This window comes from Emys orbicularis, chromosome 6 (genome assembly GCF_028017835.1).
Source record: "Emys orbicularis isolate rEmyOrb1 chromosome 6, rEmyOrb1.hap1, whole genome shotgun sequence".
Classification (NCBI taxonomy): domain Eukaryota; kingdom Metazoa; phylum Chordata; order Testudines; family Emydidae; genus Emys; species Emys orbicularis.
The window spans coordinates 95,654,346-95,798,524 of NC_088688.1; the positions used below are offsets into that span (position 1 = coordinate 95,654,346).

The 144,179-nt window shown below is 41.1% G+C and overlaps 1 protein-coding gene across 1 annotated transcript; it reads right to left on the reverse strand.

Moving 5' to 3' along the window:
* Positions 1-11,588: 11,588 nt before the first annotated feature.
* Positions 11,589-61,440, reverse strand: APBA1 (amyloid beta precursor protein binding family A member 1). Its single transcript, XM_065406527.1, has 12 exons — positions 60,286-61,440; positions 46,007-46,111; positions 42,215-42,254; positions 40,020-40,165; positions 25,862-25,894; positions 24,675-24,761; positions 23,978-24,163; positions 20,196-20,375; positions 18,053-18,265; positions 12,942-13,061; positions 12,095-12,235; positions 11,589-11,660 (listed from the first exon to the last, which is right to left on the reverse strand). Exons 1-12 carry the CDS (start codon positions 61,438-61,440, stop codon positions 11,589-11,591), a joined length of 2,478 nt encoding a protein of 825 aa, XP_065262599.1.
* Between the last annotated feature and the right edge of the window lie 82,739 nt (positions 61,441-144,179).

Sequence of the window (144,179 nt, forward strand, 5' to 3'; positions counted from 1 at the left end):
TATTTTCCTTAAAGCTCCAGCTCCTGGAGTCAAGTGGACATGCTGATTTCAGCCTTCATTCTTAAAGAAAAAGTAAGTTTCTAGCCCTCGTGGCTGTAGAGAAAGCTTCAAAGTGTGAACCCCACGCACCCTAAAGACTCAAAAAGCAGACAGCAAATAAAGACCAAATCTATTATTTTTACATAATCTCGTGATTTTAAAGCCAATCTCATGATATTTAAACATTTGGGGTTGGCAATACTGTAATATGTAACCTACTTTATTATTATTTCCATTATGGTAGCACCCCATTAAATGGTGGGGCATCTTTGCACTAGGTGCTGTACAGACATAAAAAAGGTAATTCATCGTCTCTCAGTTATAGACTTCAAACAAGAGACTCAACACTCCATCGCAAAGTTGATTTTGGTTTAGAATGTTCCCTTCTAGCAGCATCTATGGTATCCTGTGTCTCCTCCATCCCATAAGGCATTAGAACTAATACAGAAATTGGAGCCTGCAATCCTTTCCTTTTTCCTAGATTTGTTTACATGGAGTCTCACGCAGACCTAAACCAGCAGATATTCCATCTGCACAACCGTGAACATTCTTAGCACTTATACTATGCTATTTACCTTCAACTTCCTTTGCAAATATTAGCTAAAAGTGACTCACCTACCCTTGTCCCAGGGGCATTCTGAATTATCCGCATTTTCCAAATGGGGAAACAGGCACAGAAGTTAAGTGTCTTACCCAAACCTAGAGAGGGAGTCAGTATATGAGCTGGAATTGGATACCAGAAGTTCCTGTTTCACAATCCCATGTGCAGAACACTGAAAGATGCCAATCACAATAGTTTAGCTAGGCTATGCCAAAGTCCACTGAAGTTAATGATAAGGAATTGCCAGGACTTTCCCCCTAAATAATCAGTACCATATCTTTTCCTCAAATCCTTTAACTACATCCCAAATCGCCATAATTTTTCAGCTATAGTTGCCAGCAGTTTACTAACGTTCATTTCCTAATTCTGTTTAGCCAGACACCTCCTTACCTGCTTTTAATCAAGAGCCAAATTGATAAGGCTTTAATTCCTAATTCTCCACTAGACCCCTTTTTCTCCATTTTGGTTGGAAAAGACAGATTTTTTTTAAAAAGGAAAAACTAAAGACTGCGCTTCCCCAGAACAATCAATACATAGTAAAGCCACCAGATAGCAGAAATCCTACTAAAACAGTGTACACAATTTATGAACTATCAGGGAGAAGAGACTCACTTTTCCGAACTCTCTCTAGCACATTGTTCTGTCCAACATTTATAGATAAATCCTAAAATGGAAGGTCATGAAACTATAAGAATAGGTTTATTGAGGACCGGCCAGATGATATAGCATATTAAGAGAAGGTGAAAAAGAGGTGAGCTACAGCTAGAGAGAATAAAGAGTCAAGGGAGACTTGAGATAAGAAGGCTGGATCAGCTGCTTGGTTCTCTTTCTCAGGTTTCGGATGTGACTGTTATTCGTTTAACTACCTCTGCAGAAATTCTAAAATACTCATGGATTTCAAGAGCTCCAAACTGTCCAACAGCTAACTTCAATCATACAATTCTACCTCATTGTTAGATGCCAGACTAAATACTAAGTAAAAAAAGATCAATGTTTATCATCTTAGATTTTTTGTATGCTAACTTTACTACTGCATATGGGCTTAGAAGAGGAAACAGACAGTGCAGCTGTTGGCATAGAGAAAAACTTCAGGAAGAGATTAGTTGTTTTGTTTTTTAAATTTTTTTCCAGACGAGGGTTATACTTGCACATGCTAAACGTCATTTTATTAGTCTGATCTGAATCTGCCAACGCCGCCCTGCTTTAAACTCTCTCAGACCAGGCCTCTGTAATCACAGTTAATAGCTCTTTTGAGTTTAAGAAAGCTAACCTCATACACACATTTTTCTTACACTCTGTTTGAAGCTACAAATGGGCCTCTCTGTGACCACAAGGGGGCATTCATTAAAGTGGTCAAATCAATTCCCTTTTCAGAACTGGAGCCGTTCTCAACATTTTTGCTAAATCAAAATGCAAAACAAAACAAAACAAAACAAAACTGCAATCCCCCTTCCCTACCTCCCAATAAAATAAAGTTGCAGTTGGAACAATGGGCATTTGTTTGGGTGAGGGTGTAATTGGATGCTATATTTACACAGAGAAACATTTCAGCTATTCAAGTGAATATGGCCTCCCCTCCTCCTCCTTCCACCTGAGGGGGGCGGAGAGATCTAGATTGCCCCTTCTGCCCAGATTTTCCCACTCCCATAGGGAGGAGCAGAAAGCCCCGTCAGCACAGGCCCATCCCTGCACTCCACACACAAAGTGAGAATAAATGCAATGGAGGCCATCTTCTCCTCGGCTTGTCCCCTTAGCTGGGGAGGCAGAGGCATTTGCCTCAGTTCCTTAGATGTGAAGGGGGAGTAACAAAATGCCCTTCCCCCAAGGACTGAAGTGGAGGGAATACAAGGAACATGGAGAGAGAAGGAAAAGAGCAGCAATAAAAGGGATGGGGAGCAAAAGCGCAGAGAAGGAAAAAGAGGGAATGTGGAGAAAGGCCAAGGAGGGTACAGCTTCGGAGGGAACAGAGAGCATTGGGATGAGAAAGAAGATGGGAACTGGGGAAAAACCGCACACACCTTAACGTTCAGCCACTCGCCGGCGCCATGTGTAACATACCTCACCCGAGGTAGTAACAGCCGTACCTGGCTGTGCGTTAAGGTATCTTAAAGAGAACACAGCTCTTGTATGACGGAGGCCCTGTAGTCAGGCCAAATTGGTGCAGAACTCTGACCTGCTAGTAGCAGCCCTGCAACCTACTGTGTACCAGGCGTGCATGACATGGTCAGAAAGAACTGTAGCCTAATGCAACGGTACACCACAGAAAAGCATTGGAACCAAGGGAAACAAAGGGTGTTTAATACAGTGAGAAAGTTTCCCCCAGTTACCCTAGGCAGTAAGGAAAAAAGGGCTAAAGGAGTGAAGGGCCACTAAGGAGCTAACTGTAGCTACACAAATATGAAAAACAGACTACAAAGAATTGTTCTCTTTAGCCCACACACTCCTGCAGCATCGTGACTGCAAGATGCATCACCCATGGGAATTATACCAGCATGTTGGGGTAATCCTGCTGTTTTGATGGACCCCATTTGGGCTTCAGTTAGGGTCTGCTCCTGCCCCACAGAAGTCAGAGTTTGTCCTATTGAGTCCAGTAAGAGCAGGCCCTTATCGCGCCATGCCAGATGCCCCCCAGGAGTTCTGTGGGGGGGCCCTCTTACATCTTCAGGGTTGCCTCTGACCAAGCATAACAGATTACTTCACTTTACTGAGTGAACACTGACAATCTACTCAGCCCCGGTACAAGAAACAAAGAGACAGCGCCTGTCCTGTGAGGATAACACAGAATGTCAGTACAACTTCCATTTATATTTTACACCCTGCCACCCCCTAGCTTGGGTTGCTGCTACCTGAACAGCCAGTTCAGCAATGCAGCAGCTAGGGGCCAAAAGGTGAAAACTGCAAGCTAGGCCATCTATTACAGCCTCTGCTACACAAGACCAACCTTGCCACAGCACTTTGGAGAGTCCTTGGTGCTACAATAGCCAGATGACATATGGCTCATTCCCTATGTGCATAACAGCATCCCAGCACAATTCAGCTGTACGTGGTAATGACTAATGTGATTAGCACTAGAAAGAGAGAGAGAACTGAAGTTAAATTCAGAGAGACCAGGGTAATAAAACATTTTTAATAGCTTTAAAACATCCCAGTGTGGGTAAGACAGGAGGAGAACATAAGAGAGTTTTTGTGCTGAAGAAGATATACTCGTTTATTAGCCCGTTCGTTTATAAGCCGACCCCCAAGCTGGATAGGTAAAAACAGCAAAAACTGTAGGACCCTTTTATAAGCCGACCCTATATTTCAGTGGTTGGCTAACGGGCCAGGAGCCAAAGTTTGGGTAAGCTGCTAGTGGGCCTGGATGTTTTGTTTACCTGGAGCATTCACAGGCACGGAGCCCCTCAGCTCCCAGTGGCCGCAGTTTGCCGTTCCCAGCCAATGGGAGCTGCGGGAAGTGGTGCTTCCCACAGCTCCCATTGGATGGGAATCGTGGCCACAGGCAGCTGAGGGGCTCCATGCCTGCAGACGCTCCAGGTAAACAAAACGACTATGTATTAGATATTCAATTCAATGATTCCATAGAGTTTAAAATAATCAAATTTTGGTGTAGACCCATTTATAAGCCGACCCTCGCTCTTTGATGCATCACTTTTTTACCAAAAATATTCGGCTTATGAACGAGCATATACGGTAAATAGAAAAAACCCACCCAAAATATTCTTGTTTTGACAAAAGATCTTTCACATATCTGTGTTGCAGCTCAGCAAGGGAGACGGTGTGCTGCAGGAGGTAGTGCATAGGACTGGGTGTCAGGGAGTTCCCAGTTCTATACTAACTCTCTGTGTGACCTTGGGGAAATTGCTTCACCTCTCTCTACTGCAATTTCCCCATCTGCAACAAGGTGCTCAAATATGAATGCAGCATAAAGGTTATTGCAGAGACATTACAGAAATATTAGTACAAATCATTCATGCATAGTTTGGCAGAGTCTAAGAAGCAGCATTTTTATAGACATTAGGTTTCACTATTCCAAATGAGGAATTCAGGAGATATGGATGGTTCCCACAAAAGGAGTTGTATTAGGTCATCAACGAAGCTGATTGAGACGGGGTGTCCACAAAAGACTGAGGAACTGATTTTTTCCATTTGCAGAGTAAAGTATATTATGGAGGCACAAGAGTTAAGGTTGAATTGAGTTTTACACGTAGAGCACCACTGAAACTCTTTATATCTTTCACACATAACAATACATCTTCCCCCAAGTGAACAGCACTTATGGTCTGTGCATTGAGTGAATTTTCTAAGAATTTACAAGTATAGCTGTTAATGAGTTAAAATGGGTCCTTTTATCTCCTATCAGCCTAGGGCAGTGGTTCTCAAACTTTTTTTTCCGCGGACCACTTGAAAATTGCTGAGGATCTCAGCGGACCACTTAATGATCTTTCCAAATGTTTGTACCGTTAGTTAACTATTCTAAAGCGCTTTGGATAAAAGCACTATATAAACCCTCCCCAATAATAAACAACATTTTTTTGTTCTACAAATAAAAGCACACAACTCCCAGCTGGGGCTGGGAAGGAGGGGGGGTGGGTCTCTCCCCCGCTGTGGCAGCCCCCGAGCTGGGGCTGGGAAGGAGAGGGGGGGTCTCTCCCTCTCTCCCCCGCTGTGGCAGCCCCCGAGCTGGGGCTGGGAAGGAGAGGGGGGTCTCTCCCTCTCTCCCCCGCTGTGGCAGTCCCCGAGTTGGGGCTGGGAAGGAGGGGGGTCTCTTTCCCGCCACAGCAGTCACAGAGTTGAGGCCGGGAAGGAGGGCTGTCTCTCCCTGGCAGCTGCAGCCCTGGAGCTGGGGAAAGACGCCTCTTTCTCTGGCCACCACAGCTCTGCACGTCCCAAATTCCCCCTACCGCCTCCTCTCACCCCATTGCCCCCTCCAACCTACCCCCTCTTCCCCCCAAGGCCACCACCTCACCTTACATGTGCGTCTTCTCCAGGGTCCAGGCACTTAAATAATGGAGCCACACCTCCACTAATTAGGTGGGTGGCCCTTCACTCTGTGTGGCCGCCCAGGGACACACCTTAGAGGGAACTATCCGCGGACCACCTGAATGGAGCTCGTGGACCACTGGTGGTCCGCAGACCACAGTTTGAGAAGCTCTTCCCTGAGGACAGTCCGTGGCCTCAGTTCAATCGAAAACAAATACGAAATTGTGGCCATTTTGAAAGAGGGCAGTTCTTTTTGAGTTTCTCTCAAAGAGATTTTATGTGGAACAAGAAAAATTCTAAAGTGTCTATAAAAATCAACATAACATACTCTGGGAATATGAACACTATTCATACAGTTATTGCAATTGTGTCACTACAACGGAGTCCAGGGTCTTTGGGTGCCTAACTGTGCATTTCTATACCTTACATGTTTAGGTTTCTGTTAAGTTTAACTTTAGCTCTGAATTTCTGGGTTTAGAACGCTTCTGTTTGGGATAACGACAGCAGGTATGGAATGTATTTTGCCCTAAATTACTGATATATACTCTCAACCTCAATCCAGTTTTACAATTTTTGCCCTTGAATAAAAGAGATATTTTTATATGGGATTGTTGCTAGTGGAAATGGGATTTGGATGGCATGCAGCTATAACAGTAACAACACAAAGGTGCCTGCAAAGGATGTAAAAGGTGCAAGATCCAAGTTTTTCCATCAGAAAATTAATGAAAAGAAGATTAGAGAAAGCTACAGAAGTTCCAAACATGGCGACAACTCACCTGATGAGTTTCAGAGCAGCACTGATGGTTATAAATGCTGGACATTGTAAGGAGGCTTGAATGCAATGGCTCTAGTAGATGGCTCTTGGCTTCAGAATAACAAAAATCGTAGTGAAGTAGGATACTATGTGAAATGAGATCATTTCAATCTGTCCTTCAGTCCATGAGATGTAAATACTCTTACAGGGAACGTTGGTTGTCAGATTGTTTGGTTTCTTAGGAAGCACTGTCTTTCTCCAGGAGAGTCAGCAGACAGCTTCATGGATAATCTCTTTATACATAATACTATTTGCTGCAGAACAATCTTATCAGTAGCCCACTCTGCAGACAACAAAAATTCCTTGGATCCCTCACATGAATGGCTCTCAGCTGCACATAAATGGATGACCTAATAAAGTCGCTGGTCTCTCCTGAAATCGATGAAGTCTGTATTCTACAGCCCTTGCAGTATCTCAAAAGGAACAAGTACTATCTGCAGAGGATGCCTATCCACAAACAAGTCGAGCATCCTGCACTCCTACTTGTGTAAGGTATAAAAGCTAAATGTATTCCTACCTGTGTAAACTGACCCTTTGCAACTCATATGCAAAACTCATGAGATATCATAGCAGCAAGTTGGTGAGGTTTAGGAAGATTAAAGAACACTGTGAGCTTTCAATTTTACAATTTAAAGGAAATATTCCTTCGTTTCCAGTGACAAAATATGTATAATCACAAACCAAAAAAAAAACTTTATTATGATGGATTTAAGGTTGTAAATATCAACGTTTTTAAAAAAGGGAATCTCATTAGAAAGTTGTAATTTGACTAAATATAGCCTGGAAGTATGCCATGAAGCTTAATCTTAGCTCTGCTCTTTTGTCACACCCATCCTCCTTTTACTGGTGGGAGATTACTCTTGCTCCAATTGTCACACAAAAGAAAAGTAAATGTTCCCCTCTTTGCATATGTGAATTATAATACTACAGGTTTTTGCTATAGGATATAACCAGCAGGCTCCCTTCCGTCCTAGATCAGGTAGAGTGGTACCTCAGGCTCATCTAGATTGTTGCAAGGTATTGGAATGTCTGTCACCTGTGTCGGATGTACATAGTAAAAACTGACTGCTAGCTTGGGTGAGGCCTCTGGCCACGGCAGAGAGGGTGAATAGGATAAAGAGTGGGATCTCCAGTCCATGGAGTAGTGGATGAGGGAAGAAATCTTCTGTGACCCAAACATGACATGTTGTGGCCTATATCCAATACAGGTAAAGGCAAGGTTGGACTTTCACATCAACATTAGTGAATCAATGTCTGAAGTTGCAAAGTCAATTTTTCTTCTACAGTCTCTCTGGTGTATAATACTTTTGCAGATTCAAGTTCTCATTAGAATTTGTTGAACATAAAAAGTTCTATGAAGACTTAGGGCTTGTCTACATTTAAAACCCTACAATGGCACAGATGTGCTGCTGTAGCCCTTCAGTGTAGACACTACCTGTGCTGACTGGATTCTCCTTTTCATCGAACTAGTGCTGTCTGCACAGGGACTTAGGTCATCTTAACTACACTGCTCAGGGGTGGGGATCAAGCACTCCCCCCAGAAATATTCATTCAATATTGGTGATCACATCAGCAAACTCTCAGCCATGCCCAATTTGTTTTTGTTTTTTATTGTTGCAAATCTTACCGACATTAGCGCTCCATTAAATAAAGGAATGTAGCACAGTAAATACATCACAACAAAACAGCTGGCAAAAAAATCAATCAAACCACTGGAGCTGCGTTACAGACAGAGGGTCAGAGACCTGTGACAAAAAACGTCAGAGGAATTACATTCAATAGATGTGCAGTATCAACATTCCAGGCTCACATATATTTATATATATATTTATATTTATATATAGAGATTGAGTTTAGTGTTTACAAAGAACAATATTGTTACAAATACAATACTATACTTTTCCCAACGCTTTACAATAATTTCTATTCACCCTCTTTACAGAACAATAGTAAAACTTCATATTCTAAGTACTGTGCTAAATATATACAAGAAATCTCACCCACACTGCCATCTTCATAAACAGATTTCATTTAGAAAATTTTAAAAAAAATCTGCACTCAAGAAATACAAACCAAGCCTTAAATTATAAAGAGATTCAAACAAATAAGTGTGAAACCTACCAATAAAAAAATAAAAGGACATTTCATCCTGAATGTAAACACTGAAAAGTTAGTAATATCGTACTAAACAGTGAAGGGACAGCTGTGCAGGACCTTCACGGAAGAGAAGGAATGTAAAATGGTAGGTTATTCCTTTCAACCCATGGAGAATTTCACTCATCTAAAATACTAACATAAACAGCTGCTCTAACATCTTTTAAACATCAATGGAAAAAACAACAGACTACAGAGGTGTCAACTCTCCCTTTTGAGTTCATTGTATTTCTGAAACATGCTTTCCCTTCCCAGACTACAGTTGTGGGACTGTTTACATTAGGAGTGCTTACTCTATCTGTCCCTGTTTAGAAATCATAATATGTCTATTGTAATAGAACAATTCACATTCTCAGTGAGGCCCCAATCCTGCACTCACATGCTTAGTTTTTACTCACTCACATGTGCAGTCCCAATGAAGTCAATGGGTTACTCAGGTGCGTAAAGTTAAGCACACATGCGTTTGCAGGATAGGACCCTTCGTTTCTAAGAATCAATCACTGTTACAGCCCTATATTCATTTGCATACTGAGGGCTTGATCCATCTTCCACTGAAGTCGATGGAAAGATTCCTCGATGGGAGTTGGCTAGAGCCACAAAAGAGGAAATTAATATGGGAGTTAAAGTTGGGAACCAGCAGTGTGGTAACCATGTCTTCAAGAGTAGCTTTTCACTCAGGCAACTTATGGAAAGGCTGCACTGTATATAATCTTCTAAATTATACATGGTATATATCATATTTACATATATTACTATACATATGGGAAGTTATGAAAAAAAATTGTTCCTATGACCTTCATAAACCAGATGCCTGACATTAAAATCTCTACTCACAAGTAATTCACAATCTATTTGCATCTGTCTGACGGCAGAGTAAATACTAATCTGGAATAATACCACCATGCCCTTGTAAAGTTTGTTATTCCAGAGATTGGGATTTGTTTACCTACCAACAAGAACTGCTGTACATCAAGTAATTGTACAGTACTCTTACACCAAAACATATTCATTTACTACAACAGCTTACTCACCATTCCACTATCTCCCTCAAATACTTCCAGTATTTGCTGCCAGTTGAAATAAAAAGATTATCTTCTCTCTCTCCACTCAGTCCATTGTTTTTTGAAGGTAAAATTGGGCCCCTGATCACAGATGGAACTAAGTGATCAGACAAAGGCAGAGTTTTCACAGCTCACTTATTAATGGAAATGTACACACATGTATATCTAAGCTATGAAATCTCTGGAGACAATTCCAAATGTCATCTCCAATCTGCAACCACAGTGCTTATATTGCACAGTCCATCCCTCATTAAATGAGAAACTGACGTTAATGGCCATCAGCCCCCCCCACCCCCCCCCACCCACACACAAAAAAAAAGAGGGATGAGATTTTTGTTTTGTCCTGCTCCAGTATTTTCATCACATTAAATCTTTGTGTCGTAATAAGATGCAGCAAAAGCTGCTACTTTTGATAAATTTAAAGGCATCCGACTGGTCTAAATTCACAGTTATATATGAGCTTAAATGTGAGTACATACGACTAATGGAACATAACTACTGTACATGGAATAGAGAGGTCTCTCCTTCTGGAGGGAGGAGAGTCACTACTACTACTATTACTATCTTCTCTCCCCCTCCCCCGCTCCACTCTCCAAAATTTATAGACCACACAAATCCTTGATATCATGCACCCCACCACAACATTTTTGAACCCTCTTCTTCATTGTACAAGTACATAAAAACCCTTTAATGTTCTACAAATGGAGAATCATGGATTAACTTTATATATATATTTATATGTATATATATTACAAATAAATTAATTTCTCCTCACTCCCATCCCACCTCCCCCACTGTTATCCAGATCATGAGCTAAAGAAAAAAAAGTAATTAAAATTAATCAGTCTTTGGACCAAAGATATGTTAATACTGGCTCAGAGTAACAAAACTACTTACAACTGTATGTAGACCTATTTTTGTTCAAATTTCATAAATATCAAGCACATAGTTTTAAATACACACACACACCCAAAACACACTCACCCACACACCAATGAGAAATTGTGTATTTAAGAGCTTTAAAAATTTAGATTTTCAGCAGAAGCCCCCAAAATATAATTCTTGCTGTATATTTATAGGCCACTTAACATTCTCCTATCACCGAGTAGGGAGGGGGATATAAAAGATATCCTGCATCTAAAAATGAAGAAAGATTTTTTTTGGGGGGGGGGGGGGGAAAGACTCTCATACCTGGTAGACCAAATGGTGAAAGTACCTCCTCTAATATGCCCTAGTGAGGACAATGACACTCTTACGCATTTCAGCAACATACAAACCACCTTTGAGGTTACACGATCCTGAAGAATAAACCTTAAAGACAATTAAAAGGTGTGCATTTGAATTATGAGTTTTACCACAACATCACTTACTTATTAACTCATTCTTCATAGACTTTTAACTCCTCCTTTAGGGCAAAACTATCCCCTTGGTTCTCTGCTCTCCGTGTGTATGTTGAACTCTTTGTTGGTAATGTTACGCTCAGTGCACACAGAGAGAACAGATTAATGGAGTCAAAAATCTTCTATGTGGAGTCCAAGAGGAGAACTTTACCCTGTGGTTTGACCTGTTTGTAAAGCAAGCTTTCTAATTTAGTAATACTTAATGTATTTGTGTTGTCGAGTTATGGCCATAGAAATACGACTGATGACGGAGCTTGAAGAAGTGCAATCAGTCCTTTGTTAAACTAGCTGTGAATAACTAATTTTTCTATTCTGTGAGGAATTACATAAAGCTTAACTTGTAAAAAGATGCAACAAAAAAAGTCTCATGGAAATTTTTTTCCCTGTACACAGCAAAATGTTGGGGAGAGAGAGAGAGAGAGAGAGAGAGAGAGAGAGAGAGAGAGAGAGGTCTCTGCAGACACAGAAATGCAGTACTAGAAACACAACCACTGACGAGGAGAAACATCCTCCATGCATGTTGTGAAGGTGAGGTATCGGCCTTAGATGTAAACTGGCTGCTCCTGTGCAGTCAACAATCTGTACATGGCTGCTGGCATGGTCTTCATATGAATCTGGGTGGACACAAAACAAGTCAGTCAATGCTCCTCATACACATGATGCAATGCTTTGGAAATAAAAGGGTTTGTGTGCTTTCATGCTTAGAGGGTATGTATGTGTAAGGGAGAAAGCAGGCCGAGATGAGGAGAAGAACGTAGCTGCTGTGACATAGTACAGGGGAAAGATGTAACCAGTGAGTTTTCATGCCCATGCTAAGGTTTATTGCAGCACAATGCTGAGAGGTGTTGAGTTCTTGCAAACCTTGCTGAGGTTAACAGGAACTGTGGGCACTCAGCACCTCTCACGCAGGCTATTAAAAACTATGAAAACACGTTAACAATAAGCCTGGTTTAATCCTATTCTCATTTCCAGTAGTTATATTTGGATGGTGGTAGGCAGCGAGAGGCAACGGTGCTGAAATGTGTAATATCATCTATCCAGTTCCTACCTCACCAACAGCATTTGAGAGAATGTGAACAATCTTTTCATGGGGTGTTGCTACAACGCTCTGTCCGTTGATTTCAATGATCCGATGGCCCACTCGTACTCCTCCTCGCTCTGCTATACCTCCTCTCATAAGGCTACAGATCTTGAATGGAAAGGACAAAGTTATCAACGCTAAGCATGTTAAATTGGAAAACAATAGAGGTTTGTTCACAAATGGCAAACTCAATATTTAAATAAACAAGTCTCCAAAGTGTAAAAGAGTTCTTTTTTAAAATACCGTGAAACACAGATCAGGGTAAAATGGACTAGAATAACTGTTACAAAGTCAGTTCTCGGCTTATAGAACATAATGAACAACTCCTCCCCTAGGTGCATAAGAACAAACACAATAAGTTGGCCACTGAAAATTACTAGTATTAATCCTTTGGACACTGGCATTTTGAAAATTTAGGAGATTGCATAGGTCCATGGTCTCTAAAGGATTTAGAATTGTATGTCTTTGACTTTCTCTGATTGTAAAGAAGACTCTTTCTGGCTCAGTTAGATATACGACTAATGCAGCCTGTGAACAACCTGCCCCATACACCTTTTGGTTCTTTAGCTTAAAATATCTCTCCTATTCCTATGGTTAACTTTATACTCTAATATGACAAAGTATCTTTTCCTGCTTTTGACTTGGAAAGAAGGATCGGCCATAGGGGAGGTAATACATTTTCTGATAAGTCAGTTTTTATGTCTTACAATCAGAATGTGTGCATAGCCCTTGGTGAGCTGAGAGGTTTGCCAAAAAATTTCACAGCTATAAAAAGCATCACAGTAGAAACCTAAGGATTGTGAAAGCGACTTACGATCCCATTCTGTACACTGAAACCCAGCTGATATCGGAGGTCAGGTCTTCTGATCAAGACAGTGGTTACTGGAGGACATCTCACTATATTCAGTTTAATCCGGGCCTGGTTTTTCAAACCCTTTAAAAAATATATATATACACACTATGACAAGTATGGGAGCAGGTGAGCTGAGACAGCTGAAAACTGGCACTGAAATAAAACAATAGTTTGAATGCTAACATGGAAATAATACTGAACAAGCAGTTTGCTGTGTATTCATCATTACAAAGTAGGATTCCTAATAAGTACCAGATACAAGCAATATGACAACCTGTTAAGTGAATGATGCAATGTCAACCTCTAGCTGTCAACATTTTGACATGGTCATTTTAAACTGCCAAGAAATTAGACTTCCTGTGGGCAATTTCTTTATTTTGGAACACAGAACATTGTTCTACAGAAAGCGGGGGTGGGGTGGTGGTGGTGAAGTAGGTCTGTGCAATTAAGCTGAAAACTGTCATGTATTTTGTTGCAAAAATAAAGTCTTAAATATGCACTTAAGATGGCTGCAAACAGGTAGCTTTCCTGGATATGCGCATTCAATTCTGTAATGCAAAAGGCAGAACTTACTTAAGTCCTGCCCACTGAATGCTTGTATAAGTAATGCTCAGAGACTCCCCGATTCTAAACTGAGAATATCACATTCACTCTGCAATCTTGGTTAACCACAACAAAGCACTATCAAAATAGAAGATGACTGCATATGTCTGACCCTCATACAGTTTGAAGTTCTCACCGCTCTTTCTTATAGATTCCACCCACCTAATCTTCTCTGTCTTTCTCCCAGAGTTAAAGTAACTTTTTTTCCCTGTAAAGTGTCCAGAACGGAACATACATTTCTCTACACTAGAATACTGTGTAAACATCCGGGCAACACACAGACAACCGCCAACAATCACAATTCCTAACAAAAAAGGAAGGCTATGTTAATGCCTGAGAGAAATACCCTACTTTTAACATTCCAGTGTCTGTCCGATTTACTCACAAAGAGTAAAATCCTGGTTCCACTGAAGTCAATGGAAGTCTTGCTATTGAATTCAATGGGACTAGGATGTTACTCATGGTCTGAAAATATTTCCTGATCTATACAGGGAGTTATACTACAGTCCCCAAGCTTTCACATATGGTTTATTCTTGCTGATTTTGTAGGGCCTCTCTCTACAAGACCCAGTACTTGAGTGTCTGTGCCATTCTGCTGGGGGCAAATAGCTTTTGGAACAACCCCAGTGTGCATTGCAGTCCATTACCAAGCAAGTAGAAAAGCCAGAAATGAGAAGGAAATCTTCATTCACCTATCTGTTGGGGAAAAAGCTTGAAGTGGGGTGAGGTGGGAGGGGAGGGAGGACAAATCTCCAGTAGAACTGAATCAACCAGCTTCCCTTCAGCAACCAGGTTAGTTTGGAAGTCAGACCGTGCCTATGTTCTAATACTAATGGAGAAGATGCCCAAAGTCAATCTGCTAAGTCTAAGATGTTTTTGTTAATTGATCCTTATTGATCTACAGACGTAACCCACTATTCTTTTTAAGAGGAAGTAACCAAAGTATCCCCGTTGGACTAATGGAGTTCATACTTATTGTTTCTACTAATATGCAAATGTAATCAAGTGCAATTTAAAACGGCCTCTTAGACTTCTCTTTCTCCTTTAATGGAGGAAAGAAACTGGCTATATTCAATTTCATTCTAAGTGAGGAAAGGGGTGCTTACTTAGGAGCTTATGTTAAGTACAGATCCATTCAATCCTCTCACCCATCGCCCCAGGAGGGTCTATTTTCCTGACAACTATGTCTAACTGCCTATTTATATTTATGGCAGTTGTATGCACCCACTCAGAGGTGGGAGGACAAACCGTGAGGAAAGAGTGCCAAGGCATTTCATTTCTCTGGTCTCTGCATAGCACTGCACTCAGCATGGCTTGTTAATCAAGCCAACACAGGCTGGCTATAAGTGGGCATGCTGCTTTGGGAACCAAAGCAAATGAGATTATGAAGTGAGAAGAGGCAGTTCCACAGCCAGCTGGCTCTCAGCAAAACACAAGGCCCACTGTATTTTTTGCTCTACTTCATTCCATTTACTTCCATGTATTTTATTTACTGTCTGTGATGCATACACTAATCACAATCAGTGATCATCTACATACCATAGGGCAATTGGCCTTTATGGACTACATACCCAGAAACAAGCAAATAGTAAGTATCTGGTTTGCATTCATTTGTGGCAAGTATGTGTGTTTGCAACTCCAAGTGTGCATTGCACATATATTTTTGCATGCTCCTTTTTAAAAAAAAGAAACACGGGCTCCTAGTAAGCAATTTCTAAATTTTACAGAAATAATGCATCCCTTAAACACAGTCAGTTCATAATATTTTATATGTTGGGAATCCATGCCAATAGGAATAGAAAAAGTGCTATACTAGATTAGTCCAGGGGTCCATGCACACCAGATGCTTGAGAAAAAGATGAAAGCAACGTAAGATATGGAATAGCCATTCCAAACAGGAAGTTTCTTCCTAATCCCGTCAGTTAGCACCTAGTTTATGGTTGATTAGTATGAAGGTTTGGATCCCTCATTTAAAAAAAAAAATCCTCTCTAATGTAATTGTGAGTATTCTCATTATTCACATAAACGTCCAATTGTTTGTAAGGTAGCCCTGTTCATTGAATGCTAAGGAATTTTTGCAATGGTAAGATCCTTGTGCATTCTCTGAATATCTATTTTGGCTGATAATATACATACTGCTGGCCATTAAAATTGTCCTTCCAAGGAGAAGATGACCCATACATTTGCAATGCTTTACAGCAATCTAGCTGGAGCTGTTCATACATCAGTTCTGAATCACATGCAATATATATAATATATATCTCCTTTTTTTTGCATGTGATTCAGAACTGATGTATGAACAGCTCCAGATAAGTTTGCAGTTCTTTTCAGCAATCTATGGGTCATCGTCTCATTGGAAGGACAAGATTAATGGCCAGCAGTCCCCATGACAACAGCCAAATGTGGCAACAAAAAAGGAATCGAAGCATGTGTCAGAATGAGATCTCCATAGCAACCAAGGAGATTCTCAAGACACCATCGCAGGCGTCCATTTGGAAGGACTCTGGAGGAGGAGGAGTGTGCTGAAGCAGACATTCTATATGCCAGGCCTGCAAATAATTACACTTTTGGAAATAACTGATGTGGGATGGGGAACAAGCAGAACAAAAGTGAGAACAGTAAGAGGTCTGGTAACAAAATAGCTGGTTCAGGGAGGTGTAATTGGAATTCCTTAACAATTGCACCTCCCTATGCCAGCTACAGACCCTTGCCCTCAAGGTAGGGATTTAGCCCCAGGAAACAAAAGGCTATTTTTGCTGTCACCCCCTTTCATTTCAGGTGGAAGGAGACTTAGTTTTCAGCTGTGATCTCCTTAGTAGCCTCAACATCAGCAGAGGCTAAATCAAGCCCTGGCTTCCATCTTGGTGAGATCCTCCCAATTTTGGGCTTCCAGGGGGAAGGATGAAGCCAGTTTCTGTTGCTCCAACCTTCCTCCATCTGTGGGGTACACCTTCAGCCTGAAAGGGTCATGAATATGCCAGCATAATCCTGGGCTGAATTTGTCCTAATAATTAAGAAACATTCTGAGCTTGGAATATGTAATTTCATTTAAAGAGGGTCTGGGTAAAGGGAATAAACTAGCTACAACACCAAGTTTCTAGGTGTCCAAGATAAAAAGCAGCAGAAAGTTGATTTATTGGACAAATGATGTTTTTTTCAGGAAATTAGGCTGCTTTTACCAAGGTTTGACTGTATTGCACTCAGACAAGGCCAGTAATCAGAGTAATGGTCAGAACACATTAAATGTTTATGTGCTAGGCTGAGTATTTCAAGTATTTCTGTTACCTACCTCTGTGCAGAGTTTTCATTTTCAGATACACATATTTTAAATCTTTGTAGCAATTTTTTAGTTCAAGTGCTAAGAAACCAACCACAGCCTACACGCAATTTGGAAGGGGCACATAGACATTTATTTTGTGAACTACTAGACAAAAATAATTTTATTTCAAAACAATTTAATGAAAATCACCTGGCAAGAACTCATCAAAAAGGAGTATAAAAATCCAACTTTACTCGGCATTTTGCTGGGTTGTTCTACAGAAGAATTTGTAGATGTCAGATGTACCGTTTCAGTATGTGACCTACAAATCATGTGGTGCAGCAAGTTGTAGGGTCGCTATTTGTTTCAATTTAGTTGTGCCTCTGACATTCTCAATGGATGCAGCATTTTCTTTCCATGAAACAGTAATGATTAAATACCCGTTCTCTTATAAATTGCAGCTACCCCAGAGGTTCTTCTTTTCCACTTGACATGCCTGCTTTTTGCAATCACATACTTATGTAAATTAGAGGAAAGTTGTCCCAATTAAATGTCCCATAGCGTTACTAGGTTGAAATAAAAACGTACACTTCAAAATATTCACAAGTTAACTCCATAATCATATAAAAGACAAATATGTTTTATAGTTTAAAAATATAAATTGTCCAATTTACTACATTTGTTTTATCAGTCTTAGCACTCTGGGTCAAATTCCAAGATCCTTTTCTTCAGTCCTTACTGAAGCAAGGCTCCAATTGACTTCAATGGAAGTTTTGGTCAAGACTAAGATCTGGCTTCAAGAGCTGGCCCTTTTTCTCTGAATAGTTTTGAGCTCTGTGAATGATGAAACACAAAGTAAGGCCAGGGTGGCAAAGCCGGTCTTGCGGTTAAGGCACGGGACTAGCGGGGGAGCCAAGCTTTTATTCTCAGCTTGCCATAGACGTCTTGTGTGAACTTAAGCAAGTCAAAGCTCTGTATTTTCATTTCACCCTTGAAAATGGGGATGATATTAATATTTCCCATCTCACAGGGGCCTACAAGGCTTAATTAATTAGAGTTTGCAAAGTGCTTTGTGATCATTGGAGAGAAACTGCTATAAAAATGCAAATTATGAGTGTTGTTAGAGAATGTCCTTAATTTACATCTTTATTGTCTTCCACTATTCCCATACAGTTTTTAAATGTATAACATTTAAGAACATTCCCTGTACCTTTATAATACTCTGGCATGTTGAGAGTGGTAAGCCGACCAAGCTGGTACCATTAATTGACATGATCTGATCCCCTATGTTCAGCTTTCCCGACTTCTCTGCTGGTCCTCCATGCATCATGTTGGCTATAATAACTGTGGGCAAGATGGATCCCCAGCCAGATTCCACAATCACGACACCGAGAATTTCTCCCTTTTGCTTTTCAATGTAAACCTGAATTAGGAGATAGAAATACAGTTTCAAACACATATTATCATCAGCTATGGAATACAGCCTGTGTGCACACATACATATACATCAGGTGTGGGCAAACTACGGCCCAGGGGCTGCATCCGGCCCTTCAGACGTTTTAATATGGCCCTCAAGCTCCCGCTGGGGAGCGGGATTCGGTGCTTGTCCCGCTCCAGCCAGGGAGCGGGGTCAGGGGGTGCCCCACTCTGCGTGTGCCATGGCCCCGTGCAGCTCCCGGAAGCAGTGGCATGTCCCCCCTCCAACTCCTACGCGTAGGGGCAGGCAGGGGGCTCTGCACACTGTCTCTGCCCCAAGCGCTGCCCCCGCAGCTCCCATTGGCCAGGAACCACGGCCAATGGGAGCTCCAGGGGCGGCACCTGTGGACAGGACAGCGTGCAGAACCACCTGGCCGCGCCTCCGCATAGGAGCCGGATTGGGGACATGCTGCTGCTTCTGGGAGCTGCTTGAGATAAGCGCCGACTAGAGCCTGCACCCGACCCCCTCCCACGCTCCAACCCCCTGCCCCAGCCCTGATCCCCCTCCTGTCCTCCGAACCCCTCATCCCCAGCCCCACCCCAGAGCCCGCTTCCCCAGCCGGAGCCCTCACCCCCTCCCGTACCCCAACCCCCAATTTTGTGAGCATTCATGGCCTGCCATACAATTTCCATACCCAGATGTGGCCCTCGGGCCAAAAAGTTTGCCCACCCAATATACATAGACACCAACACAGACACACACAACCTCTCTGTCTCTTTCTCACTCCAAGCAAAAGCAATGAAACAAATGTGTTAACAATTTTCAAATTTATTTCTAGCTTGAAATAAATCAACATATTAATGTGGCGGGGAGGGGGCAGGGGAGAATAAGGCAAACCTGCAGCTGGACCAGGGCTGCTCACTCAGCTAGTGACTCACTCCCCTCCAGCAGAACCTGCAGTGACTCAACCCTCTGCCATGCTGCAGCAGCCTATTCCCTGGCAGGGCCCAGATCAGATAGCCCCAAGGCACAGGTATTTCACCTTCACAGCAAGTTAGTCTGTGCAACAGCACTACTCAGCTTGGAACCCTCCTAATGCCTCACAGTGTTACGGACTCCCTAGCATTCCAGCCTGCCCTTGATCCTATCCCTGTGCCTGTTCCTACCCCCTGCTTTGTCCGTGCCCTGTCCTGAGGCTGCTCCAGCTCTGTTCCTCACCCTGCTCTAGCCCTGCCTCTGACTCCTGACCCCCAGGCCCCTTGACTGACTCCAGCCCAGCTTCGATCTTTGGCTGGCTTCCTGACTCTGACTACGATCCTGATTTGGCTTGTCTATGGACTCTGACCCATGGACTGTCTCCAGTTTCAGCGCTGTCCTCGGCTCTTTCCCGACCCTATGACCAGCTTCGACCACCACTCCAGCCACCAGGTCTGACCACCAAGACCCCAGGAGGTGGTGGTGATGGGGTGGTGCAGGCAGGACAACAACAGTGAGAATACGCTGGTGATTACAGACTGGATTACATACCCTGTACACTGCAATGGTACACTGGTTCATCTTTATTAATAAAACAAGCAAAAAAATATACTCCTTTAAAACAAACCTGGAGACAAATGCTTTCATCAACCCTTATGTCTCCATAAAATGTATGTTATTTGTTAAATCAACAGCTTGTTTTAAACTCCTTTAACTGATGTGCAGTGTCCCGTGTATTTGAAAATTGTTTGGTAAAACAGCACAGAACAGATGGCAAATCACTGTAACACTGATGAACTGACTGTTCCCTGTTCACTCTTCAAACAGAATTGCCACTGGGTGTCCTACCGGGGAGGAGAGTGCTCTAGCCTGACCTGATGAAAGTCATTTGCTCCCAGTATTAGCTTGCATTTGGGACAGACCAGCCTAATGCTACTATCATCAGAAGACTGGGACATACGTCTTTGCAGTTTTCAGACTTGGAAAAGTGAATGAGGTCATCATTGTACATGTCTTGGGTGTTGAGCAGGTCGCTGTACTCCTTCTGGCTCAGGTCTTCTGGATTTATTCCATTTGCCCTCAGGAATTCCTGGTAGGCCACGCTAAATGCTTGACCTATGGACTGTGCAATCAGCTGTGCCTGCAGCAATCCCCCCCAAAAAGGAAAGGAAAATATCAAATATATAGCGTTGCTGATGGTCTTGTTCGCTGACACTTGGAATTATGATCATGCTGTAAATATTTCCCCATATTAATTAAGCCACTTGAATCAATTCCAGTTTTTTCTTTTAATATCATTTATAACACTAAAGACCAGGTTCCAACTTGTTCTGTATTAGTTTATTTTGATTTCTGTATGGATAAAAAGAACCTCTATCCCAAGTTCTAGGCATTTGACAAAAATTAAACACACCAACAACAACAAAAACCCCAACATAATCTTGTCCTCAACCCATACAATTATTTAACCCAGCAAGGCAAGCCGTTACAACTGAAAAGCAAAAGTAGTGGGCCTTCCTTTCACTGATGAGAACTGCTGAAGTAAACACAAAGAAATCCTTCCTTCATTGATTGACAGTTAGGCTGGAGAACAAGAACACTACATTACATTAGCTTCTCGGATGCCTATTGGGTAACACAGGCAACAACTGAGGCCGTGGCTACACTCGAAACTCCAAAGCGCTGCTGCGGGAGCGCTCCCGCGCTGCAGGTACTCCACCTCCCCGAGGGGATTAGCTTACAGCGCTGGGGCACTGTTTACACTGGCGCTTTACAGTGCTGTAACTTGCTGTGCTCAGGGGGGTGTTTTTTCACACCCCTGAGCGAGAAAGTTGCAGCGCTGTAAAGCGCCGGCGTAGCCATAGCCTGAGCTGCTCTGCCCTTTAGCCACAAGCAGTACCATTCTCTTGCAAGCCAGCATTACATGAACATACCTATAGGAAAAAGATGACACTTAAAAGAATATTTGTTCCTCTTTTTTTCTTTTGAAGTCACCCTGCTTATATTTGTCTCTGCTACCTATTGTCCATCTCATAAAGACTGACTATCTTAAACTACTCTCAAACTGGTGCAGCTCTCATTGATGACAACGGATGACCACTGGCACTTAAGAGGATGCGGTCACAATTGCACGCGCGCACACACACACACGTATGTTGGGCCAAATTTTCATAAGAGTTCAACTCTCATTTAAGCACCAAAATAAATGGCTAGATTTTGGGCACTGAGCTCTTTTGAAAATCTGGCCCCAACTGTGGATGCCGAGTAGTTGGGAATCTGGCACTGAGCTCTTTTCAAAATTTGTTCCATTATCAATAGTTTAGTCTCCATTGCTTAAAATATCTAATTAGAAACTCAAAAATAAACTCTTTCCCTACTGATTGTCCCTTTCCATTTAAGTATTTAATTCCCCACCTTCCTGTGCTTAATGGAGCTGAAACTAAAACACCACTTTAATTGTTTGGGCACAGAGTTCGTAGATCACAGTACTATAATTTGGAAGAAATTCTGTGTTATTTAATTGCTCCTGCAGAAGCAGCAGAAAGAGTCACATAGTTTCTTGTGATTCTTGCTCGAACATGTCAGTCTTTCTAGGATTTGCACATTATATTCCTCAACAGATTAGGGCAATTTAAAGCAGGGACAAGTTTTGGCCAGTATCCCAGTGTTTGATGATGTAATGATTGCCAGTTAGCTGTTGGGTAGAGTAAGATCATTCTAAAACTAAACGCTTCTGGGGCTACCTAGCTGTCCTTCTGGAGAAGAGAAAATGAGATAATAATACACACAAACAGACACAAGATTAAGATAATATACCCTGTGGAGCGTCAGGGCTCTTTACTTCCAATAGATAAAAGTTACAATTTTTTGCTAGCTCTGTATTTTTTCCAATTTATTTTGGATTCTTAAGTCAGAACTTTTGCAGAATGGTTGAAAAAATGTCATGTAACCCAAGACCGTTGATCATGTCTCCTCAAATGTCTCAAAATACTATAAAACCGCCTGACTGATGGCTGATATGTTTTTGGATCTCATGACATTTAGGACTTTCCAAGACAACATTTATTCATGGGGGGATTATCATGATCTGCATAAATGTGACCTAATCAAACCTCATTAGGTGACACTTGTGACTTCAGAAGGGGAGTGCCCCATTCTGATTTGCCAACAAATTCCTAAGAAGTAGTTCTAAGGGGTAGAAACCAGCCTGTTCATCACCTTCATACGCTGAAGGAAAAGAAAAATTGCTTCTGTCCTCTTGCCATGTGATGCCACCATGCCTAATAAAGAGACCTATGCTTTCTCTGCCCTCAGTTGGCCAATCTGGGTTAGGAGTCTGGAAATGCTCAACATCTGTTTTTGACATCTATAAGCAAGCAGTCTATAACCAGCCAGCAAGTCCATTGGCATTAACCAGATGAGCCGAGAAAGTCACTGACTGATCTTTTTTCAGCCATATACCAGTATCTTGGAGTTGAAAGAAATCACAAGAGTCACAACAGCCAACCTGTATAAATATCACCTTTGTTTGTTTTCTTTTTCCGATTTTCATTAGTAGAGGAATGCCTCTACCTCAGCATTCTTGCACTTGTCTTTCTTTTTAACTCTAGCAGGTGACCGGTAGCAACTCTGTGCATGTGGATAGAACCCACAGAATTTATCTGAGAATGGTGCCTATGGAATAGTTTCTCAAAGACCTAAAAGCAGACCTTGGTTTAAATAACCTCGCTGTCTAAAAGATCTCACACACATATATGTTATGGGTTGGGAGGTGTGTTATTTTCACCTAAAATGTAACCAGATGTGTTATTCTGAATTGTTTTGGAAAGTCTCCTATAAACTATGTTCAAGGGGCAGGGAAAATAAATAGATTATCACCTAACCACTCATAATTGGGGCAGGCTATATTAACTGGCAGAAGAGCTGTAGTCTAAACATTAATTTCAATATAGGAGTGATCTGACCCTCCCTGTAGCAGTCATCTGACTGAAATAAGTATATCAGTTGCCACTGAAATTGAAAATACCCTATTATTCTGCAGGCTGACAGCTAAACATGATATGTTGACTTCCCAAATTACTAGATAAAGTTCACAAAATTGTTGTCTTATTCAGTATTAATTAACGTGATAAGATTAATTTATTATTTGATATTAACAAATTTTATTTTAAATTTGATTTGCCCATGTGCTTAATTTTATTTTACATTTTTTCTTTATAGTTATTTAGCTTAGTTAAAAAAATTACATAAAACTGGAGAATTGTGTGGACTGATGTATCTTCCCCAGATGTCAGAGCCTAGAACTGCGAGAACCCAACGGTAGATAACAGAGACAACTTAGTATGCCATCTAGTGGTGGACCACAGAACCTGCCTTCTACAGTCCTCACATTGTCATGAACCCAGTTTAACTGGCTGCTTAAAATGAGTTTACAGCTGCTTTGCAACTTTCAAAGCAGCGTAAAGCACAATGGTGACTCTGGTCCTGAATCTACAAATTCAACTGAGATTTTCATAAATTGAATAAGTATGGACAATGTATACCCTGCCACTACCGTTTCTCATTTAATGATGACAACCAACCAAAAGGACCCAATATGCAAAAGGCAGAAGAGTTCCTCTTTTTAGATAAATTATTTTTATGTAACTAAAAATGAAACAGGACCATCAACCACAGACTTCAATCCTATCCTGACAAATGGTTCTCATATTCTCAAGCATAACCAAGTAAATAACTCCTTACATCCTCAGATTCGAAGACATGGCAAATCATTTTGTATTGCCTCTTTCCGTCCTGAGAGGGGTGAGATGCCTCCACATTGTCCTGGGAATTAGATCGAGGCATTCGCCGCCGAGCCATCAGCACAACGATATTCCCTATATCAGCAATGTAGGAAATGGTCCTCAGCGGATGATCCATCATAGTTTCCTGAGGGAGAGAAATCCTGAGATCAGTGCTCGCTTCGAGCAAATGCTTAGCATGGTTTTGACATCATGTAAATAGATACTAACAATGTAAGAACAACTGGCAGTAAATATACAAACACAGGCTAACTTTATGCATTCTGTATGAAAAGATGTGAAAGAAAAGGGAACCAGCAGTGTCAGTTCCACCAAATGAACTGAAATTCCCATTTAAAAAAAAAATTAATGGCTGTTATTTTTACTGGGTAAAAACTCCAAATACAAAGACCCAGTTCAGAGGGTTTGAACGTGCACTACACAGAGAATTAAGAATTTGGAATCAGCTACCTCAGCCAAACTCTCTAAGTATTAGAGTGAAAAATATCTATGAGACACTGATAACAGACATATTAATGGCACTAGACTGTCGGCAATGCTGTACTGTGATACCTTTCAATAACAGTTCAATAGAGAGTGAACCACTACTACAATACTGACAAGATCCAACCCTGGCAAGGGCACATCTTTGCCTATACCTGTGTGTCTGCATTCAACACTTTTATTCTCTGCGTAGAGATAAAGAGGTCCACCTCAGTCATGGGCTGAGATTCACCTTCTGGGGCCTGCAAATAAAATGGTTTAGAGTCAACAAATGCATCAGAGAACAGCCTTAATAATGATGTTAGATCACAAACAGGGGTGCACAAAGACACAGTCACCAGAACAGCAATGCAAAACGGAGTATTAAATTGCAGAAGCTAAAGATAAACACAAAGATATGGAAACTATATATAGGGATGAAAGTGTGTTAGATTCAGTATTATTTGTAAAACTGTTAATTCCATACAAACTCCCTATCCTCTTTCTGATCAAATGAAGTTATAACCCACTGCAGCATGAATTGTATAATCATTCCATGGAAATCAAAATGATTTTCATTTTAACATGAATACCACATTAAAAAAGGCTTTTCGAATGAGCAATGTACAGAACTAAGGGCAGTTCTTGCCTGCAGGATTTCTATATGATGCTAATTATTACAGTGACTGCTCAGGCTAGTGAGAAAAAATGTATACAACAGGTGCAGATTAAGCAATTATAATGCAGTTCTGGTAAGAGGGTCTTTATGGTCAGACAACAGAATATTAAAGCACTAACCCACTCCAGAAGATGTACATTTGTAAACATATAGAGCAAATGCTTGTACTTTAAAATGCATCAGATTTGTTCCACGACACCTAAGAACTCCATGAACAAAATTGACTCATATTTTAGTAATCTCAGTGTATAAAGTGAGTGTACATATGGAAACTTTTTTTTTGCATCCAGCAATTTGACACATCTATAAGTTAACCAATAATAGTCTTTAGAAAGGGATAAGAGTAATTTCTTTTTAATATGCCATTTTACAGAATTAAAACCTTTACCATGTCATTCCTGTTTATTTGGTAGGTATTTCTGGGTTCTGTCTGTTTCCATTTGATAAATCCAATATTTACCCTAGTTCTAACATGAAATGGCTAATGATAAGCAACAAAAAATGGCCAACCAGGCAACTGATTTTTGGGAAATGTCAACTTGTGTGGTGACTCTGAAATAAACCTGAACAAAAACTTGCTGGATGCAGAAAATAAAAACACAAAATCAAAAGTAAGAAAGGCAAAATAGAATAAAAATAAAAATAAACAAGCATAACATCAAGCTGATGGAGGTTGTACTGCACCTTCTTCCTGCTTTTGGCTAATTTCTGGGCCATCTGCTTAGCATGGAATAAACAGAGATAGGAGAATGGTTAGAGAAGAATTTGCAGAGACTCAAGTCAAGCAGGGATCTACACACTAATGTCCAGGATTTGTCTAGTAACTGGTCTAGGTTAGTCTCTGCTTGGATGTCTCTCTTTCGTTCTGGTTTAAAAAAAGTTTCATGTTTAACACAATAGGTTTAAAAAAGTAAACCTGCTCCAGAAGAGAGAGAGAAAGAATAAGGATTAGTTTTATTTAATTTTTAAAAAGACAGCTAAGCTAAAAACATAGGGCCAGATTCTGCTCTCATTTACATTTGTACAAATCACTAGTCGCTCTTTTTAAGTCATTGGAGTTACACAAGTGCAGAACTGGTGTAAGTAAGAGAAGAATCAGAGCCTTAATATTCAAACTCTCTCAGATCTTAAGGTCTTAGATTCAGGTTACTTAATTTTCCATGTACGTACAGACTTATAAAGGGAAAAAATGTCAAAAATGTTAAATGGTCCTAAAAAATTGAACAACCCATCCGCCCCAATGCATACACACCCACGTGCTTACTAACATTAGACTCAGGCATCTGGGGACCACGATTCCCCATGCCAATTGCACAAGAACATTTTCCATGCCACTCACATATACCCAAACATCTTCCCTGGGTAGGGGTGCATACTCTCCAGAAGATCTACCTGAAAATGGTGGGCTGTTGTGGAGCTTTTTACTGTATTAACATGTAAGTATTCAATATCAAAAGAGATTCTATAGGCTACTAATGAGACACAGTGATAATCATAATTCTTGTCACTCCATTAATCGAGAATTTATAAATCTTCTGCAAATAACTCCAGATGTACTAAAAAAAAAAAAAAAAATCCACGGACTCTGGTGACTTATCTTGTGGACTTGCTTATTGGACAAGTATGATGCTCACCTTGCTGGCAGACTTCCATTTTAGTTCCAGTAGTAACATGTAATTAACTTAATGTGTTTGCTGTGTGGTCTATTATGCCAGGCTTTATCTATAAATACATTACTAATAACTATTAGGACCCCAGAACAGGAACCGTGAAGCACAGATGCACTGAACATTTGTCTTTGGTGCTCACAAATTAACTCTGCAGGTTGTGCTTTAAACCAATCTGAAAGTAGCAGTTGATACTGAAATGTTGCTCTTTATTTACAAACAAAATCAAACATCTTAGCATCACCTGCAGTAACCCTTTACAGATTAAAACACATATTCAAGTCTGGTAAATGAAAACTACTGGTATTGGCAATGTGAACAGGCTCATGATAAAATCTTTACTTTAAAGTATTGTCACTGGCATTCAGAGAAAATAAAACTACTCTGAAATAGTAACGGCTGCATAAATAAAAAAACTTAAAATAATGCCTCAAGTTGGCATATTTTTTTAACTGTGTTCATAAGAACATAAGAACGGCCGAACTGGGTCAGACCAAAGGTCCATCTAGCCCAGTATCCTGTCTACCGACAGTGGCCAATGCCAGGTGCTCCAGAGGGAGTGGACCTAACAGGTAATGATCAAGTGATCTCTCTCCTGCCATCCATCTCTACCCTCTGACATACAGAGTCTAGGGACACCATTCCTTACCCATCGTGGCTAATAGCCATTAATGGACTTAACCTCCATGAATTTATCCAGTTCTCTTTTAAATGCTGTTATAGTCCTAGCCTTCACAACCTCCTCAGGTAAGGAGTTCCACAAGTTGACTGTGCGCTGTGTGAAGAACAACTTCCTTTTATTTGTTTTAAACCTGCTACCTATTAATTTTGTTTGGTGACCCCTAGTTCTTGTATTATGGGAATAAGTAAATAACTTTTCCTTATCCACTTTCTCCACATCACTCATAATTTTATATACCTCTATCATATCCCCCATTAGTCTCCTCTTTTCCAAGCTGAAAAGTCCTAGCCTCTTTAATCTCTCCTCATATGGGACCCTCTCCAAACCCCTAATCATTTTAGTTGCTCTTCTCTGAACCTTTTCTAGTGCCAGTATATCTTTTTTGAGATGAGGAGACCACATCTGTACGCAGGATTCGAGATGTGGGCGTACCATCGATTTATATAAGGGCAATAATATATTCTCAGTCTTATTCTCTATCCCCTTTTTAATGATTCCTAACATCCTGTTTGCTTTTTTGACTGCCTCTGCACACTGCGTGGACATCTTCAGAGAACGATCTACGATGACTCCAAGATCTTTTTCCTGATTCGTTGTAGCTAAATTAGCCCCCCATCATATTGTATGTATAGTTGGGGTTATTTTTTCCAATGTGCATTACTTTACATTTATCCACATTAAATTTCATTTGCCATTTTGTTGCCCAATCGCTTAGTTTTGTGAGATCTTTTTGAAGTTCTTCACAGTCTGCTTTGGTCTTAACTATCTTGAGCAGTTTAGTATCATCTGCAAACTTTGCCACCTCACTTTTTACCCCTTTCTCCAGATCATTTATGAATAAGTTGAATAGGATTGGTCCTAGGACTGACCCTTGGGGAACACCACTAGTTACCCCTCTCCATTCTGAGAATTTACCATTAATTCCTACCCTTTGTTCCCTGTCTTTTAACCAGTTCTCAATCCATGAAAGGACCTTCCCTTTTATCCCATGACAACTTAATTTACGTAAGAGCCTTTGGTGAGGGACCTTGTCAAAGGCTTTCTGGAAATCTAAGTACACTATGTCCACTGGATCCCCCTTGTCCACATGTTTGTTGACCCCTTCAAAGAACTCTAATAGATTAGTAAGACACGATTTCCCTTTAGAGAAACCATGTTGACTTTTGCCCAACAATTTATGTTCTTCCATGTGTCTGACAATTTTATTCTTTACTATTGTTTCAACTAATTTGCCTGATGTTAGCGTCTCTGCAGTCAAAATTTTTCAATACTGCAGGGTACTAGGTCTCACAAAAGAAGGAGTATGCCAGTCACAAAGGGAAATGAAAAAAAATCTGCTTGAGTCAGAACTAGGTAATGCAGATACGGTACATGAGAGGTGAGCCAGAGCAACCTCTTATGCACTTTGTGATTCTGTGCTTGACTTAATGGGAGCAGCACCAGGATCGCTGTCTTATTTTACCTTCTTGGAATACTATTTTCAAACATTTAACAAAACCCTAATGTAATGGCTTGGAACACACATTCATGTTTAAGAAATGATTAACACTCCAGAGAAGGTGAACATGAAAGGGGCTGGAATCTGTAGCTGTTAAACAAAGGAAAAAAGTCCATGAAAACATAACACCAATATGCCTTTTATGCAAGAAACAGTATCAGACAAGTTCAGTCATACTATACAAGTAATTCTAGCTACATTAGTCAAGCTGTTCTTTTCACACCACTATGAGTACAACAAAAATATAAGACAACCTTAGTCTAAACTTAATATTATTTAATAAATACACTGAAGAAAGACAAGTTCTAAGTATTTCATTTGATTGAGATGTATTTGGTCTATCTATGATTTGTTTACAATTAAAAAAATTCATTACAATTATTTTTAAGAGAAAGATACATTTTGCAGCTATATTGACTAACAATATCTGTACACATTTTAATAAACACTATATCTATATCAGATTGTAAATTCTTTGTGCCAGAGACTGCATCTTCCTATGTCTTATAAGCACACTGATGGCACTTAAATAATAATGGGTAGGCTTTTAAACTATCCTCAGATATGGATTGTGTCAATTCCTTTCCGTAATGGGGTCAACTGGTATTCAAAAAAGTGCAGGCCTCCTACACAGATCAAATCTGCTGGTGAAATCTAACAATTAATCACTGTTTTTTCTCCAGGCTGTGAGATTCATCCTCTTATTCCAGATGTTAACAACAATTACAATCTGCTTAGGTTGGGAGGATGGCTAGCTCTGGAGATTAGTAAAGGGACTAACAGAGCCTTTCAACTCTTAGGTCACTCAGTCAATTCTATCTCATTCTGGTAATGAATGAAAGTCTTGGCTAACAAAGGCCAAATCTTGAAAACCCCACCTGCCGTAGTTTTAGTTCTGTGACTAGCTCTCATTGACTACTAGTAAGTTTTTGCATAACTGGACCTTTAGATTCAGAGGTCAACAAAAATATTACTGGATGGTCCCACCTAGTTCAGTGGACAGCTGTCCGCATCACAAAAACCACCACCTTGCTGACACTACCTTTCAGCAAAGAATTAATAATAATTCTTAGCGTTTATATAACGCATCTTAGGCTCAAAGTGATGTGAAAACTAATGAACATAGTGAAATTCATACTTGTGCAGAGGGCCCACATAAAGTCTGGGTATCACTTAAGTTCCATTCAGGCTCTATATTGAGGGCTTACGTTGTGCGTAGGCTTGGTACATGAAGATGAATTTTCCCCACAGGGACTGAACTGACCTATCATCACTAGAAATGGTCCTCCCAGGACAGGGATGATAGGATAAGAAGGGGAGGCTTTCACTGTACCAGCTCACATTCCATCTACCTACTCAAGCATGTATGCTGTGCTCACCACTTGTATCAGAGCCCCTCATGTTGCCTTTGTACTATGAATAAATAGACTTCGTTCTCCAGAGTTGTCGCCCCAGTACCTTTCATTAATTCTAAATATACTTTTAAAATAATTTTTGTTTTAAAAATCTCCCCTAGTCAACCAGATGTTTAAATGGATGATTTCAATGTAATTCCTTTTCTTTATATCTAGAGAGAGCTTTTCTGGATTATTAAAGTGAAATATGGATCCATATTTCATTCTGTGTAATCATAAGATGATGGACTATTGATGGACAAGAGTAAATGGAAAAGTGCCTTTACATGTAAATAGCAATAACCTCACTAGGTCACCAATGTTAAGATGAATATCTTTAAAGCAATTCAATTGTATAACCCGGGTGAATTTAGAAGGGAAAAAGCCTGGGAAGAAATTATTTCTATATACAACAAGAAAGATACATGAGCAAAGCAAAAGCATGTCTGAGATCTGCAAAATCTATCTAAGGACAAGTTGAGAAAATGTGTGGTCAAAATCCACCTCTCTCTACTACAGGAAAACTTTATCAAGGATCATTAAACAAAAAAGAACATTTTCAGACCTGGGATCCTGAAGCGAAGCACTGACTTCAATGGGAGCTCCATGCGCTCAGCTCTTCGAAAAATCAGGTCGTTTATTTATGTTCCTAACTTCAGGCACTTGAGTTTTTTTTAAAAAGCCTATCAATTCACAACTTTTGTTACACTTTTTAACAGGAAAAGACATTAGGAGGTTCTGGATGTAGGTTAACTACAGGATGTTCACAATGCATTTGCTTTTCTACTTTAATCAAATCTTTAAAAAGCTGTTTTGTCTGTCTGGTATCGGTGTGTGCACATAACACTTTACTGCCCTAAACCAGTCAGTGCTATAAAAGGAATGAGGAGCAGGACACACACTAACAATAGTTTCTAAATGACACTTCAAAATTTTGGGCCAAATCCTTCCATGACCACAAAAGAAATGGGCAGCAGAGATTCAGGTGGGTCATCTATCACAGAGAAGCTACAAATGAGCCAGGATTTCATGGCAAGAGCCAGGGAAGATAAAATATTTCTAAGGAATCTCAGACCCAAACAACTTAGGGCTTTATGTAGTTAATAACACCACTTTAAATTTCACCTAGAAATAAAAAGGGAGCCAGAGTAGCCATAGAGGCACTGGTATAATATGTTCCCTGCAGGTCAGCCCTCTGTACAAGTAGCCAGTGGTTTCTGAAATTCACCTCATAGCTTGTGAAAGTTCCCATGGTCCCATGTTAAATTCTTAAGTGAGTCTTAAATGGAATGAGAGCCTTTATGTGGGCCTCGACACTCGAGTAAATGTCACCAAAGTGAGTAACTGTGTGCCTATTTACCTGCTGGGCATACAAATACCGGGCCTGGTGTTCACCATGGGTAAGCCAAATAGGTACCTCAGTACCAAGTGGGTTGTATGGGGTATTGGGCAGAATTTGGCCATAGTTAATACTGTATTTTAATTATGAATAAGAACACTAGGAAACAAATATTATATCTACGGGACTAGTTCTTTAAAAATGACAACCACTAATAAATGTAATATTTTAAAATTTCATAAATTAGATATAATACAGAACTTAAGAACTCGGGAATAAAAAACCATCCTGCGGAGAAGGAACTATGTTAATTTTGAAATTATACGATGAGATGTTGTTATAGAATAAGCATCGTTAAGCATAATTGCATGATGGGATATGCTATGGGACGAAGGCCAAAAAGAAGATATGCCACTGGCTGAACAGAGACACATAGGTTTGGACTCCTGAACAGAAGCTCCATCCAGACGTCTTGTTTGGAACTCTGGTTTTGAATTTGAAGGGTGGTCGTCTGGCTCCTGGGAAAGGGGGAGCAGGATCAGAGAGGAGGTTGGGGAGCTAGATTGTGGGTTTTGAAGAGATCTGCAAGGTCCTCAAAATACAGTTAAGAAAAGCAGCCAAGATTGTCCAGTATTTGTGGGCAAGTGTCCTGAGAGGAAGGTTAGAGGAGAAAAAGGACTGTACCAGCAACCCAGACACATCACGGTTGAACAAGGAGTGTGCCCAGAAAGGGGGAGGTCATGACACATCCATTTGTAAATTGCAGTAAAAATATAACGTTTCCCAGGGTAGGAAGGCATAAGAATGATGCTCTGAATGAGAGTTTCTGCTATGACAAAGTATTCTGAAAAATCAGACCCTAAGGCGTCTCAAATTGGGCACCCACAATTAGCGAATACTTATGACCTTAATCACTCTGTGCTTCACGTCCCCATCTGTAAAATGGCGATAATACCTCCCCCTTCATCTCACAGGGCTGTTTTGAAGACAGATTAAATAATGTTTGTGAAGCACTAAAATACTGTATGGATAAATGCCATAGAAAAATCCATGAGGAAATTAATTCTGTCTTCAGAGAAAGATTTGTATAGTGTACAGTAAATAAGGCCTAGGGCCATATACTGAACAACAAGGAAAAAACAAAATATTGAATAGCTGCTCATTAGTGTGTACCATTCAAACTGAACACTGAATGAGGCAGGGGTCCTGTGGAAAAAATAATACGTGATCATATAAATAAAGACTGAATCATAATGCATACACAAAAGGGGGGCAAATAAAGGTTGCACAGACAATCTTATTTCTGGCAATTCCTAACTTTTGAGTGCTTACTTTTGCAACCTTAATTATGTTCTTTTAACATAGTTTGTGTGTGTGTAATGTCCCAGGTTTATAAAAAAGCAAAACTGAAGGGAAAACAAAAAAGAAAAACAGAAATTCTACCGAGTCACCTGAAAGGTTGAACCATTTGATCCACACAGACCTCTGCCACTTTTGCTCATGGAGTAACAGATAATAGCAGCAAGTTGTCATCCTCTATGTAGACTAGCGCTAGAGGGGGATTAGACACACACTTTTTCAGCGGGTTTCACAGAGATTTGCTCACAGCAGAGGAACAGCAAGACTCAGGAAACGACAGTTACCTTTCTCTCGTAACTGGTGTTCTTCGAGATGTATCTCTCATATCCATTCCATTCTAGGTGTGTAAGCTTGCCACATGCACCCGGTGCCGGAAGTTTTTCCCTCAGTGGTATCCGTAGGGGGCTGGCTCTGGCGCCCTCTGGAGTGGCGCGCGTATGCCGCGTTATAAAGGGCGCTGCCAGTTTCCCCCACCCTCAGTTCCTTCTTGCCGGGAACTCTGACAGTGGGGAAGGAGGATGGGTTATGGAATGGACATGAGCAACACATCTCGAAGAACATCAGTTACGAGAAAAAGGTAACTAACTGTCTTTTCTTCTTCGAGTGCTTGCTCATGTCCATTCCATTCTAGGTGACTCCCAAGCAGTACCACCAGAGGCGGGTAGGAGTTCACGGACATGTAGACTGCAACACAGCCACAGCTAGAGGGGCCGCATTTTGAGCCTTGTGTGGCAGACCACGTAGGTGCATGCTGCCATGTAGCCTAGAAACCTGAGACAGACTCTGGCTGTGCTGATCGGGTGCACAAAGAGGTTGGCAATTAGCTTTGACGTGGAGTCAAACCTATCCTGCAGCAGAAACGCCCTGGCGTCAGTAGAGTCCAGCACTGCGCCGATGAACTCGATCCTCTGTACCGGGACTAACGTTGACTTTTGCTTATTTATCAACAGGCCCAGAACTCGGCATGAGTCCTGCAGCACTTAGACGCTGTGCTGGACTTGGGATCTGGAGCAGCCCTTGACGAGCCAGTCGTCGACGTACGAGTAGATCTGGATACCCCGACATCTGAGGTAAGCGGCCAGAACCGACATGCACTTGGTGAAGACCCTTGGTGCCATTTCAAGGCCAAAAGAGAGCACCGTAAACTGGTAGTGAGTGGTCCCCACCATGAAACGCAGAAAACGTCTGTGCCCTTGGAATATTGATATATGAAGATAGGTGTCCTTCAAATCGCGGGTGGCATACCAGTCTCCCAGATCCAGGGAAGGGATGATGGAGACCAGGGAAACCATGCGAAACTTCAACTTATTGACATATCTGTTGAGGTCTTGCAGGTCCAGAATGGAGCGGAGACCGCCTTTGGCCTTCAGAATGAGAAAATACTGGGAATAGAACCCCTTTCCCCCTTGATGCGCAGGGACTTTCTCCACAGCCCCGACTTGTAGAAGGGCCTGTACCACCTGTCTGAGCAGCTGCTCGTGAGCAGGATCCCTGAAGAGGGCCAGGGAAGGGGGGTGGGAGGGAGGGGCAGAAATAAACTGCAGGGTGTACCCCACTGCCATCATGCCGAGGGCCCATCGGTCCATAGTTATTGCAGCGCAAGCGGGAAGGAAAAAAGAAAGGTAATTGGCAAAACAAAGAGGGGGAGGAGCCAGTCTGAAGACTGGGATGTCGCCCTGGGGCGCACCCTCAAAATGCCCGCTTGTTCCCTCGAGGGAAGCAGGATGAACCCAACTGTCAGGCTGAGCCCACCTGGTGGCCCTGTCGGCACTTGTAGGCCTTGCGGCGCTTGTAGCCCTTGCCCTTCTTATGATAAAGCTCCGATCTCGCCTGACTGGCAGGTCTATGAGGTTGCTACAGCTTGAACCTCTTTCTAGCAGGTGCTGGCGTGTATAGGCCAAGGGACTGAAGGGTAGCCCTGGAGTCCTTTAGCCCATGTAATTTTGTGTCTGTTTGCTCTGCAAACAGGGCCAGGCTGTCAAAGGGGAGGTCCTGTAGTGAGAGCTGGGCTTCCGCGGCCAGCCCAGAAGACATCAGCCACGATGCCCACTTCATCGCCACCGTGGTGGCCATGGACCTCGTGGCCGAGTCTGCTGCATCTGAAATGGCCGGGAGGGAGGCCCTCGCCACGTTTTCCCCTCCTCGAGGATAGCCAGGAACTCCGTCTTGGACTCCTCGGGCAGCACGCCCGCAAACTTGGCGATAGACTCCCAAACATTAAAATCATATCTGCCAAGGAGGGCCTGGTCATTAGCCACTCTGAGCTGGAGTCTGGCAGATGAATAAACCTTCCTCCCAAACCAGTCAAGCCTCTTTCCATCCTTATTCTTGGGAGTAGGGCTGGGTTGACCCTGTCTCTCTCTCTCGTTGGCCGCAGATACCACAAGGGAATTTGGGGCAGGGCGAGTGTACAAATATTCAGATCCTGTAGCAGGGACATAGTACTTCCTCTCCGCCCACTTGGAAATGGGCGGGAGGGAGGAAAGGGTTTGCCAGAGGGCTTTCACCAGCTTTGCCACCCCCTCATGTACAGGAAGCACCACCCTGGATGGGGCTACCGCAGCCAGAATGTCGAACAGGCCATCAGAGGGTTCCGCTAACCTCCTCTGCCTGTAAGCCCAGGCTTGCTGCCACCCTCTTAAGCAGCTCCTGGAGTGCCTTAGCATCATCCTGAGACATCGACTGGGAAGTCGGGCGAAGACGATGAGGCAGGGGTCGTGGGAAGGGTGGGTGCAACCTCCACCTCTGGGTTAGCCGCCACCCCGGTAGTAAGCTCCTGGGCACTGTGCTCTGATCCCGCATCCGATGCAGGGGGAGGGGAGCAGACGGTTGCCGATCTCCTATCTGACACGCCTGACACCGAGTGCTGGATGAGGTCCTATGTGCCTGCGGAAACCCCTGTGGGTTCCAGAACTGCCATGGGGGAAGCCACTGACCTTGGGGCCAAGCACTGACTGGCAATACCGGAGGAGCTCCTCCGTGCTTGACTGAGAGCGACTGGCTCGAAGGGCCCGGTGCCTCTTCCTCTTCGTCTGAAGAGGGTGAGTGATGCCTCGGAGACCACCGCAGTGCTGATGAGGCTTCAGAGTCCTCCTCCTGCTGGCTTCCATGCCGCTCATTGCAGGAGGACCGGTACCGGATCTCCGAATCCTACCGATGGCTGCTCGGAGGCCGGCGGTGGAGCTCGGAGGATCGGCAACAGGTATCCAGCAACTGACGTCTAGAGCTCCTCAAGTAGTACCGAGAGTCCAGCGATCGGGAACGTGATGGCGACGAGCGACACCTAGACGAAGACGGTTGGTACTGTGGATCCCGCGATGTCCCCCTCGATGCCGGGGATCTTCTGCATCATGGCTCCATTGGAGACCTGTGCCCTGGGGAGCGATGTCTCCTGTTCGGAGACCGGCGCCGCTCCGGGGACTGGTGCGCCTTGGTCCCATGCCGGCAATGCAATCCCATGGGGGACCAGTACCGGGAATCCTGCAAGCTATGCCGGGATCTATGATTGGAGGGTCTCGCTGGGGATGTCCGTGCTAGTCTGGGCACCGGAGAGTCTCTGTCCCTCAGGGGTCTGTGCTCCTCCGCCCTGCGTGGAGCTAGGGAGTGCCCTTTGTCCTGGCACTTCTTAAGCCCCTTCGCCGGTACTGACGACTGGGACCGCTATCAGGAAGTCGGTGCTGAAGGTGCACTTTGCACCGATGACGACACACTCTGTGACTTCGGCGACTCGCAGACCGGCGCAAGGGCCGACTCCAAGAGGAGCACTCTCAACCTTGTGTCCCGCTCCTTTTTGGTTCTTGGCTTGAAACTCTTGCAGATTCGACACTTGTTGCTGATGTGGGCGGATGTCACCCAGACACTTCAAGCAGCTTTGATGCGGGTCGCTAATCAGCATGGGCTTCCGACAGCGCTCGCACGGCTTAAAGCCCGGGGAACCGGGCATGCCCCGGCCCTGGGCAAAAGTCCCAACGGGACTATCTAAGGCTACATCTACACTACAGGGGGGGGGGGTCGATTTAAGATACGCAAATTCAGCTACACGAATAGCGTAGCTGAATTCGACGTATCAGATCCGACTTACCCTGTTGTGAGGACGGCGGCAAAATCGACTGCCGCGGCTCCCAGTCGACGGCGCTTACTCCCACCTCCGCTGGTGGAGTAAGCGCGTCGATTCAGGGATCGATTGTCGCGTCCTGACGAGACGCGATAAGTCGATCCCCAAGAGATCGATTTCTACCCGCCGATTCAGGCGGGTAGTGTAGACCAGGCCTAAGTTAACTACTACTAACACTAAAACACAAAAGAACCACTTATTACAGTAAATAGCAACTATTTACATACTATGCAGAAGAAAACCACTGGGTAATGCAACGCTTGCTAAGGCAAGGAGCAGTTCCAGCACCGTCACTGGCGGTAAGAAGGAACTGAGGGGGGGCGCCCCTTATACCACGGCATGTGCGCGCCACTCCAGAGGCGCCAGAGCCGGTCCCCTACGTATACCACTGAGGGGAAAACTTCCGGCACCGGTGCATGTAGCAACTACGCACACACCTAGAATGGAATGGACATGAGCAAGCACTTGAAGAAGAATCTTGGGTTCCGTTCCAGAGGGAAATGCGCTCTAGGGCAGACACTCTTCAGCTCATTCCCTGTAGCTTGATCCCTTCTGTCCCATCCCCTTCAATCTGCACTTGTCCTGTATCAAACCCATTCCCTGGCTCTTTCTCCCACTCCCAATCTCCTTGTCTATCCAGTCCCAGTCTCCACTCCTCAGGCTTCTCCTGCCATCCCAGTCTCACTGTTCAGCCAGTCCGAGTCTTCCCCTCTGGGCTCATTGTCCGAGACCCATTCTCACTCCTGCTCTCAAGTCTCTCCCCCTCCCCACCTCCTTCAAATCTACTTGCCCAGTCAATCCCGGTTCCCGCCTCCCACTCCAACTCCTTGTTCCCAATCCCATTGCCTAGCCAGTCCCAGTTCCCGGCTCTTCATCTGATCTCTCTCTCTTCTTCCCTCCCTACTGTCTCCCCATCAACTCCCTCATCTCATCCAGTCTCAGTCTCCTCCCGACCTGCTCCAGCTCCTTCTCCCAGATTCAACCCTCCCTGGCTCTTTGTTCCAGTCTCCTTGTCCAGCCAGTCACAGTCTCCCTCTTAACCCTCAGCAATTAGTCTGACCTCAGTGTTCCCCCCACAGCTTCCCTCCCTAGCCGCAGCCTGCCCACCCGTACTCAATCCCCAACCCCAGTCCCCTTGCCCAACCAGTCTCAGTCTCCCCCCTCAACTCTGAGTCACATTTCTCTCTGTCTCAGTAGACTCCTAATCTACTCCTGTTTCTCCCGCCAGTCCAGCTTTTGTCCCCTCTGCATTTAAATGAGGTATTTCTCCTCCATGCTGCCTGGTTGCCAGCAGAGGATCTTTGAGAGCACAAGAGACACAGGCACGCTGCTCTTGGTTCCAGTTCTTAGCCCAATCCTGGCTTGGAGCAGCCATCACAGGGAAAATCTCAGTTAATCTATGTAGCCCTAGGCTGGGGCATGCTCCATTGCTCGTCAGCAATAGGAACTGTGAGAAGGTGAAGCATGCTCAATTAGGACAAAATCTTCTGAAATTGTAGCAGTTAAAATCAAAGTCTCTACTGAGCATGTGTGAACTGTGATTTTTCAAAGGCTTATAACTTGGTCCTATTTGGAAGGACTTTCATACAGATGGCAAAAGGCACTTACTTGACAGAAAGGCCACCGTTCTGCCAACTTTCAAGTCCCTACTTTAAAGCGTGACGAGGGACGCTAGAGCTTCTCAAATTGAAGTCACCAGAATTTTTTAACATGGCCACAACAACATATTTTCCCCTAGCTTCATTCTCAGAAATGATTGAACAGTTTTGGCTGAAGTTTTCCAGAAAAAATTTCAGCTTGAGGCAGAATTTCAGCTCGAGTAAATCCTGGCAAAATTAGAAGCAACTAAAAACAGAGTCTTATTATGGGACGCGTTGGGCAACCTTAATAAGAGGTGGCGCTACTTGCCCCATTTACAATGTTATCAAACACAGCCTGTATTGGGTGCTCATCATTTTGGATACCAGCGACCTGTGAACATTTTGATATTGAACTGATGAAAATATATTTTCTGATCAGATATTTGGTAACTGAATTATTGTAAGCAATAGGAAATACCATTATGCAGCAGTGGGAAAAAGTGTCTCTCAAAACTACAGCTTCCTTTTAGAAAAGTATTTCGGAAACAAAGCACAGCACAATACACATACACACACCCAGTGCTGACAATGTAGACTAGTACTAGGAGAGTCCTGCACTTTCAGAACTACCTTCCTTAGAATGAGACAGTCAACTGTCCATCTCAGGTGGCCAAGTGGAAATTAAAGAATTTATAGCATCTTCAGTTTAAAATTAGAGAATAAGCCTGGTGACCTGGCCAATATTTATTCTTTCACCATAGGTCCAAGGTTTAATGTCCGACGTTACATGAACTATTTCTTACAGCATTCTGGCTGCTGTGATTGCCTACCTGTGAAGTGGTCAGAAAACGGGTGTGACTGTTAAAGTAGTATAACTTTCACTGAATGCCAAATTAAAGTGTGGGCAAAAGAAGTATCATCTTACATCTATGATATAACTTACACCACCATTTAGATCACCATAAGCTTTGATGACTAGAATCTGAAAGGCACATTAAGCCAAATTATCCAGTGCATCCTCCTTCCCGCTCAAGTCCCAAAATCAGACTAAACAGATGAGATGAATCTCTTTCAGAAGAAAGGATAAACTGGCACCTAACCTTTGAGACAATCTATAACAATAAGGGAGGAATACCTGGGTAAGCACACAACACCCATATCTGCAGTTTGAAAACACCAATCACATGAACAGCAAGATACATTCCTCACCTTGATTCTGCTGACAGCTTCCTGAGCCTGCATCATTCGCACATTCTTGGAGGGAGTTTTGTCAGAAAGGAGTTGAGTGGAGCCAAGGTAATTGGCAGCAAAAATAATTCCATCAATTAAGTCTTCAGGATCACAGGGTCCAGGAACTATAACACAGAAAACAAATTGCTGAACAAAATTATGTTATATTATGGAGAGAAACAGCACTTGCACTACTTAGCCTGCATCTGATGGCTAAAAATGCTGCTCTAAGCTATTTAGAGTTAGCATGATAGCAGGACAACCAACATTTTCAATCAAGGCAAACAAAAACACTGAGCAAAGTGCTTTCAACATCTCTACAATAGAAATCGCAATTGCTAATCCAACCTGCCTCCCACAATAATTTGCTCCATGAGACAAGGATAACTAGAACAGAACAATGTATTTTCATTCCTACAAAAAATACAAAGTGTTTTCATTTCTCTCTCTCTCTCCACTTCCAATATCCTTATGTCTTGGACTAAGATAATCATATCATTTAGCTAGAGTCTAAAATAAAAAGAACAGGGACATAAACTCAATATTAACCACCAGCACCTCTCTTTTTCAAGCACTGACCATAATTGGAATGATGAGCAGTGGAATCTCCTCAAAGTATTTTACAGGTATGATTTTTTCCCCCCAGAGTGGAGTTAAAAACTGTCACATCACATTGAAGAGTATATAGTTTTATGCCAGACCTACTCATAAAAGTCATACAGGAGGGACTGATCTCTTTAGGAGGGATAATTTTGATTTAGACTAAGAAACTCTCCTTGCTATAGGCTCTGATGCTAGATGTGCAAAGTAAGGGATTTATACTTGGGCTAAGATATACCATTGACTTGGTCCTGCAAATTGCAGAGAAATCTCAACTCCCATTGGCAAGTGCAAGCTTATGATGCTGATCAGAAGGCACTCAGTCCCTTGCAGGACAAGTCCCTATAATATCTATATGATCTATGGTTTTTCAGATTGATCACTTTAATACTGAAGCAATATTCTCCCCTTGGATCGTTCAGCTGCAAAGAACTGGATTTTTCTCTTTAAAAGGTTTAACCTCTCATGATGATCTCGAAGGCAGCTTAATATAACACACTGCTTATCAGTGTGCAAGAAAGAAAAATCTGGGTTCAAATTTAATTAAAATATACATAGCATTTACTTTTGTGAGAATTCACTTTTTGTAAAGTTATCAACATTTTATTGTCATAAAATTTAAAGTGGTGACATTTTATTTTTCTTACGAATATGGAAAAAACCACTCTCAGGACTTACAGTATCTACCTTAAAGACTGAATCAGCTCTCTGAAATTCTGTAAAAATGTATTTCTAATGTACAGCCTTCCAAATGCAGCATATTGGAAAACAATCCAAGGAATCCCAGGACAGAAATCTGATGTTGGCTTCAACTCTCATCTTTATATAAATCAAAAAGCCAACTGCAAGAGTTTTAAGGACAAAGTAAGAAAATTAACTCAGAATTTCCCTGCTTGTTCCATGCTATCATTACTTTATATTATTTATGTTTTATGGCATGCAGCTGAATATTTATGTGTACACACAGAACATACAAGTATGCATGTGTTTATGTTAATTCTAGTGATGGGTGAACCTCATATATATAAAAATTTTAAAACATTATTTATCCACAGGACAGGTACAGCATGGGCAATGGACGTTCCCCACCACCACCACAGCCCTGTCAATAAAGCTCAACCCTGAAGAGACCATTGATGTTTTTATTTTATTTTAAAGCCAAAAGGGACCATTATGATCATCTAGTCTGACCTCCATCCTTCGTCATCAGAGGGTAGTTCAGCCTCCATGCACATCCAGTGTGCTGTGAATTCCAAGAATGGTGCTATGGATTACTGAAAATTCCAGTGGTGCCTTATGCGATGTTGTCACCCATCCCTTAGGAACTGGGCTGAGACCACTAATGAAACATTACAAAATAGAAGATAATTAAGCTTTTCTAACTTCAAAAAAATAGTTCTGGGGGTTGGTTCAAATTCTGGATTGGTTCATATTTGATGTAAACAAGTTCACCCAGCCCTAGTTAACATTTACCTTCACAGTCCATAGACTTCTTGCATTTTTACTTGTACAAAAGAATTCTATTATAATACGAACAGTGTTATACATTGAATGTTATATTTTTCACAGCTTACCTTCAACATAGGTTGGGAATGAAGCCAAACTTTTTCTGGACTGTAATTAAGACAAACAGGATTTCAAAGAGAACAAAGCTCAAATATGCATTAAAAAGCCTTCCATGCAAAAAGAACAAAAAACAACAAAACCCCAAAACATAGTGACAGTTAATTAGTGAAGGTCAGCTGACAGTTTATTAGGAAAATTTTTAAATGTTCTCAAAATATCAGCAATTAAGGAGTTATTATCATGAAGTGTAGTCTATATCATTACCATTTTCATATATTAAGCAGTTCTACCCTGAGTCTGGTACTAGACAGCGCATTTTTGAGTGCCAAGAGGTGCTCTGATCTATATAGGAATAACAGGAATAGTGCCCAAAAATCATATTTCTAAGTACTTGGAATTCCAAATTAAAAAAAATAATCTGGGAATATTTAAAAGGACTTGCAATACTATCATAACTCTAGAACAAAAAATTATATACAGACTCAATCTGTTAAAATAAAAGGTGGTTATTACAGTTATGCTATATTAAACACTCAAATCACAAATAAAAACGTGATTTAGACTGAAAATTGTGAGCTCTGGATTTATCCTTTGATTGTTGATATCTGGCAGGGAAACTGATGGGTCTCAGCTTAAACAAATGTAAAAGGTGGGACTGACTAATGGAAAATCATCTATCCTGCATTTGCAGGGAGGTTGACTAGATGAAATAACAGGACCTTTCCATTTATAACTTCTAGAAAAAAGCCTAATGCAAGTCTTCATATACCTACCAGGTCTAACTGCAGTAATACTAATCATTTAGTTACATTTAGAAATAAGCCTGTATGAGGAAATTTGTTAAAGGCACTTTCTATGTCAAAGTATGTAGGGTAATATGGTGCACTGCAATATGTGCTACTATTACATATGTTTGTGACAAGGATTCTGGAGAAGCCAAGGATTACAAGATGTTGGTATGCCTAACCCTAATTCCACAATGAAGTACATGAGCATTCACTCCACTGATTTCTCAATATAATTATACTAGTGGAAAATCAGTGAGAGCTCAGGATCAAGCCCAGTATTTCATATGAAGTGCAAGTGCTTTTGAATGTTCACTTACAGTACATAGTAAATCTACCCCTTTTTATGCTGAGTATTTTACCAGGTATTATGTTTGTAAAAATGTAAACCAATCTCAGAGTCAGGCAGTTGCACCTAAGTGGCAAGAAGATGGACTAAATGACCCAGTAAATCTTTTCCATTTCTTACTACATGGATTCTATGAGTAGTAGTATTTTACAACTTATACTGGGCTTGCTATAAAAACAACTGCTGGTGGCAGAAAAAAGGTTAATCGGGGCATGATATAAGGATATCAGGGCAACCTTGAAATACTTGCTTTCTTCTTCTGAGAGATAAAGCCAACAGAGGACAAAGTTGTCACTGAATAATGGCTTCCTGCTGCTAAACACATTTAAGGAAAATTAAGTGTTGGGAAACATTTATTGTCCAAGCAGGAGAGGCTGCTCTGAGACCACCCTGTCTATTACAATGACTATTTTTTATTAAACCCACTATAGATGTTGATTTTGATCATTTTATCTGATTGCTATCAGTGCAGTACACAACAGTTTGACTGGTTGCATTCTGACAGGTGCAGAGAACAGATAGACTGTGTGTTTTAGAAAACAACAAGCTTATCCATACAAGTGAAGTTTTAAAGTATACACTTTTCTAATTAACAGACTCAAGGACTCGACTGACTGTCTGAAGTTTTATGTAGTTAGTTTTAACTTTAATCAATTCATGTTGGTCAGCCATCGGGGATCTGATTGCCCCGCAGAGTTTCCTTTTGGGATAAAGTTGAGTAAACCAACATCAAATTAAAAGTCATTAACACATTTATTAACTGCAACAATGTTAAACTAAAAAAATAATAATTTAATTCTAGTAGTTTTATTTGGGAATCTTTTGGTACTAGAAATAACAGGAGGCATCACCTGATGTCACTTAAACACAGAAATATGCATCTTTAAATCCTGGTGTATAAAATATAATTTCATAAAAGAACTAGGTAATGTTTGTTGGATTAATCTTTTTGTCTGGTCAACAAAACATTAGATTTCTTTAAAATTAAGGTTTTGTTCAGACATACAACTATTTCCATAAAGCAAAGAGGTTTACTGTTACTATTGTTATTTGTAAGGGATGTACAGAAGAATGCAATGCTGATTTAAAAAACAACTGAGAAATGAGTTCTGCAACATATCCCACTAGGAAATCTGGTTTATTACCCCCGATACTGTATGCAACCCAATGCTCAAGACTATAATGGGTAGCATTTTATTTCACTAACACCTGGACTATGACTAACGATATCTAATAACTGTTAGTAGTCAAAAGTGGATTATGTGAAATTACTAAATCTGTACTTTAATGAAAGCCAAAGGCTATAATGAGCAAAGAGTATCACAGATAAAAGCACAAAACTCTCACTCTCAAAGACTTTGGTATAGCTTTAAACCTTTTGAAAGCCATCACCTCCCAAAACGTAAATTAAGATTTTAAAAAAATAATTCATAAATCATAGGCCTATACTTTTTCTTTGTCAAATCTGAAACAAAGAAAACATGGATATGACTATTTATTACTTGGAATTTCAATTCTAACAAATATTTCTAGTGAGACTCAGCCAATTTCTATATCGGTAGAAAACTGACTAGTGCATAGATATCACAATACAAATTGATAGTTAGATGGTGTCTGCTTTCTATAATTGAAGATTTCCTTTCTTTGCACTGTATTTATTAAAGTTAGAAAATAAAAACAAAGATAACTGCAATTTTTCTGTTCGTATAGTTCCCCAGGCACAATATGTAAAGACTAAATGCACATGATAAATTTTCCACATTCTCAGTTGTCCCATTGACAAAAACGTGACTATTCACAGTTTGTAAAGTTAACCATGTACATAAGTCTTTGCAAGCTAGAGACACTTTTGAGGGTCCAATGTCAGGAACTGCTGGATTCTATTCCCAGTCCTGCCACTGAATCACTGCCTGGACTTGGGCAAATCACTTCACACTTCAGCGATTCTACTTCCCTGCAGATAAAACAGGGGACAACACTAATAGGAAGAGTGCTGTATTAATATTTATTTAATTTGGTAGGCCTATCATCCTGACTAAGACCATGTCTACACTTACAAGCTTATAGAGGCACAGCTGTATTGGTACAGCTGCTGTAAGATCATTCGTGTAGCTGCAATATGCCGACGGGAGAGCTCTCCTGTCAACATAATAAAACCAGCTCAATGAGCAGCAGTAGCTATGTCGGCAGGAGAGCGGCTCCCGCCAACATAGCCCTGTGCACACGAGTGCTTATGCCGGCAAAGTTTATGTCGCTATGGGGTGTGTCTTTTTCACACCCCATGAGAGACAAAAGTTTGCTGACATAAGTGCTAGTGTTGACATGGTGTAAGAAATGTAACCTCCTTTGTAGCAAGACATTCTGCAAAGAGAGGGAAAAGAAAATGTTGCCTCCTCTTGCCCCAGTACAGAGGGGATATTGGCTGCTTTTAAATAAATCAACTCTCCTAAGCCTGTTACACAAATATCACTGCAGAAAAAAAAAAAAGCCATCAGAAACAGCGTTGTTAAATTAGGGTTTCAATCAGAGACACAAAACACGAGGGAGAATATAACAATAACTTATGCCAGTTTTATTTTTTTCCTATACAAGGAGAGGGAAGAAGATATAAAGACATGAGCAGTAAGTGGAACAGGACTGTGTCTTTTAAAAAGATTGCACTCTACCTCTTTATTAGTGGAGGGTTCTGCTGCTGTACCACAGACATCTTGGTGATGTGGCCTACTTGACGATTCAGCACCACGGGGTGAAGAGGAATCAGGAGATGGAGACTAGATATGGTAAGAAAAGAAAATTAAATAAAAAACTGAGTGACCACTGTAGAAATCTCACTGTTGTTTTATTTGGAAGTGGAAATAAGGGATTAAAGATGAAAAACATAACAGAGCAGCCAAACACTGTTACAGCCCATGTTTCGTATGGTAATGAACATGCAGAACTCTGAATATTCCATTTTTTTTTATCTCAACAGTTATATGTTTATGGGGAGAACTAAATGTTTTATTTGTCCATAAAATAAAAAAGTTGAAAATTTAACTAAAATTAAATCCGGGGTAAATAACATTCACCAAAAAAGCGTGACATGAAAACATGATTTGGGAAGCTGAAGGGAAGGGGAAATTATGATGTTTGGCATGAACGTTTGTGACTTTCATTTGATTTTTCTTGCCAGCCGTTCAATTAAGTTGCAATTACAGCACATCTCCCCACACAAGTAGTATATGCAAACAAATTATCCTATTTGCATATTGAAGGTTGCAAACAATTCAGCCTAATATTTTGGGGAAAAAAACAAAAGACAAAATGCATGAAGTCAAGATAGAAATTGTTATGAGAGAGATGAGTGAAGAAACCCTGAGGGCATGATCAGAAAGTGGGGATGCAACTTTAGTAAGATTATTCATCCTGAACTGACAAGTGGCAAACTGAGAGTCAGATACTGAGTCCTAATCTGCCTCTTTAAGAAGCAGGTGTACGTACAATTGCTCAGGAGCGATTTGCCAGAAGGGTTGGCCTAAACTGAACAGAAGCAGCCTGCCATGGTTGCTTCTAACGATTTTTCAATTGCCTTAAGAAACTAAATAAAATAATTAATAATAAATAATAGGGCTGTCAATTAATCACAGTTCTCACGCGATTAACTAAAAAAAATTAATCACGATTTTAAAAAGCATTATCTCCTGAAAATGTAAACAAACTTGTTTGTCTGAGTGACTGGCTGAACAAGAAGTAGAACTGAGTGGACTTGTAGGCACTAAAGTTTTCAGGGTGGATAAAAATCAATGATTTTTTTTTTTTAAATAAAAACAATTGTATTTTTTTATTTAAATCAGATTTTTTGATAAAATGGATTAGGGACCCAATCTTATGTACAGGTTATTTAGGTTAATCTTTCTATCTACCCAATTGGACTCAGTGCTCAGTCTAGAAGATACCATCAGAGATGCTTAGTTTTGCAGTTCTCAAACTGGAATGGTCTCTCCAGAGATAACATGCTTGTCAACAGCAAAAATGTTTTTAAATAAATAAATAAATAATATATAGAGATGAGAAATAACAGACCTCAACCCTATCGCCCCTCTGCAAATTTGTGTACACAGAGTCAATCCCTTACCTCTCTCTAAAAGCGCAAAGTGTCAAAAAGTTCAATGAATAGAAGATTGTTGGGGGTGGAATGGATCTGGACAAGGAGAAGAAGTCTGGAGATAAATGTGAGAAGGGAGGAACAGGCAGTAGAAACAAAAGTGAAACTGTTTGAACAGCATATTCCAGAAGTCTTGAGGTCTTTCTGAGTGTAGCCTTCATTGATTTGAGATCTACCATACTATTCTCTCACTAGAAGGAAAAACCTATAATGACAGCAGGCCATAAAAGAGACCCAGTTTGGGAATAAGAACCATTCAAGAAATATATGTTTGCTGATGATGTTTTAAAGAAAGTCACACCAGTGAACTGGTGGAAGTCACTTAAGCACTTGGATTCAGAGACTGTTGAAGTGATAACCTCACTTTTAACCGCAGTAGCTTCTTCTACCAGTGTAGAAAGAATATTTTCTTCCTTTGGACTAATTCATTCCAAATTGAGAAATCGTTTGGGACCTGAAAAAAGCAGGAAAGCTTGTTTTTCTTCTCCAGATTATGAACAAACAGGAAAATGAAGGTGAAGACGACCGAGTTAGCTGCAGAAGCCAATCTTTTAAGTTTCTTATGTTGACCTGGCTGACATTGTCGATTTATTTATTTATTTATTTTTTAAATTTCATTTAACTGTTTTAGTTAAAAACAATTTTAACAAAAACGAACCTGATTTTAAAAAACTTGAATGTTTAACTAAATTCAAATTCATATGTTTTGTTTTGTTACGTTTGCTGTTGAAGAAAAAAATCCAGACTACATAATGTTGTTTTAGTTAAATAAAACAATTTAAATGTCTGTCTGCTGATGTTCTCCTCTTAATACAGCATGGCAAGAAAATCCTCCAAATATTAATGATTAACCTGTTGAATTGGAGATAGTTCACCTCCCAATGACTTCATAAAATATCTGCTTCAATTACCTTTGGTAAATGAAATAACTAAACGAAATCCATGATTAAATCGAGGCTTCCTGACTAGTGATTTAAATCAATTTGATTTAAATCAAATCCACCCCGAAAGTTTTACATTGTTTTATTTTTAATGCAGTTATTTTTTGTACATAATTCTACATTTGTAACTTCAACTTTCATGATAGAAATTGCACTACAGTACTTGTATGAGGTGAATTGAAAAATACTATTTCTTTTGTTTTTTTACAGTGCAAATATTTGTAATAAAAATAAATATAAAGTGAGCACTGTACACTTTGTATTCTGTGTTGTAATTGAAATTAATATATTTGGAAGTGTAGTAAACATCCAAAAATATTTAAATAAATGGTATTCTATCGTTTAACAATGCGATTAATCGCGTGATTAATTTTTTTAATTGCTTGACAGCGCTGACAAATACATAATAACAATGATAATATCTATTTATTATTTGTATTGTGACAGCACCTAGGAGCCCCAGCCACAGACCAAGAGCCCATAGTGCTAGGCACTGTACAAACATCGGAAGAAAGAGTCCCTGCCCCAAAATGTTACCTCAATATTTGTAGTATTCTCTAGACTACAAGTTTCCTAATTTTTTTTCACATTGTGGATCTGACCTTAATGGAGAAACTGTCTCATGGACCACCTTCTTCTTGCTCTCAGTTATGGTCATGTAACCGGCATGTGCCAACCACCAACAGCAACTGCTTACATAGGAAAGTAATATTAGGTAACCAGTTGTTGTATTTTAACTCTTTTCAATGTGATGCAGCTGAAGAGAATAGCAAAGAGAACCAACATGATGTGATCAACCAGCTCTCTGTGGACCATGGTTTGGAAACCATTATCCTACCTAAAAGGGAGTAATAGGGAGCACTGCTAATACTGAGGAAGCCATATCTAGTTCTCTAAGGCAAAACTGGAAAGGATTTTAGGAGAACTACTATACTAGAAATACAAAGGGTGGAATCAATGGGGTTGATTACAATGGAATTGTATAAGTTGTAAGTGACCCACAGAGCCCCAATTTCAAAATCTCTAATAAATTTGTTAGTCTCTAAGGTGCCACACGTACTCCTGTTCTTTTTACAAAATAAGTTTTCACAGGTACAATAGTGTGGCTATATAGGTAAGATTCTCCCCACACAGTTATGCAAGTCGGGTTCTGAGCAAACATTGGAATCTTACACAGTCCCCTCTAACACACACACGTTTGGAACCTTACATAACTTTATCAGCCCATTCAAGTTTGCCACCTTGAGCAGGCAACACCAGATATTTAACACATTTGATCACTAGTTTCCTAACGTAAAAAAACAACAACACACAACACCACCCCCACCCCCCGTTCTGCTTGCTTCTTCTTTGGGCCAACCAATGTCATTACGTTGTGACATGGCTATGGTCTGCTTAGGGGCAGCCATATCTCTGACCAACACGTCTCTTTTCACTGGAATCCTCATTTCAGAGATACTGTTGGACTCTGCAGAGGAACTTGAATTGATTCTCTCTGCCTCCAAATGAGATGAAACTTGGTTTCCAGAACTATGTTTTGAAAAGGTAGTTCTTACACAAGCAGTAGGTACTTACAACATTTCTTTTTTTTCAAATTAGCCTTAAGGACAACTCCAGGGCACCCATGCAGATCCTAGGCTACAAGGTCTAACCTCTTATCACACACACACACACACACACACACACACACACACACTCTCCTAATAACATTAGTACAAGTCATATACACACACCCAATAAGAGGACAGAATTAGAGGTCCTACCAAATATTGTGGTATAAAAATCAGCTTCTGTTATTTTCCCCTCACAGGTGAGCAATAAAGCACCAGGAACCACTAACTAAAAACACCCCTTTATTAAGATCTTCATTAGGTAGGGATGGGATGGTATTTACCAAAGGCAGTATTTACCAGGTCAAATCATGGTTTTCACCATTCCATTAAAATCTAGCTAGTCCCAGTTTAAAGGCATTTTCTATTTTAAAAAATGTTTAATTAATGCACACCACATTACACTTAGTTTTAGTTACATATTCAAATTGTGGTTACATAAGGCAGTAGATTCATAGATTTTATATGAACCCTAAATTGAAGTAAAACTGCAGTGGGTGTAATACTTCTATATGAAATTATAATACTGAACACTGGAATGTTTGTGTACATTTTGGTTGGATATTTTCTCAAAGTTGTTATACATATCATGATTAATTTCAGTTTTTAATATTATGTAAACAAAAGTCAAACATCTGATTGTATGAAAATGACAATAATTCATTGTTGTAGACTTGAAGCATTAAACAATCAGAAGCAGGCAGAGTTGCAGACGGTTAGTCCAGGTCCATTTGCCTATGCAGCATTCTACAACAGAAGACCAACTTTGATGTAGTGGATAGACCAAGCCTATTCCTCAGTTCTGAATGAATATAACCAAAGTTTGAAAAGATTCATTCTATGCTAACTTGCTGGACATGGATGCAATTAATTTCCCCAGTTTCCCAGTTTTAACTGGGTTTAAGACAGTATTTACCAGCGCCCTGTCTTAAATTAGTTTCTCCCAGGAAACTGCCAACTCTGCGGCTAGGTAAGCCAGAAGTCCTTGGCTTCACATCCAATAGATCTTGCTTCAGAAAGTTGATTGTACAGTAGAAACTTTTATTTTATTTTTCGGGGGTTTTTGTTGTTGTTTTGGGGGGGTTTTGTTGTTGGTTTTTTGAGTAAAAGTGTGGACTAGGAAGTGGGAGACAGAGATTAAGAACAGGTGCAGAGTCTTTGTAAAAATGGACACCAAGAGCTGTGGAAGATACTTGAGCTTCAGGCTGAAGTACTCTCGGCTATGCAGCTCTGCTACCATGGTTTGAGGGGGGAAAAGCTTCCCCTGCCCAAGAAAGCTCCCCAACGTTCAGACAAGTGACACGGGGAGAGAGTTATATAGTTAAGAGTCATACACTAAGTCAGGAAATGCCAAAGTTACAGTTCCACTAGCAACTTAACCTCAGCTGTGTTGTTTTTCCATTCCTGTTTTTCTAATTAAACATTACTGTTTCTGTTTTTATATGTGTTAAACAACATAACAGGTGTGCAATGCTGTCAAGCTAACAATGATGCTAGTGGGAGTTTTGTGTGAGCAAATAATGTAGGATTGAGTCTTAAAACAAAAAAACAAACAAACAAAACAAAACAAAGACACTTAGAGCATATTAAGCATTGAATGTTGTCCCCAAAATAGTTCTTTAAAATGCTGTCAAGGCATGCTCAATTAAAAATAAATAAATAAGCCTAGTTGTTAGTGTATCATCCACATTTAGGAGTTCAGACATTTTAAAATTTTTTGCATTGTTGCTCCAGTAGTTATCAGCATACAAATCCGTATGGGTGAACGCATATTAAACTACGCACATCTAAAAAGTATTGGAATTATTCATCTATTAAAGACCATATACATGCCTTCTATTTGGAATGTTTGCATTCTTGCTGTAAGATTTTTTTTCTATGATGATGACTGCAGTCTGACAGAAAACACTAAAGCAATTTATTAATAGAACAGACTGCATGCAATATACAGCTTGCTATAACGTATGCAACGTTAGCTACCCCAAAGCAGCTCCTGTATAGAGAGGTAAAGGGAAGTTTAGTCTAGGAGGGACTCTTACATATTTGGCTTATTTAGCATCACAAAGGAAAAGGTACAATGCACAATACGGAGTGCAGCTTACAATATATAGGTAGCTCATATGCTAGGACAAAAAAGAGAGATTCAATAAGAAATAGCAGGAAGGGCAGTTTGCTCAGCTTCTTCCAAGTGATATCGTTTATAACATAACATTTAAAAAGAATGTATGCTAGCACTGCTCTTATAATCTTTAAACTAGTTAAGAAGCCTGAACCAAACTCTGGTGAGACAAACTATATGTATGTACACTCATCTACTGTATCAACGTTAATGTTCATTACAATTGTGAATGGCTGTATAAAAGGGAGTAATAGGGAAAAAAAAGTAGCAGCATCCCCACTTCTCTTCCTTCCTTTTCCACCTACCTGTCTTTTACGATATTCAGCCTGGTACATCCAGAAATTCTCCATTTAAGCTTTTGGTGTTGTCCAGTTGTGACTAAAGCATACTCCACTTACAATCTGAGAATAAGCTAGTGCTTCACTGTTATTTTGTGCTTGGATTTAATAATGAAACTGGTAATAGGAGATGTGACAGCACTGCATTGTGTCACACCTATCCAGTTTAACCTGCTATGTAACTGAATATCCTGTAAAGACATACATCAGGAACACTGGAGCTTCTTTTGTCACAGCGAACTGCTCTTGTTTTAGAAAAGTGGTGTTGTATACCCATTCTTAGCAGCAGTATATCTAGAGATTGCATAAACAGCTTATTAGCACGGTCACACACAGGTGGAGGGGGGGAAATCCACAAATATTTGATCAAAGCAAAATTCAGTAGTGCCATTTGAATCAAGGGTCAACTTTTCTATGTCAAAGTCTTCAAGGGGGTTAGATGAAATCTGCCAGGTCTCAGCTTGCATTTTCTTCGCACTTATGGTTTTTGGATTGGGCCTTTGAATCTCTAAAAAACGCACTCACTTCTGCCATATTGCCTACGAGCAGTAAATTAATAATTTTACTCTCTCATCCCAACACCTTGAACAGAATATATGTATCAGAGGGGTAACCATATGATCTTATTATTGTAACCCTGGTCCTTCCTCAACCTCTGGAAGAGCTCTTATTTGTTCTGTAAAGCACCTAGTACAGTTGAATGCTATACAAAAAATAAATAGGGTACCAACAGCAATGTTAACTCAGTTTTGTTGTGCATCCTGTAACATTTTATGTCAAATCATTGGGTGCTGTCGTAATTTAAATAAAAATAATGTTGATTTTACAGTGAGAAAAGTGTAGTTTTTCACTTCTCTTTTCACTAACGTAAAACAGCTGAAGAGATTTTGCGTGAACTTTCCCAAAACAAGAAGAATCCCTTTCGGGCGGACAGTAATCATATAAATCATGAAAATTTCAGCCCAAAATGTGAACACTTTGGAAAGTTACAAGTATGGAAACTGGTATTCAGAGACACCAGACACTCACTACAACAGCTCCCCTTCTTCCCCCAAGACAGTCAGAACAGTTCAGTCTAATACTGTGATCTGGTCAAATGTGAGTCTCTTTGCTGAGACTGCCAACAAGGGGTCAGTTAATCTCCACTGTGATTTGTACCCTGCCCATTAAAAACTACACTAAAACCATTAATTAATTTCACACAGACCAGGATACAGCTGTTAGATGGTGAAAACTTCCTATCGGGACTGGATTGGAGATTGAAACCTATAGGTGAAAAGTTCCTTATTCCATCACTCATCCTCAGTATGCATTTTAAATGGTTTTGTTTTACTATGTTAAGGTAATGATATTGTTAAAAGGCAGCTAAGACAACAACACTAACAAACATATACATATGTATTGAGCTGTATAATTTACTTATATATGTTGTAAGTTTCTCCAGGAAATAATTTATCTTCCAATAAATCCGACCCAGGATATTACAAGAAAGGTGCCTTGACTCCAGCTCCAAGTGCATATCTCTTCGGAAATCTTCAGAGATAATTACATTGGCTGTTTACATTCATTAAATCCCCAAACCATGTTAATACATTATTACTGAATTTTAAACAGTTCTACATCAGGAAATGCAAAGTTTGGGCCTAGTCAGCAATGGTCGCTCTGGCCCCTTGTGGAGAAGTACTCTTGTATTACAATGCATGTTGTAGATTTTTATACCTACATATATATTGTCTTTGGGACAGGCAACGTGTACCTGTGTGTACGCTGTACATTTATAGTATTGCATTTTAAATATCAGTAACGATAATAAAATAGTACAGTATGTGCTATATGGCTAAGTTATGGCAGGCACAGGAATCAGCATTCTGTGTTTCCTGACTTTCGTCCTTTTGAATTTTTATTCATATTTTTGCATTAAGAGTATTTTGCATTTAACTTTCTTGTTTTAAAAACGATAATAGAAAAGGAAAGATAAAAAGGCGCCTGTGCCTTTAGCTGAATGTTCAGATAATGGTTGCATTTTCAAAGATATGCACTGCTTGATGCACTCTCAATGGCTCCTCCCCCAGGTGCTAAGGAGCAGGCACACAGGATTAGACATTAAAATAAAGATAGAGGGCAAACCAATTTTTCAAAAATCTGGCCTTGCTAAAAGCTGCCCATAACAACCTACCAAATATGTGCAACTGCCTGCACAGAACACTCCTAAAAACTAGTTGTGCAAACACATTTGCAGGTATAATTTTGACCAGAATTTTGAGAATTTGCCCCAGTAAGTTTGGTGGGAATAATCACAATGAAATAAATGCAGCTGCACCTGTTGCTGCAGATGCTCCCTAGGCAGAACTTCCTCCACTGACTTCAAAAGGACAGGGGTGGATTATCCAATGGGCCCAGGGGCCCTGGCCAATTGGGGGGCTCCAGAAAAATGGGCACCGCAGCAGAAATCCACTGTGGGGTGGCGGAAGGCTGGAGTCCTGGTAGAAGCTGCGGGGTGGGCAGGGGAAGCCCCAGCGCCCTGACCCCAGTCCTCAGCAGAAGCCCCAGCGCCTGGACCCTCCCCCCCCGCTGCAGCCCTGGGACTGGAGGAGATCTCGCTCCCTGCCACAGCCTCAGGGCTGGAGGAGCTCTCACTCCCTGCTGTGGCCCCAAGGCCATGGCAGGGGGATAGAACTTCTCCAGTCTTGGGGCCACAGTGGGGGAAGAGGGAGTAGAAAGGAACGAATGGAGGGCAAGATCGCCGGGGGGGGGGGGGGGGAAGGGGAGAATGGAATGGGGCAGGACCATGGGATAAACAGGGGCAAGGCCACGGGGCAAGGGGCAGAATGGGGTGGGACAGTAAGTGGAGGGGGTGGGGCAGGGCTACAATTCTGTCACTGGGTTCCCCCCCCCCCCACTTGCTCTGTTCCAGGAGACCTTAATACACCTCTGAAAAGGAGTTCTTGTGCAGAGTACTACGGCAATACTGTATGCACAGCTTCCACTCATTCACATCTATAAGGTTTTCTTTGCAACCACAAAGGCTAGAAACTTCCCTTTAAAAATTACATCTCAGATTCTACAGAATCTGTGTCTGTTCAGCAAACCAATAAATACAATTAGAGGGTCAGATCTGGCCAGAGGACTGTGTACTTCACACCAAAGGCTGGCATTGCAGAATTGCTGGAAACTGGCTCAATTCTGGCTATTTATCTCTCTCATTATGTGAGATTTTCTCCACTCTTAATGTCTGTAACCTGAGTTTAACTTGTATTTGAATTTCAACTGCAGCACATCATGTGTCAATCTAAAGCAATTACTTCAGTTCTTGTCCATGTCTTCAGAAGACTTTCTTCAAAACTGTAAGCATCACAGGCAGTGCTCTAGTTTACAATGTAGAAAAATCACTCACAGTTGCCTTTATCTTTCCATAAATTATTTAAAAACCTGAATAAAAACACAAAAATGATTCACATTAAAAACTGAATCAAATATTCACCATAATTTAACTATCCTGAGCTGTTTTAGGGAGTGTTTGTCTTCCAACACTATAATTGATAAACATCTCCCTTCTCCTACATGGTTGATGAATCAGCATAAAGTCTTCTGCCCTTGCAATTAAAATGTTCATTATTACTGGGCTTGCTGTATAATTTTAAGACTTCATAATATCTAGAGGCCGCCCACTGAAGACTTGACTTCTCAAATCGGTTCCAAAAAGCAGCTTTAAAGACTTTGCTTAGAAAAGAAAGCACTAACAATATCACATCAATATACCGTAGTCACTTTTCCTTCTTTTAAAGTTCAGCCAGTACCTGAAACATGCTTAAATTATTTAAAACAGACTTCTCTATTTCCTCATTATTAATAGATTACTCCTGCTGTGGAAAAACTGAAACATTTTCATTTCTGTGAAACTGCTCCAGTGTCAGCGTTACCAGAACTAACAAAAACCAGCGACACAGAAATTTAAGTTTTAAACAAAATGTCTATGACCCAGAAGCAGACAGACAGGAAACACTGCAACTCAGCTCCCTTGTACCTGAAAGGTTTGTCTTCAAAGGCTGGATTGGTTTTGTGAAGCAGAATCCATCCATCTGTGTAATTTATCATTATACCAAACCCAATATTCATTTCAGAGTAGTCCTCACTGTCTGAACATGGCATGCAAAGGAAAAGGTCTCATGAATGCAGACTTTGGACACCAGTGATTCAGAAGTCTGAGAAACTGAAGATATGGAATCACCACAGCCAAAAATGCTTCAGTGTCAACAATACTTGGATTACTGATCTACAATGCACTGTGGATGTGTGACTCAGTTGGAAGAGAGCAATCCCCTCTAAACGTGAGGGCCTCAGTCAGACACTAATCATCGTTTCTTACCTCCAAGAAGCAAGAGGCAGAGACAAGAGGCAGAGAGGGCAGCATGCTCCTTTTCTCTGGCCAAGAGGAGACAGAGGTGCTCTTCTGGAAGGAAACAACCTGCCAACCTGTATGTGTCAGAGTGACAGATGCATCCTCTGGCCTTCCGCAGCAGGATCCAGTAAACCCACTCCCCCCCAACTGAGGACCTTGTTACTATTTTGGATTTTAAGATGTGCTATGGGGTCTTCCACACAAATTACACACCGGAGTGTTTTGCTGAATTTTAAATTCTCTCACATGCAAGATCACAGCCTTCTACTCTTCAAATGGTCCACATTTGCCCTCTGAGATCCATGCACTGAGGGGACCCTTGAGACACAGTTGTCCCCCGTTATTGTGCAGAGGAGCAGGGTCAGTTGTCTCTCTGACACCTCCCTTACCATAGCCAGCTAGGCGAGTCCCTGACAACTTGGCTCCATTGGAGAGACACTGCCAGGGAACTTTGGGATAGAATGGGTCTGTAGATGTCCACAGCCAGCACATAGGCCTCTGCACAGATGGCTCTGGCATCCCACCAATCTACATGCATCTCTGGGGATCTACCAGGACTGAGGCAGTACCCACAGCTCACCCTCACCCCTCTGATATATACACATGTGAGAGTCTTCATGAGGGAATGCGTGTGGAGATTTCCTCCTTTAGAGTCTCCTGCCACGGGTTTTACTGCAGAAGGGGACATGATCTGCTCCTACGAGATGAGGCATTCTGAGCAAGAAACCTAACTCTGCTGCTCCACAGTTTTCTCTTTGAAGTGTCTCAGTTACTTGGTGTCACAGCTGCAGTGACTGTGCAGGTTCAAGAAGAAGAAAAAAGAGTAGAACAGGAGGCATTTATAGAGCTCTGTCTAGCAATCAGATATGGCTGTACATTCTGAAGAAAATGTAAGGGTTTCTGCTAATAGAAGCAAGAAAGATACTGAAATTGCCAAACACACAAGCATTGACACAAGGGAAATCCTAATGCATGTCTTTTGAGGTCCAAAAACAAAGGTGGGTGGAAACCAAAAGATGTGCTGTTCTAACTACCTGATTTGCACCTGAAAATTCAAGGCCTGGGGCTGCACTAGAAGTTGGATATCCAGAAGTGCAGATCGATTTGTGTGTGTGTGAAAATTTAGCTCATTGTACTTAAATTTAATGGAGCCAAATTCTGGGCCCACGTGCTGTGAAAGAACACTGAAGTTAATGGGATTGCACAGGGTGTATATCAGCATACAGTTTGGCTCACTCCATTTTAAGTGGAAATTTGGGTATTTTATTCATTTTTTTATTCACTGCTTATAAGTATACATTTTAAGTTTCAAACAAAAAAATCTTTTTCCTCCTCTCTACATCACATGATCATAACAGCTAGTTATTGTAGAGTGGCTCATAAGAGCTGGACTGCTGGCATTTTTATTCTGTTTTTCATACATAATGTTAAGCATTGTTTTGGGAAAAATACATATGAATGAATGGAATTTGCTACCAGATTTAACCCTGAGTATCCTGAGGACAAGCACACACATCCATAAGTGGTCCTTCCCTCAAGCGTCTTCTCTATCCCCCTACTAGCTGCTTATCCTTTCCATTACCCCAGATAATTTCCATCCCTCTTCCCAACTGCTGGCTAGTTGAACCCCACACTAAGCACCCAAATGTGAGCCAGCGTCTTATCCCTACTGCTGAACCCTTCTACTTTATCCTCTACAAAGCATCCAATCTCAACACCATCAACCAAATGCTCAACACTACAGGGTGGCATTTACTTTCCCTTGCCAAAAAAGAAAAGAAAAGGCAAAAGCAAAATCTGCTACATTTAATACCGTCACCTGCAGATCATTCTGCTGTCTCCGTGGCTTTATCACCTCTCAGAGAACTGCTTGCTAAGTGACGCAAGTCTATTATTCTAATCCTAAGGTTTGGTCACTATTTGGTTAACAGCACAAAATGATTGCAAACATTTTCCAAGAAAGAGTAATTTTGGAAATGAAAGCTGATTTCTCAAGGAGCTGCGAGGGAAAATAGATCATTTGTGGGACACACCTGAAAAGAATAGAACATAATAAGGGCCTGATTTGCTGGAGTGCTGACCTTGGTAAGAGTTGTGAGATTTTCAGTACTTCTGAAAATCAGTCTAAGTAAAATAAAACCTCTATTAATCAAATCCCCTCTTAGCTGAAAACCACAGCTACAGATGAAATTGAGTTATATCTTTGAAATGCATCAGTTATATTGAAAAGCCCCTAATTTTTCCAAGCAGACATCAAGAAAGCATTCCATAGGAATTAAAGAGAATTCACACACACACACACACACACACACACACACAGTTTTAGGCCACATTCATCCCTGGGATAAAACTTAGCTGACATTAACTGAATTACTTCAGGGATGACTTTGGCCCACTGATTTTATCTACTGGCCCCCTCCATTTCAGGCATACATTTTAATATGATTAAAAGTTGCTTCCAAAACTATTAAAATAAGAGGAAGAAATACAGAAAAGCCATATATTTAACATTGACAACTTAACTGTACATGGCAATGAGTATAGGCTGAGCAGTTCTGGACTGATTCTGATGCAAGTTGGGTATGTTGTCTAAAGATAAAGTAGTTCAAACCCTGTAATACAGTGCTTCTCAAAGCCGGTCCGCTGCTTGTTCAGGGGAACAAGCGGCATGGGCCGAGGGATGTGCTGGCCGCCCTTCCCGCAGCCCCCATTGGCCTGGAGAGGTGAACCGCGGCCAGTGGGAGCTGCGATCGGCTGAACCTGCAGACGCGGCAGGTAAACAAACCAGCCCGGGCTGCCAGGGGCTCGGCGCCCAACTTTGAGAAGCACTGCTGTAATAGACTGTACACTTGAAGAAATAACCTTTAACATCTAGTTCATACATGAGGGTGATTCAATTTTACAATTAAACTAATAGTGTTGTAAATTTGCACTTTCTTGTAGCTGGCAAGCCCATAACTGATGGGAGCCTGCAGAACCTGATAGCCCAAGATAAACTGAATGGTAGCCATTCTAACCAACCAGTTAGTCAACGAATGTGGGAAAAGAGTAATATCACTTGTTTCTGCAAGAGAGCAATCAAACCTTTTGTGGCAGATTCATCTCTGGTGTAACTCTACTGACGTCTGTGGCATTTCACGAAGGGTTAACATGGCCCATCGATAATACATAGGTCCACTACTCATGCATCCTTTAGAACACAGAATTAAAATAGGTAAAGCTTTAAATATTTAACAGGACCAGAATAAGCCATACAAGCATAGTGTACCTTACCATGAGTGTGAGAGAGTGCATGTGTGTGTGCGTGTACACGAGAGAGAGACAGACATATGTATGTTATGTATTCCTCATTCCGTTACTTGTAACAAGTAAGCTAATAGCTTCATATACTTACATCTCCATCTAGTGGCCTCTGATCATCACAATCCCTGGTTGGGCTGATGTCCTGTCTCATCACCCAGATGGGTTCTTTTGGTTCATCTGGGGTGTAAGGAGAACGAATGGTCCTGGTCTTCACTTCCTCAATAGCCTCTTTAATATCTTTAATAGCCAGAGATATCGCATCCCTTTTTTCCTTGCTGTATCTCTGCACTGACTCTCCTGAGTTAACTGTGGGCCTGGAGCCAGCTGGGAGCTGACCATTGCTCTCGAGAGTCCCACTACCGGGAGTATGGTCACATTCTAAGTTCTGCTCTGCTTCTGGCATATCTTCAGCGGCCTTGTCCAGGCTCTGAGAACTCATGCTCTGTTTGACCTCAGCCACAATTTGATCAATATCTTCCTCTTGTTCATAACTATCCATCCTTGGATAGGGAGCAAATTCTGCCTCCTTCTCAGGGCTGTCAGACTCTCCATCGGACCGTTCATCATAATGGTGAAGGCGGGCACCAAGAGCTTCCTTGCGATAGTTGTCAGCTTCCTCCCTCTCCTGCTCATAGAGTCGTAGTCCCTCCCTGACATCCAGGTCAGGTGTCTCTCCTATCTCCTCGTACACATGCTCCTGCAGTCCATAGTCAGCGTAGGGCTCAGCATACTGTTCGTCCTCCCCTCGGTGGAAGAGCCCGTGAGTGTAGACATACCCCGAGTAGGCGGCATTCATGGCTTCCTCGTGTTCAATGGAGTGAAAGTGTAAGTGGTTAGGTAGAGTTCGGGTCTGAATGGCCTCAGCATGCTCTGCCTCGGCATTTTCTGTGTACTCTTCAGACTCAGGTCTATACTGCACTGCGTAGGCGCTCTCATCCTCATTTTCCTGAACTCTGTCTGTGTCATAGCCATCCTCTGCTGTGGCTATGACATCCCCTTCAGCAGTATCAGTGTGATTGTGGAAGCCACTCTCTGTACTGGCTGACCGGGCCAGCATCCCCTCCTCCTCCTGCCCAGACTGTCCTTCTTGGCTGCCATTGGCATGTCTCGGGTAATGAGCGGCATACTGCTGCTGCTCCTCCTCCACCTCAGAGTGCTCCAAGTCAGCCTCCACTGACTCGTTCACCTCTCCATTTGCTGGCTCCTCATTCACCTTCCCCTCAGGTGGTCCCTCCAAATGGTTCATGGCCAGGTCTGGAATGTAGGCCACTTATTCTATTGACATTTTGTCTACTGAGGCTGGAAAGAAAAAAGAAAAGAAAGTTGATTATTAAGTACCATGGTGATTTCAAAGTCATGTGATTTGATAAATAATGTTGTGGCAACAAAAGGCATCTCTTCTTCCCCTGCAGACACATACACGGCCTTCTTGGCTCCAGAGTGAGTGGATGGTAATCATGCAGAGGATCTACACCAGCATCATACACCTGAACTGTGGTTCATGACCCCAGGAAAACTGTAGAATTTACATTTTTACAGATATATTCTATGGGAAAGAATTTAATCTCAGATACACCACTGTAACATTTTATTAATTCTAATTATTGCAATGGAGTTACATTGGTGCAAGTCTGCAGTAGCTGAAACCAAAATCTGATCCTTCAAATGCAAAAATGGAAAGTTTTCTGTTTGTATTACATGTAGCACCTAAGCACAGATCTATCTTCTGTGTTCTGTTAGACAAACAAATTCTATCATTGTTCAAAGAGAGAAAGCGTGCACTCACAGCTTAGCACACTGGCAGTCAGCATGGTTGCCAGCTCTCCCAATATTGTGTCTCAATTTTATGTGGGTTTTTAGATTAAAAAAAAAAAAAAAAGGCTGCTCATGGTCTGCTGCTGTCCTGTAGCTTTCTTGTCAACTTTTGCCCATATTCCAAATGGCTGCCATCTCCCACTGCTTCCAACAGGAGAGAAACAAGGCTGTCTTCAGTGAAGATTGCTGGCCCCTGTTCTTAATACATGATGTGAGTGACAGCGAGGGGACAGGGAAGTACTGTAAGTGTGTAGAATGTGGTGATCTGGACAATGACGGGATAGCAGGAGGGATATGGCAATGCGAAAGGCAGAAGAGAAAGAGAGGATGAACAGGGAAATGTGGGGAGGAGAAGGACAGTGGAGAACAGTGAGAAGGCACAGAGGGAGAAACAAAATATTATCGGGAGCAAAGAGGGAAAATATGAGGGGGCAGAAGAATGAAAAGAAAGGGAGGAAAAATGTGAGGGCCTTTGAATCTAAGGGGCAGATGGATGAAAGACGAGATTGAAGTAGAATGTGTGCAGGGGAAGAGGGCAGGAGGGTAAGAAAGAGCATCGGGGAGAGAGAGGCATGAGAATGATAGGGGAAGAGGATGAGAAGAAAAAGAATGACCATTCCCCCAACCCAGAGTTTAGAAAAGTTGCTTGTGATGGTGTGAGCCAAGGCTCAGTAGCCCTGAGGGTCACTTACGGTTCATGTCATGTTCCTAAAGCTCATGCTCCAGAGCTTCAGCCCATGGCCTTCAGGGGTCAAGAATAGATTCCTGCCCTCCCCCACCCCCAATGTATTCTGGGTTTTTTTTGGTCTACTTCCTCTGAAGCATCCGAGATGGCCTTAGCTGGAGATGGGACATTGGATGGGGTGGGCCACTGCTTTGAGGTGGCACCGAGCATTTTCTCTCTCAGGTGCTGGCTGGTTCTTGCTCACATGCTCATGGTCTAACCGATCATCATATGTGAGGTTGGAAAGCAATTTTCCCCACGTCAGATTGACACTGACCTTGGGTTTGGTTTTTTGTGTGTGCCTGGCATGTGGGTCACTTGCCGATGTTAACCTCACTTAATCAATTCCCTCTCATTGCAGGGGTCTTGAGCACTGGTGCACCTCAGTCCCTCCTATTCTCTCCCTATAGTACAGAACAGTCTTGTCTCCTGTGGGCTGTAATAGTTCAGTCTAATTTTGGTTATTGGGTTTAGTGTGCAGGTGCTTGGTGGTGGTGGCCTGTGATATACAGGATATCTGATCTGGTGGTCCCTTCTGGCCTTAAACTCTATGACACTATGAAAGGGGTAAGTGGGGTCTCCGTTCTGGTTGAGAGTTAAGGGGCTTAAAACTCAGAAGGCAGACCAAAAGACAAAGCAACATTTTTCAATATGATTCATGATTTTTAAGCATTTTGTAGCTGGCAATATTTCACCAGATGCTGGCCCCTGCCGCGACCAGTCCGGCAGCATAAACGAGTCACAAAGCTGGCTTAGTTAGCTCTCAAGGGGAACAGAGTAAGGCCAACACTAAGTGCTTTGGAAAGCACCACCCTGAATCTGTAGATTTCAAAGTGCTTTAACAAATGTGAGTAAACACAAATGGCTCCATTTTACAGATGGGGAAACAGAGATGCAGAGAAGTTAAGCGACTTGTTCAATGTCACACAGAAAGTTAGTGGAATTAGGACCCTTTTTCATCTACTCCTGTTTCAAGTGGAGTAGATCAAAGCTCACTAGGAAACTTTTAGTGTGCAGCAGAAGGATCTAGATGGACAGTTAGTGCATGGCAGACTAACGCAAGGTAGACTTACTCCCAGTTTGCTGCACGCTAACTGTTCGTCTACACAGGTCCTCAGACAATATCTAATAACGGACTTCCATTTTAAATGCACACAGTCCAAAACAATTTCAACATTCTGGAGTACAGCGGTCAGAATCACTGACAGGTGCAGCTGTAAGAAACAGCAATTATTTTAAAAATACAAAATATCACTTGAAATGTTATAGGCCATTTTGAGGCCTCAAAATTTTGCTTTTGTGAAATTGAGGTTTCTGAAGTGAAGCTTGTGAAACTGTTTTGATATGAAAATGGATCTTCAAAATAAAATTTCATATGTTGACATTTTGTAAGCTTTCCATTTCACTCAAACATATGATTGTTTTTGACTAAAAGTGAATTTTCACTCAAAACCAGTCCCATTTTCACTGAAAAACTCATAAAATTCCTGTGGTATGTATTGGTTTTGTTTGTTTTGCAAAATTATCTCTGTTTTCCCCAATTAAAAAGAAATATGGAAACCACAAATGTAAAGCTTTTTAAAATTTCATCGTGACTATTTCACAGGGTCTTATTGACAAAAACACTAGCTTGGGAGTAACATTTTCAAAAGCAAGTAAGTTACTTCGGAGTTCAAGCCCCACTGGCTTTCAATGTGACTTAGGCTTCTAAGACACTTAGGCCCTTTTGAAAATGTTACCCTGGGTCCTTAGCTCAGCACTTTATTCAAGCCAACACAGAAAAGTCACATTTGGTGGCTAGAGGGCACAGTGAATAATCAGATGTCTGGTGCCAGCAACAAGTTTCTCCCCATGCTGATACAAGCCTTTCTGATTGTTCTCATCAGGTTCCCACAAGAAAAAAACTTCATCTCCAAACACCCACTTTAAGTGAAATGCCACAGTGTTTCAGGACGGGAGAGAAGAGAAGCAACAGAGGTCCCACGGCCCTGGAAAAAAAGACATGCTACACTTCTGAAAAATGCAGCACTCTCACATTAATTACCCAGAGGAGCAGCTGTGCTCTAATAATCAGGCGCATATGGGAAAGTGCTTTCTAAGCACTCCTAGCTCTGCACTCAAACTCTGATGGATGGATTTGTCTCCATAACAGAGAAATCAGAGTTTGATTGCTGGTGCAACTGGTTTCTCACTGAAGGTTAAGCTATGTTCTCAACTGTAAAACGAAAAAATTAACAAATAAATCTCTATACATTTTTAAAGCATTTGAATGTTTCATAGAGAAATTGTGATAAAACTCCAGTTTAGCTCTCTACTATTTTATATCAAAGACTTTTTGTTGTTGTTGTTTTTTAAACATTGATACACTTAACACTAAAGGGTGTGCTGTCATCTCAATGCAAGATAATGTCAGTCAACATGCTAATGAGAGCAACACATGCACTGAGGAGAGAAGAGAACTCCAAATGTCCAGGTAAAAATAATCTTTCAGTGCCTGCATTTTTAATCCTTTCTTCCATCACACACACAAACAAGTGGCACAGAAGCATTTTGCTCTATACTAAACATGGCTTTCCTTAAATTCAGCATTACTTTTGTGAGAGCTCTCAGTTTCATATTTAAAACAGCCCTTTTTCGCTCATTTGACACTATACTGAATCTGCCCATACATCCTCCCTCTCATGAGGACAGTTACTGATTAAATGGAATCAAGAATTTATTCACCCGCTCCCATGTGCTCCCCCCACTGTGAATGATGAAAAACTACCTGGGTTCAGTGCATTGAGGTTTTGCATATTAATAAGCTTGTTTCCATCACAGATATTCACATGCTTGTATTATTAAATGTTTTCATTTATAGCACAGAAAACATAATCGCTCAATGGACCTATTTCTCAATGTGTCTTACAGGAGAAGTGGTTTAGTGCACTAGCCTGGCTGAGTTTGTAGGTAGATAGGACTTTGGTATTTCTAAGATTAGCTCCTTTTAGTGCATATTTATCCATAACCACAAATCACACTATCCCAGGAAGGACCCAGGACTGGAAGAGCAGGGATGTTACAACTCAGAGCAAGGTAAATTCGCACAGATGCCCAGGGAATTTTGCAAAGCAGCTGCCTGCTTTCTGCTAGGCTCCAGCAGTGTTATCAGTCCTTTACTTTCATAAGCAACAAAATTAATCAACTTCCACAAAAGACAGATATTTTGAAAAAAGGATCAGTTCCTTCAACAAGACAGTTTTACATTCTATTATGCCTTTTTAGCACAATAGACGTTTTACTTATATAATTTGCTTTTAAAACAAAACAAAACAAAACAAAACAAAAACCACCACCTGTTTATTTTTTAACCAGGAATGTAACTATTTAAAAGTATGTCAGTGTGTTTTATCACCTTTGGAGAACACAAAATATTTCTTTACCAGGCCTATTCCTTCAATGGGCTTTTTTCTTCTTCTTTCCTTTCCTTTTTTAAAAGGGGGTTCCCTTGTATTTATCACCAAAATTAAGGTAATTCACTGGCTGAGAATTTTATAGTATCTGCATTGACTCCTTTGATGGAATTCTAATGAGTTTTTCCTCTACTGTTGGGCAATCTCTCTCTCTTAACTGACTACCTATTTGGGAAACCTGATTGCTTTCTCCTTCTCTGTGACAAGTCAATCAGACGATAAAAGGGATCACTTCCCAAGGATATCCAAGTAAGCCCATGGAAATACCCCATTCACCGAGTGTCAAAAACCTAGCAACCTAGAAATGCAACCACCATAATAATAATTCCATTTTAAAAACTCAGTTTGAGAATATTGAGGCTGCACAGTTATGCACTTAAAGGTCAGAAAACGATAAAGTAAAGTAAAGGTTGCACATGCAAAATTAAAGTTGCTGTGCAATGTAAAGTTTTCCGCAAGAGCTGGTGAGAGCCTGGAAAATGTTAAATCCAGAACATACATATTTCTCTACATTGTGGAAAACCTAAGGCAGGGCACAAAGTTTTCTGTGCTAACCAGTCTTCTGCCTCAATGGCTCCCACCCCAAATCCTCTAGCTTCCCTCAGTTCCTGGGGCTCAATCTCCTCTTCTAGTTTTTTCATCAGCTTCTCTTCTGGACCTGAGTAGAAGCAGAGATTAAACCATTCCCTCCCCGCAGATGAGTAGGAAAACTTTACTGGGTCACTGTCATCAATTGCTGTAGAATGTAAGTTTCAATTGGAAAAATAAAAAAGAGTTTCTGTAGACTTTGGCACAATGAAAAATAAATGGGGAACAACAGGAAAAGGAGAAAGGGGCAGGGACTCGCACTGAAAACAAGGCAGGTGGAGATGTACCAAGATCAGTTATAGGGAAGAAAAGAAGAAAAAGTGGAGTGGAGCCAGGAAAGGGAAGAAAAGGTGAAAAAAAAGCAAAAGACGTCATAAGTTAGATTTTAAATATGTATTAAATAGAAGGTTAATTGACTGTTATAATTAAATGCATTAACACAAAAGTAATACAGAACTGTTTTATGCCTTAAAAATTGCAGAGGGCTTGCTAGCACATGTACATTTAACCCTGACTATCAGGTTTAGACCATAGGCTAGTAGGTAAATTATTCAAGTCCTGTGCAGGAACCCTCTTTTCCAAAGGCTGAGACAGTGAAATCCTGGCCCTTTTGAAGTTTTGCCACTGACATCAATAGGGTCAGGATTTCACATAGAGGCTAAGGGTATGTCTACACTACCCGCCGGATCAGCGGGCAGCGATCGATCCAGCGGGGATCGATTTATCGCGTCTAATCTAGACGCGATAAATCGACCCCCAGGCCCTCTCCCGTCGACTCCTGTACTCCAGCGCCGCAAGATGAACAAGCAGAGTCGACGGGGGAGCGGCAGCAGTCAACTCACCACGGTGAAGACACCACAGTAAGTCGATCTAAGTACGTCGACTTCAGCTACGTTATTCACGTAGCTGAAGTTGCGTAACTTAGATCGATCCCCCCTCCCAGTGTAGACCAGGGCTTAGTGACTCCTTGACTCAGACCATGTGCACCACAGACTTCCTTAGCTGTGAACTTTACAAGCATAGGAAGACCCCACTCAAAATGTACTATGCACACATGGAGAGTGATTTTCACTAGTCATAACTGAAATCAAAACCAGTTTTCATCAGAGCACTTAAACGTGGTACTTCTCAGTGAATGCTGTTTTCCTGCCAAATTTCAGTTTTTATCCTCAGTAATTTGGGGCTGCAAAGCTATTTATAAGATTATGGAGAAAGTGCATTTTCTTACACATACAGCCCACTCAAAAACAGATGACCCATTTTTGCTCAAAACTTTCTGAGAAAAGTCATCTTTGGGCAAAGACCAAGCACTGAAAATTTCAGTTTCAGCAGTGAAAATTTCATTAAATTATAATGAAAATAGGCAGGAACCAATTACGTAACCTTAACTACAGAGGTTATTCCCACTATTATCTAGGTATGCATGCATGCATGCGTGTGTATAAAATACGTACTTGCTATCACTATTATTCCTTCATGAATCCTAAAACAAATAAATAAACCACCTGTAATTTTTTTAAATCCATAAACCTATGCATTACTTTTCCTGACACATTTACCAATTATAAGACGGTACGTGTGTTTCAAAAATGGCTCTGCCCTCCTCCTACTGGACTCTGCAGTCATAATGTTAATCCTGACTGGCCTCAATCATTGCACACTTTCCATTGAAACCGATGGGTGTTCTGTCACCTACTGAGAGCTGTATAATGTTCCATATTTGTGACAGCATTATTGTGAAAATAGGACTTGATGACTAGTACATGATCAACATTTTGTAGGTGAAATCTTGGCCCTGCTGAAACTAATGGCAAAGCTCTCATTAACTTCAATGGGACCAGGTTTTCACTTCATGCCTTAACTCCACAGGGAGGACACACCCCTACACACACTCCTGAATACATAAAAAGGTAACACACACACACACACACACCTACCTCTGAATACACAAAAAAGCAGACAAAATTTGGCAGTGGAATATTCAAAAGATATATGGATGAATGATCCTTCAAATAGCAAGCCATTTGAATGAATCCATACAGGCCTAAATTGGTACATGCAAGACAGAAAAGCATAGCAAAATTTGGCAGTTACCACAGGAAGGTAAGATGGCATCTGGGCCTAGTTAATGACTGGTAATTTCCACATAGATAATATGGTACACACTGTATTAATAGCTACTGAGATCAATATGCAATGACAAGAAAGTGAATTGTACCGGCAGCATTGAATTGGGAGTGAATTGAACTATTTGTAACATACATGTAAATGTTTCAGACACAAACTGCACTTAAAATTCCATTTTCCCACTCATTATAAGTCTATTTTGGCTGTAACCAGGAAATAAAATTCCATGGTGGGAGAGGTTACTTCCAGGGATAAGATTTAGCAGCCGAGTCCCTAGAGAACGTGTCACACGCTAACCCTTAATTAAAGGGAATTTAAATTGAATTCCAGGATTCAAATTTAAAAATGACTGCTTAGACCTACTCCTAAAGTCTTGTTTTGTTTGTTATAATGCTCATTCAAATGAAAACTGCATGAGTCACACATTCCCTGCTCTGTAGTTCAGAAATGCCAGGATTACATCTGCGGTGGATAATGCAGTTCCTGGGTTTCATCATGTTTGTACCAACTGGCATTTTTCACAATTGGTTTTTTAAGTTTTACACATTTGCTCGTACTTCAGCCTCCATGCTGATCTGTTTGACAATCCAGACTCACCCTTGTTGTTACAGTTCAAAAGTATGCTCATAAATGCATCTACTGCAGCTGATAATCTGCTGAAATTATTTAGAGAAAGTTTAGAAAATACTGGTTTGTTTGAGCAATTTCTCTGTACCTTTGTAAAGTGCAAGCAAAACACCATGAGGTAGAAAGGGAAGATATATTAAAATCACAGCCATTTTCAAATGTAACAGCTTATTAGAAAGATAGACTCTTCAATGCCTATACAGTTCAACCCTAGCTCCTTTTAATATGAATTTAGAGCAGGTAAAAGGAACCAGATTGGCAACTCCAACTCCACAAGGCAGTATATCAACTTTTAGATATTTAATCATTTTGCAAAACTGCTGTAAGCCTGTGCCCAAAAAGAGGCAGCTAAATAAAATGCCCAAAACAGCTGATGCTGGTACAAGTTTGCCAGGTCTGAGTAGCTGATTAAACCATATGCCATGCCTGTGTTTTATCAGCAGTAAGGTTGCAAGTGAGAGTCAACATCAGAGACCGAAGCTACATTTTCTATCTTTGCTGTTCTTTTTTTCTCCCTTTTTGTGCGAGTCTGTCTTGTTTTGTCTTTTTAGGAAACGGGACTGGACTTCAACAACAACAGCTCCAGAACATCTCAAATAACTCCTCTTCTCCCCCTCCCCCCCCCAAATCGACAGTAGTTACCAACTTTAATGCCATTGAAGACATTGTCAAAGAAGGGATTTTCTTCCTTCTAAAAACCTCTCTCCTGATAAATGGAAAGGGAACAAGGGATGTTGTTAAAATGAAAGCCTTAATCTGAGCAATAACTATGTTAATGTTATAAAGAAAATAGTATGAAGTTGAATTTAATTGGGGTGATCAGTAATAGTTGTGTTCTGTACTTTAAAACAGAGGAAATATAGGACAATAAGAGGGGAGTGAGGGGATTTCAAGGTTGGAGGAGACTGGAGAAAATAGGGAGGGGAAGGGGAAGAGCCTTTAAGAGTTTTGTGTAAACCCTCCCCTCCCCATAACTCAAATGATCAGATGGCAATCCATCCCTAACAGAGAGGCTCAAGGTCCCATTGGTGGAGAATGTACTTCGTTTGGATTGCAAGAGAAGCAGTCCAAGTGCTTATGGGGAGAGTACAGAGGTTTCGGGTTCAGCAGAGCACAGTCCTTTGGGGATTGTTTTACATGTTATGCTGGTAGTTCATTTGTGGATTTAGAGTAAGGGGAATGCAGAAGAGAGGAAGGAAATGTGGAGAAAAGGGGAGATTAATACAAGAATTACATATAAACGTTTACAAACAGAAACCAAGCCATATTCAGGCACACAATAGCAAATGAAACAATTAGAAACAAGAGAGCCACTGGCAACACAAGGGTTCATGCCATCAAACAGCTAAAGAATCTCAATCATTTCAGATTTTTTTTTTCAATAAGCTAAATAGTTACTTTCAACGTCTCTTCCTTTTAAAGTAACATCTTTGAATGTCAACGGGCTAAATGACATTAAAAGGAAAAAAGCCCTGGTAGACCTTAAAAACAACCACTCTCAAATGATTTCTACTTCAAGAAACTCATTTTCAGGAGGGGCAAATTAGGGGCACAAAAGGTAACGGGTTTCAACGGACATATTTTGCTTCAGCTAAAACGAAAAAAAAAGAGTGGGCATAATATTTGCTGAACACGTATCTTTTGACAATAAACATAAATTTAAGGCTAAGGAGAGACGATTTATATTGCTGAACGGCACAATTGCTGGGTTATTAACAACAGTTGGCTCAGTGCATGCTCCCAACCAAACACAAAACACTTTAACGACTTCTTTACAGCACTGCAACGCTTTGGGGAAGGGGAAATTATACTTAGAGAAGACTTCAGTTGCACACCGACTCCTTACTGGGACAGATAAAAAAGACCTGGGGGACAGGGAAGCAGGTGCAGCATTGACTTCTCTGTGCCAACAATTCAACCTCTCAGATTGCTGGAGAGAACTACACCCTGAGGAAAGATTAAACATTGTAGTCACACCCTCATCAGTTATATACGAGAATAGATTTAAAGCTGATCTCTAAATCCTTAATGAAGCAGACAGGATCTGCAGAAATTGGCGCTATTACAATGTCAGATCACGCACAAGTTGAAGTAATATTCAATAGCTGGGTTGGGTCCCAAAGATTTCTTTACTGGAAAATGAAAAAATGGTTACTAACCTCCCGTAACTGTTGTTCTTCAAGATGCGTTGCTCATGTCCATTCCATGTTAGCTGTGTGTGCTTGCCGGAAGTTTTCCCCTCGGTGGTATCTGTAGAAGACTGGCTCTGGCACCCTCTGGAGTGGCCTGCACATGTGCCGGTATCAGGGCGTCACCCTCCCCCCCTCCCCCCATTCCTTCTTGCCAGAACTCCGACAGAGAGAAAGGAGGGCTGGTCATGAAATGGACCTGAGCAAAAATCTTGAATAACAGTTACGGAAGGTAAGTAACCACTTTTCTTCTTCGAGTGCTTGTTCATGTCTATCCTATGTTAGGTGACTCCCAAGCACTATCTCCGGAGGCAGGTAGGATTTCATGGATGTGTTGATTGCAACATAGCTCTGCCAAAACCAGCATCATCTCTGGCCTGCTCGGTGATGGCGTAGTGGGTCGTGAAGGTGTGCACCAACGATCACATTGCAGCCCTGCAGATATCCTGGATAGGGACTCGTGCCAGGAGGGCTGCTGACAACGCCTGAGCTCTAGTTGAATGGGCCGTCACTATTGGTGGATTTACAACCTGCGCCCACTCGTAGCAAGTACGGATGCTGGTAGTAATCCAAGATGAAAGCCTCTGAGAGCCCGTCTGATATCCAAGGTGTGCAAACGCCTCTCCTCGTTGGACACGTGAGGCTTTGGGCAGAACACCATGAAGAAAATGTCCTGGTTAACATGGAAAGGCGACACCACCTTTGGCAGAAAGACAGGGTGGAGACACAACTGAACCTTGTCCTTGTAGAACACCGTGTACGGGGGCTCTGACGTGAGGACTAGAGACTCGCCTCCTGCAGTGATAGCCACAAGAAAAGCAACCTTCCACAACAGATGTGAAAGAGAACAGGAGGCCAGAGGTTCAAAGGGAGGGCAAGTGAGCCTAGAGAGGACTAGGTTAAGGTCAGACCAGTGGAGAAAGCCTTTCAAGGCTCTTAAGAAACCTGATCATCATTTCATGCGCAAATACCGATCTGCCCTGGATGCGGGGATGGAAGACAGAGACGGCCGCCAGTGCACCCAGATCAAGGAGAAGGGTAGGCCCTGATGTTTCAAGTGAGGCAGGTAGTCCAGAATGGACTGCAGAGAAGACTGAGTAGGGGAGATCCTCCACTCCAATGCCCAGCAGGAGAAGTGCTTCCACTTTGCCAGGGAAGTCACTCTAGTGGAAGGTTTTCTACTCTCCAACAGAACGCGCTTGACTTGACCAGAGCAGGCCTGCTCCTCCTTTGGGTTCAGCCACGCAGCATCCACGCTATGAGATGGAGAGAGGTGAGGTTCCCGTGATCCTGAGAGAGCGTAAATCTGAGCCGTTGGGAGGCATCCATGGGGGCGCTGCTGCCAAGTCCATGAGCATGCCGAACCAATCCTGGCAAGGCCATGCAGGGGCGATCATGATGACATTGGCTTTGTCCCTTTTGATTTTTAGGCGGGTCGGCAGGAAGGTGTATATCAGGTCGCCTGCCCAAGACAGGAGAAAAGCATCGGAGAGTGATCCGCTGTCGAGCCCTTGGAGGGAGCAGAACCAATGGCACTTCTTGTTCTGTCTGGTGGCAAACAGGTCCACTTGGGGAGTTCCCCACCTCTGGAAGATCATTCTGGCGACCTCTGAGTGGAGGGACCACTTGCGGGGAGAACCTGCTGAGGCGATCCGCCAGCGTGTTTCGGACACCAGGGAGATGTAGAGCCTCAATGTGTATGGCTTCCCGACAAAGGGCCGAGGATCGTGCTCCTCCTTACCTGTTGACATAGAATATAGAGGCCATATTATCTGTCCCACCTGATGGGATAGTTGCAGGAGGAACACTTCGCAAGCCAAATGGATGGCCCCGAGCTCCCTGACATTGATGTGGAGCAGGGTGGATTTGATTTAAATCAAATAGATTTAAATCACTAGTCAGGAAGACTCAATTTAATCGTGGATTTCTACATAAAAGTGCATTCTTGTTGGTTGTTGTAACCTTAATACATATTCTTCACAACTCAGAGATAGATGTAGGTTTCATTTTTAGAAGGTACACACTATACACTTTTAAAGTGATTTATTTTGAAAACTTTTCAGATTAGTTTTACAGCTATATCAAAAAATGAATGAATTAGTCCAAAGGAAGAAAATATTCTTTTACACTGGCAGAAGAAGCTACTGCTCTTAAAAGTGAGATTATCACTTCAACAGTCTCTGAATCCAAGTGCTTAAGTGACTTCCACCAGTTCACAGGTGTGACTTTAAAATATCATCAGCAAACATATATTTCTTGAATGGTTCACCCTTAGCTCTGAAGTTTATTATAGTTGACATTATGGAGGGATGATTACTGGATGTCCAACTCCTCTTCTTCAGCAGTTAAGGTTTGACCCCGGTACCGAGTATTGAGAATATTTGCAAGAAAATGAGCTAGAGATAGTGCTTGTCCTGTTAATTTTTTTAATGCTTGTAATGTAACTTTTAATACTTGTAATTTAACATATTTCTCTTTTTAAGATCTCACTCAGTTCCTTCCAAATTTAAACAGTGTCAGCAATAAAACAGCTATTTCCCTGCATTTTGTTCAAGGCTACAGAAAAAGGCTCCAGGGTACTCAGCATGTGTTCAACATTTCTCTTACGCCCAATGTTGAGAACTTTGGCTGTGACAGTGCCATCTATCTTTTCACAATTTTGTTTGCAAACTGTCATCAGATTAGGTCAGTTCTTGATATAGTGCTCAAAACAGTCTACTACTGAGTTCCATCGCACGTCTTGTGGGAGAGTTAGCTTGGTTCCTCCCACTTTTTTCAGAGCAGCTGCTGAAAAGTGGTTGTTATGGAAGTATTTTGCAATTTCAACAACATTAGCCTTTATTTCTGGAACACTGAAGTCTTTGGCTACGAGGTGCATCAAATGAGCACTGCAACCGTATGTTATTAGCTTAGGACTCTCTTCACTCTCTTCTAAATTTCTTCTCATCTTGGATACATTTGCAGCACTGTCTGTGACCAAGCTGCGTATTAGACATTTGAAATTTTTTTCATAGTTTGTTATAGCTTTTACTGCTACTTCTTGTAAGTATTCTGCTGTGTGTGCATTTCCTGATGTATCAATTGTTTCTGTAAGGAAGACATTCCCTTCTTCTGTTGTCACACAAGCACATACAACAGGATCATTGTGGACATTGCAACACCCATCAAGACTCAGGTTAACAATTTTACCCTCTAGACCTTTTGCACACTGCTCAATTTCTCTTTCATACACTTTATCCAGCAATTTGCCTGCGACATCTGCTGTGTTGGGTGGACTGTATCCTGGTCTTAATGACTGAACCATGTTAATGAAGTGTGGGTTCTCAATCATACGGAAAGGAGAGTTCGTTGCATAAACAAACCGGACAATTTTTTCATCAATTACCTCTTTTTCTATTCTGCTGGTTCTTATCACAAACTTATCTATGGTTGTTTCTGGATGATGGAGATTTTTTTTTTTCTTTTTGCTACAGTGATATACTGTGGCTATGTGACATACATGATGTGACTGAAACACTGTCATTGGCAGATAACTCTGAAACTATAGAAAATGATGGTGATCTTGAGGTGGATAGTCTTCAGAATCCTGTATGTTGAGGATGGATTCTCCTAAACAACATAAGTCAATGCAGTTATTTACATATTATTACCATATTGCTCATTTAGTATTACTCATTGCATTCACTGACGCTCAGTACTACTTTAAAGGTGAAATTGTAAAAGGACGATGATCTGCCTATTTCAGCTATTTATTTATCATCACAACTGCATCTAAAATGATAGTACCATAGAGTAACAACTATATTTTATTGCTCAAACATGAGAATTCAAGAATAGTCCAGAAGGAAGACAGGCAGTCCTTAAGAAAGAAATATGTAATAAAAAAGTTTACCAATCTTCAGACATGTTCCTTTCATCATCTTCAACACTGCTTCCTCCTGAGAAGGAACACTTCTCATGATGATGTTTCATTCGGGCGACCAGGCCTTGCATTTCTTTGTTGCACTGTTTGCATTTTGAGTCTCTTTTACGGCCTGCTGCCATTATAGGTTTTCCCTTCTAGTGAGAGAATGGTATGGTAGATCTCAAATCAATGAAGGCTACACTCAGAAAGACCTCAAGACTTCTGGAATATGCTGTTCAAACAGTTTCACTTTTGTTTCTATTGCATGTCCCTCCCTTCTCACATTTATCTCCAGACTTCTTCTCCTTGTCCAGATCTATTCCACCCCCAACAATCTTCTATTCATTGAACTTTTTGAAACTTTGCACTTTTAGAGAGAGGTAAGGGATTGACTCTATGTACACAAATTTGCAGAGGGACAATAGGGTTGAGGTCTGTTATTTCTCACCTCTATATATATTATTTATTTATTTAAAAACATTTTGCTGTTAACAAGCATGTTATCTCTGGAGACACAAATCTATAGTTTGAGTACTGCAAAACTAAGCATCTCTGATGGTATCTTCTAGACTGAGTTCTGAGTCCCATTGGGTAGATAGAAAGATTAACCTAAATAATCTATACAGAAGCCTGTGGAACCCCATAAGATTTGGTGCCTAATCCATGAACTATTGGAACTCATTCACAAAACTTTTCTTAAACATTACATGAATATATTGGCTCATACTATCGAATTAGAATTTATAATCCCTATTCCATGATGAGATATCTTTGAGCTATAATGTATCTTAATTAAAACTATCTTTAGATAGAATTTTAAAAGCATTTTATCAAAAAAATCTGATTTAAATTAAAAAAAAAAAAAGGGTTTTTGGGGTTTTTTTTTTAAATCACTGATTTTTATCCACCCTGATGTGCAGTGCCAACTCTTCCCGGGACCACAACTCCTGGGTATTTAGTGTTGCGAGGTGGGCTCCCCGGCCCAGGTCAGATGCGTCTGACACTAGCACCATCGTGGGTTTCGAGGTTGCAAAGGTTATTCCTTCGGACGTGTTTACTGGGTTGGACCACCATTCCAGAGCAGGAAGTACTTGTCCAGGTGGTGTCCAGCTGGGGTGTAGACTGATGCCAGCCACATCTGGAGAGGTCTGAGACGTAGTTGTGTGTGTCGATCTACATAAGTGCATGCTGCCATGTGCCCTAACAGGCTGAGGCATACACTGACCGTGGTGATAGGGTGGGTGGTGAATTGGGTGATGAGACCAGACATTGCCTTGAATCTGGGTTCTGGGAGAAAGGCTCTGGCTCGGGTAGACTCCAGAACTGCCCTGATTAACTCTATTCTTTGCACTTGGACCAATGTGGATTTCTGTTTGTTTATCAAGAGACCCAGTGCTCACCATGTGGCTTGCCCCAACTGGACGCTGCGATGGACTTGTACCCGGGAACGAACCTTGATGAGCCAATCGTCGAGGTACACGTAGATTTGAACGCCCCAGTGCCCTGAGGTAGGCTGCGACCACTGCCATGCATTTCATGAATACCCTTGGTGCTGTAGCCAGGCCGAATAGAAGCACCGTGAACTCGGAGTGGGTTTGCCTCACTACAAACCGCAGGAACCTTCTGTGCCCTTGGAAAATGGCAATATGGAAATATGCATCCTTCAAGTTGAGGGCGGCATACCAGTCTCCAGGATCCAGGGAGGGGATAATAGAGGCCAGGGAGACCATGCGGAACTTCAACTCCTTGAGATATTTGTTGAGGCCTCACAGGTCCAATATGGGTCTCAGACCCCCCCTTGGCCTTCAGAATGAGAAAATACTAAGAGTACAACCCTTTTCCTCTTAGGTGTAAGCGGACTTCCTCTATGGCTCCAACTCACAGGAGGGCTTGCACCTCTTGGGTAAGAAGTTGCTCATGAGAAGGGTCCCTGAAGAGTTACAGGGAAGGGGGGGCGGGTAGAAATAAACTGTAGGGTATACCTCACTGCCACAGTGCTGAGGACCCACCAGTCCGATGTTATAGCATCCCAAGTGGGGAGGAAAGGAAAAAGGCAGTTTGAAAACGAGGAGTGCAGGATCCTGGCTGCAGGCGGGGAGGTCGCCCTTGGGCGCACCCTCAGAACACCCACTTGTTATGAGGCGGATAGCAGGAGGAGCCCGAGTGGGAAGAAGGGGCTGGTTGTTGGCCTTGACTGTGCTTATAGCCCTTGCCCTTCCTGTGGTAGGGCTCCGGTCGGGCCTGACCGCTTGGTCTTTGAGGTTGCTGCGGTCTGAACCTCTTTCTGGCGGGGGCTGGTGTATAGAGACCAGGGAACGTAGAGTAGCCCTAGCGTCCTTAAGACCATGTAATCTCATGTCTGTTTGTTCTGCAAACTGGGCTAAGCCATGGAAAGGGAGGTCCTGGATTAATTGCTGAGCCTCTGTCGATAGCCCGGAAGACAAGCCTGGCTGGGCTCCAGAGATGTACGGTCTCGCACAGGCCTATGCTGCTCTCCAGACTTTGCTTTTTAGCAGGTACAGGTACAGCCTTGGGAGGCCGGTGCCTGAAGTGCATTTCAAACCGATTCCACTGTGCTCAGAGCAGAGTCCCATCTCGGCAGCTCGGAGACTGGTGCAAGGGCCAACTCCATGAGGAGCACGCTTAGTCTTATAACCAGCTCCTTTTTAGTTCTTGGCTTCAAGCTCTTGCAGATGTGACACTTATTGCTAATGTGGGTCTCCCCCAGACCCTTCAAGCAGCTTTGATGAACGATAGGAAGAACCACTGGGTAAGAGCACTTGCCGAAGCAAGGAGATGTTCCAGCACCGTCACTGGCAGTTTGAAGGAACTGAGGGGGGCGCCCCTTCTCCTGGCGCATATGCGCACCACTCCAGAGGCGCCAGAGCCGGTCCTCTACGGATACTACTGAGGGGAAAACTTCCAGCACCGGTGCATGTGGTGAACACACACAACTAACATGAAATGGACATGAATAAGCACTCGCAGAAGAACTGCTTGCTTCTCCAAGACAAAGACCAGTGGGTTGCAGCAATTAAGAAGGACATTGTTCAATACTTACAGTTCAATGATACAGACAATACAAAAAGAGAACTTCTCTAGAAGGCAGGGAAAGCAGTATTTGGGGGTCAGTTGATGAGCAGAGCCTCTCAATTGAAAAAAGAAAGAGCTCAAGAATAAATAGATCTAGAACAGGAGACAACAATACAGGTTCAGAAAAAATATCGACAATTAACTAATATTAGAGAGGAAGTTGAATATGTTGATAACAGGTGCCACCGAAAAAGCCCTTGTGTGTAACAAAGCAGAAGTTTTAGTAAAAAGGAACTGAAAGTGATAAGCTATCGGCTTGGAAGCTTAAAGAGATTCAAGAGCTATGTACTATTCCACCAATTAAAAACAATCAGCAAAAGATACATGCCCTAACGAAGTATGTACTACGTTTGCTGCTTATTACAAAAATTAATCTCTACCTCAGATACTGCAGGCTCTGAAATTATTCAAAAATATTTGGAAGGAGCAGACTGGCCAAAGATAAGCAAAACTGATAAAGAAACTTTAGATAAAGAAATAACAGAAGAAGAAATCCTAGAGGCAATAGGAGGTATAAAAGTGGTAAAACTCCAGCATCTAATGGCTTTTCAACTGAATTTTACAAGGTATTTAAGGAGGTATTAGTGAGTTCCTTGAGAGGTTTCTTCAACGCTATCTAGTAGGGGAGGAACTTCCATAACCTATGAAAGAAACTACTATTATTGTTCTCCCTAAAGATGGAAAAAAAAACTTACATTATGCAGTTCCTATAGACCCATATCTCTGTTGACAAGATTTTAGCAAAAATACTAGCTAGCTGATTACAGTCTACGCTCTCAGCTTATATAAATTCAGATCAAACTGGATTCATTAAGGATATTGTCTGACATTTGTCTATTCAGAGAGTAATTGGAATCATTCACATAAAAAAAATCAATTTTTCTTGTTATCAACAGACGCAGAAAAAACCTTTGATAGAACAGAGCATAGCTTTCGGTTTGTAGTCCTGTCCCATATGGACTTTGGCTCACATCCTTTAGCAAAGACTACTTTATGCATCTGGGATAGAACTAGAGATAAGGTCAGTTCTTTTCCCTCACCAATAACACCCATTGCAAACAATCCAGATCTTAACCCAAATCACAAACCAGAGAGCTTCAAAGATTGGGAGAGCCATGGAATACACATGGTTGGCCAGCAATTCAGTAAAGAAGCTTTTCTGGAGATCAAAACTAACTTTAACTGGCCCACTCTCTCTTAGTACCAGTACTTTCAAGTCAGACACTATGTTTCTCAACTTTCTAGCAAACTTGTTTTATACAGAAAGCTAACCTTAACAGAAGCAGTGGCGTCTGGCCAATTAGAAAACAAAACAATTATAATTAATCTTTGCAGATAGCTTTCCTAACAAAATAGTGTCCATAAATGACACGCCGGGAAAAAGATGTGGATAAACAAATTACCCCAGAAGAATGGGGTTTGATCTGGAAAAAAAAGAGGACCAGACAACCTCACAATAAAAGAAAATTTCTTTAACACAATGTTTCAATAGTACCTCACATCAGTCAGGCTAAATGATAAATGTTGGAGAATTTGTGGTGAAAGAGGAGATTTTATGCCTACATGGCAGACATGTCCAGTTATTAGAGAGTACTGAGATGCATTCCGTAACCAAATATCACAAACTGTTGGATATTTATTACCAAATGATTCTTTGGTAATCCTCCTGGGGCTTCCTAGTAGAAATGGTTACAGGAAAGGAAGAATTAATCTCTCATCTGCTAGTAGCCTGTCATTGGAAAAATGCAGACTTTTTAATGGTGACCACTGTATGCAAAGGATAGTGTCTCCATATAATAATAATGAAATACAACCACCACATACATTCATATTGGTTAAAACTAATTCCTTCACCCCCATGCCTCTCCACATAAACAATATGCTGGAGAACACTGAGCTCTAAGCTATTCTAAAAGAAACTTTCCAGTTTCATTTAGGTGACATTAATGGTGGTGAAAGGTGTTTTAATGAAAGCCCTGGACAGCGAAGTCCTGTTTCTACAGGAAAAGTGCAGGCCACAGCTATGTAGTTTTCTTCATACTGACTCAACCGAGTACATCAACCCTGATCTGGAATGATAGTAAGAACTGTCTCCTATCTCCATTCAGTCTCTGATTTTTCTTCCAAATCTACCAATAAGACTTCAGTTAGCACCAAAAGTGGAGGCAGACTTATTTGGTCATCTGTCCACTTGGACAGAGACTCTGCCAACTGCATCCATGTCTACCATTGAACAGCCATCATACAGCAATGACTTTTGGTCACAACTGAACTGGGCTACAGTTCATCCAGTGACCAACCTATGAGAAACTCTATGTTCTATTATCAATCCCCTGAGCCACTCAGTCCTCCCAATTCTGTACCTTTAACAAATTACATGGAGAAGGGAAACTCTAAATCAGTAAATACTGTTAGGGGGGGAAATATATACACACACACACGCTTTCCACAAAAACTGTCCCCATTTTTTGACCAGTTCTATTTGCCAACAGCCAGAGGGAAAGCAGGTCTCCCAGGAGTACTCTCTCAGCAATGGAAATAAAACACTCCTCCAAGCTGAAAAGTAACATATCTGAATAAATAACTTGGCTAAAGCACTATAAAAAAGTAATTTCTACACAAAGAAACACAGGTCAATGGGTTTCTTTAAAAGCACCTTCCTCCACTGGTGACTAACCAAGTGTAGGAGGCACCAGAGCACAATAAGTTTTAAGGACATTCTCTCAAAAACATGCAAACCTTGACAGTGTCCACACCACAATCTGTACTAGATACAGAATGTGATAATCTGGTGTCATAAGTGACAAAGACAGACAGCCTTTTGGACACTGTTGAGACCAAGTCAATAAGCAAAGAAAGCTCTGCCAAAATACATAAGAGAAAACTTCAGCAGGTGAGTAGTAGAGTGGAGAATTACAATATTAGACTGATCAGGCTCCCTGTGTTAAATGGAATAAGTGGCTCAATGCCATTCCTTGAAAGCTGAGTACCTTACATTTTGCAGTTGGGTACAGAGTAGACAATCAAACATACCTATATGTGACTGAGGGAGAGCAAACATGCAATGCAGGGTTAAAAGAACCTTAAGGAGAGTTCAGGAATTCATTTTTATTGTCACAGATGTTTGTGACACTGAAAGAATTTTAGCTGTTGTCAGGCAAGTGATACCTTCTGCACAAAATGCTACTGAGTTTTAGCTTTCCCCAAACTTAAATTCAGGAACACAGGCAAAAAGGAGTGAAACTGACCCTGTTAGGAAAGCCTTAGAAGACAGGAACATTGAAACACAAATACATTTCCCTGATATACTCTGGGTCAGATGTTTAGTAAAAAAACACCCCTTTTCGGATAATGGCTGAGCATACAGATTTCATACTAAGTTTAATAAAAGGGGATATCACAAGGATTCAGATGATATAAAGGCAAGTAAGATCTGATTCTCCTCTCACACCAGTTTAACACTGATTTAATGCCATTAATTAGAGTGAAGTTATTCTTGAATTATTCTGATGAAGCCAATTAAGAAGAAACAAATATAGAACTTTTTTATCTTTTGTGTTTTAGTAAATAGTTAAAATGTCCTATTGACTGGAAATTCTAACACTCAGATATACAGAAAAAGACTTTACAGCAAAATATAACCTTCATCTATGTACTGATATGTATGTGACTGCATTTATCCAAGCCATAAAACAAGCCCAAACTATTAAAGACACTCAACATAAAGAATATTAATAAAACAAAATAAAGTCCATTTCAAGGACTTGCTTAAAGCCCAGAAAAACAAGCACCTCAAAAGAAAAGGCCAGCCGCTATTATTTTAATTATGTTTACACTTAAGCACATACTCAAAAACACTGTTTTTGCTAATGACTCTTTCCAGAAAGGCTTGAAAGGGATCTATGTATATAGAAGTGGGGAAAATAAAATTATAAGGGAAAGAAACTGATTAGGGACAAACTCATCAGTTCCTTCTCTTTCTCCCTCACCCTTCAAACAACAAAAGTAACATTTCCTTGTTGTCACAGCTAGAGCTCCTTTTCAAGGATCTTGACATATGCTTGGATTATGTTGCCGAGACCCAGGTTTGAACACTATACGACTTCTCTCTCACTTCAGTGCCAATAAGACTCAAAGGTCCAAGCGTGCATCATCCAGTGAAACGACATAGGCAAATGACAGCATTTATGTTTAGATATTTTTAACCCTTGAAGAGACAAGATGAAAACTCTGAACCGGAGCCCCAAAGTCTCTTTATGTAGCTCAATATGTTCATGAACAAAATCTCTCCATTAAAACCACAACTAACAACAAAATTAGATTTATAAAAATTGTGTTTTAATAACTACTTTACAGTAGCTTCAAACTCCAAGTTTTCTAGAATTCAGCATTGTTGGGAAGATCTGATTCTGCCTACATAAACTTTCACTCTTAGCGTCCCTCCCCCCCTCAAAGGAACAAAGAATGGGGAACAAAACACGATATGCAAAAAAGGGGGAAGGAAGAAGATCAGACTAAAAGGAAGTTACAAACATTTAGCTCCTCTTTATAGTCTCCCCCGCTACTCTTATTGCTGTATTTTATAGTAGAATTTTAGCTGTTATTTCTTTATATCAGATACACCAATCCAGGTCTAAGGGGATCTGCAGATCAATCTTCTTCTATAACCTCTTCCATCTCAAGGACAAGCTGCTGACTCAGTCTGCATTAGAAACCCCAGACGTGCTGACTGGTTCATGTGACTAACCAAATGCTTAAAATGGACCTGATCTCCCCTACTAAACGAGAGTTGCACCCCATTCTCAGCTTTGGGGAGAACACACCCACTATAAGCCATGTACAATCTTTCCAAAATGCAATATGAAGTGGCCAGGAAAGAAATTAGCAGCTGAATACGCACTTCATCCATTTCTGCCACAATCTGGCAGGGTAGTTATCTTTGCAGCATCAGATGCAATGCACCAGCCAACAGTGCACGTAGGATTTTCAACTGCAGGTCAGCAGTTGCAATCGTGTTTCACCTTCATGTACCACATTTTTGCTTGTCCCAGGCTACCAAACAGTAGGATTTTTCCTCAGCTCGTTTACTAACAATTAATTTCAGCATCCTGAGTGTAATTCCACAGGTGAAAGGTACATAAACAGATTCATTTTCAGAACTGATTAGGAGAGGAGACAGAGTTCTTTAAACAAGGAAGCAAGTCAATAGATGGGCACATCATCTTTCTCTTGCAATAAGGAGGATCTTGATCCAGACCTCTTTTTCAATACAAAAAACAGTTGATTTTCTGTTCGTGGAATTGGTTGCCCAGAGACAGCTAAACACCAAATCTGTTCTCTCACTGTAATTAAAACCTTAATGAAGACTGGCATTTTTCACATTTGCAGCTTATAACAAAACCGAATGGTATAACTAAACGTGCTGAGCACAGTCAGGGCATGAGATTCATTGCATAGATACCACAGTTTCTTCAAAAGCAGATAGATCAGAGGGAGGGGCTGACAGGTTGCAACCACTAGGGTCACTATATGTAAGAAGTTGCATTGAAGCTAATCACATTACACACTATTACAAGAGCAGCCAGGCCAATAACATTCAAAACAGATGCAGTCTGCCAAAAATATGAAGCATTTCAGACTCTTGTTATCCTTTCCCCCTTAAGAAAATGGATGTACAAGAACACAATTACACAGGGCAGAGAAGTTAGGGGAAAGAGATTCTCTCAAACACATACTTCACCTCTTTAGCCATCACACAGAGCCAAAACCTTAATGCATCAGGATCAAGACTCGCACACAAAGCAGAACTTCACAGACATTACTTTAAAATGAACTATAACACAGAACAACGGCATAATAAAATTAAAGCTGTGGTCATATCGGAATTAGACGACAAGGAGCTAAGTACACATAAATAGGTTTTATGACCTGCCAGATGAAATCATTTCCTTCCCCCTTCCTTTCTTCCAAAATACAAGAAGTCCTGTTAAACAAGAACATTTAACAGAAATCAGAAGGTAAGTCTACACTTCAAAAAAAAAACCCATGGCAGTAAGTCTCAGAGCCTGGGTCAACTGATTTGGGCTCGTGGGGCTCACGCTACAGTGTTAAAAATAGCAGCGCAGACGTACCCACTCGGGCTGGAACCCAGGCTCTGAAACTGGGCGAGGGGTTTGGGTCTCAGATCCCAGGCAGGAACGTCTACACTGCTATTTTTCGCCTCACAGTGGGAGCCTGAGTCAGTTGACCCAGGCTCTGAGACTCGTTGCTGCAGGTTTGTTGCTTTTTTATCCTGAGACAAAAAAGCTGTATTAGGTCATCTCGCTGAAAATGCAGGAGTCTTTCCTGCAAGACATGTCCCTACGTTTTGTCCAGTCTAGTTTTAATTGGCTCGAGTTTGCCACCATATCCCTTACTGTGAAATTCACCTCTTGTGGAGAGAGTCAGCACAAGCAAGTGGAATTTCCATGGTGCCTAGACCCTGCACATGGTGAATTTCACCCTTACAGAGTATTACAGAGTTGAGCAGATTTTTTTTCCTGCTCATAAGCAGAGTGATGTGCACTGTTAAGGATGTCTGTCTAATTCTATTCTTAACGGATCTGGCAGCATAAAGGGGAACAAAAGTTGGCCCAAACAGTCCACTGGGGATTCCCCTTTACATCAAGGAATCCTTGGGTGGTATGATGTCAGCATAACTGGCAGCACAATACCCACTCCTAGCCCGCATAGTGGGTGCTTCAGAGTGTGCCTGGGCTCTGAGAGGAAGAGCGACTGGAGCACACTGCATTGCAGAGATCCTGGGACAGTGGAATAGCCCTGAGGGCCTACTCCAGGCAATGCATGTTAGAGAAGCCAACCCAACCCCAGACTCAAATGACAGAAATTCACCTATTTCCCACCCCCCCCTATTTCCCACCCCCCACATATCATCTGAGGAGCTCGTCCAGTGTGTCAGGATTTCAATGGATGTGCACATACATACATAGAAGTATCACGAGATTTTAGCTTAAGCAAATAGGAGATTGTTGAATATGATTAGGCTTGGAAGGATTAGATTTTTAGTTGGTCAATGTTGATAAATGGGCACACACAAACTGATGAAAAATATTTCCATTGATGATAACTGAAATTCACAGATAGGCATAGTAATAAAAATGCTGCTTCAGAGCTTATTAGACTTTGATTTAAGGATATTTTCTTTGTATATTTTGACATATGATGCTGACAATTTGTGTTTTATGTTTATAAAGCTTTCACTTTTTGAATCTCAGTGTCTATTGTCATTAAATAATTATTGCCTGACCCCCCATAATTTTGCACAACTCTGAAAATGTAAATAGATACAAACTTTTAAAAAGTTTAAGAACAAACAATATTATCCATCAAAATTATTTTTAAAAAAACCTATAAAATAACATTCTGCCAAGCCTAAATATGATCAAGGTACACACAGAAGGAGCTACGGCTCCAAATTATGAAATTCTGAAAGAGACATTGGCGTGGCAGTGGACAGCAAATTAGACACTAATTTGCAGAAGTAATATTTTCTCTTCTCTCTCTGTCGCACTCTTTAATTTTTGTTAGCAGGACAATGTGCATTATAAAAACACCATTATAACGATTTTTAATCTTTATTAGACCTTGAGGTGTTAGTAAAACAGAGAAGTGAGTGCAGTTATAGCTAAGTTATAAATGTAACATCTATTGTGGATAGTTATAAGGCAAAATATATTTCAAGTGTGAACTTAAATGTTGAATAATATAACCTTGAAATACTTTACTATTTAACATTAATACCTACATATTTAAATAATTTAAAGAAGATAATTGTTTACTTTTTCCCTGATTTTTTGGTTGCAGAAAGTTTCAGAATCAATAGCTACTTTCACAGATACTCTGCAATTATTAATGAGTAGGGCCCTACCAAATTCACGGCTATGAAAAACACATCACAGACTGTGAAATCTGATCTCCTCCAGTTAAATCTGGTCTTTTTTGTGCTTTTACTCTATACTATAGGGATTTCACGGGGAGACCAGCATTTCTCAAATTGGGAATCCTGACCCAAAAGGAAGTTGCAGAGGGGTCAGTTGCAAGGGGGGGTTTCAAAGGTTATTGGGGGGGGGTTGCAGTATTGCCACCCTTACTTCTGTGCTGCCTTCAGAGCTGGGTGGCCGGAGAGTGGTGGCTGCTGGCCAAGGGCCCAGCTCTGCAAGCAGCAGCACAGAAGTAAAGGTGGCAATACCATACCATGCCATACTTACTTCTGCGCAGCTGCTTGCGGCCGCTCTGCCTTCATAGCTGGGATCCGGGCCAGCAGCTGCCGCTCTCCAGCTGCCCAGCTCTGAAGGCAGAGCTGTCTCCAGCAGCAGCACAGAAGTAAGGGTAGCTGTACTGCAACAATACCCCCCTACACTAACCTTTCGATCCTCCCACAACTCCTTTTTGGATCACGACTCCTACAATTACAACACCGTGAAATTTCAGATTTAAATAGCTATTTTTAAAATCCTACGACCGTGAAATTGACCAAAATGGACTGTGAATTTGGTAGGGCCCTATTAATAAGCAAACATATTTTAAAAGAAACCCATGACCCTTTTTTCCTCTCCAGGAATTGAAAATCTTAATTACTTTGCTTTATTATGTTTCATAAAAAGAAAAATAAGAAGCCTCTTAACAAGGTTCCATTGAATCTGGATGAAATGGATTTTATGAACTAGAGAATGGTAAATTTAGGACATTTCACTTATCTTTTTGTTCTTTTTCCAAGGATCATCCTTTCTACCATGCCTCCTTTCTTTCTGTCTCTAAGCTTAAACACAGTGTTGAAACTTTAAATTTTTATTCTCTAGTGGCATTTAAAGTCACACGAAAAGCCATGCCAGGCCTCTTCTCTGTATTATAGAATGCAAATCTACCATTCACCCTCTCTTTTAAACATTTAACCTTTGTCCAAGTGTGACTTTATAAAAATTCTTTCATCTGATTCCACCTCTCAGTCTTCTTCCAGCGTATTAAAGCACCTTCTCTTTTATTTTTTAATTTTAAGGCAAAATTAATGGGGATGTGATGTATGCCCTACGGAAAAATGCTCTTAAATACAGGGATTCCATTAAGTGATTTCTACATAAATTAAATAGGTTACTATAGAAGCTGCTCCAAAAAGCTGTGAATGCAGTGAGAAATTATGTATTTTCTATGGCTCTTTAACCAAGCTAGAGAATTGACTAGAGAGTATATCCCTACTAGAGAATACTATGGTTTGGTTTAAAATTTCTGTAGAAAGGTTACCATTCCTTATTAAATTCTGCAAGTCTTTTCTGTAAGCTTATGAGGGTAAAAGGGCAATTGTTAGAACTAGACAATGAGCCAAATTTTCAAAGGGCAACCAGGACACAATGTGTACACGTACAAGAGTTACTTGTGCAATTTTTGAGCTCAAATATTTGCACACATACGTGATAGAGCTGCAAACTTCCTGACTCCCAGTCCTGCCATCAGTGCACTACATCATACTGTTCTCTTCTTTTCCTTCAAACTTTAACTCTTTCAATCCCATCAGAACAATATTACATGCATTAAGGCATTATATTTTTCACCCAAATCCTATACAGAATCTTTTCTTTGACTTATGTTTTTAATTCTTTAAATCCTTAGTCAGGATTACTGATGTAGTTTTGGGAAAACAAGGAGGGGAAATTTCCTTACAGATATACAATAGCCTACTTCTTGTCTCATAAAATCCCAGACAACCAAGATGTGAAAGAAATTAATTGAGAAGCCTTCCCTCCGTAATCACAGAGGAGGGGGGTGGAGGGGGGATGTTCATTTTCTGCTAAGGAAAACTCAACCTCCTACTTCTCCACAGTTTTTGGATCCTGAGGCAGAAAGAAAAAAATAGGAAGAAATGCCCATCACTCCAACAATGTCATTTTCTTTCCTTTTCACGGTACAAAATGCCAGAGGATAGAAAGAGAAAGGCAGTCATTTGAAGAAATGCAGCAATATCCAACATAGTCACGCTTACCTTTGAACTAACTGCATAAGCTTCTTCCAGCACTTCAGACCCCCACACAGCATTCGGTGGGGAGAAAGGCTCTTGTCACTTCTGCAGCAATGTGCCAAAATCAAATTATTTCCATTAAGTCATCATCAGACAAAACTATTTCACTCATGAAACTTCAACTCTTTCTTTAAGTATTTTTCCTTTTATTCATCTATCGGGTTTTGGGTTAATAGTCACTGATAGTACCTGGAAGACTTTGAAAAATATTCTATATAGAAAAATCTCTGTCAGTCATATTTTCTCTCTTTTCTCTTTGTTACTAAGGCAACAGCTACATGAAAACAGAATCTGTGTGTTATAAGAATTCACAACTCAATAATCTAAGTCGGATGTCACAAAGAGGCAGTATATTCAGATGTAGACCATCATACAGGAGCAGATGAGTGCTTAAAGCAAAAATCTCTCAATATTTGTCTCAAGCAATTTTGTAAAAAATGTGCATAATGTATCAAAAATATCAAAGAATGTAGGCAGAAATGAATTGTCTCTAAATCATATAGGTCAAATTCATGGGTCAGTAAAGCGCAAAATTTGCTAGAATACATCAGCAGGGGCTTAAACACAGAACCAGTTATTTTATAGCACTGTGTGATTTTTTGGGGGAGGGGGGCACTCTATGTGGGACTTTGAATCATATTTACCAACCAGTGCAAACATCTTTCTTAAGCAAAGTAAAAACTCAGTTGTTGCCAACCAGGTTATAATATTGTTTCGCCAGCCAGGATGAACAAGACTAGTGTTCTTGTCTTAAGGGCCAAATCCTGAAGTTCTTAGTTATTTTTTATTCAGCCTCTGACCCTGAGTAGAGACTGAATAAAAAGTGAGCAGGATCTTGGAATTTGGGCCCTATCTGGGATCAAGCATTTTTCAAAAGCTCTCATAACATAGTATGACCCCATGCACACTAGTTGTTCAAATTGTGTGATAAAGTGTATGGCAATGTATGTGATAAGCATGACAGCTAAACATACCTGAAAGCCCTATGTAGACAGGACCTTAACATTTAATCAAGGATGGAACATGAAGAGGACAGCAAAACTCTGATGTGCTGCTTTAAATTCAACTTGGTAGAAACTGCAGATGGTTCCCTATCTTGGTTATTCCCAAACAGTCAGAAGTGAAGACTACTGCAACTACTGGTGGTTCTCAGGCTGATGAATAACAGTCAACGTGAAGAAAGAAAATCTCTAGATAATCAATTTATTTCTGGTGAAGCTGTGTTTCCTGAATAGTAATTCCAGTAATCAAAGGAGAAGATATTCCGTGTCAATCTAAAACCATGTATTTGATCTTTAAATTGTTATTTTCCTTTGTTGAGAACTTTTATTTCTATAGCCATGTTGCATGCTACCTCATGCCAGGTTTCAACACAGACTGTCAACGTGATGGCTGGATCCCTGGTAACTATGAACACAAAACCATGTTCCAACGAGGACCGTATTTGAAAATGGTTTCAAACACAGTTCCAAGCCCCAGTGTGAACCTGGGCAACAAGTCTAGGCTAATTTAGAGGCACACAAAAAATCCATTGTTGGATATAAAGTGGTTAATGTAATACCACAATAAAATACAAACACATCATCTGCTCTTGGCAGATGTTGGGAAGACACTAATCAATCCATATAACCTTAGAAATCTATTTTAAGGAATGAAATGAGAGAAGAGTCCCAACAGCACAACCTGAAGGACAGCAGACTTTATAGATCAGAAAGAGAGTGTGCAGACCAACCTGAGGGTTAGATCTTATCATCCCACAGGCCAGCCATCTAGAGAGAGATGGAGATCCCAAGATTTTCCTGTAAATGCTCTCATTATGGGGGAAGGATTTTGGAGGGTGAAGAGGCAACATGGGGTTGGAGATGCCAAACTCAAGAGATCCCTAGAATCCACAGGGAAAGGAACTATATATTGCCCTGCCCTTCTGCTCTCTTGGCTATTCCTGAAAAGGCCTTGCCACACTTATGCCTTCATGGAGTAGACAGTTCCCAGCGAGAGTTAATGCTGTTCACAGCCCCAACTGTGTGAAGTTATTGCAGAAGTGGCAGGTTTGCAACCACTTTCCCCGCTATTCCTTCCAGGGCTTTTCCATCTTGTGTCAGTCTTCTTTGCTCCCCTGTACATCTCACATCAGATCGGAGGTTATGGCACCAGGTTTTTGCAGTTTCTCTTGCATACTGCCAGAGTAGACAAAGGAGATGCAGTGATTGTTAAACCGAGACTGTCTGGAAGCATGCAGCAATACTTTGCATCAGAGGTAACATCTGAGGTGCAAAGTCGTAGAGGAGAAGGCAAATTAGCACACATTAGACTGAGAATTCTCTCCAGGGGAAAGAGTGCAATGATAAATGAAAACACTACAGGCTTGAAAGAGGTTACATATAGGAATCTGCACAGATTAGTATAGGGATCACAGCTTTTTATCAAGTATTTGGGAGGCACAGCAGAATAAGCAAAAGAAACATTGCAGAAAGAAGGAATTTTACTATGTGAATAGCCGGGTTAACAAATTAAAGACAACTTAATGCAAATAAAACAGGATAAACTCAGGAGCAAAAACCAAAAGAGGGCATCTGCATTGCATGAAAAGTTGCTTCTATGGATTTATGAGTTATTATAGAAATCCCTTTGTTTCATGAATATACAGCTATGAGGAGGCAGGCTTACAGGACACAGAGCTGCTTCTTTGTTCTAGAATATTTAACTCTTTGTTGCTTGGGAAACAGACTTCAGGGAAAAATTATTGGCACATAGCAGGAGGAATATCAGGCCCACAATGCAGGTAATGGAATATGGTGAGAAGCTAAAAGCCTTATTTACAATATTTCATAAATAAGAAGTTTGTAAAACTGACAGTGATGGATAGAAGAAGCAAGGAGGAGGGTCTGGCATTGTGTACAAACACATTTTGTAAAGAGAGGTTCATACAGGAAGCTATGCAAAGTAAGATATGGTCCACAGTAAACAAAAACAGCCAACCTATAATCTCTATTCAAGATGCACCAATGCAGACAAAAATCACTTGTCAAGATCAAAATCAAAAACAATAATCCATATATACTGCAAATGCTTAAACCAAAGAAAATATGAAAGTGGAAAAAAGAAAAAATTAGTTCAGCTCCCAAAATAAACTGTAACATTTAAATGAACACAAAAGACAGCTAACATCAAAAAGGCTCAGAGCACTGAAGATTTGATGGTGTCTTTGGCTCTAAGCCATCACCAGCATGCTTTAATCCCTACTTCATAAAATCCATATACAACAGAACCTCAGAGCTACGAACACCTTGGGAATGCAGGTTGTTCGTAACTCTGAACAAAACGTTATTGTTGTTCTTTCAAAAGTTTACAACTGAACATTGACTTAATACAACTTTGAAATGTTACTATGCAGAAGAAAAATGCTGCTTTTAGCCATCTTAATTTAAATGAAACAAGCACAGAAACAGTTTCCTTACCTTGGGCTGGTCCACACTAACCCCCCAGTTCGAACTAAGATACGCAACTTCAGCTACGTGAATAACGCAGCTGAAGTCGAAGTATCTTAGTTTGAACTTAAAGGTACTTACCAAAGGTCCACACGCGGCAGGCAGGCTCCCCCGTCGACTCCGCCTACTCCTCTCGCAGAGCAGGAGTACCGGCGTCGACGGCGAGCACTTCCGGGATCGATCCGGGATCAATTTATCGCGTCTAGACAAGACGCGATAAATCGATCCCAGAAGATCGATTGCTTACCGCCGAACCCGGAGGTAAGTATAGACGTACCCCTAGTCAAATCTTTTTTTTTTTTTTTAGTAGTTTACATTTAACACAATACTGTACTGTATTTGGTTTTTTATTTATTTTCTTTTTTTTTAAATCTCTGCTGCTCCCTGATTGCATATTTCCAATTCCAAATGAGGTGTGTGGTAGACTGGCCAGTTCGTAACTCTGATGTTCGTAACTCTGAGGTTCTACTGTAGGTCCTAGAGAGGCAAATTTCCTAGATGTCATTTTATAATATCACATCCTAGTTTTCTCACATCTCAGGCTGGTTCTTGAATTTTAGCAAATGCAGATGTAGCTTGGTTGAACAAAGGAAGACTGGTGGTTTAAAACCCTTCCCTTGCTTCCACCCTATAATTTCTTAATATTACCGTCCCAAATACAATTAAACCCTCTGCTGAGATAGACCCATACTCATTTAAAATTAAAAACATTGATTTTCCTTTTCTTGCCAGTCAGTGATAATCCTGACTTTTGGCGTGGTATTTAATGGGCAGGATTTTTTGGGGAGTCAGATTTTAGGGGCAGTAAATGACAAGTTTGTGTTCAGTTTTAAAGAGACACCAGCAACTTTAATTTCATTAGATTGATTAGATTTCATCAGAAACACTTACAGGTACTACACATCTGCCCTGGAGTCTCCCTGCCAATTTTTTGTGTTTTTATAAATCACATTTTCTATATTGCCCCCAACCCAGATGCTTCAGGGTGCAGCCTATATCTTAATAGAGCGATTGAATCATGGCCCACCTCCCCCACTCCCATTCACAACCACAGGGACCACCTATAACCCATCTGCATAACATTCCTGAAGCAGCTACAGCAACAGCTTACATGGAAAAAGATGCAAGTCTTTCATATAGTTTTAGTTGTCTTTAATGCAACACAGCAACTGGGGACAGCCAACCTCCTGTGAGCAGCCTGATCTCTGCAGACCAGGGTGGAGAAAAATGCTTTTTGAGGAAAAAACCTATCTAAAGATAGTTTTAATTAAGATATATTTTTGAGCTATAATGTCTCATCATGGAATAGGGATTATAAATTCTAATTCTATAGTATGAGACAATATATTCATGTAATATTTAAGAAGAGCTTTGTAAATGAATTCCAATAGTTCATGGATTAGGGACTCAATTTTATGGGGTTCCAGGGGCTTCTGTATAGATTATTTAGGTTAATCTTTCTATCTACCCAATAGGACTCAGTGCTCAGTCTAGAAAATACCATCAGAGATGCTTAGTTTTGCAGTTCTCAGCTGTAAATTTGTGTCTCCAGAGATAACATGTGCTTGTTAACAGCAAAAATGGTTTTAAATAAATAATATAGAGAGGTCCCTCTGCAAATTACTGTACACAGAGTCAATCCCTTACCTCTCTCTAAAAATGCAAAGTTTCAAAAAGTTCAATAAATAGAAGATTGTTGGGAGCGGAATAGATATGGACAAGGAGAAGAAGTCTGGAGATAAATGTGAGAAGGGAGGGACAGGCAGTAGAAACAAAAGGAAAACTGTTTGAGCAGTATATTCCAGAAGTCTTGAGGTCTTTCTGAGCGTATCCTTCATTGATTTGAGATCTACCATACCATTCTCTCACTAGACGGGAAAACCTATAATGGCAGCAGGCCGTAAAAGAGACCCAGTTTGGGAATATTTTAATGAAGTGCCTCTACCTGTGGGTAAAACAGGCATGCATGCAAAATGCAAACAGTGCAACAAAGAAATGTAAGGCCTGGTTGCCCGAATGAAACAACATCATGAGAAGTGTTCCTTCTCAGGAGGAAGCTGCGTTGAAGATGATGAAAGGAACATGTCTGAACATGCAGGATCTTCAGGTTGGTAAACTTTTTTATTTCATACTTCTTTCTTAAAGACTGCCTGTCTTCCGATTATTATTGAATTCTCATGTTTGAGCAAAAAATATAGTTGTTACTATCATTTTAGATGTAGTTGTGATAAAAAATAAATAGCTGAAATAGGCAGATTGTCCTTTTACAATTTCACCTTTAAAGTAGTACTGAGCGTCAATGAATGCAATGAGTAATACTAAATGAGCAATATGGTAATAATATGTAAATAACTGCATTGACTTATTTTGTTTAGGAGAATCCATCCTCAACATACAGGATTCTGAAGACTATCCACCTTCAAGATCACCATCATTTTCTATAGTTTCAGAGTTATCTGCCAATGATAGTGTTTCAGTCACATCATGTATGTCACATAGCCATAGTGTACCTTGCAATGTGAGCAAAAAGAAAAAAAAAATCTCCATCATCCAGAAACAACCATAGATAAGTTTGTGATAAGAACCAGCAGAATAGAAAAAGAGGTAATTGATGAAAAAATTGTCCGGTTTGTTTATGCAACAAACTTTCCTTTCCGTATGATTGAGAACCCACACTTCATTAACATGGTTCAGTCATTAAGACCAGGATACAGTCCACCCAACACAGCAGATGTCGCAGGCAAATTGCTGGATAAAGTGTATGAAAGAGAAATTAAGTAGAGTGCATAATGTCTAGAGGGTAAAATTGTTAACCTGAGTCTTGATGGGTGTTGCAATGTCCACAATGATCCTGTTGTATGTGCTTGTGTGACAACAGAAGAAGGGAATGTCTTCCTTACAGAAACAATTGATACATCAGGAAATGCACACACAGCAGAATACTTACAAGAAGTAGCAGTAAAAGATATAACAAACTATGAAAAAAATTTCAAATGTCTAATACGCAGCTTGGTCACAGACAGTGCTGCAAATGTATCCAAGATGAGAAGAAATTTAGAAGAGAGTGAAGAGAGTCCTAAGCTAATAACATACGGTTGCAGTGCTCATTAGATGCACCTCGTAGCCAAAGACTTCAGTGTTTCAGAAATAAAGGCTAATATTGTTGAAATTGCAAAATACTTCCATAACAACCACTTTGCAGCAGCTGCTCTGAAAAAAGTGGGAGGAACCAAGCTAACTCTCCCACAAGACGAGCGATGGCACTCAGTAGTAGACTGTTTTGAGCACTATATCAAGAACTGACCTAATCTGATGACAGTTTGCAAACAAAATTGTGAAAAGATAGATGGCACTGTCACAGCCAAAGTTCTCAACATTGGGCGTAAGAGAAATGTTGAACACATGCTGAGTACCCTGGAGCCTTTTTCTGTAGCCTTGAACAAAATGCAGGGAAATAGCTGTTTTATTGCTGACGCTGTTGAAATTTGGAAGGAACTGAGTGAGATCTTAAAAAGAGAAATATGCAATGACAGAGTTAAATTACAAGTATTAAAAAAAACGAATGGGACAAGCACTATCTCCAGCTCATTTTCTTGCAGATGTTCTCAATACTCGGTACCAGGGTCAAACCTTAACTGCTGAAGAAGAGGAGTTGGCTATGACATGGACATCCAGCAATCATCCCTACATAATGCCAACTATAATATATGTTTGCTGATGATGTTTTAAAGAAAGTCACACCAGTGAACTGGTGGAAGTCACTTAAAGCACTTGGATTCCGAGACTGTTGAAGTGATAATCTCACTTTTAAGAGCAGTAGCTTCTTCTGCCAGTGTAGAAAGAATACTTTCTTCCTTTGGACTAATTCATTCCAAACTGAGAAATGGTTTGGGACCTGAAAAAGTAGGAAAGCTTGTTTTTCTTTTCCAGATTATGAACAAACAGGAAATGAAGGTGAAGACGTCTGAGTTCGCTGCAGAAGCTAATGTTTTAAGTTTCTCATGTTCACCTGGCTGACATAAATGAATTAAAAAAACAATTTTAACAAAAACAAACCTGATTTTAAAAAACTTGACTATTTAACTAAATTCAAAAATTCATATGCTTGTTTTGTTAAAATATTATATGTTTGCTGTTGAAGAAAAAAATCCAGAATACATAATATTGTTGTTTTAGTTAAATAAAACAATTTAAATGTCTGTCTGCTGATGTTCTCCTCTTAATACAGCATGGCAAGAAAATCCTCCAAATATTAATGATTAACCTGTTGAATTGGAAATAGTTCATCTCCCAATGACTTCATAAATATCTGCTTCAATTACCTTTGGTAAATGAAATAACCAAACAATCATTCAGTTTCTGATATAGCTGTAAAACCAATCTGAAAGGTTTTCAAAATAAGTCACTTTAAAAATGTATAGTGTGTACCTTCTAAAAATGAAACCTACATCTATCTCCGAGTTGTGAAGAATATGTATTAAGGTTATAACAACCAACAAGAATGCACTTTCATGTAGAAATCCATGATTAAATCGAGTCTTCCTGACTAGTGATTTAAATCATGATTTAAATCAAATCCAACCTGATTAGAATGTAAAAGTGTTATTAGACCCAAATTTGACCAGGCTACCTTAGAATGTCTCTAATAAAACTTATCCATCCAATCTTTTGCTAGATGAATCTTGCCTTTTATTTAAGTGATAAAACCTGATAAGAATAATAAAATTTCTGTCAATCACTAAGCAGTTTATATACCAGAATCCTGTTCAGCATATGTAATAAGACCAATATTTTTGTGAATTAGTTGTTACATTATCAGTCACTAAGCCAGTCAGAAAGCTACTTTTCATTAACGCTACAGCTTTAAAAACCATGTTAAAGCTTCATATAAACAGGAGCCATCTGATGCACTGAAATAAAATCACTAATAAATTCTTGAAAAATAGACAATGCCCACACAAATTAACACCTCAGCTTCTCATGCATGTCTATTTTCAAACAGCTTACACCTTGGCCTTCATTTAACAATGAGACCATTATTCTGGGGCAATTTTATATTTCAGTGACATCATTGCTAGAGCCCTGCACAGATAAAAAAAACTGCGATCCACAAAAGTGGTCCGCGGATATAAAGTGGATATGCACAGATTTGCAGGGCTCTAATTATTGTTTCAGTAAGGTGCAGCTACCAAAACATAAGTTCTGGGACACCTTATTCAGAATCATACCCTTACAATAGCTGTGGCCCATGTTCCATTCCTGCAATGAGCTCTGCATGGAGGATCCCTGCACCAGTGCAGAGCCCCACTAACTTCAGTGAGGTTCCATGTAGGCACAGCAGCCTGTCTGGGCAGAGCTCATTGCAGGACCAGGACTCAGGTCTCCACAGCATAAGTTTGCAGAGGAATGAAGAAACTCAAGCCAGTGTCCAGTTAATCTGAAGAGCACTGATTGATAACACAAAGACAATTTAATTTCAGTCGCAACACGGGATGGGTAACATTTTCAAAAGCATCTAAGTCATTTAGGACCCTAAAGCTATGTCTACACCAGGGGTAGGCAACCTATGGCACGCGTGCCAAAGACGGCACGTGAGCTGATTTTCAGTGGCACTCACACTGCCCGGGTCCTGGCCACCCATTCGGGGGGCTCTGCATTTTAATTTAATTTTAAATGAGGCTTCTTAAACATTTTAAAAACCTTATTTACTTTACATACAACAACAGTTTAGTTATATATTATAGACTTATAGAAAGAGACCTTCTAAAAACATTAAAATGTATTACTGGCACGCAAAACCTTAAATCAGAGTGAATAAATGAAGACTCGGCACACCACTTCTGAAAGGTTGCCGACCCCTGGTCTACACTTCACTAGGGGGACTCGGAGGTGTGAATTGCAGGGTGCACCAAAGTGCTGCACTGTAACTGTTCTATGTGTACATGGCTGGCATGCACTACAAGGTACCTAAGTTTGTATTAATGTTTGTCCTCTTCAAATAGGACTAGGTTAATCCAACTAGGCACCTTTTAGTTCACATTAACAATGTCCACACAGAAGAGTTACAGTGCAGCACTTTGATACTCAATTCACACTCCCTTACTCCATACTGTGGGGCCGTGTGGACAAGCCCTAAGCCCTACTGTCAAAGGCAATAAGCAGATATAGAATTTACTTGGATACCGGGCGTGCTGCAAGTATTAATTAAGGAATTTTGCAATCAACTTTGAAGACGAAACACAAAATGTGTATAAGGTATTCTTAATGATATAGTATTTACCCCATGAAATATGATTGGGGAGAGGAAGGGAAGCAGTTAATCTGAAATAAAACCAATATAAACAGAAGGAAAAGTCACACCGTATTTCCTAAGATGATTTCATTTTTGAGGCAGGGACAAAATTACTTAAAAGAACCTAGTCTGCTTGAATTTTCCATTTTGGAATAACAAGATGCCTTCTCCCTGACACCAATCCTCTTCTGAAGGCAGTCAGGAATTTGTTGGAAATTTATTCTTGGTACATAAGAAAAGCTTGACTACAGTAACAGCAATAATTAAACACCATTCAAGCACCTTAATTATGTGTGATGTAAATTTTTTCATTGCTAGTTAGACACATCACAGTTGATGGAGAGACTTTGATGTCTATATATAGAGACCATGAATTTAACTATAGAACATTCTGTCAAATTCTGGTGTGTCTTTTGTTGTTTTTTGGGGGGTTCTTTATTTTTGTTTTAAAAAACTTGGACATCTATTGAAATCATGTATGTTTATAAAGTCTTGAGGGGGTCAAAACGAAAACAATAATCAGGAGAAAGTTATATGTTGTGATGCAGAGCTGAACACCTCTTAAGTGCTGTTATTTTTGAGACCTTGGAGCAAGTTGTAGTGGTATCACTGTTCCTTCTTTAAAAACAACGAGGAGTTCTTGTGGCACCTTAGAGACTAACACATTTATTTGAGCATAAGCTTTCGTGGGCTATAACCCACTTCATCAGATGCATGGAGTGGAAAATAACACAAGCAGGTATAAATATACAGCACATGAAAAGATGGGCGTTGCCTTTCCAAGTGGAGGGTCTGTGCTAATGAGGCCAATTCAATCAGGGAGGATGTGGCCCATTCCCAACAGTTGACAAGAAGGTGTGAGTATCAACAGAGGGAAAATTATTTTTTGTAGTGACCCAGCCACTCCCAGTCTTTATTCAGGCCTAATTTGATGGTGTCAAGTTTGCAAATTAATTCCAGTTCTGCAGTTTCTCATTGAAGTCTGTTTTTGAAGTTTTTTTTGTTGGAGAATGGCAACTTTTAAGTCTGATATTGAGTGTCCACTGAAGTGCTCTCCTACTGGTTTTTGAATGTTACAATTCTTGATGTCTGATTTGTGTCCATTTATTTGTTTGCGTAGAGACTGTGTGGTTTGGCCAATGTACATGGCAGAGGGACATTGCTGGTACACGATGGCATATAACACATTGGTAGATGTGCAGGTGAACAAGCCCTTGATGGTGTGGCTGATGTGATTGGGTCCTATGATGGTGTCCCTTGAATAGATATGCGGACAGAGTTGGCAACGGGGTTTGTTGCCGGGGTTGGTTCCTGGTTTAGTGTTTCTGTTGTGTGGTGTGTAGTTACTGGTGAGTATTGGCTTCAGGTTGAGGGGCTGTCTGTAAGCGAGCACTGGCCTGTCTCCCAAAGTCGGTGAGAGTGAGGGATCGTCCTTCAGGATAGGTTGTATATCCTTGATGATGCGCTGGAGAGGTTTTAGTTGGGGGCTATAGGTGATGACTAGTGGCATTCTATTACTTTCTTTGTTGTGCCTATCCTGTAGTAGGTGACTTCTGGGTGCCCTTCTGGCTCTGTCAATCTGTTTCCTCACTTCCCCAGGTGAGTATTGTAGTTTTAAGAACACCTGATAGAGATCCTGTAGGTGTTTGTCTCTGTCTGAGGGATTGGAGCAAATGCGGTTGTATCTTAGAGCCTGGCTGTAGACTATGGATCGTATGATGTGGTCTGGATGAAAGCCGGAGGCATGTAGGTAAGTATAGCGGTCAGTAGGTTTCCAGTATAGGGTGGTGTTTATTGGTGTTTTTACTGATACAGACGAACACGGCTACCCCTCTGAAACTTGTTCCTTCTTTGGAATTTATGTGACCATATTCATTGAGTAAACAACAAGGTTTCTGTGTTCATAGGGCTCCTGGCTATTTCACTGGACCAAATGCAACCCTGATGTAACTCCACAGAAAGGAAAATACAGCAAGTCTCAGGATGCGCAAGTTGGTATAGTTGGGAAAGATTTTCAAAAGGTGTAAAGGGCAATTAGGCATTTAATTCCCACTGAAAGTCAATGGCAACTGGGCAGCTAAATCATATTTGTGCCTTTGAAAATTTATCCCATATTAGGTCCAAATTTTTGGTTTGGTAAGTGCCCTACCCATATCAATTGACATTATCAACGCCCTCTTAGAATGGCTGACCCAGGCATCTCTTAGGCTCCAATAACGCACTGATAACCTCACTGGCAGTCCCCACGATTTACTCAAACCCTACTAAAGTCCATGCAAGCACTGTGTGAGTGGAGAAACCTGTTTGTACAGAACTCATTGCAGGATCAGGACATCTGAGTTTCATTAAGAATATCAGTTGTTAGTTTATTGGCAAAGTCCCACCTACATTTTAATCTATCTATAAACTGTACTATTTTTGGAAGCTAAGAGAAGTGATCATTTCTTTTATATAAGTAGACAGATTTTGCATGTGAAATGTTACTGATATGAAAATATTTTTATTCTTGGATTAAAAGATTTAAACAGTGTTTTTAGTTGGGAGGGAAAAAAAGCAGCATTCAATTTCACTGTACTAAAAATAATTTAGATGGATCTCATTCTCAAAAAAATATACTACACAGAACCAATGTTCCCTATGCTGACATCTCCAGTAAAAGATCAGGGTTTCTTTTTAATAAAAGTGTAGTTTTAGTGTAGTTTTAGTGCAGTGTAGTTTAAAAAACAGTGTAGTTTTAGTGCAGTGGTCCCCAAACTAAGGGGCATACCCCCCTAGGGGTGTGGAGGAACGTTCAGGCGGGTGTGGTGGGACCTGGGCAGCCCCCACGGGGGGCGGGGAGGGAGCGCCACCCAGCCCTGCTCTGCCCCCAGCTGCAGCTCTGCCCGCCCCGCCCCCCCCCCGACCATGGCTCCTGGGGCGGGTAGGCAAATTCCATTATGGGTAAGGGGGGGGCATGACATAAAAAGTTTGGGGACTACTGTTTTAGTGGCTATTACTTCTGAAGCTCCAGTGAATACAAGAGACTATTGCCGTAAAAAAATAGCAATAGAAGGCCGCTCTGTTCTGAAGGCATACAGGCCAACATAGGGCCTGACTCAAAACCCACTAAGGCTCTGAATTTTGTCCTGCAGCTACTAGGCATGGAAAAACTCCCAGCATGTGGAGTAGCCACAGGTTTGGGTCCCAAATGTGATGCTATGCAAGGTGACTTGATGTTTTAAAAGCCACACACTATGCATTTTTTCCTTTAGAAAATTACTTTGGAAAATGCTAACACAATCCAGATGAGACTCCTTTTTATTAAATTGGTGTCAATAATGGTGATCTATTAAGACTAATAGTCTATTTAATTTGAATAGGGTGACAAATGAAGAGAAAAGATGATGAGATTGAGATTCCAGTCACAGGATTTGCTTTAAACATCTTGAATAGGGGAAAAAGGAAGCGTTTTCAAGACATGGGACTTCTCAACCCCCAAAATCTCACTAACATTTTAGTTGCCAAGCACCAGAGGCCCATTTTACAATTTTAAGGTCATCAGTCCCAGTGTCACCTAATTTTTTAATCCTTTTCTTTGGATCCTGAAAAATCGATCACTCTTTCCAAATAAGGTCTACAGATAAAAATCTATTTCCCAGATACTTGACATAATCCCAGGACACTGGGTTTCTGCACAGCTGCATATGTCTGCCCCAATTCTCTGTCAACAGGCAGAGTATAAACGTGTAATGAATTTCTCTCTCTGAGGTTATATTTCCTACTGTGCAAAGTGATTAATACAATGTGTAGGTACCCGCTGAAGGTAATGTGACAACTAAATGAGCAAGCCAATAGTCAAAGCAGTAAAAGTTAAAAGGATCAAGTTGTGACTCTATGCCCCCATATTCTTCATAGAGATATTGTTATGATATGAGAATGACATAATTATGATGTATTTTGTGCAAGATAAGGCAGGTGAGAGATATCATTGGAAAGGTTATGATTTACAGAACATGATTATCCTATTTGTATGCATGTATCGTATCTATATCTGAAGTTAGGAATATTGACTATGTATCTATTACAAGTGTGTTTACACCTGGGGAACGCCCACCAGATAGATTGCAATCAGTCTAGATGGCTTGCTGTGAGGAAGAGCCATCAGAGAGAACAATAGGTCTTTGAAGATGCTAATTTCCCACCTTCCTGGGAAGTCTTCCTGGGGACACTGCAAACAGCCTCTGAGTTATGGCTGCAGGGACATGTGACCAAGGCACCTGGTACTGTAAACCATGAAAATACTAGTATTTTTCCACTGACTGGCATGGGAACTAAGTTTGGAAACAAAGGGTTTCCGCCATATGCAAAAACTAAGGCAGAGGAGTGACATCACTGGGGTTCGTTCTTCTCCACTGACTCCCCGCCCAAGATGACCTCTGTAAACACCTAAGAAACAAAGCCTGAACTGGGGAAGAAGGGCTGATCCCAGGCTAGAGGGTTTCTGGCCTGTGAAAGAAATACCTGGAGTTTTAAGCTGCAAGCAAGTGCAGCTTGCCTTCAAGAACCTCTGCAATCTGCCTAAAACAACATTTAGGGTGAGAATATGCGACTTATAACCAGTTTCTTTAGTATATTAAGCTTAGCTTGCATGTTTGTTTTATTTGCTAGGTAATCTGCTTTGATCTGTTTGCTATCCCTTATAATCACTTAAAATCTACCTTCTGTAGTTAATAAACTTGTTTTGTTTTGTCTTAAACCAGTGTGTGTGGACGTCATAACTGCGGCACAAAGCTGTGTATATTCCTCTTCACATTGAGGGAGGGGGTGAATTTCATGAGTTTATGCTGTACAGTTCTCTGTGCAGCACAAGATGGTCTAATTTTGGGTTTACCCTCCAGAGGGCTGTGTGCATTTGAGTATCTGGGCAGTTCCTTAGCTGAAGCCTTCCAATGCAGAGGCTAGTTAGAAAGCCTATTTGCATGTTACAACAGCTGGGTGTGTCCCTACCTGTATGTGTGCTGGTGAAAGTGAAAGACCGGGAGTGTGTCTGCAGCTTGTCACAGCATTACAGGGTGAAAGGGAGACCAGGCTGGTGGGTCAGGTGGGCTCAGTGGTACCCCAGTTCCAAGTAGCAATCCCAGGGGGAAGGGAACCTGTCACAGAAGTTCTATATTTCAAATACAGGACAGCACAAGGATAGATGGTTTAGGAATTTAAGGCAACAGGATTCAGAGCTTTCACGTCTAGGCTGCTAGTTAAAATCCAATCCTAATAGGTAGTGATTACAATTGACCAAATAATAATCAAATAACTTATTTAACTAATTATGTGATATTTCTGAATACCATGTTTGAATTCCTCTCGCTCCCTGCCTCATTCATCCAGTTTACAGCCAGTTGAATAATTCTAAAATATATTAAATTGAATAATTTATTCCATACATTTCACAATGTTTTTAGGGGAAGTTATGTCCAGAATTTGACCAGCACTAGTCATGACCCAAAACTGTGAGCATTTGATAGTCTCCAGGGACTTATATGAAATAAAGTGGTGATCTCTCAGTCCAGTTCCCAGTAGACAGATGACCACACCTCAGTGAAACCAGGACAACTAGCATTCTTATTGCCATTCTCAGCAGAAGGGCCCAAAGTGAAATGGATATGGGGATAAGGAGACTGAACTACACTTTCATCTCTAGAGGTGATTATGAGTTAGAGGCTTACTAACAGGATACCACAGGAAAGCTTACAACATGGCTGTCCGTGCTATACCTATTCTCTTTTTTTTTTTTAAACCGACTTCAGAGTCCAGGACTGTCCATCTCATATCTTTCACAAACACTACATTCACAACAAAACAAACAGCAAAGTCACAGTTTGACCCATATTCTGACAAGGTAAGGCCTGTAATCCTACTATCCTGCAGGTGGACCACTGTGCCAGCTTGGAGCCCTATGGATTTTAATGGGACTCTGTATCTGCATAAGGATCTACCCACATAAAGTGGATTGAGCATCAGGGCCTAAATCTTTAAGAGCCCAATTCTGCCAGCTTTATGTGAAGTAATACCTCGCTTTGCAAATAGTCCCATTGGAATCACTGAGCCTACTCACAGAGCAAGATACTAAACAACATGAGTGAGGGTGGTAGAATCAGGTTCTAAACTAGTGGGTCCAATTTTTGGCATACCAGTTTCAGCAATGTACCTTTCAAAGACTGATAAGATTCAGGAATACAACTTTTCAGACTGGAATATATATATTTATTATAAAATACATTTTTAAATGAAGTAACTGAAAAATACCGAATTGGTGATATCATAGTCATTGTAAGGTTTTGTTTATTTCATGTTTTACTCTTTTTCTCCTTAAAATAATTTTTGATTATGCTGTTTTTCCATTGGGTTGTTTTATTTTTTAGGCACTGGTCTGAGGATTATAGCCACTGCAACAGAAGATAACTGAAGATCCAGAGCTCAGACTGCATAACAGGAGTAGTAAGGATGGAGAGGATAAGAATGTGAAAGGAAATTAGTTACACTAACTACGCAAAAGGGATACTATTAAGATAAAAATCCTCATTAGATTATTAAAAACACAGAATTAAAAAAAGATTGATTTTTCTTCATCATTGATGCTGTTTACTTTTTGCATATATTTCAGAAATACTTCTACTAAACTTTTAAGCGTGTGCAGCTTGTGAACTGTAGAAGCATATTTGTGTGCTAAGAGGGCAGCACAGCTTACTCGCCTCAGTTTGTTTTGGCAGCTTCATGTGCATGTATCTGGCTGTGGGGAAGGGTTCCATATCTTTAATTCTTACAAAAAGAGGTCAGTGTATAACCAACACCTATGTCTACATACAGGCATGCTTACTCCTTTCTTTACTTTATGGTACCATGCACCTCATTTTGTTTCTCCAGACCAGAATGTGCTTCCCAGTCAACCTCTCACAGTAACCAAGATCAGAGCCAAAAAATCCAGCAAGCGATACAATTACATATGATTTCCCTCATTTTTCACACCTTGTCTCATTCTTCATTGTTGTAGCACCATCTAGCACAGCTACATATACCAGCTTATAGCTAATAACACAGGTTAAACAGAACATACTGCAACATTTTCCAACACGTAGTATGCCTCTGCTAGTAAAAGGCATATCTCAAGCTGGCTGTTCAGCTGTCACATGTCACAACTTATCAGGTATGCCACAAATGAAAATACAGTGTTTTTCAAATGGTAGGCTATTTAATTCACTGAGACACACATCAACATTCCTACACCCACCAATCAAGTACAGCAGGGCTTCTCAAACTTGTAACTACCAACACCCACGTTTGGACTGTCCAAATACTCATGACTCCTATGGAGTCTTATATTTGGAGCAGTGACCATCAAAAACACTGGGCCAAATTCAGGAAAGCTGTCTCAGCCCAGCTAAGCCTAGTGTACTAGAGTGGAGACTCACTCCTGTGCAGGAAAGCCTACATTTTGGGGGGATGGAAGTTTATAATTTCTCTTTGTGTACATGGCTATTTGGCAGGTCTGTCTTATAATGTCATCTTATAATGTTATTTTTGATGTGTCAGAGCATATCTAATATTACAAGTATCCATTTTCTTTGTAAAACAAGAAATGAAAATCAAATCAATTGGGAAAAACATGAAGCAGAATGAAAAACAAAGGTATGAGGCAGAGTGAAATAGCAGGGCTCCTGGTTACAAATAAGGGTTACCCCTTAGTTAAGCATGATGGGTAGAAACTGAAGTGCTCATGCTCAGAGCTCGTGGCCATATTTCCCATTTGGTTCAACTGTCAGCATGTTTGTTTGGGTTTTTTTGCCATTCTCTGCACCATGTGGGTGTGGGTCACTTGCCAGGAATATCTGCGTAGATCTGAATCATTTCCCTGCCTTTGCAGGGGCCGCAGGCATTGCCACACCTTGGTCTCTCCTAGACTTTCCCGGTGGCATTTAACAGTCTAGTCTCCTAGGGACTGTAATATTTTGATCTAATTTCAGTTGTTGGGTTTAATGTGTGAAGTCTGTGTGGTGTTGGGGGCCTGTGATATACAGGTCAGATAGATGATCTGGTGGTCCGATCTGGCCTTAAACTCTATGACACTTTGAAGGACAGGATTAGAATTCAAAACGACCTCGACAAACTGGAGAATTGGTTTGAAATCCACAAGATGAAATTCAATAAAGACAAGTGAAAAGTATTGCACTTTCAAGAAAAAAATCAAATGCACAACTACTCAATGGGAAGCAACTGGCTGGGCAGTAGTATTACTGAGAAGGATCTGGGGCTTACAGTGGATCACAAATTGAGTATGAGTCAACTGCCATGTGACTGGGACATGGGCAGCCCTAGTGGTTGGAGCAGGAATCACTCCCTATGGTCAGAGCGAGAGTCAGGCCTAGTGGTTAGACCAGGAATTGATAGCCAGAAATTGCAGCCCAGGATCAGAACCGGAGTCAGAGCCCAGATGCCGAAGACAAGGGTCAGAGCTGAAGTCAGAGGTCAGGAATTAGAGCCCAGAGTCATAACCGGGTTACCTGGAGTGAGGCAAGGCAAGGCAGGAGCAGGGCTAGAACAATGTAGGAGCAAGGCTGAGCACAAGTAGGCACAGGAGCTATCGTAGCCCAGGGCAAATGCTCTGGGCAGCCACTGAACTGCTGCTGGGTTTAAGAGCCAATCTGCTGACTCTTCCAACCAATCAGGTAGTGTAGCCCATGAGGCAGCCTACTTTAGGCCAGCTGCGCTCTTAGGTTGCCCAGAAACAGGCTCTGCTGCAGACCCTGATTCCTGACATCAATAACATGATGCAGTTGCAAAAAAAGACTATTATTATTCTGGGGTGTATTAACAGGACTGCCCTATATAAGACACCGAAGGTAATTATCAATGCCAAGCAGAGCAGGACAAGGCCTCAGCTGGAGTACTGTACCCAGTTCTGGATGCCACATTTTAAGAAAGATATGGACAAATTGAAGAGAGTCCAGAGGAGAGCAATAAAAGTGATAAAAAGTTTAGACAATCTGACCTATGAAGAAAGGTTAAAAAAAACTGGGCATCTGTAGTCTTGAGAAAAGAAGACTGAGGGAGACCTGACAAGTCTTCAAATATCTTAAGGGCTGTTACAAAGAGGACAGTGATCAATTGTTCTCCATGTCTGCTGGAGGTAGGCCAAGAAGTAATCAGCTTACTCTGCAGCAAGGAAGATTTAGGTTAGATATTAGGAAAAAACTTTCTAACTATAAGGATCGGAAAAAGCCCTATACTAACTATAAGGATCGGAAAAAGCCCTATACTAACTATAAGGATTGGAAAAAGTTAAATATTGGAAAAAGTTTCCAATGGAGGTTGTGGAACTGCTGTCATTGGAAGTTTTTAAGAACAGACTGGACAAACATCTGTCAGGGAGGGTCTAGGTTTACTTGGTTCTGCCTCAGTGCAGGAGGCGGGACTAGATGACCTCTCCAGCCCTACAATGATTCTATTGATGTTGAATTTCCAAAGGTCATTCACTTTACCTGCATAACTATGTGTTAATTTCAATTCTCACAAAGAACAGAAACCTATCTCATTTGAAACACTTCCATAATTTTAACTCCATGATCCCCCTGTAAGTTAAAACAACCCTAACATCCAGTTGGAGGCAAGATGTCCCAATACCCAACTTGGGAAACACTGAAGTTCAGCATTTAGAATTGCTGAGAGATACTAAGCACATTGGTTATGAATTAACTCTAAGACAGTCCGACACTACAGAGATGGGCTCGGTTTAAGAACCTGAGTAGAATAGAGCATGTAATTTGTGTTTGAAAACCAGTGCTCAACACAACGCAATTCATTCTCACTTTCTGCACACACAATTTCCATTTGGGTTCTCTCAGGGAAGCTATTATGAAACAACTAAATGAAATGAAAAAAAAAATTAACTTCTATTTGTGACCTGAATTGAAATATATTGTGATTCTTTACTACTCAGAGATCTGGCAGTATTTTGCACTGAACCCAATCTTTTATAAAATTCTTCATTTCCTCTGTGAATCACCCTGGACATTTTCTGTAAAATACAATCATCAGGGAGCAGAAGGTGAGAGCAGAGCAGAGCTTAGCAACGGCACCTGAGTCAGAGAGTGACAGTGAAAACAGCCTGCAAAGTATTTTATTTTAAGACTACATTTTGGGGGCTTGACATTTTAATTTATAGGAATCTATGCTCTAGTCTTAAACTAACTCACACAACCTGAAGGATTCACAAACAGATGTGAAACAAGCCAAAATCACAACCCACTAGAGCAAGCCTGTCCTCTCCCAATCATGCCCCACGTTTCACACCTACACACCAGACTACTTACTTAATATCCATATTGTATCTGTGTCAGGTGAAAACACTACATATGTGGAGAAGTGAAACTGACTTAGGCTCCCGCAGGGAAGCTCACATAATGTCCTGGAATTTCATATTTAGATGAAAAACGTATAAAATCGCATCTCCCTAGAGCCTAGGAATATGAGGAGGATATTCGTATGTGTTATGTTTGCTAGCTAATATAAAAGATACCTAGCATTCATGAATTAGGCTATAGATAGCAGTTATTTGTATATTAGTGTTTAAAATTTACCTATATAGGGCTTAACATTTCCACTATTAATTGTAACAGGCTTTTTTCCAGGATCCTCAAGTACTTTTGACATATATGCATGTGTCCTAACTTGCATCTTGGGTATCTCTAAGGCACTTAACATAGTATCTGGGGGCTTGTACATAAGCTTATGTCGCTCAGCAGTGTGAATAAGCCACCCCCGAGTGACGTAAGTTACACCGCGCTAAGCACCAGTGTGGACAGCGCTATGTCAGCGAGAGAGCTTCTCCTGCCAACATACCTACCACCTCTTGCATAGGTGGTTTTAGTAGGCCGACAGGAGAGCTCTCTCCCATTGGCATAGAGCATCTTCACCGGACATGCTGCAGCCACGCCGCTCTAGCACTTCTAGTGTAGACTAGCCCTAAATTGTCCCATCCCTCAACCAGCATTTCTCAAAACACAGCCTGTCCTAGATTTAGCACCCTTTGCTCTTTTTACCTTGGGGCACGTCTTCACTACCCGCCGGATCGGCGGATAGCAATCGATCTATTGGGGATCGACTTATCGCGTCTAGTGAAGACGCGATAAAATCGATCCCTGATCGCTCTGCCGTCGACTCCGGAAATCCACCGCGGCAAGAGGCGGAAGCGGCGTCGACGGCGGCGCAGCCGCGGTCGACTCGCTGCCGTCCTCACAGCCAGGTAAGTCGACCTAAAATAAGCAACTTCAGCTACACTATTCATGTAGCTGAAGTTGCGTATCTTAGGTCGACCCCCGCCCCGTAGTGTAGACCTAGCCTTTACAGAGCATTCACACCACACAAGAGTGGACACCTAGGAATGGTCACCAAATATAGATTTGTTAACCACAGTTTACAGAGAGTTGAGTCTCTACAGTAACCAGGTCCCAGACCACACAGGTCTATACATTTGACAAAAAACAACCTGAACTACCCCTAGAAGTAGATGGGAAGATAGTGCAGTGCATGGAACACACATGTAACATGCTGATACCAACCTGCTCAAATCGGTGAGATGTTACTTGTGAGCTACTTGTGTAGCAACCTGTGTACTAGCTGAAACTTCTGAGCAGTTTAAAGGTATCCCCAAGATTAATGAATTAACATAGTCCAACATGAAGGTGATAAAGTTGTGGATGATTGCAGTAAGGAATGCTTTAGCAAAGGAAAGCCTCAACCTCTTTGTTAACTACAGATGAAAACAACATATAAATAGAGCATATCAAAACATTTCAGATTTTGAAATTTAACGAAAGACGTTTTTTAAAACAAAATTTTCTTGAAAAATTCTTATTTTTTGACCAGCTCTAGGTACAAGCCAATGCTGCTGCCTAGTACTCCAATAACAGCTGCAAGTCCAAAAGCGACCTGAGAATGCAAATTTATTTGACAAGTGGTGGCACATCAATACTATCAATGTTTTCTTCTCCCTGCCAACATCATTTTCATCTTATCGGTTCATTTGCTGCCTGGATGGTTGAAAAAGGAGACAAAGCTAAGCAATATCAGCAAGCTAATGGTGAAGTAGCCCCTAAATGCATCATAATCCTCACTGTACAGGAGGCATGTGGGACTGAAAACTTAATGAAGAGTAACCCTCAGGATGAATGAGCAGTACCCGACATCAATCCACCCTTTCCAAAGCCAAACAGGCAATTCAGCAAGATCTCTTGGTAAATGGTATTAAAGGCTTCTCATATCATGCTGATAGGCCTAATGCAATCAGCACAGACCTCTAACCTTTGTCTGCTGCCAGAAGATCAATTATATTAATGTATTCTTCATATCGTACTAAGGCCTCAAACAAGACTGATAGGGGTCTAGGAAATTGGAAAAAGAATTGTCCCATCACTGTGAAGGGAGCTTTGGGTACTATGGTACGTGACAAATGACAAGTCGTAACTGACAAGCTCATTAACAACAAATGATGGTTTCTTGAGATGACCTATTCACCAGTTGGGTAAGAACAATGGGATACAGCAGGATTTTGAATAAAGAGGGTGGTAAAGAAGGGCGGAAATCTAGAGGTAAACCCAAGTCTTTCTGAGATCACAAGCAGCTTTGAGAACAAAGCTGACATCACAAGATTCATGATGATGTTGCAAAAGTTGGCAAGTTATAGTGCGGATTCACCAAGCTGCTCACCATAGACTTCAGCACTCCTGCCCCATTTCCTTGACTGCTGCAATAGAATTAATACTGAATAACTAAGGATTTGTAATCACAATTGCTCAATAACCACTTTTATGGGAATAAGGGCCTGCCCCTGCTCACATATAAGTCAAGGGGGAAATTTCCATTGACTTAACTGGGAACAGGGGATCTTGCCCAATGTGTGCCTGCTGGCAGATAGCAATACTGCTTGCAGTGGTAACACTGTCCTATCCTTTTTATCCTGAGAAGGATACGCAACAGTCTATAAATGCAAAAACAAACAAAAAAAATCACACCTCTTAAAGAACGTTAAGGATGTAATGCAAACTCATGAAAAAACAAAAAAATTAAGGCTTAAACTCTGCCCTTAATCTGCCCTGTTGTAACTAGATATCACAGCACTTGGTATAGATCAGACACTGAACTGAAAATTCTGCATTGCCTGTGCAAAACAGGGCAAGTCAAAGATGGCACGGAAAGCTAAAAGGTCAAAGTTTCCAGTATAAATATATTTCTATGTTTAAATTACTTCCTCCGAGAAAAAACTTAGGACAGAATTCTTGTAAATTTCACTTTAGAGACTTTACATATAACAAAACAGAGAGGCCAGGCACAGGGAGCAGGAAATGCTGTCATGTATTGTACGAAAGGGGCGATCATGCAGAAATAATAATCACTAGTCTGTTATTCTAGGGTGAAAACAATGTTGGCAATAAGATGAACATTGTGAATAGACTGATGTACAGTATTTTCTGGACTGCCAACCCCATAAAGTAAATAAAATGCAGTAGTAAGCTTATGAGGGGAACGGGGAAAGGCACATGAAGAGCAAAGACGGAACAGATGAAGAAACATGAAGAAGCCCAATCAAATGCCTGTCCTGATGATAACCGAGGCCAGACGGGTGAGGTGATATCTTTTATTGGACCAACTTCTGTAGGTGAGAGAGAGAACCTTTCAAGCTTCCACAAAGCTCTTCTTCAGGTCTGGGAAATGTATTCAGAGCGTCACAGCTAAACACAAAGTGGAAGAAATTGTTTATCATAACCAGTTAACATTTATTTCAAGGGAAAGTGCTGTTCAGCCCTGGGCTAGAGCATGCCCAATGCAGACAAAACCTTTGGAGAATTTAGCTGTTAAAATATAAGAAGTCACTACTGAGCATGTGCAAACTGCACTTTTCAAAGGTTTATAACCTTTGGCAACCTTTGGCCAACATCCCTCAGCCCACGCCGCTTCCCGCAGCCCCCATTGGCCTGGAACGGCAAACCGCAGCCAGTGGGAGCTGCAATTGGCCAAACCTGCGGACGCTGCAGGTAAACAAACTGTCCTGGCCAATCAGCGGATTTCCATGACGGGCTGCGTGCCAAAGGTTGCCAATCCCTTGTTTGTAATTTGGCCAAATTGAGGGAGATTGTGATAAAGATGGCAAAAGGCACATCCCTCACACAAAGGCTGGCCACACTGCCAAATTTCAAGGCTCTGCTTCAAAGAATGTGGGCGTGAGAGCCTTTAAAAGAAAAGATTGCCAAAAAAAATTTAATATAGGCTTAACACCATAATTTTCTCTAGCCTCATTCTAATAAATGGTTGAATCATTTTGGCTGAAAATCCCCCCTCCCCAAAAAATCAGCTTGAGGCAAACACCCAGTATTGGAAAAATTTAGCCTCTGACCAAGTTACAGTTTGGCAAAGTTATAACACAACTGAAAACAGGGTCTTATAATGTGAAGTGTTGGGCAACCTTAATAACAAGCAGCACGACCAGCCTCAACTATAATACTTACACACAAAATTCTATCAACACAAGAGAGATTGGGAAAAGAGAGGGATAATATAAATAATAACAGTGGTCTGTATAACCCCCAAATCCCACAGGAGGGGACTTTGGGGTGAAAATTCCTCAAGGGGCGTACCTCAGAGAGATACTCCATATTGTCCTTACAGGAGGGTTGTGAGGCACAAGGCTTGCCCCCTCTGGAAATAAGAAGCCCCACCTTCACACCATTGTCATACATATGGAAGCTCTGGCTCCCAATGATTTACTCAAGCAGCATAGCTGCTCTGGAATGAAACTTGCAGAGACTTCCCTCTTGCCCAGAGTGGTACCCAGGTGGCAATGCAGAAGATAAGGGTAAGGTTTATGGAGCTGGATGCTGGATACCATGCATCCCATCTGGCACTGTGCCCAGCTCAGCATTTCCCTTCAACTCCATCCAGTCTCCCTCAACATGAACACCAGATGTGCAGAAAGGGCTCTGCTAGGTTCTGTGGAGGGAGAGTGCCATGGAGGTAGCAGAACTCCATTAGACACAGAAGAGGCAAGATTTGCCTGTGAAGAACTCCTCTGCACATGGATCAGGTGAGAACAATTTGACCCAGCAGCAGATAGCCCAGTTATTTACCAAGTTCCATCAGCGTGCTCGGTGTGGTACAACCTGAGGGAGACATGGTCATGCCAAAGAAGCGCACAATCTAAGTGCCAAAGTCAGTAAAGCAGGCACATCCCGTGGTCCAAGTCAGAAAGGTACAGTAGCACAATCTCCATTATGCTGAGATGATTGCTGGAGACTGATGCAGCTCAGAAAGCCAGTGGCACAAGCCACGAAAGGGGCATAGTCAGAGAGTGTACAAACTTAGGAATTTCACTGGGTCGTTCACAGTGAGTGATGGGAGCAGATAAAGTGCTCTCCCTCAGTGGGAGTCAGAGAAGAGGGCAGTGATGGCTCACATCCTTGGAGTAAAGGTGCAATTAACCACTCTCTGAACCAGATCTTCTGAATCCCATTTTTAAGATTCTGATCATTTCTGAATCTGGCCTGGTATAATATTAAAGGGGAGTTATCAAAAATCTGCTGCTTTATACTCCTGCATGCTCATTTTCTGCATGACTGTTTCATTAGAGAAATACAAGAAAAACAAAAAGGGTTTGAATATTTTTAAGATACTTGAAGCCAATGGAGCTCATCCAATTTTAAACCAATGTAACCGAGATCAGAATTTCACTCATTGCTTTGACACAGCTATGATGATTCTGGGACAGCGGAGGATAAACAATATGGGTGCTGAGAGCAGAGGCACCTCAGTCAACTATACAGCACGTTAGGTTATTTGCATACCTTAACCTTACTGATTAAAGGTTAATTTAAAAGATTTTGTAAAAATGCCAAGCTTGCACTGTTTAAGATGTCACATTGTTTGCAGAATGCAGCATACATCTTACTTTAGAAGCCATTTCTTCCATAAACTACTTCACGGTTTGGCTTTAAATTGAGGATGGCTTCTACATTTAATTGTTTCCCTGCTGAAGCTTATATGGAAACGGCAACGGTACCAAACAAGGGCAAACTGTGTTAAAAACTGTAGACTAAATGAGGGACAATTTCATGAGAGCAAGTTTCTAAACAAATAAAAGCAATATGGATAGACTTAAAAAGGGACAATTATTTGATAGCAGTTCCTTCCCCATTGACTTGTCATGACCATCAGTCAGAGTACAAGGTGGCCCACGGAACAGGGCTAAAGATGCACTTCCTGTAATACACATACAGGACTTGGCTATCTGACAGCCTTATACAATTGCGGGTTTTTACAGTGTTAGATTTTACTGGATAATGTCATGTCCAGGAAAGATATAGGGTACATTTTCAGAGACATCTCTACTTGCCCTCCACATATGCATTCAAATTTGAACATAGAGTTTGGGAGACTGGTGATTGAAAATTTACCCTGAAGTATCAGGAAATGGAAATTACACTAGTCCAAGTTTTAGGGCTTGCCAAATTAAATCCCAAACCTATACCAAAAAAGTGCTGCTAGTTCAAGCAACCAGCAACAACTGTAAAGGTCCAGTACATCAGCAGGGCTAGAAACAAATCCTGAAAAAAAGAGTAAAAAGATGGGTCTTCCAGTTTTAGAACTGTAGACAGCGTTTGCTGCCAGCCACGGAGGTCTTAGCTTACAACCTGCTAATTAATATAATTTTGATCATGGTAGATTGATTTAAATCAAGGCAATTTAAATCATGATTTAAATGACCAAGTGGAAAGCCGCCATTTAAATCACTGATTTTAATCAATTTTTTCATTTGTACTTCAGTTATTTTCTATAGAAAAGTACATTCTCATTTGATATAACTATTAAAACATGTTGATTTCAACTAAATAGAGCCTTTATACTAGATTTGGTACATCTTTTTGCTACATATGAGGGTACATTATAACTACATACATTTATTTATGCAATTATATAGCTTAATATTTTCTGATTCTTATTAATTGTACATTTTAGTATGTTAGAAAATGGTGAATTATATATTGCTAATTTACTAGATAATTAACTTTTGCTCACGATCTGTTTCAAGCTACATTAGGGTGGTAACTGGTATTTAATTAAATACACAAAACAGCATATAAAATTTATCTTTATTAAACAAAACAATCTTAAATGTTTTGGATACATAAACTATTCTCATCAAAACATGTTCCACATTTACAACTAAATTATAAGTTTAGGCCTTAACATATTTTGTATTGAATTCAGATTTCATTTTAAACTGATTTTTTTAAAATGTATAATTTAAATAAAATCAAAAACGCTGTATTTTTAATTTTTTTTAAATCATCAATTTTTATCCACCCTGAGTTTGATTAACATCTTGTCTCTATCTCCCACTTCTATCATGATTTTAGCAACCAATGTAACCAACTACTAGAGTTAGAGACTAATGCGTTAGTTTAGGCCACTGAAAGGCCAACAATCCAGCATTTCTGTTTTCATATTCAGGAGATGCTACATAACTTCACTAGAACCTATGCAAAGAAAATGCTGAACTTAAAGAAAAAATGAAGCCCAATATTTTTCCAATATAAAACTTTAACAGGGGCTCAAATTATAAGTTTAATGTGAGTGTAACAGTTACACTTCTACTTTAGTTCTTGTCCCCAGATAAACAGTCTCATGATGCATCTGATGAGGCCTGGTCTACACTGGGGGGAGGGGGAGAAAGGAACGGGATCGATTTAAGTTACGCAACTTCAGCTACATGAATAACGTAGCTGAAGTCGACGTACTTAGATCTACTCACCGCATTGTCTTCACTGCGGTGAGTCGACTGCTGTCACTCCCCCATTGACTCTGCCTGTGCCTCTCGCGGCAGTGGAATACAGGAGTCAACGGGAGAGCACTTGGGGGTCGATTTATCACATCTAGACTAGACGCGCTAAATCAACTCTTTCCCCCCCCCCCCACTGGATCAATCGCTGCCCGCCGATTCGGCGGGTAGTATAGACATATACTCCGATTATACACAGTTCCATTTCCACATTTGAGAAGTGTTATACACACACACACACACACACACACACACACACACACACAATGAGATTATGGGGAGCAAATATCACAGTACATAAAAGTTAGAGATGAAAAAATTATCCAGTCCATTCCTCTGCCAATGTAGGATTATCCCCCTACAATATGTTTTATAGGACTTCATTCTGTCTAGTTAAATGTGCCAAGTGACAATAGGTACTTCCAGAACTTCACTATGTCACAGTGTAACAGATCTCACTTATAAGAACTGCACACTAATACCACTGCCCAACAGACAACATTTTCTCTTTCGTAATTACATCCAGTTTCTCCTAGGCACCTCTGCAGAGGACAAATGTAGCCACTCTAAACAGGGTTACAGGAGGACTAGTTCACTAGGCTCTCTAGCAACAATCTTCACAGAGAGAAGAGCTGTGCAAACAAGGAAAATCTTGCACTGAACATTCAAGCTCAGCCTGATATCATGGCACTGAAAGGTCTACAGCCAAATACACCCTGCTGAGAATGCTGTCACTTGCCCTTGAAAGTTTCACCCTCAGATAACTGCCTTTTTAGGATATTTCCTTGTAAAACTCCTGGTATCTAGAATGTCACAAAAGGATGCATTCTGGGATCTCTTCAGCCAAAGAGAACGTGTCAATGAATTTCACAGGAAAGGAATTTTTTTTTTTAAATGATCAATTAAAAGCTTATTTCTGTGCTGAATGCTTTCCCACCCTATACACACAAGAGCTGGTTGAGTGAGAATATTCAGCACACAAATCTGGGTTTAGCACAATTTTCATGTTAGCTTTGTAGTTAACCTTTACTAGGAAAAAGAAAAACCCATGTTCCTTCCATCTTTAATAATTAAAAATAGCGTCATGGAATTCTGCCAGACTCTCCCAAACTCCCACCATTGGACGGAGAAAAAAATATGAGATTTTTTAAAATGTAAAGGTATTTGAATATACCTTCTCAAATATAACTATAAAGTTGCTAGCACAACGGTATAATGAACACCCAAACTGAGAATATTATAAGGTTGTATTTTTATCTCCAACTTCTGGCACCATGTACAAAGCTTCTCTCTCAAGATGCATAGGGTCACCATAAAACAGTTTTCTTGCTGTACTGCTGGGCACAATATATGGCTATAGATCTAAACAGGCTACGGTACGTTCTCTACATTACATAAATGAAGGGGGTAGGGGGAAACCCCTATATATTTTAGGCACCTCAGAGGCTTTATAAAGATGTTAAAAGGTAAGCAAATAAAAAAAACCCAAAAAAACAAAATGTATGTAACCCTTCTGCCCCTGAGTTGGCAGCAACAAGGGCCGGGTTCAGTATCTAGGGGTTCCGTTTCAATAACGCAATGCAAAACCGGCTCAAGCCCCCACCCAGTGACCTGGGACAATTACATACCACCCCCCGGGCGCCTCTAGGAGGCAATACTTCCCCTCTCGCAAGCACGGAGTCTGAGTGTAGCAAAAGCCTTTTAATAAAGGAGGGAAACAATGCGGCATTATGTTGAGGAAACACCACAAACAGGATTCATAACACAAACCGTGAGCAAAAGACCCACCTCCAAGTAAGTTTGGCAGTGTCCTTTTCCCCTCAGGGTCTTAAGTCCAATCACCCCAAAGTCCAACAACCCAAAAGTCTCTGTCCCTGGTCAGTGCCGCCTCAGAGTTCAAAAGTTTATCTGCAGAGTTTTACCCCCCCCCCCCAGACTGGGTGGAAATGGGGGGGAGGGGCACACGGGGTGTTAAGGGGCACCTTACGTGGTCCGAGGCCGACTGCACCGCCTCTCCGTGGAGTTCTGCTGCAGCCTTCACCACGAATGGCTCCGCTCTACCAGCCGTCCCCGCAAACTGCTCTGCTCTGCTCCGCTCGCTCACTGTTCCGTGGGCCGCTCGAATCATCCCACAAACTGCTCGGCTCTGCCAGCCACTCCACTCCACCAGCCGTCCCATGAACCGCTCCAGCTGCCCCCACAAACTGCTCAGCTCACTGTTCTGCAAACTGCTCCACTCTGCCGGCTGCTTAGCAATATCTCTTCAGGCTCCCCGACTAGTTAACACAACACTCAGTGATCTCAGCTCAGCAATTTTAGCTCTTTTAGTGATTTCAGCTTGTAGTAGGGGAGCCCCAGTGCTGGTGCACCATTGGCCCAAAGTGAATTCAGCTCAGCAATCTCTAGCTAGACTCCTAATGGAAGCAAAATTAGCTCTGCTATTCAACAGTGGAGAGAGGAGGTAGTGCAGTTGGTGTTCCAGGCCCTCAAAAGGGGCTCATACCATCAGATACACATACCTGTCCCCAACCTCTCTCAATTCACTGGGTTTTGGAACCCATGTCCCTTGTCTAGCGAATGCTACTTAGGTGATGGTGAGACCCTCTGTCATAAAACAGTTTCATTGTCCTTGATTCACATAATCAGGGTAACAACACTTTATTCCTCCTGCCCCAATAACAGAGAAACTGGGGATCACACAGCAGCCAAAGTGACCATTTTGGGCTGCCCTGGGCTCATGCTAGGTGGGGTGGGTGTGCCTATGGAAACAAGATCAGCCCTTTAAGTTCTTTTCCACACTCGCCACAATTCACCACCAGATGTCAGGGTAGAGCTCATCCTGACTCTGCTTACATCTAGATAAGTTAGATTTAGATCCACTGTCTGCAAAACTGAAATTATCTTAAGTAGGAATGGCTAAATCCAAATTATAATGCTTTTCCCCACCTAAGTCCTTATAAATATGATCCATCTCTGAGCCATATTTTCTACATTCTCCAGAAGATGGTTTGACCTTTGCAGACTGTAATATTAGGCTAGAACAACTTTTAGTTGTTTCTAATGGAAATGTTTCAATGTATTGTTTTTAACATTTATGGCCATCTTCCAAGATAACCACTGCTTTTTTCTGTTTTCTCATATATAACCTAGTCCCACTCCTGTCAAAAATCAACGGCAAAACTCCCACTGACTTCAATGAGAGCAGGATCAGAGCCTAACTATACCATGCACAATTATAGACATAACAGTAAATGAGAGAGAAAGAACAGTAATAGGATCATTTTCTCATCTGAAGATAGACTTTGAAAAAGAAAAGAGACATAGTTTATAAACAATTCTACTCACGCAGTATAAATTTCTCTTCCCTCATTATTTATTACTAAAGGCATTGGTACTAAATTGCATATTTGCTTCTTAGTTCAACTCTTCCTGCAGCTTATATCTCTGAGCCTGCAGTCAGAATCCTCTATTTTTGACCCTGAAATCCACAACAAATTGTGATGCCACAGGTATGGGTCACATTCTGTTCCCCGGTACATTACTGTAAATCCACAGTGCAGGTCCATTGAGTTATTTTGGATTTACACTGAGAGCAGAATATGGTCCTATGGCTTCAAGTAGAAATGAACTAAGAAACTGATTCTGTTTAAAACCAATGTACTTAAGTAATGAACTACAGGAAAAGAGAAGCCTAGAAAGTGACATAACAGAATTGTTTCCAAGTAGACTATTGTTTCTAAATAGAATATTTTTCAGAGATATCTACAACGCGTCAGTGAAATTTTAATTTAATACACAAATAAGGTATTTGATAAGCACAAAACAAAGAACATGTATTAAATACTATGGGATATATCATTCTAATGGCTTTGATTCTCAATTGACATAGCTGCAATGAATTCAACATAGCTTTCAATCACTGACATAATTTCAGTGGCGCTCCACAGATTCACACCAGCTGAAGTTCTGCTCCTAGACATCCAAGATGTGTGTGTTAAAAATTAAAATATTTTAGATATTTTTCTAGGATTTTTATGGCAATAAGTAAACAAAAATAGTTTTGTTTGTAATCACGGAATGAGGCTGTTCTAACACTTTTAGATAAGGTTTTTGCTTCAAAAATGTTAGGTACCAGCAGGTGAAATATTCACATACAAATGGAATATTCCAACTGGAAATAAAGTTCTGGGTACAGGACAACACACCACGACCACAAGCAAAGTTTATCAAAATGCAATTGCTCTGCTCCTCTAACAATGTGGGTATCATAGCATTCTGTTCACAAATATAAATAATTAATTATGGAAAGGCCTTGGCATTCAGTTTTATTGTTACTGAATCATTCTTTGCCACTCAGTTGATATTCCTAGAGGGGGAAATAAGAAGATAAGTTTAGGAATTGGTTGGAACAGAGAAATACTTTGATTACAGGTGGATGTCCTATGTAAGCACTCCTAGGCCATTTAACAATCTCTTAGTTTCTCAATTCCTCCCATCACCCACTAATGCAAACTTTTTGGCCCGAAGGCCACATCTGGGTATAGAAATTGTATGGCGGGCCATGAATGCTCATGAAATTGGGGTTGGAGTGCGGGAGGGCTCTGGCTGGGGGTGCAGGCTCTGGGGTGGGGCCAGAAATGAGGAGTTCAAGGTGCGGGAGGGGGCTCCAGGCTGAGGCAGGGAAAATGGGGTGCAGTGGGGTGACAGCTCTGGCTGGGGTGCAGGCTCTGGGGTGGGGCTGGGGATGAGGGGTTTGGGGTGCAGGAGGATGCTCCGGGCTGGGACCAAGGGGCTTGGAGGGTGGGAGGAGGATCAGGGCTTGGGCAAAGGGGTTGGGTTGGGGGAGGAGTGCTCTGGCTGGGGGTGCAAGCTCTGGGGTTGGGCTGGGGATGAGGGGTTTGGGGTGCAGGAGGATGCTCCGGGCTGGGACCGAGAGGCTTGGAAGGCGGGAGGGGGATCAGGGCTGGGGCAGGGGGTTGGGGCAGGGGGTGGTGGTGGCTCAGGGGTGCAGGCTCTGGGCTGCGCTTACCTCAAGCGGCTCCCGGAAGCAGCAGCATGTCCCCCCCCTCTGGTTCCTACGTGGAGGCGTGGCCAGGCGGCTCTGCTGCGCTCTGCCCTGTCCTCAGGCGCCACCCGTGCAGCTCCCATTGGCCGCGGTTCCCGGTCAATTGGAGCTGCGGGAGTGGCGCTTGGGGCTGGGGCAGCGTGTGGAGCGGAGCCCCCTGGCTGCCCCACATGTAGGAGCCGGAGGGGAGACATGTTGCTGCTTCTGGGAGCCGCGCGGAGTGACCCCCAACCCTGCTCCCTGGTTGGAGCGCCGGAGCAGGGCAAGCCCCAGACCCCGCTCCCCAGCAGGAGCTTGAGGGCCGGTTTAAAACAGCTGGCAGGCCGGATGCGGCCCAAGGGCCATAGTTTCCCCCCCCCCCCCCCAGCACTAATGCATTGTTGCCAAAGTTTATAAACTTGGGGTCATCAGGAAAGAAATGTTACTTAGGGAAGAGTTCGCTAAATTTAGAACAAATAACGTAGATAATGCCCTTCACTTTCACTAATTTCCACCTCAATGCTTCTGGATGTCATTACTTAAAAGCATAGTCTCCGCTGCTATTCAGAACCCTCCATGATGTTGTGCACTGCTGGCCTATTCATTATTCTGAAAATACTAATGCACTGAACTCTGTGGGGCATTTCTACCAAAGCTTCTAAAGTAAGCAATTAGTGAAAATGTAAACAGAAAATACATAATAATTACAATCCAAAAAAACTACATGTTTACATGTGGGACATTACCTTTAATTTCAATTATTTTAAAGCGAATCAACTAACTGTTTTCCCCAGATGTTAAATCACAATGCATCTTCAACTCATTGCTTACGGGCTTTGATGCACAAAGAGAGAAAAATTAGCCAGAGATTCCTTGAAAATTATTTTCATTACCTAAATCCAAGGGCTACGTAGTGTTCTCAAGGTGATACTACATATTTCTCAGACTTTACGCTTGTAATTTTGAATAGGGATGTAAATAGTGTTTAAAAAAAGTAACCATTTAAACTATTAAAATTGTATCGGTTAAACATTTAACTGTTAACGAGTTCACAACATAGGCATATGAACTAGGAGTGCGGGGGATGCTGCAGCACCCCCACGTTTTACTTGGAGCTCCGCTGCCTGCCCCAGCCTCAGCTCCCTTACTGTTTACTGAATACATTACCAGTAAGACTGATGCTTATCGGTTAACATTTTACATCCCTAATTTTGAATACACTGAACCTCATTTTTAGACTAATAGACACCATGAATCTGAAATTTAATAAGTTCTAACAAGTGAGTTTCAAATACTAACAAGTGAGTACCTGGCTGAGTACTCCTGCCAATTTTTGTGGCTTTACAATCATTTTCCTGTTTTTAAATATGTTTTTCTCTCCATTGTTACTGTATGAAAGACCAACCAAACAGGTGAAACTGACTATATACAAAGTGCTGTCAAATGCACTAAATAATACTGAAAAAAGACCCCCCTCATATCTTTGAATCATATTAATCTTGGTTGTTATGCATAACAAACAAACCAAAAAAATCGATCATGCATTTTCAGACAGACAGAGTTTTGGAGTTGATAATGTACCTAATGGTGTTTCTCAATCACAGAATACTAGTAGGAAAAAAATGACTAATCCTACACTGCATGATACATGAAGGGTTAATACACATAACCCCTTTAAGATTTCCAGAAGTTATATACTGAACAAAACTGTAGGCCACACCTTGATTTTCCACCTTAACTTCCTCAATTATGGACCACAATTTAAGGAAGATATGGCATGTGTGAAATATGATTGAAAGACTTAATACACCCCTACCCCGATATAACGCAACCCGATATAACACGAATTCGTATATAACACAGTAAAGCAGTGCTCCGGGGGGGCGGGGCTGCGCACTCCGGTGGATCAAAGCAAGTTCGATATAACGCGGTTTCACCTATAACGTGGTACGATTTTTTGGCTCCCGAGGACAGCGTTATATCGGGGTAGAGGTGTATTATCAATAAATAAAATTATATGAAACAAGTTACCCCATTCTCAGTGAGCAGACTCCCACGTCACAAAAACCACCACCACAACAGGTGGCAAACTTGCTGGCAATCTCAGTGGAGGTGTGTAGTGGGGCAGCTGCCCCACTCCAGGAGAGCAGGGGTTAAAAGCAGCCCTTCCAGAGAGCTGTGGCTGGGACCCAATTAGAAAAGGGATTAAGAGCAGCTCAGAGAGGCTGGCAAGGTAGCAGGCCACAGGTGTGGTCAGCTCAATCAGGGCACAGCTGGCCCTGATAAGAGGGGCTGTGAGCCAGGAAACAAGGGGTCTCACTCCAGCTTTGGAGTGGGAAGGACCTAGCTGCTTGGGAGCACAGGGTACCAGAAGCAGAGCAGTGCTGGGGAAAGGCAAGAGGAGCTGGGGAGCTCCAGCCTGGCAACTCCCCAGGCTGAGGCCTTATTAAAGGCCCAAGAAGATACTGGGGCTGCAGAGGTGCAGCCCGGGGTTAGGCAGAGGCAGCGGCAGCTGGTCCAACCCTCTTGCCAATGATGAGTGGCCATTATGGACTGCAGTTTGCCCCAGAAAAAGGGGGCTAGATGATGACTGGCAGTAGCCACTGAGGCAAGGTGGGCTTAGAGGGTTAGGGGTTCCCCTGGGAGGGGAGATCCAGAGTGTGGGGGCACTGTGGTGGGCAGAGGGTCTGGGAGGGACACGGAGGCCTGAGGCAGGAGACACGCTGGCCAGCAGGGGGCGCTCCGAGTACTGGAATCGAGATAATTCCTGGACGACCAGCAGGAGGGTCCGCAGCGGTGAGTCAGTGACCTGCTACAAGGGGCCAAGGACAGCATGGCGCAGGGAGACTGAACTATCCTCTCCAACCTAGACGTGATCCCTCCAACGCTACCAATAATGGGGAAAAAATTACCCTACTGCTTCTGTCTCCAATTATTTGGTTTGGCAATCTAAATAATTTCCTACAATGTTTTAAAAGGCAAAGGGGAGGTTTTAAACACAACTATTCCTGTGTTATTTGCATACTCCAGATTAATTCTGCTTTGTTCTGAAGTATACAACATTTCACTCTCTGTTGGCTTGGAACATGCAGCACTCTCTTTGGTGCATAAAAAGCAAAAACCTTATCAGAATTTGTTAGATTACTACATGCTTGAAGAGGGAAGAAAAATCAAGTTGTTCCATTTTTAAAAAATGTTTATGGACTTAGCCAATGTAGTAAAATGCTCTAGAACTTTTTCCTCATTTTTTACTAGAGCTGGTACCAAGCCAGCAGCCTAGTTGTAGTTCATTACTTTACCACACAACAGATCTGAGCTTGATGCTTAGTATCTGTCTTTTAAACCTGGACTAATAGGGCTGAAATTACTCCAAAGGTAACATACTCTGCTCCAGGAGCTTAGATACTATGGTGATAGGTAGCTGCAAAAGAACCAAGATAGACAGATGGCTGTGGGAAACTGCCACGTCACTCAGCGGAGAAGATAATGAACACACAAAGATGACAGTGACAAACTTTACATATTTAGTAAAATGTACCCTCCCCACCACCTGGAGAATGCCCACAGGATCAGAGAGGCTAGGGCCAGCAAAGCTCTCAGCTCATCTAATCTGACCCCTTGAGTCCTACAAATCATTTCCCAACATAACCCCTAGTACTGTTTCACCTAATTTAGCTTCATTATAACAATTTCTCCAGGTGTCTAGTATGAAAAACTCTCCCCATTTTCAGCTTTAGGCCATCATTCCTTGTCTTACCACATTCAGAAAATGTGACTAATCCCCTTCCACCCTGGATATTATTTCCTTGAAGGCATTTGTACAGTATTATGTCTCCCTTTAATCTCCTTTCATCCAGTCTATGTAAATTAAGCTCCCTTAGTTATTCATTGTATGTCCTTTCCTTATCATTTAAATTGCCTTTCTATATATTCTAATTTTTCCATACTTAAAAAAAATTGGGAGGGGGAGGAGACAAGAGGTGCACACAGGACTACATATAGGATGCCAACAGGTGTTTATAAAAATGTTAGAGATACACACACATACACACAGCCAAGAATGCCACTGATTTTTTTACATCAGCATTCCATTGCAAGATCCAAAATCCCCAATTAGATGTCTTTCTAACTTATCTGTACTATTGCAATCTCCCTTAGACAGAATGGAAAGTCCTAGTATTTTAAATAAAATGTAGTAAAGTTTAAAAATATATACATAAATCAAGACAACAACAACAAAAACAAAACAAATCACATCAGCACTTGGATTCTAGAAGCAAGCAACCAACATTGTTTCAAGAGCAAAACTAAAATGGAAGATAATTTACGAGATAACAAAAGCCACGTAATTCATGGAAAAACCCAACGATTGCAACTCTGTATTGATATCTGGTGACAAAGGTCTCATAAAACACAATAAAATCATCCCTGATTACAGACAGCAGAGATGGAAAAGACCCATTAGGTCATTCAGGTGAACACTGTTCTTTATACTATTTTCTCCAGTGGTCTGTACAGTCTAGTATTAAATTCTCTAGCAATGTTGTTTCAACCACTTCCTTAGGGAGACTATTTCACAGTCTAATACATCTTAGTCAGGATGCTTCTTCCCCACTCCAATATGTTTTCTTTCTGAATTTCATCCCACCATTCCTAATTATTTCTCCCCTACACATGTCCACAGTTACATCTTCCACTCCTTTTAGCAGTAGACTGGGGCTTAGGGGGAAAGGAGATGTGTCTAATCAGCCTAACCCAAGGGTTCTCAAACTGGGGGTCATGAGATTATTACGTGGGGGATGCGAACTGTCAGCCTCCACCCCAAACCCCACTTTGCCTCCAGCATTTATAATAATGTTAAATATTTTTAGTGTTTTTAATTTATAAGGGGGGGGGGGGAGAAATCGCACTCAGAGGCTTGCTCTGTGAAAGGGGTCACCAATACAAAAGTTTGAGAACTACTGGCCTAAACATTCAGTCTTCTCATACTTGATTTAGAACCACCCTATCCCCTAAGCAGACTTTAGAAGAATATTCCCAGACAAAAAAATGTTATAAAGATACAAACCAAAGGTTATGGATACAAAAGAATACATCCCTTTTAACAAAATAAGTATTAATAGAATGTTAAAGTTTAATGCTAGAAAATTAGGAAATTTGCTGTTAAGGTTCCAACACCAATTTTAACTCAGCCCCCTCTACCCTTGGCCACCTTTCATCTACAAGCCAAACACGCCCAACAGTTGATATGATATGAGACTTACCATAAGTCTGATCGATTGCATATATGAATTAAAAGAGTTGAACAAAATTGCTTCTTTGTTGATGTTCTAACTTACCACCACCTTTGCAGGGGCAGGAGGAACTCCAGCATTATTGGGAAAGCGGTGAGGCCTCATGAGCTGGGTATCTTGTTTATGTAGAGGTTTTGGGAGAAAGTGGAGCTCAACCTGTCTGGAAACATGGGAACTGACCCATACTGGAAGGGTCAAGAGGACAGAGTTGGGGTTTCCAGTCCATACTGGGAGCATGCAGAGTACAGTGTTCTATTTTTCTAAACATTTATGCAACACTTACTGCCAAAGTATCACTTTACAAAGATTTAACATAAGCAAAGTAAAAGTCCTTCACATGGTCTGATTTGCTTCTTCTTTGCCCAGAGACACTTGGAGGGCTATTCCCCCCTCTTCCATACCCTCTCTTTTCCACCTTTCTTTCCAGTTGTTTTCACTGATTATTTTGGGAGCACTAAGCTTAAGCAGCAAGTTTTACAATATGCAAAGACAAGACTCTCTATGGCCAAACCACTGTCCAAAAGGATGAGGCTCAGCATGATCGTCTCTCAGCAGAACTGGAGGAAGGTCCGGCATCTGGGATGTAAACAATCAGTGAATGGCAGTTCATCTGCCAGTATATATGGTCTAAATCATGATAGTTGGAGTCTTTGGACTGAAATGGAAAGGTAGATAGAGAGATTAGGTGGAAACATATCAAATGCCTACAGGCAGAGTATTGCCAGGATCTAGGAGATGATTGATATTAGAATCTTAATTACAAATGTTCTGACTTTCCAAAATTTACTTTTTTTTTTTTTAAGCTACATCATTTAGCGACATTATTTTTGTGAATTTCACTTACGTAAGTAGGAATAATATTCCAAATTCTGCTCATAACCACTATTATTCTCTTCTAAAACAGTACAAAATGTCCAAGAGGAAAAAGGAGGTTTAGTAGACATTGATACATTACCAGAACACTGGTAGCAATCAATAAAATCTTGCCCACTGAAGCATCAAGAACGTACACAACCACAGTAATAACAATGCAGGAACTTCCTTTATTTACCTAATAGTGCAACAGGCCACACAGTTAGCATGATTAGATGACAACATTAGAAATACAACAAGGAGTCTGGTGGCACCTTAAAGACTAACAGATAAGGTGCCACCAGACTCCTTGTTGTTTTTGTAGATACAGACTAACACAGCTACCCCTGATACTTAACATTAGAAATGACGTTTATGTTTGTCACAATGGGATTCTCTATTTCTACAAAGTCACTGAAAAAGCTTCCTAGCTAACACAGAAAAAGTTCTTACCATCTGATTCATCCAACACTCAAATATGTACACGTGCTGTCCAGCTGGATATATTCCTCATTATATCAAAAATATTAATCCAGAAAAATTGAATTATTTAACAGACACGTCCCAAATGCTACAGAGTATGGAACAGACGCTCTTTTATTTTGGATAGCAAAGCTTTACAGAGTGGCAACCGCACACTGCCAACTCTTTAGCATGAAAAGGGACAAAAAGATTCATTTAGACACATTAAGCCAGTGGCTCCCAAATTGTAGCCCACGAAGCAGGGCTTTTGTCACAATGGTGAAGTGTCTGCCAATCTTTAAGCACTAGTGCTTCTCTTACTTGTAACCCAGTCCAGGACTCTTACAGGATTTCCAGGAATGTTTTAAACCAATTCAATGTAAAAAATAAAACAAATACAACCAACCACCTCCACACATTTCTCCGAGATCTCTACAGCTTCTCTCGTCTTCCTTTGCCTAACTGTTTCTCACATCCCCACTTCATAACAAACAAGCTCCACAGGGAAAGTTTCCTACTTACAAGTGGACATTTCAGGTCATATAGACAAGCTAGGAAGAAGTTCAAGAGGCTGGAATGAGGGTAAATGAGGAGGAAGAAACATCCTCCCCATGAGGAAAAAAGGAAAAGTGAAAATAACAATAACACTTTGCAATCTGGGGGTAAAATTCTGGCCCCATTGAAGTCAATGGCCTAAACGCCAATTCTGAGGCTCTCAATACGTTATGCAAGCATTTAAGCCTCCCAGAACCCCTGCAAAGTGGGTAAGCAGTATCCCCATTTTACAGATGAGGAAAATAAAGCACAGAGAACTTAGCTGACTTGCTTAGGTTCCAAAAGAACATCTGTACAAAGCCAGGAACAGAACCCAGATGTCCTAACTACCAGTCTGGTGATTGAGTCACTACACCATCCTTACCCTACCGCACTTTTTCACAATTTATTTTGTTCCTGCTCTAATTCATATATAAACTCTAACCTAGCACTATACACTACAAATTAATTTTAAATACTGTTTCTAACTTTTCTGGCTCCATTTAATTCTCTAATTTATCTACCTCCTCTTATATCTGCTGTCCTAACATCTCTGGAGTACCTGCAATGATGTTACGGTTCCAAATATAAGAGATGTAGAATAAAATGTGAATCTGTACTGCCTTTCAAGCCCTAGTAGGTCAGAGGCATTCTGCACATTTAAATGTTGTGATCATGTACAGCAATGGCTAGAAGTACCATTTGAAACATTTCTAACCCATTTGTGAGAAGCAAACTTGGCAGCCAGTCCAAAGGAGAATACTGTGAGGAATGAAAAGTCAGATTTTTCATGCCATATCACTGGGTAAAGAGGAATAAAACTAGAGAAATGGAAACTATGAGTAACAAATTTGTAGCTCTACTTTTGTTTTCTAAATAAAGGCTAAAAATTAAGGGACCAAGACTGCTGACCTTACCGAGCCTTTAAAAGGGCCCTGAGGAGAGTGAAATTCAGAGGGAGGCTTGAAATCAGTGCTGGTGGATTCATGAAAATTTTAATCCACCAACTTGTCCTCCTTCTGGAAGGAGGTCAGTAAAAGCTGAGGATAATGCTGCCCCAAGGCTACAGTAGCAGCTGTGAGGCATCTCTGTGTCATAATAGGGAAGATTCCTTTGTGGACCTTTTTAGTGCATGGCAAGTTTACTGAGGCTGTGCACCAAGATGAGGATATAGCCTTAACAAATATCTGGTATATAATATCTATTTATTACATTACAGTGCTGTGGCTTACAAGTAGACATAAATTAGGTCAGGCAGAACCTGAAAAAAAAATCAGCTCATCAATGGCAAGTAGGAACTTTCCCTTCCAGGCATCTGAGTGTGGGAGAAGGGGGAAGAAGAGGAGACATTATTATTATTATTATTATCTTAATCTTGCAAACATGAACCAATTCAGTGCTGTTTTCCTGAGTTTGCAAACAGAACCCTAAACTACTTCTACAGCCACTTCTATTTTCTCCAGCAGCAGCAGTTTGAAATTGGCAAGTTTCTGGTCAGTTCCACTCCAGCTATTCAAAACAAAATAGTGAAACAGCTAAGAATCACATGAATTCACTTTCCTATTGTTTGGTAAAGATATGAGCATCAGCAAGAACAAGCACTCGAGCTATCAATCCGGAGGAGAATCCAAAAACCAAGAGGCTTCAGAAGGGTCAGAGTACCACGTTCCTCCCATTATCCTTTTGCAAAACAGTCAATGTGTTGTGGTAAGAAACAGATCCTATTTAGCAGGCAGAGGAAATAGGAAGAGCTCAAATTTATCTGACACCTGCTAGCCAGGGGTTATCATGAAAGGTGGAGATCTTCATCAGAAAACAATCCAGGACCCTACAATGGAGACTGGGTCTCAACTTGGTGTGTTGCCCCTGCATCTCACGGATAGCCCATTCACTTTTTTTTGACTCTAGCTAGGGGCTTATTCCTTGGCAAGTCTGGATGTGGGAGAGCTTTGTGCATCCCGATGTTATACCTGCTCAAGATGGTCACAGATTCCATTAATCTCATTTTTAAGAAATTGTAGCCATGATGTTTGGGATTTTCCCAGGAGATTCAGTGGGTGAATTCAATGGCAAACAGTTAAACAAACTTCAGAGTTGTAAAGTTCAAGCCTACGCTGTACGCTCCATGGGGCGGACTGTGTCTTCCTGTATGCTCCAGCACTGGCAATGTGTCTGGTGCTGTATGACAAATAGGCTTGGCAGATTTGATTTTTTTTTTTATATTTGACAGATAAAAATGCTTAAGAATAAACTGTTATCAATTAAATTTTCATAATTGCAGGAAATTACAGGGGGTCAAACAATTATTTAATGACAGCAGATATTGAGATTAAAAAAGTTAAAGCTTTAAAACCATTAAGGAACAAATTATCAACATCATGTCAAAATATACAATTTTTAAATAACCTTAAATCTAACTCGTGAGTTCTCAGACAGCATTTTTCTTACTTTTCCTACTGGTACATTTCTATAATCATTGATAAAAAAACAACAACAACGAATCCTTCCAAGCCTAATGATAAATACCAGCAAGTGTGGGAGGCAGTAGTTTACCAGAACAACACTATGGCAACCAAAAGGAACAAATGGAGAGGTTTGATTACACAAGGGGACATGACATTTCTCCCAGCCCCAATTCCACGTAATTTTTATATTTTAACTTGGAGAGCAGGATTGGATTAATAGAGGCAGGTCCCAGAGTGGCAATACCTATGCTCAAAACTAATCACGGTTATCAGAGCACAGACACTCTTCTGGTTATTTGTACTAAAAATTGGGGGAAAGGTTTCAGTGTCAGAAAGATGCTAATGTCCTATGACCTAATATTTAAAATTACTGCATTGCCATAACACTTGGTCTTTTTTTTTTTTTTTACCATGATGAACACAGAAATTTTGTATAATGGGACTTAGACAAAATAAGTTTTAATTTTAAATAGCCTATTCCTTTTTTCAGTCTCACTCTTCTCTTTCCTTCAAAAATACCCTGAACACAAATGATCTTCAATAGCACTGACCAGCAAGTGAGGGACCCACGTCAGTGTTTTATTCCATCTGAATGTAAACATTCTAGTTACAATGCTAAGTACTGTAGAAACACATACACAGCCTTGAAAGGTCACTGACGTTTTACCCATTAGTAAAGTCGAATTCACAGGGTTCTACCTGCTTAATGAAGAGACACCTCCACAAAACATGCTTTTACGATAGGGTTCCCCTTCACAGAATCTGCAAAATACTGTAGCTGGACTGAAACCCCCAAGCCTAATTTTCTTCCCACCAAACTACATTGGTGCTTTGCCTCTCTTCACTTGGTGACACTAATGGGAAGCCCCTGGGAAACCAGCATAACTTTAAGTTGCTAATGCAATTGTCTAGAGAAGTCTCTTCTTTGTATTGTTCATCTTTTCTCCATAAGCAGTATATTCCCTCTTTCTGTAAACTCATTAAATTTCACTTGTTTCTTTCACACTGTTCAAACTAAGGGTAAATGATTTTACAGCACGTCACTTAAATTGTAAAATTTTTGTACTGATGTACTAAGGGGATGCAAATTTAGCATTACTACTTTAGGTAAACTAGGCAACATTTGTACCCCAGATATTTGAATGCTACTGGGAACCACCAGCATGGAAAATTTTAAAAAAGTCTCTTGTCTGATGGGTGCCTAGGGGCACCTCTTCTGACTGGGTTGTATCTACAGTCTTCTGGATTTTTATGTTTTTCCAATGGCTTCCAAACAGGAACTGGACAATTTTCTCTGTTCAAAGGAATGATGTAGCATGTGAAGTATTCAATACACTAGTTTATAGTGTAAAGATTTACAGAACTCATCAAGAAAACCATTTTAGTCCTGGAGATTTGCCATCTGGAAGGTTTCTTATAGCATTTTAAATTTCATCTGTTGATATCTCTACTTCAAACTGTACTTTTGTCCTTCTGTAGTCAGCAAGATTTTTAGGTTATCCAAAAAACTATATATTTGTGTTACAGTAGGAGTTCATCTGCATTTGTTGTTTTCCTAATACAACTTTAAAAAATACATTTGACACACATAATATCCTGGACAAACCTTATTGCGTGAAGTATTTTAGGAGCTCATTGTACAAAAATGCCAATGGTTATGTACTTTTGAGGGATTGTATGTACACCTCTACCTCGATATAACGCTGTCCTCAGGAGCCAAAAAATCTTACCGCGTTATAGGTGAAACCGCGTTATATTGAACTTGCTTTGATCCACCGGAGTGCGCAGCCCCGCCCCCCCAGAGCACTGCTTTACCGTGTTATATCCAAATTCGTGTTATATCGGGTGGCGTTATATCGAGGTAGCGGTGTATTTCCATGAGGGAGGGGGATCACAGCCCTCCAGGAACTAAGAACAATGGGGAGTGATTAGGCCCATTCACTCAGGTTGCAACACCTCCAGAGAGCTACCGCTACTTCCAGCCAGGCTTGCATATACTGTTTTAAACCAGATTCTCTAAGGAACAACAGACAAAGAATGGATTTTTGGTTAAACAGCCTGAGTTAAAACTGACTCAGGGCCTTCTTTCTGCTCCAGCAAACAGACAGGACCTTTGGGGAAAAAGGGAGGGCCCCAATCCTTAGGGAGGAGTTGGAAGTTTTTGGCCCATTGAGGCGTCATAGGACTTGCATGCTGGTTCCGAGCTGAAGCTGTGATGAACTTGTGATCACAGGATAAAACCCTGGATGGGGTTTGAAGGACTACTCACCAACCAGAACCCTTGCTGGGGTTTGGGTGATCTCTGGTAAGCTTATTAGCATGGACATAGGCTCTTTTATTGTTTTAATAAGTTTTCTCTGTAATGCTTTCACCTTAAGAATAAATGTGTTTGCTTAGAAAGGGTTGTGTGGTGACTTACCTCTGGCACTGTCTTTTGAGGGGAGAAGCAAAGAAGGCCAGTGTAGGACAGTCTGTCTTTTGCTGGGGAATAACACAGAGAAAGCAGGGAATTGTTCAGTCTGGAAATACCCCACTCAGAAGGGAGAGAGACGCGTGTCTCCACCCAAAAGAGGTGACGGCTGAAGAGCCTGAAGCCTAGGCTGGGTGCCCTTGCTGGACTATAGAGGGTGAAAACAGATGCAGTTGTCCTGAGTTGCGATAGCATCTATTGTAGCTTTTTTTAAAAGTCAGTTGTTCTTATCTTATATTCCTTGGACTACTACAAATACAATGGCAAGAACATTTTTGAAAACACACAATTAGCTTTCTCCCCCCCCTCCCCCAAATTAAAAAAAAAAAAGGGATGTATGACAGCGGATTATTCCCTAAAGGCAATAATGTTGTCACCATGCAACTGAATTTCTTCAGCTTGAGCTTTATTTTATTGGGAAGTACCACTGATCATTTTTTTGCTGTAGAGATTTCAATTTCCTTTTGAAAGATGCCTGCTCTATTAGAAGGGCTATTTTGGATAGTATTTATTCCTCTAATGTACACTTTCTACAACAACTGTGGGGCAACTTCTCCACTGTCACTTAGTTCACAATATTGCTTAATATTATCCAAAATGTGTGGCTACTTTATCTAATTTGGGCTTTAACACAGCACTAAAATCTCCTTTAAGAAAGAATTCATTGTATAGTGTATTAGATAAGAGTAATTAATGAATAAATCTGATAGAAAATCAAGATATGCAGAAGGGGCATACATATATCCAATGTGCCAGGATGCAAGAGAATGTCCCTTCTCACCTACAATAAACTGAAGAAACCACCCCAATGAGAACGACTTGATGCATTAATATGGCTACTTCCCTTCACCAAATAGCATAGTGTGCAGCAAATACATGTCCCAGTCCCACTCTGTCTTTAGGAGGAAATGTAAAGACAAGAAATTCTTAGATTCCCCTCCCACAGTTAAACTACTTAGTAATCAGTATGTTGCCATCTGAATGATTAAATGAAAAGTCTAAATTTAATGTTTTTCACACATTAAAACTATATACAGTACCTTGCTGAGGGTAAAGTGAGAAGATTGGTTATTATAAGGTCATGGTTAAGGACAGGAGTCCAAGCATTAAAGCTATAATTGAACCAATATTATTAAGTATACAGTAATACTCTCTTAGTGGTTCCCAGCTGATTGTCGATAATAAAATAATGAAGCAAGCTAATAGACATCTCTCTTTCTCTCTTCTTTTTCCATAGTCTTAGTATATTTCTAGGATATCAAGTTTTTCAAGACCTATGAAATGTACTCACATTGTTTAAAATTAAATAAAATTAACCATGGAAAAAAATCTGAATTATGTCATTGGAACCTTTTAAATGTTAGGCATTATAGGCAAGGCAAGCCATGTCCTTGAGTGAGAGTAGACACCTGAGTTTAGCCCTACTTTGCAGTTTTAGTCAGGTAGAAAGATCAATAGTAGGGAACATTAGGATCATAATGAAAGTATAGGATATTGAAAATGTTCACTGAGTTCTATCTACATGAAAAGGAGATAAGTGGTATTTTGCATAGATTCCCTTATTCAGTACATAGGGATAGCGTACGTTCCTCTCAGTCAGGACCATAAAATTAAGTACTCATACAAATATTACCAGAGAAGTTCCCTATTAATTAAAATGTAATCACTGAAGCTAAGCATATACCATATAACTAATAAGAAAAATTAACTGCTTAAATCCTTCATTTAACAAATAGCATTGTAATTTTAATTTCATACCAGCATTAATTTAACACAAGAAGTTGCCCAAAGACTTTTTTAACTGAGTTTTTTTGCTCTTAAGTTCTTGCAAAATTCAGAACTTCTTCAGGGTTTTTAAACATGAAAGTTGATGTTTCTTTTAATCATCATGAGGGTTACTGAGACTAAGGTAATACATCTAATACTCTGAGTACCTTCTTCCGTGTTCTGAATGCAGTCACCCCATTAGTGTAAGAAGGGGTTTGCCAGAAGCTGGGAATGGGCGACAGGGGACAGATCACTTGATGATTACCTGTTCAGTTCATTCCCTCCGGGGCACCTGGTAGACAGGATACTAGACTAGATGGACCTTTGGTCTCACCCAATATGGCTGTTCTCATGTGATAAAAATCCTGGGGAAATGTCAGTTTTTCCCTTTTGAGTAAGTAAGCTTTTTGTTTCTTTTCCCCAGCAGTCTGTAAAATAGATGGCTTATCTTTAAAGTTTTGTAGGCTGATAATTATAGGTCAGAGGTGAGGGCCACCTCTCACAGCCACATTTAGCACTTCATGGGCTGTATTTTTAAAGCTTTTACTTGCTGATCCAGTTGTTTTGGAATCCATTCAGAAAAAGCAGATCACTGGTTTGGGGTTTTCCATTCCTTCAATGAGGCTCAGAAGTTCTGTTCTGTATATTGAGTGTGTCTTCTATTTTCATTATCTTCACCTTTCTCTTCAAAGGATTTATCTAGACTAGGATAAAAGGTGCATTTTAAAAATGTATTAGCGAAAAAGTGTTAACAACCTAGTGTAGACAATGCGAGTTGTGTTTCCCCCTGCTAGGGCTCACCTTGACCAGATAACGCATGTTAAAAAACAACTTGGCTTTCCTACCCTAGGGTTTTAAAATGTGTTAAAAATGTAAAATGCTCCTTTTATTCATATCTACACAAGAACTAAGTAGTTGAGTTTGGGTTTTCCATGCATTGTAGGCAGGCATCTATTGTTGTTTGAGCTCTTTTATATATTGCAGTTAATTGATTTTAAAATCCTTCTGTTATTCCAGTTAGTTGGTCTAAGGAGGACTGATTATTATTTACACAGTTGTTGCACCTCAGGTCCCATCTGAAATCAGGGCCACTTTGCATCAGGCATTATACAAACACACAATATGAAAGAGTACCTGCCCCCAACAACCTTACAACTCAAACAGCAGACCTGTTTAAAAAAAAAGTATATTTCATCAAAACAAACTGAAAAATACATGAAAAAAAGTTTGTTCATTCTAAAATTTCAGTGATATTTTTCTTCTTTTTCTCTTTTTTGACTAGCTGTACCTATGAGCAAACATTCCTAACAGGTAAACAAGGAACCAAGGACAACATGGGGAGGGTCAGGGACGTGATAGCCACCTACAAGTACTTGAATGCAGGGTTGGTGTCTAGAGTACCTGGCTATGGAGCTAATGTGATTATATCCTAGTAATGTCATCACATCAGCCTGGAGCCCATGAAGAGCAGACTGCCCTAAAGCATGACACATCTATCTACTGCAGGACCAGGAGATATCCAGATGGGGCAGGCCTTCCGACAGCAGCTCTGCTTGCTTACCTTAGAGGTGGGGGTGGCTCTGGCTCTTCAGATGGCAGTGGGTGCAGAGCTGACCAGCATCACTAACCTTCCGGTGGCTCAGCCTTTGGGTAGCCACTGCTATTTAGACAGCAGTGGAAAAGGAACCTCAGCTGCTGCTGCTGCTCCCACTCCTCTTCAGGCACTGGGGAGAGCAGGCCTGACTGCCACTGCTGCTGGTAGGGTGGCAATGAAGGGGAGACCCCAGCTACCACTAGGGAAGCCAGAATTGGAAGGGGGTCTACCATAACCTCAGAGCAGAGGGCTGTTAGGGGGACCTCAGTCACCACATTAGAGGACTCTGATGATGTGATAGTAGCAGGGTGACCCCCTACTCAGAGCCCTCTGTTGGGGCATTCAGATGACCCACCCATAGAGGGCCTTCTGCTGTGGTGGCAAGAGGTTGGGAGCTCTCCCACACACAGGGAGAGTCCTGTACTTGGGACGGAGGGACTCATGTCCTCCGTCCTCAGGAATGGGACAGGGAGTGATAGGCAGGGAATGAGGGAGGTTCCAGTCCATCCAAGGAGCAGTAATGGCAAGGCGTCTTCCCCCAGCAGGTGGTTCTTGTGTAGGTGGGCCCTGCTCCCACCACTTCAAATGGGAACAGGGCCACAGTGGGGACAAGACAACATGGGCCTTGCAAGGGATGTGTACCTCGGACCTTGGATTGTCTTAATGTAAGTTTCCCTGGAAAGTGTCAACTTTAAGCAGGAAGCAGAATCTTTATTGGTGATAAAAGAAGTTAAGTTAGAGTGGTAGAATGGAAGTGAATGGATCTGATTTACAGTCCATCTTTTCCACTACCCTGTCTCTGACAGTGCCTAGCAGCCAATGATTCAGAGGAAGGAGAAAGAAACCACATTAGGCAGATGTGGAATAATCTGCTCCGCACCTGAAAACTCTTCCTAAACCAGTCTTTAACTATTAAGAATTAAGCTCTGAACCATGAGATTTAGTATCTCTACCAAAATGTATGTAACCACTAGCTCTGAATACTCTTGCCATCCATATGGATGTTCAATCCGCTTTTCAAATCTTTCTAAGTTTTTCGTCTCAATTACTTCCTGCAACAAGGAGTGCCACAGTCCAAATATGCATTGTGGGTAAAAGTATTTCTTTTTATCAGTTTTAAATTTACCACCTTTTTTAATCTCACTGAATGTCTCCATGTGCTTTTGTTATGAGACAGGGAGAACATTCTACCATTTATTATTTTATATATTTTTATCTTATCCTTTCTGATTAGTCTCCTTTCTAAATTAAGCAATCCCACACACTACCAAGAAAAGCTTGCTTACAGTTAGATCTCTTGGAAGAGTTTGCCACAATTTAATAGAAGTGGGGAAAGCCCTTTGACTCAAGGCATTCAAAACCAGACTAGACAAAGCACTAGAAAATGTACTGTAGGGAATAATCCTGTATTGGCAGCAAGATAGACTAGGTGACCTATAATGTCTTTTTCCATCCCTCATTTCTATGACTCTATAATGATATCTGTCCTTGTTTCAACTTCAGTAAAACATAGGAAGATGGTGATGGCATTTCTCCTAATTCTAAAACAATCATGGAAGTCTCCATATTCATTATTCATGGAAAATGTAAAAGGAAAATCCTTAATTTCCATTTTAGAAGTAGCACACAAGGACACTTCCCCAAGCCCTTCCAGTAAAAACAACAAACATGCAGCCTTGTGTGACATAAGTTCTCACAGTGAAAACAGAAAATACTATTACACTGCTCTTAGCAGCTGGTTTATCAAATCAATCAATACTATGAAGCAAGATTAATCAATCCTTTGTTTTCAAACACTCCTAACCCCAATACCATCCGCATCACACACAATCTATTTTATTCCACTTTGGAAGTGAATGAACAGACAGTAGCCTACAAACCTCATATTAATTAAAAGACTTGCAACTTTTATATAATAAAACCACTACCACAAAAACATGCTCCTGTAACATTAAGAGTCTAACTTAAATCCAAAATAGCTAGGAGTCAGAGTTAAATCTCTCTTAACTAACTACCATAATATTGGTCCTACATATTTCAGAACATAGGATATATATGATCATCCATTGTTTGGATACACGTAGTAGGGCCGGGCTCCCATCTCACTTAACCCAGAGTAAATCAAGAGTAACTCCATTAAATCAATGGAGTTAGTCCACTATAAAATATGCATAAGAGAAGGAGAATCTGACCTGTGATACCTAGGCGTAAAGATATGAGTTGAAAGCTTCAGCTTTCATTTTGATTTTCCTTGGTTTTGTCATTTTGAAGAGATACTGTGAAATCTATGATCATTTTTAAAAATTCAGAATTAGTTTCAGGTTCTAAACCTGCCCTCAAACTTACACAGTACCATAGTGAACTTAGTAGGGTGCACTGCCTCCTGCTAACTTTTGTAGTTTTACAATCATATTTTCCTGATTATATCCGCCCTGTTGCTGTGTTAAAGACCCACTCAGATACAAGGGAAAACTAAAACAGTGAAACTGACTATACACAAAACACTGTTGAATACACAAATAAGATGAGAAATAGTTTTCTCCTCTCATTTCAGATCTAGTACTATTAGGTGTTACTTTTAACAATAATAGGTTAAAAATTTTCAAACAGAAGTGTAATTTTTCAAGCTGATCAGAAACTTTTTGAAGTTTGTTGTGGGTTTTATGGTAAATATTATTTCATGCTACAGACGTGTATTAGAGCTGACATCAGAGAAATCAAAAGCCTATTTCTTGTCCCATTGAAGTCAAAGAGCCCTGAATTAACTAACACCACATAGAGATAAATCAAAATCTGGGTTTCTCATAGTTTTCAATCGGGTCCCCACATATTTTAGCCATGGAGACCAAGGAATAAACATTCTCTTGCTGAGTGTGTTATGGAATCTTTAATATCCACATAGAGCACACAAGACCACCATTTTTAAGGTTTCATCCTAAAGATCCATTCACTGTGAACTACCTGTAATTCAATTTATGTGTCTCAGAAGAACGAAGCACTGAACTGAACATGCCAGGATTTTCACCTTTGGTTTCAGGGATTCTAGCGATTTCAAACAAAACCTGCCCTCATTACACCATTGCATCCAGTGTCATAGAACATAATGGCTCCTTCAGAGCTATTAATCTATAGTGAAAATACATCCTGAGACAATTTTAAAAACAAATATATTAAACAGATCTCCCCCACATCCTCCTGAAATGTGAATTACAAAACCCATTATAGCTAGATATTTGGGGGGGAAGTCACTAAGTACAGAATACAGTGGAATTGGTTTTAAGTTAAGTAATTATGAAACTGAAAGAAGGAAGCCTACAAAAGGATTTCTGCTTCTCTTCTTCTCCCCTTTCAAAACAGTTCTCCTTCCTATCTAACCACCACCTTGCAATAAAATCCACTTCTCCTGGCATTCTTTCACTGTATAACCAAAGGGTCAATCCATGGATATTTTTTCTTTAACAGCCTTCTAAAAGGCTGGCCTTTGCATCTGCTAGAAGATGGAATAATAGTCAGAAAGACATTACTGCTATTTTAAGTGAAGACAGCACATTATTGCAAAACAAATGTATTGCTGCAAGCTACAATAAAAAAAGGTACAATAACTCAGTCCAGTGAATTACAGGATTCATAACATACCACTAGCCTTGCCTACCCATTACTTACCAAATCAATTCAGACTCACAGCTTCATTACTTCATGCTTTTTTCCAGTAAACACAATGCTGCTCTTCTTTCTTTCAACCAAGCTCTCAATATACTTTATACTTGCTAATTAGAAATTAATTTTAAAAACTCAAAATGGATGAAAAATGCTTTATTTATTGCATTTGTACAATTTCCCATATTCCTTCATTTCAGTTTACTAGAAATGTAACTTCTCAGCATACATATACATACACACACACCAGTTGGTTGGTACCAATGCTTTTTTAAAAAAATAATAGCAGCTTGCTCTTAAGTGGCAAAGAAAAGCTTCAGAAAGGGGGGAAATAATGACTATTTTTTAGATTATAGTTTTAGACAATAGTTCCACAGAACTAACATAAGAACATAGACCCAACATTTAAAAGATTGCATCTATATAAAATGTATCCCTAAATCTTTGATAATTACATACACTAACATTTCAAACAAATTCCAAATCAGAATGAAAGAAGAGTAGAAGAGGAAAAATAAAAGCTGTGCTATGGATTGACTGGGCAGAGAAAGCCTCATCTGAAGCACTGGAAATTAATGAAATACGAAACAATAATAAGCAGATTGCTGACACCCAGAGTTTCTAAACTGACTCACAGATTTAAGTGAAAGGTACAAATGACCCTCACTTTTGGTTATCTATAAAAAGATTTACCCTTTATTTCTCAAACACTGATGATGACAATATGTTGTGTATTTGTTTCAGGAGGTATGACAGCCACAGGCTGCAAAGATAGGGGCACACAGTTCAGATTTTGACAGCAATGCAGTGGAATTTAAAGCATTGTGACTGGAATATTTTCCAAAGCATGTTAATTGAGACCCTATGAAACATGTTAACAAAGAGGTATTAAAATACTTATGGTAGTATGTGTTCTAATCACCTGGCATAAAGTAATGTGCAATGAGGGTAGAATTTAATGACACATGCCTCGTTTGTCCCACACCTCCTTGTTAGCTCATCCTTAATACATGCAGAGCCAGGCAAACATCAATGCCTTCTAGTCCATTTTCTGTCCCATTGCTTTAGTTCATGGGCTGTTATGACAACGTTAAAGATCTGTAGTGCACATTATAGTAAGCTGAAATCTCCCATTCTAATAAAACCAGAAGAAGTGGAAAGGCAGGTCATTTTTCTGAAAGCTCAGGCCTAAGCCCCAGTATCCTCCCTAAACGCAGATTTCCACATGACGACAGCAAAACAAGCCTCAGTGAATTGCTACTGGCAAAACCAAGCTTCCCAGAAAGAAGGTGAAAGATACACATCTGCGATGACTGAGAGTGTGATTTAACCAAGCCACAGCCCAACTGCACCAGGATCTATGAAGATGCTGCTTAGAACAAGAACAGATCAAGAGGGTTCTGCTCCCTAAAAGTGGTATTTGGCAATACCAGTTTGTCATCCCCATCCCAATTCAGACACAGAGAGCTAGAAAGGCAAGTGTCAGACCCTGGAATGCACCAGGGATGGGCTCAATCTCCTATTCCTGGAACCTCCTTGCAAAGCAGAAGCTGTCAGAAGGAGACCAGCAGCACCTTCTGCAGGAGATGTCATCTTCACCCCCTGTTCTGCCAGGACCATGTGCTGCCCGTTTAGTTGCTACAGTCTCCTCCCTCTGCTCCCCCCCCCCTAATCTTTTCCCACACTCTCAAATCAAAGGAAAGTAATCTATTAGCTCCAATAACAACACACACCAACATAAAAGGGTTCACAGAGTAATACATTCCCCTCACACACAAAAACCCCACACATAATTACTACTGTTATTGACACTGTTTGCAGCAATACCTGGCCTCTGGGGCATTAATATATCTGTGTATCTTTCACTGCAGCTTAGGGAGACATGCAAATCTCGTGCTCGCTCTCTCTCACACACACACACACTCACTCCTAAAACCTGCTGTCTCCCATCCCCCGGCCCCACTCCCACGGGTGCATGCTCCACACAGCAAGTGCCTGCCACAACACTGTGCACTTCTGAGGCTGGCGGCTGCCACCACCTCATTTTTTCAGTCGCAGCATCCTCAGCTGCCAGCAGATCCTGGGGGGAGGGGAAGAATCATGCCATATCCCCCTGTCTATCTCACCCAGGTTAGCTCACATCCCCTGCTACAGACACACACACTGAGCCCTGTGCAGCCAGCCAGGCCCTCCTGCAGCCAGGCTTCTAAGCGAGCCCTCATCCGCAGGCGGGCTCAGCACCTGCCCTCAGCACCAAATGCAAATTCATTTGGGGCCAGCCGGATTTCTTCCCCTTCCTTTATTTCCCCTCACTTCAGCCCAGCCCAGCCCCAGCATCTCCCTCCCACAGCTGGCTGGGGAGCTGGCAGGGGGAAGCCTCTTTACCTTGGCTGGAGTCTGCGCAGGCCCCTTCAGCAGGCAGCGCGGTGCAGCTGAGCCCGGGGAGCAGGGCAGCCAGCCGGGGAAAGAGCCTTCACTTCAGCGGCTCCTACCTCCAGCTCCACCATCTTCCTCCTCCTCGCTCCTCCTGCCGCTGCTCCCTCCAGCTCCGCAGCCACCGGCACGCAGCGCCGGGGCCAGCCCCCTCCTGCTGCTGCTCCGCCCCTGCCCCGCCTCCCCCCGCGTGATGACTGCCCCGGGGACAGACGGAGGCTCTGGCTCGCCCAGCCAGACAGGGAGCGGGAGGGAAGCGGGCTAGCCTGGGGTGCAAGCGGCTACTCCTCCGTCAGCAGCAGATGCACGCATGCAGTCCCTCCTGCATCAGCGGCAGGGGTAGGCATGCAGCTCCTTTCACATCAAGAGCAGAAGCAGCAGATGCATCCATGATGCAACCGGGCCCCTCTCTCATCCGCAGCACAAGCATGCACCAGCCCCTCTCATCCACAGGAGCAGCAGATGGAGATAGGAGTAAGATAGGCAGCTAGCCACGCTCATATCAACAGCAACTCCTGACACCAAATTTCCACCTCTTCCCCACCAAAACCCTCACCACAATAACCCAAGTTGCGTTACAGACTAATGCCAATTGAATGGGGGAAATTTACAACTATGGGGCGGATTTGTTTCAAAATATGTGTGCCAAAACTCCATAAACAATTAGGCAACTAGATTTGAGTCTACGCTTGCCTGAATTGTGCACAAATCAAGTAAATGTGCCTTCAATTACTTGTAAGAAGCGCCACTAGTTATTTGCATTCGCATGTACCGATTTGCATGTATGCTCATATTAATTGTGTTTATAAATGTGGCAGGTGATGGGAAGGATGATATGTGCGCATTCATTTTTTCACGCCCAGGTAGGTCTCTAAGACTTTCATTATAAGATTGGAGTCTTCTGTTTTTTAAAGGGGGGAGATTTTTAAAGATGCTTGAAACTTAGTGCAAAATAATAATAATAATAATTAATAATTCCCCATCTGCCACATAAGCTATGATAATTAAGTCGTGTTTGTAAAGTGCTTTGAGATACTTGGAAGAAAAGTAAAATAACTACTGAGTACCTATCTAGGAATGTAATAGTTGTTTCGGTGCTAATGTTAATTCAGAATTTAATCATCAGCAGAAATATAACTTAATTTATCCTGATCCGAAGAACCTACCATTAATGGAGACTCTGTT

What these genes read in the sequence shown, in the direction of transcription:
- APBA1 (XM_065406527.1), bottom strand. Translation starts at nt 61,440, where the DNA reads ATGAACCATTTGGAGGGACCACCTGAGGGGAAGGTGAATGAGGAGCCA. An exon ending in AACCCTCCACTAATAAAGAG is followed by an intron (nt 42,255 to 46,006) that starts GTAGAGTGCAAT and finishes TCTTAATTACAG; the next exon opens with TCCAGAAAAAGTTTGGCTTC. An exon ending in ATTCCCAACCTATGTTGAAG is followed by an intron (nt 40,166 to 42,214) that starts GTAAGCTGTGAA and finishes TCTGTGTTATAG; the next exon opens with TTCCTGGACCCTGTGATCCT.